Source organism: Henckelia pumila, chromosome 4 (assembly GCF_033568475.1).
Source record: "Henckelia pumila isolate YLH828 chromosome 4, ASM3356847v2, whole genome shotgun sequence".
NCBI lineage: Eukaryota > Viridiplantae > Streptophyta > Magnoliopsida > Lamiales > Gesneriaceae > Henckelia > Henckelia pumila.
In genome coordinates this window covers 72,507,127-72,651,305 of record NC_133123.1, presented here as the reverse complement: position 1 = coordinate 72,651,305, position 144,179 = coordinate 72,507,127, and the positions used below count along the sequence as shown (strand labels likewise).

Genomic DNA, 144,179 nt, shown 5'->3' with positions numbered 1-144,179 from the left:
ATATGCTCATGTATGCATCATACAGTCATGACATGCTGTATATAAAGGCATATAAAACATGCAGTCACATAATCCATGCAAACACATAATACATGCATACTCAATCTGGATATCTCGAATAATACTTCCGTACCTCATAAACTAGGCAAGTTAGACCAGCACTATGTCCAAGCCTATAATCCGCACTACAATGCAAAGTACTCATGCATTATAATCTTATTAAAAATCCTTAACTACGCTATAGCATACTCCCTATTTACTGTAAGGATCCAGAGCTATACCTGCGTCCGTCGTCAGCCCGCTGATGACGACTGCCCCAGAACTTGGGAACCGCTCCGCCGCAACCCCGGAGCACCTGGCCAACCTCTGGACCAAGCCTAGGAAGGCTGAAAACACCCCCAAAACCCCTAGAAAAGCCTAAGAACCGAGAGAGGAAATGAAATTTGGTGTGATAATGAGGCTCTCGGATGGCCTATTTATAGGCGAAGTTCGGACGGTCCGAACTGGGTTCGGACGGTCCAAACTGCCACCCGTCCGAGCCATTTTGACACTTGGGCTCTGCTGAGTTCGGACGGTCCTAACTCGGGTTCGGACGGCCCAAAGTAGTTCGGATGGCCCGAAGTGGTTCGGAGGGCCCAAAGTGGTCCGTATGCTCCGAACTGTTTTGGTCCTTCCGAAGTCATTTTTGGACCCCCGGGATCTACCCCACCATTTTCGGACGTTCCGGATCTGATTTTCCACTTATGTTTACCAAATAATGACTCCTTAAACATGTTTTGACACTTTAAAATTATATGTCATTTTTTAACATGTTTAAAGTCACTTAATCTTGTAAAATAGAACCGGGCTACTACATTCTCCCCCTACTTAAGATATTTCGTCCTCGAACAAATCTTAAGTACTGAATGCAGTAAAACACTGAATAAACATCTTTTATTCAAACTGATTCATTTTACAAGTTACAATCTGAAAATACCACAATTTAAAATAGCTCTGGATAATCTATACGCAAACGACTCTCAAGTTCCCAAGTGGCCTCCTCAGTGCCTCGGCGCTGCCACTGAACTAGAACAAGAGGAATGGTTTTGTTGCGTAACACTTTATCCTTATGACCTATGATACGCAAAGGTCTCTCCACGTAGGTCAAATCTGAGTACAACTGTACTTTAGACGGCTGTAAGATATAAGACTCATCTGTCACATACCGTCGCAATAGTGAAACATGGAACACGTCGTGGATTTTTGACAGAGACGGTGGTAACGCCAACCTGTAAGCCAGATCTCCAACACTTTCCAGAATCTCGAATGGACCAATGTATCTAGGAGATAGCTTACCCTTGAAACCGAATCTCAAAATCCTTCGAAATGGCGAAACTTTTAAGAATACTTTCTCACCCACCTCAAACTGCAAAGGTCTGCGCTTAACATTTGCATAGCTAGCCTATCGATCCTGCGCAACCTTAATTCTCTTCTTGATCTATCCAACAATATCAATAGCCTGCTTGACTAACTCTGGTCCCTCAACCTGTCGCTCCCCCACTTCTTCCCAAAATAGTGGAGTATGACATTGTCGCTCGTACAACGCCTCAAACGGAGCCATCCCAATACTACGATGGTAACTATTGTTGTACGCGAACTCAATCAATGGCAACTGATTTTGCCATACTGGAACAAAATACATAGAACATGCTCGTAACATGTCTTCAAGAGTACGGATCGTGTGCTCCGACTGCCCATCATTCTCTGGGTGATATGATGTACTCAAGCTAAGAGTAGTACCCATAGCGCGCTGAAGACTCCCCCAAAACCTGGAAGTAAACCTTGGATCTCGATCGCTGACTATGCTCACAGGCACTCCGTGCAATCGAACAATTTCCTGGATGCACAACTGTGCCATCCTATCAAAACTGTAGTCCCGATTATAAGGAATGAAATGTGATGACTTGGTGAGTCAGTCCACCACAACCCAGATAGCATCACAATTCCTCAAGCTCACCGGTAAATGGGTCACAAAGTCCATCGTGATCAACTCTCATTTCCACTCAGGAATAGGTAAACTGTGAAGCAACCCTCCAGGTCGTCGGTGCTCTGCCTTGACCTGCTGACATACCAAACATCTAGAAACATATAGATACACACTCCTTTTCATTCCTTTCCACCAGAACCTAGTACGCAAATCCTTGTACATCTTGTTGCTCCCCGGATGAATACTCAACTTAGAACGATGAGCCTGGGATAAAATCTCCTCCCTCAGAGTATCATCCTCCGGAACAAAAATACGGCCAGATAAACAAAGAAAACCATCTGACTGATAGTGGAATCCAGATGAACTATCATCCCAGGCTAAACGATCCAAACGCTGGGTCTTCGGATCAGCAATCTGAGCATCTCGAATCCGAGAATACAAAGCAGGCTCAGATAAGATCGCAAACATCTGGATTCTCTGCATACCTTTCTTATGCTTGAAGGTATAACCTGAAGAACAACAATCTTCAACTGCACTTGCCACAGAACAATTCTGAAGTATAGACACTCGTACCTTGCGACTTAAAGCATCAGCAGTGAGATTAGCAGCTCCTGGATGGTATTTAATTTCACAGTCATAATCCTTAAGCAAATCCATCCAACGTCTCTGTCTCATGTTTAACTCTGCCTGAGTGAACAAATATTTGAGACTCTTATAGTCTGTGAAGATCTCAAATCTCTCGCCATAGAGATAATGACGCCAGATCTTCAACGCAAAAACAATAGCTGCTAACTCAAGATCATGCACTGGGTAGTTATTCTCGTGAACTTTCAACTGTCTAGAGGCGTATGCAATCACATGCCCATTCTGTAGTGACCCTTACCCGGATCACCTACTAAACAGAACTTAGGCATGCAATTAACTTAATTAAACAGATATCAGAATAAAACTGCGGAAACCATAAACATTATACAATCCCAAGTAAAGGAATCTGTAATTTATCCAAATAATATACAACCAAATCGAATAGCTGTATAAACCTAAACAACAGTAATAAAACCTAGACGAAGCTCCAGCTGGCCAACCACTGACTAGCCCCTCCTGGATCCACCCTCCTCGTCCAATCGCAAACCTGCCCCATGGAATAGGGTGTCCAGAAACACAGAGTACGAGACGTGAGCATAAAACGCTCAGTACGAGAGTATGATTATACATGCATGCAAAGTGAACTCCCTAAAAAAACTCGAGGTCAAGGATCAGATAACAGAGACAGACCGGGCCCTGGTATGTAGCACGCTGTGCCGTCGCTTCAGGAGGTGGCTCCCATACCGAGATAACCGTGGATACGCCGGACCCAAATCGATGGAAGTCCATCCACTAACAGGATAGGGTACAACCCTACTAACAGACATCTCGAAAGAGATACAGCAAGATGCAAATTAATGCAGCATAATATCATGGCATATAAATCATGCAGTCACATAATACATGCATACTCAGTCAGGATATCTCGAACAGTACTTCCGTACCTCAAAAAGTGCAAGCTCTACCAACTCTAGGTCCACGCATATAGTCTGCTCTACACTGCCAAATGATACTACTATCATTAAAGTGCTCTAAAAGCCTTAACTAAGCTATTGCATACTCCTAAATATTTATAGGAAGCAAAAGTTATACCTTCGTCCGTCGTTAGCCCTTTGATGTCGATGCCTCCAGAACTTGGGCACAACTCCGCTACGACTACCGAACGCCTCGCCGACCGCCGGGTCAAGCCTAGGAAGGCTAGAACAACTCGAATAGACTAGAAAGGAGAGGGAAACACTCGGAATTGGAAATTGGAAATGAAGCCTCGGCCCTCTATTTATAGACAATGATCGGAACTTCCGATCCCCGATCGGAACGTCCGAACCTCGATCGGAACCTCCGATCCTGCCATCGGATCTTCCGAAGATCCTGATCTGCCACGTGTCAAAATATCACTTGTTGAATCCGGATAGGGGTGATCGGAGCTTCCGATCTAACCACACGTCATGGATGATGTAATATCATTGGTGCCTCCGATCGCTCATCGGAGCTTCCGATCCTGTTCGGAGCTTCCGATCGTGCCTTCGGAGCTTCCGATCTGTCCGATACCCAATTTATTTAATTAGCATTAATCCTTTAATTACTCAATTAGGGTACGGGCTACTACACATTCTGAGTCAGAACACATCCCAGTCCCTGAAGAGAAGCATCTGTGTACACTACATACCCTTCAGATCCAGACGGCAAAGCCAACACCGGCGCAGAAGTCAACCGTCTACGAAGTTCACAGAAATTCTCCTCAAATTCTGAATACCACTCAAAATTCACGCCCTTCCGAGTAAGTTGTGTCAGGGGTCGAGCCAGCTGCGAGAAATTCGCGATAAATCGACGATAATATCCTGCTAGACCCAGAAAACTACGGATCTCAGCTACCGTCGTCGGACGCGACCAGTTCATTACTGCCTCAATCTTGCTTGGATCAACAGACACTCCATCTCTGGATATAATGTGGCCAAGAAATACCACCTGATCCAGCCAGAACTCACACTTACTCAGCTTGGCGTACAATTTTCTATCCCTCAGAGTCTGCAACACAAGTCTCAAATGATATGTGTGCTCATTCACATCATGTGAGTACACCAAGATATCATCGATAAATACAACGACAAACTTGTCTAAAAATTCCCGAAACACTCGATTCATTAAATCCATGAATACAGCCGGTGTATTAGTCAAACCAAATGGGATTACTAGAAACTCATAATGCCCATACCTGGTCCTGAATGCTGTCTTGGCTATATCCTGATCTCGGACTCTTATCTGATGATATCCAAATCTCAAATCAATCTTCGAGTAAATCGAATTACCCTGTAACTGATCAAACAGATCATCTATACGAGGCAAAGGATACTTATTCTTGATTGTTACTCTATTCAACTGGCGATAGCCAATGCACAGACGCATAGACCCATCCTTTTTCTTCACGAACAGAACAGGTGCTCCCCACGGAGAAACACTAGGACGAATGTAACACTTGTCCAACAGATCCTGAAGCTGCTGCTTCAACTCTCGCATCTCTGACGGAGCCAGATGATACGGTGCTCGAGAAATAGGCGAAGTCCCTGACATCAGTTCTATGCCAAACTCAACTTCGCGCACTGAAGGAAATCCTGGAATCTCATCTGGAAATACATCTGGAAATTCATTCACAATAGGAATAGCTTCTATACCAACATTTTCGGCGAATGTATCAACTGCATAGATGAGATAGCCTTCTGCGCCAGATTCCAAAGCTCGACAAGCATTCAAAGCTGATATCAATGGCATCTGAGGTCGCTCTCCTTTACCATAAAAGAACCAGCTATCATCGCCAACCGGATGAAATTTTACCAATCTCTGGTAACAATCCACTGAAGCTCGGTATGTAGTTAACACATCAATTCCCAAAATGCAATCGAAATCCTCCATTGCTAATATCATGAAATTCACTATCAAGACATTCCCTTCGAACTCTAAAGGGCAACCCATCACTAGACGCTTAGCCGACGCAGACTGACCCGTCGGGGTAGAAACAACAACCACTGTGTCTAGTGAAATGTATGACAACTTATATCTCTTAACAAAATGTGCAGATATGAAATAATGAGATGCACCAGTGTCAATGAGTGCAAAAGCAGGTATATCAAATAACAAGAACGTACCCGCTATAACTTTCTCATTCTCATCCACCGCCTGATCATGCCTCAAGGCGAATACTTGGCTGGAAGTACGAGGTTTCAAATTAGAACCCCCTGTCGACTGTCCCTGTGGCCTCTGCTGCACTGAAGCCTGAGAACTAGAACCTGAGCCAGAACCAGCTCCCCCGGCCTGTGGACAATCCTTCTTCAGGTGGCCAATTTCTCCACATCGAAAGCACGCCCCTGAAACCTTCCGGCACCTGTTGGCAGGATGATTCCCACCACAATTCTTACAAGGACCTTGATTCTTTCTGTCGAAACGCATCACCTCTTCGAATCAAGAGGAAGAAGAAGTAGAACCAGACTTCTTGAATGACTGAGCACGGAGACCCAAAGAACTCGCGGGTCTAGATGAGTAGAAGGATCTGTTACGGCGGATGTTGTGCTCTGCCTGGTGACATCGACTCACTAATCCCTCGTAAGTCATGTCATCTCCAACAGCAACTCGGTCATGAATCTCCGGATTAAGGCCCTGAAGGAACAGATTATACTTCGCCTCCGTGCTATCAAAAATCTGGGGGCAATAGGGCAGTAACTCAAAGAACTTCAACTAGTACTCATCGATCGACATCGATCCCTATCGTAAACTCAGCAACTCACTTGTCTTCGTCTGTCGGAGAGCAGGAGGAAAATATAGCTTATGAAAAGTTGTGCGGAACTCATCCCAGGTAGCAACTCCTCGGGCTGCAATAAAAGGTGCAGAAGTAGAATCCCACCACTTCCGAGCTCATCCTTCGACCAGGAAATCAAGAGTCTCCATCCGTTGCTCCTCAGTGCATCGGAACTCCCGCAAACAAACTTCCATACGTCGTAGCCAGTTTCCCGCATCCTCTGATGACTCTTCTCCGATTAAAGGGTTCGGACCCATCTGCATAAACCTATGCATGCTGAAATGCCTGCGATCATCATGGCGATGGTAATGACGGCCCCGACGATGCTCCCGATCGTTCTGATCCTCCCAGCGTCCACCTACGCTGCCGTGACTACTCTCGTCACCATGACCCCCATCTACACGATGATTAAAGGTTAAACCCAATTCCAACAATCTAGATCCCAAGATTACTATGCATGCTCTGATACCATAAATAAAGTGACCCGCACCGTGATCACCTACTAATCAGAAGCTTAAGCATGCATTTAACTTAAATAAATAAATCAAAAATTAAACAGCGGAAAACTTAAACAACAATAAAATATTGCTTACAACCATATCGAATAAAATCCAGTGTATTAACCCAAATACAACTGAAACAAAAGTCTAGACAATAATCTTGCTGGTCCTCCATCGCCTAAGCTCTCCTGGAACCAGCCGCCTCATCCAGCCGTAGACCTGCCCCATGGAATAGGGTGTTCAGATACAACAAAGTATGGGACGTGAGCATGATAAGCTCAGTACGAGAGTATGAGTATACGGTGTTATGTGTGCATGTATGCAAGTAAACTGGGTACCAAGACTCTCAGGTCAAGAAACAAGCTCAAAGACCGGGCCCAGGGTATATAGCACGTTGCGCCGTCGCATCAGGAGGTGGCTCATATACCCAGTGGATAATGGTGACCTGATACTAGTACATGTGTCCAACCATCACGGTGACCTGACACAAGACTTACGTATCCAACCATCCACAAACTCGTAGGGTGAGTGCCCTACTACAGGATACCTCTAAGGTAAAAGCTCAATATGCTCATGTATGCATCATACAGTCATGACATGCTGTATATAAAGGCATATAAAACATGCAATCACATAATCCATGCAAACACATAATACATGCATACTCAATCTGGATATCTCGAATAATACTTCCGTACCTCATAAACTAGGAAAGCTAGACCAGCACTATGTCCAAGCCTATAATTCGCACTACAATTCAAAGTACTCATGCATTATAATCTTATTCTAAAAGCCTTAACTACACTATAGCATACTCCCTATTTACTATAAGGAGCCAGAGCTATACTTGCGTCCGTCGTCAGCTCGTTGATGACGACTGCCCCAGAACTTGGGCACCGCTCCGCCGCAACCCCGGAGCACCTGGACAACCTCCGGACCAAGCCTAGAAAGGCTTAAAACACCCCAAAACCCCTAGAAAAGCCTAAGAACCGAGAGAGGAAATAAAATTTGGTGTGAAAATGAGGCTCTCGGATGGCCTATTTATAGGCGAAGTTCGGACGGTCCGAACTGGGTTCGGACGGTTCGAACTGCCACCCGTCCGAGCCATTTTTACACCTGGGCTCTGCTGAGTTCGGACGGTCCAAACTCGGGTTCGGATGGCCCGAAGTGGTTTGGAGGGCCCGAACTGGTCCGTATGCTCCGAACTGTTTTGGTCCTTCCGAAGTCATTTTTGGACCTCCGGGACCTACCCCACCATTTTCGGACGTTTCGGATCTGATTTTCCACTTATTTTCACCAAATAAGAACTCCTTAAATATGTTTTGACACTTTTAAAATTATATGTCATTTTTTAACATGTTTAAAGTCACTTAATCTTGTAAAATGAAACTGCAATACTACAATTAATATGTAATTTTGTTTCTCAAAATTGTTAAATTTTAATTTTAAATTACGATTTTGGTGCCCATCTAAAAAAAATTATTAAAGAGACGGAAAAAAAGTAAACTGATTAAATAAATTTTTTGTGATCAGTTATATTTATAAAAATATTGGTTAACCTAAATAAAAATATTTTTTATTATTTTTATTTTATATTGTTTTTAATATAAATTTTATTTTTTAATTAAAAAATTTGTTATATCAATTGTTGGTTTAGTTTAATTTGTTTGGATATATCCGAATTAACTCGTCGAGGTCTGTTAATATAATTTAAAGACCTTCATAAATCCAAACAAATTAAAATAAGCCAACAACTGATATAACCAACTTTGTAATTAAAAAATAATATTTATATTAAAAAAATATAAAATATTTTTATTTAGGTTAATCATTATATTTTTATAAATATAATTGATCACAAAAAAATTCATTTAATCAGTTTACTTTTTTTTCGTCTCCTTAATAATTTTTTTAGATGAGCACCAAAGTCGTAATTTAAAATTAAAATTTAACAATTTTGAGAAACAAAATTACATATTAATAATAAATAAATTATAATTTTATAAAAAAAAATTTAAATTATATAATTAATTAAAAAATAAAAATAAATGAAAGCGATAATAATAATAAAAAATCCCTTCCACATAGGCAGCGTCATCTGTCTTTGACTGCGGACGCAGCCCATGTGGCACCGTGTCTCTGAATATAATATTTCAGGTCCGTTGTCTCTGACAGTGTTTTGCGCTATTTGTGATATATATTTTCATGCACCTTATTTTTGAAATTGATTTTTTATTTTACATTAAATTTAAAAAAAAAACCATCATCTATTGATTAATATTCAATAAACTCGGTGTAATTCATTCATGCTTGTGCCTGGACATGATAATTATAGTTGTTTTCAAACTAACGATAATTTTTTCGTATTTCTTTATTAGATATGATGTCGTATAAAAAATATTTAAAAACACAAATAAAAAATTTTATTCAATAAAATTATATAATTAGGCTCCGTTTGGTACGTGTTGCTATTAATTTATGTATAACTTATTTTATCCAATTATGCGTTCTTTTTGTCATATTATTTATTCATATATTAATTATTTATTTTACATCAATCAAATCATTGAATTTAAATTAATATATATATTATCTCTTATAAATAATATTATTGATATTTTATTTATTATTATTAAAAGGACAAAATGATAATTTTAAATTTTTATATAAAATTTAATCAATCAAATCAAATAAACTATAATATATCAATCAAAGCAAATACTATATTAACTATCATTTTTTATTTATTTTATATTACATTACATTACCACTAAAAAAACAGATGTTTTAGAATCGGAATTGTAGAACCGGTTGTTAAACCGGTTTTGAAACCCATATTATTTAAAGCGGAGCGGTTTAATTAACCGCTTCTATAGTATTCTTTTAGGATCAGAATATACCGCGTCAATAGATATTTATTAGCTGCGGTTCAGGTACCCGCTTGTATAAGATAACCTTCATTTGTGGTTTACAAGAACCGTATCTAAAGGGATCACGTCACAAGCGGTCTGTAACCGACTCCGAAAGTCCCACGTTTTTTTAGAATATTATAACCACACGCTTCTTAAAACAAAAACAAAACAAAAAGAAAAGAAAAGTTGGAACACTTTGAAGGGTCCACGCTGTCTGCTTTCATTCTTCAAATTTTTATTCCAATTCCTATATATCTACAAATTCCGATGCTGCTTCAATCGGCCACATCATAATTTTACAAAGTCGGCTATTGCTTCAATCGGCGGCCACCATATCTGCATATTTTGAGGTGAATATATCCGATTACATGTTTGTAAATCAATTCCATATTCCTGATGCATATTTTAAATTTTTTTTTGGGTGTTTATTTTTTAATATTGGATTGAAAAACACATGATGATGTATTTACTTTTTAAGGATGACAAAAACCGGTTCAAACCAAGTTCAAATGAATTTTGGAACGGGGCGGGTTGTGGGCAGGGTGGACCCGTCCCATATATATATATTAAGCATATATATATATTTATATATTAATTATAATATTTTTATAAGTTTTTTTAAAAAATTAAATATTAAATTGTTCGCGGGTCCAGACCCGGGTTGGATACATTGGGTTTTGAGGAACGACGAGTTCCGGTCCGAATCTTAATTTTTTCGTGGCGAGACCGATGGTCCCTGGTTAAACCCGCCCCGAACCAACTCCATTGTCATTCTTTATCTATTTTTTTTGTGAATTTGTGTTTCGGCTTATATGTTATTGAGTATATTAGAATCTTTTATATAAATGTTAAAATATGTTGAAAACAAGTGTATTAATCGATCAATATAAGATGTTTGTTGAAATAAATATAATAATTAAATATAATATATTGAAATTTTTATTTCTTTGTGATGACTTATATGTTGTACGGTAGTAAAAAAATGACATAATAATGATTTCATGATTGTGTGCTTGAGACATTAATATGGAACATACGTTGCTTGCCATTGTATTTGGGAAATTCATTATGTATATGTATATTTCATTGTGCTTGCTTTGTGAAATTCATAAAATGTTGGTATGGGATCTTTGCAGACGATTGAACAAGATCGAGCAATGCTAAAGGCATGGATGGATTATCCTCGTGGCAGTCTTGAGTATCAGGTGGGAATTCGAAATTTTTTATATTATGCATTTGCTGACACGACTCATGAAGTCACGAAACCGTGTTCTTGTCGGAGATGCATTAACTCGTTGAAGCATGATCGTGACAGCGTATGAACATCTTATGATAAACGGTATTTTACAAGATTATCGCATTTGGAATTTTCACGGAGAAAAATTGATCGTACAATCTCATGATAACATTAATGATGAACTTCAACCTTCTTTTACGAAAATTTTAGAGACAACTAACCATGCACCCCTGGACCAAGAAACGTCTGATGAAGTATTTGAGATGTCTGAAGGATTATCTTCGATGAATGACAAATATGTTGGTGCATCAACAAGTCATATACCGATGGAGTCTAATGTGGAAAATTTTTATCGATTGATAGAAGAAAGGAAACAACCATTATATGTCGGATGCACTAATTTTTCTAAACTCACGTTTCTTGTTGAGTTGTTTCAGTTGAAAGTGAGTGGAAAATGGAGTGATAAGTCATTTATCACATTGTTGGATTAATTTCTTCGACGAGTACTTCCAGCCGATGCACAAGTACCAAATTCATTTTATGAAGTGAAGAAATTAATTTCTAATTTGGGACTTCATTATGAAAAAATACACTCTTGTCCAAATGATTGCATGATTTATTGGGGAGAAGATGAGAATGAGCAAACTTGCAGAGTATGTAACATTTCAAGATGGAAAAATTAGCAGAAACAGCCCAAGAAATCACGCAAAGGTGGAAAAAAACGTCTCATAGTGAAAATTCCAGCCAAGGTTTTTTGGTACTTTTCGTTGAAACCGAGGTTAAAACGATTATTCATGTCTCCTAAGACATCTGAAAATATGCAATGGCATTCTAGAAAACGGGTTTCAGATGGAGTTCTAAGGCATCCGGCAGATTCGCAAGCATGGAAGGTGTTTGATGAAAGATTTCCTGAATTTGGGTCAGATGCTAGAAACGTACGCTTGGGACTCGCCGCCGATGGATTTAATCCATTTAAAAATCAAAGTACGTCACACAGTACATGGCCTATTGTCCTAATGCCTTACAATTTGCCACCGTGGGAATCTATGAAATCTCATTTGATTATTTTATCCACCTTAGTTCTAGGTCCTAAAGCACCTGGAAATGATATTGATGTTTATTTACGTCTTTTATTATCTGAATTGAAGGATTTGTGGGAAAATGGGATTGCCACTTATGATTCTTACAACAAGGAAATGTTTCAACTGCGGGCTGCATTACTTTGGACAATTAGTGATTTTCAGGTTTGGGATGTTTATCTGGATGGAATACGTATGCCAAGAATGCTTGTCCAACATGTGTTGATCAGACAGATTATGTGTACTTGAAGCATGGAAAAAAAATGGTCGTTCAGAGGACATCGTCGCTTCTTATATCCAGACGCGGAGATCCGTACAATTGCAAGTTATGGCAAGCCAGAGCACCGTGAGTTAAATTTGACACCATTGTCAGGATATGATGTTCTACAAATTTCCCAAAACAGGAATGTGGTGTTTGGTAAGAGTGATGCATCAAAACCATCAGTGCGAGCAAAAACAGGGTCAATTGAACAAATGTGGAGGAAGCGAAGTATATTTTTCACTCTTCCTTACTGGGAATTTAACTTGATAAGGCATAATTTGGATCCTATGCATATTGAAAAAAAAAATTGTGATAATATCCTTGGCACACTTTTAGATGATTCATCGAAGAGCAAAGATAATGTTGTTGCACGTAGAGATTTGAAAATATTGGGTATTATGAAACAATTATGGCCAGAGACACGAGAAGATGGTAATGAATATTTGCCTTGTATGAGCAAAGCAGAAAAAAAATATTTTTTTCAGTGTTGAAAGATATTCGTGTTCCTGATGGTATGTCATCTGATATTTCAAAATGTGTGGATGTCGGACGGTGTAGAATTATGGGTCTCAAAAGCCATGACTTTCATGTCATAATGGAACAGTTTCTTCCAATAGCTCTTCGTCGTGTATTATCAAATAAAGTAACTGCCCCACTAATTATTTTGTGTGAATATTTTAGAACAGTTTGTGCCAAGTCTTTGCGGGAAGATGAATTACAAAAGGCTGAAGAAAGGGTTGTATTGGCTTTATGTCAGTTAGAAAGAATTTTTCCGCCATCATTTTTCACAGTAGTAGTGCATTTGGTGGTACATTTAGCATATGAAGCAAGAGTAGCTGGACCTGTAAATTATCGATGGATGTATCCAATAGAAAGGTATCTTGGAAAACTTAAAGATTTTGTTAGGAACAGAGCAAGACCGGAGGCCAACATCGCAGAAGTATATTTAGTAGATGAATGTGTTGTGTTGTGTTCTCATTATTTAGAGAGAACAAACTCATTTTGCGATAAAGGCACGAGACACCAAGAGGCACCAGATGTTGAGTTTTCTTTGCTACCATTGTTTCCGAAAATTGGACGGCCTACGAAAAGGCGTCAAGTAGTTACACTGGACAACAAAGCTCTAAATCAAGCTCATAGATATATCATTTGTAATTGTATAGCTCTACAATCATATCGTGCATAAGTATTTACTTTCTAAATGTAAATTCTTTTTTATTGTTTTGTCAATAATAATCGTTTTTTTACTATTAGTGCTATGATTTTACAGAGAATTCAGAGATGAATTGAAGAGAAAGCATAGGTATGGTCATCGTCCAACTACTTCTCAATTGGACGATATGGTTCGAATGCAATTTTCAGAATGGTTTGCTAAACGAGTAAGTAATATACTGTAGGTTGATTAATTGTTAGGAAAATGAAAGTGATTGTTTTCCTCCATTTATTAGTATCTTATCATAACTATATGCATGTGTACAATACAGGTTGATCGAACAGATGAACGAATTGATGACTTGAGCATAAGGGCGCTTGCACATGGTCCAAATCCTGTAGCATTTAGTTATCATGGGTTTAATGTGAATGGTTTTGCATTTCGCACGGTGGAATCTGAAATAAACAAAAAAAATGCAAAACAGTGGGATCATGGTACAGTCAATGCATGATAATGATGATATTGAGTCAACCTATTACGGTCGATTAACTGATGTTATCTCGCTTGATTATGGTGGTCATGGACGACTAGTTTTGTTTCGGTGTGATTGGGTTAATACTGCTACTGGAGTGAAAACTGATCCATTAGGATTCACGACAGTGAATTTTTCACGTTTGACACATACTGGAGAACGTGAGGAGCATGAACCTTTTATTTTGGCTTCACAAGCTCAAATGGTTTATTATGTTCGTGACCCTAAAGAAGAAGATTGGTGTTGTGTTATTCGTCATACACCAAGAGACACATACAACATGGGGAATGAAGATGACATTGAGATCATGCAATTCAGTCCTATCAACATTTCTAACATAGGAACACTGTTGGATGATGATGATACAATAGACCTTGAGTTAATTAGAAATGATATAGAAGGGTCAATAGTTGATTGCATGTCTATTGTGAACCATGAAATTGACGAAGAAAACTTTGGTTGATCTTGTTGGTTTTTTCATTTATAGAATTTTTTTTAAGATCTCATATCATAAATTTATTGTGATATGTGAAATATTATGATTCAAAGTTTCATTAATTTTAGATGAAAATAAAGATAGAGTTTCATTTTATATATTATTAATATAAATAATAATGAAACTTATAGTAAGAAAAATAACATTTCATACACAGGTCAGATTGAAATCAATTCGTATCAAAGTTTTTATTTTTTAAATTAATATTTAACTTGAAATTCGATACATCAACACCTAATTTTATTATACCTCATTAATTCTCCAAATCTCATTTTATTTATTTATTTTCTTATAAATAAATATAAATATTGTTCATTCAAAAACTAACATATATATACGAAAAATTATATCAACCGAAAGAAAAATAAATGTTAAACCCAATGAATTGGACCATCATATATATTGGGCAACGATGATGATGGATTGATGGTAGCCTATGCATGATGATGTCAATGAGTTGATTTATGACTAACTTCAAGTCATTTTATTTATTTATTGAACTAATTTTTTTTTTCTAAATTAATTTTTTATTTCTATTTAAACTAAATTTTGAAAAACTCTTGCATGTGTTTTGATTCACATAAATTATTTTGATGATATAAAATAAGAACTACAAATTTTGTGAATATATTATATTAGTCAATATATTGCATGAGATATTGATAATGCAATTTGGTGATAAATTTTCTGATTTGAGAATTTTTATATTTTAAGGATATTGGGTTGTTAAATCTTTATTTAATAAAATTTGATTATGGATTTTAAATTCCTTAATTTTTATTGTGGATATAAATTTTGAATTTTTTCAATCATTTGATTAATCTATTTCTTTTTAAATGAATGATAGAGTATTTTTATCACATGTTATTATCGTATATGTAGGAACGTGAATTTAATGTGAAATGATATTCATGATAGATCAAATGTCATTGTTAAAGGTAAAAAATCTACTGGTGCATACAAGAATTTAAAAAAAGGTACAGTACTTGATTTTTCAATTGCAATTCTTCTAATATAATATCTTATTTATAGTATTTTGTTCAAAGAAAGATAATTATGAAAGTTGTGATTAATGTGGTCTATTTTTTTAAGTATGTAACAGTGCCAATGAATACGGTTGATACACTGTAGTTTAATTTTTCAAGAAAGAATATGTCATCTCGTATAAAGCGAGATATGAATTATAAATTCGGCACAAAATATTGAGATATATATCATAATCAAATAGTGTATTAAGTGTATATCGGTATCTCGTATCACTGTCGTACATGAAGTACATAAAATATTTATTGATATCTATCAACCAAGATATAAAAGTTTGTGAAAACCGTTGATGTCTACCCAAATCATATGTTTCATCGTATGTTGATTGAATGTTTGAAAGATCTATAAGATCGCTTGATTGACTATGAAAAAAGATGATGTGTTTGATATTATAAAACAGTGATACACAATAATGACGTATATGTACGTATTTTTAAATCTAGTAGATATTGATGGTTTAAATAGTATATTACAAATCAATATTTCTAGAAGAGCTAAAGAGCTCCAGAAGTATCATTGATACAAATACTTTCAGAGTTTGGCATAATGGGTTAAATTGAGCATTCAAATTATATAAATAGTTAAAAAACTATTGATAGTGTACAAAGATGTTATTGAATAAGCCAAAAGTTTTTGGATCGATAAATATGAAGTTTTTTTAATCAAAGATCCAGAAGATTTTATGAATTTTCTCTTCTCTCATGAATTTTCTCTACTCGTCTCTCTTGATCAAAAAAGAGGATATGCATATCAATTTTATTATTATAAATACGTTGGTTTAGTTGATTTATTTTGCCTCCAATCAACTACTAAATCATGGAAATAAATGCGTCATAGTTGGGGATATCTGAAATATATATTATGTCAAATGATTATGTATTGAAAGTTAATATTTGTGCGAAAAATGTACTACATAAATCTCTTAAAGAGATTGTAAATATGTTGGAAATAAATTAGATCTTATGATCAATTATTTTGAGCAATGAGATTTTTTGACGCGAAATTCTCATTTGTTATTTTTGTAAACAATGTTTCCAACATTGAAGGGTAGAAAATAGAAGCTACAAGAATAATTTTTGAGATCGATCCCAGTGAAATACAAAGTGAACATGACGTTCGAAGTTTAAATCTCAAAATATATTATTTGATCTTGATATAAGATCTTTTATACTATTTAGCTTCATTTATGTTCAAGTTGAACAATATATATAAATCGTCTTTAGTGACGAAAAACCTCTTTAAAGAAAATGAGTGAATATCTCAATGTGACAGGAATAATGGAGGCTGGTCGTTATGAAAGACATCGATGTCCTGCAGAACCATATCTTATATTACTTGCAAGTAAATGAAAAAAACGCTAGAAGCATGAACGACCAATTATTTCAATGAATCCAATTTGGATTATGTTATTCTTGAAGAATAACAAGTATATAAAAGATGAGATTTCACAAGTTATTTGGGATCGAAATGATATAATCATTCGTGTGTTTTTCTATTATGCAAAATGATGATTATTTTGAACTACAATTTGTAGAGATTGTCAATAACAAATGATTGACAAATGACACGTGACATATGAGCAAATATTAGCAAAGTTTCTCAAAATATTTGATGTGGATTATGAGAAAATATTTGCACTTATCATGAATGCACTGATTTGACGGTGATATATTTAGAAATATCCTCGAAGGATTTGATGCTCAAAATATTGTTTTTGTCAACTTGAAGAAAAAGAAAAGATATTTGGTCTTGAAATACCATAGCTATGACAAAATCAGCATCTGAATCAATTTTTGGCAAATAAGTGCACAATATTGAAATAAGATGAGTTAATAATTTCAAGTGATGCTTGCAAGAGGGTGAACAATCAAAGTTGTACTCTTTTCCCTTGTATATGATTTTTTTGACGTGATTTTTCATAACAAGGTTTTTAATGAGGCAATTAACAAGTATCGCGAGATGCCGTACTCTTTTTCCTTCATTAGGATTTTGCCCAACTAGGTTTTTTCTCATAAGGTTTTAACAAGGCGCATCTATCGTCGGGAAGATATCCAAAGAAAGTATATGTTGTTGTACTCTTTTTTCTTTGTTCAGATTTTTTCCACCGGGTTTTACTGTCAAGGTTTTAACGAGGCAGCACTTGAGTCGTAATGAAGTTCCCAAACATCCATCTTGCCAAATGGAGATTTTGAAGAATCAGTTGCTTGTGCAAATAATAATATAAGGAAGTGTTATAAATTTATTATTATTATAGATGATTATTTTTCTCTAGATAGATTTGGAAGATTTGTAATCAAGATAAATATGTCAAGATAATATTTGTATATATTTGTATCTTGTAATCTTTTCCTATAAATAGGGTGATTGAGTTCAATAATAATTGCACCTGAGTATTGACTCATATGATTGTCTCTTCTCTCAATTCTCTCTACTCATCTCTCTATTTCTATTATGATTTATAACAAAACACATGATTTTTTTTTTAATTTATTGGGTAAAATCTAAATTTCATGTTTCATGGTTTAATTTGGAAAATTATATTTATTTTATTTTTAATTATATTTGGGTACTCAATCCGGTAAAACTTTTCGTACTCAATACCCAACTCGACTTATAAAACTCTAGTTGGTTAGGGTAACACTTAAGACATGCATGGCTCCATGCCCAATGAAGGGTCAAGATCCACCGGGTGAAGAACATTTGGTGGAGCATATAATGTTCCTACCCAAACCTAATTTTTTTAAAAAATAATCTAACTCGATTGAACTTGTACCCGAATGTCTACCCCGATTTGAAGGTACACTTTTCAAAAAATAGGCATGCAATGTTTTGTGACTAGTTAGTTATGAAAACCGTCTCACATGGATTATTTATGTGGCTTGGTTCTTATCCATTTCAACGAAACCATGTTTAGATGGTTTGCTTCTTATCCATTTCAACGAAACCATGTTTAGACAGTTCGGTTCTAATCCCCTTATCCAAAAACCAATATAAAGAAAATGTGCTAGGTCGCCCAGACGTGGCAATGCAATAATATATTAATATGTATGCATCTTTGTAGTTTGACATTTTTTCTCTTATATTAAATAAAAATTTTGCTTAAATTCTTTATTTATTTAATTTAAAATTAAATTAATTTAATTAATAATAATTATCATATATTATCTTCTTTTTTGTTAAAAAAAATCCTCTTTTAAAAAATTTTATAATTAATTAATAAATATTTTTAATCTCAATATAAATTTTTGAATCTTTAATTCATCACATTAGTGCGGAAAATACCATGAAAAATCATCGGCATAACATGAAATATAATTAGCATTAAAAAAATTTTGAATTAAAAATAATGTATATGCATGCATCGCTTGTAAGGGACACTAATTTACCATATATTAACTAAGATATCACGATAAAATAATATCTAAAAATAAATATAAAAATAAAGAGAACGGTCACAAATACATGTTCTTTATTTTTATTAATACTGAAATTTGGAAGAAAAAAAAAATCAAAGAGAAAAAATTGAAATTTAAATATTTTTATTAGTATCATTTTTATAGTTTTGTTACTTGGATGTAATATTACTGTGATATTTTTATGTAATTTTGTGATATTGTTTTATTAATGTTTATATTTGCATTGTAACATATTATAAAAGTTTCAAGTAACGGAAAAAAGTAAGTTCAATAATTTTAGGGACAACTTCAATAAATCATGGAGTTAGTATTTCATTTAAACCTAAAGCACATGATTTTTTTTTAATTTATTGGGTAAAATCTAAATTTCATGTTGCATGGTTTAATTTGGAAAATTATATTTATTTTATTTTTAATTATATGTGGGTACTCGATCGGGTAAAACTTTTCGTATCCAATACCCGACTCGACTTATAAAACTCTAGTTGGTTCCGGTAACACCCAAGACATGCATGGCTCCATGCCCCAATATTGGGTGAAGAACACTCGGTGGAGCATATAATGTTCCTACCCAAACCTAATTTTTTTTTAAAAAAAATAACCTAACTCGATTGCACTTGTACCCGAATGTTTACCCCGATTTGAAGTTACAATTTTCAAAAAATAGGCATGCAATGTTTTGTGAGTAGTTAGTTATCCTTAAGTACTAGAAACCATCCATCCCCCACCCCCACCCCCACCCCCCAACACAAAAATCTTGCTTCTAACAATATAAAGCACCCCGACTCCCAGAAAGAGGAGAAAAATTATAGAAGCTAATTAAATAGATAATCAATGTCTATAATTCGTTTAATGCGCGCGGCAATGATTTTTCGGATTAAACCCACGAAAAAACTCACAACTTTTGACAGGAAATTAGCAGCTTCAAAAATGTTATCTTCTTCAAACCATACCCCTGTTTCTTGTGATGCACCATTGAATCGGCGCTCCGCAAATTACAAGCCTCCCTTATGGGATTTCAATTTTGTGCAGTCATTGAACAGCGAATACCTGGTAATAATTATTAACTTGTATTTTTTTATGTATCATTAAACTCAATCCTAACAAATGAGTTATTAGCTACATCCAACGTCCCATGTGCTGCCGTATAGAACTGATCATCAACATTATTCAGGCCTAATATGTTAGATCCCCCCAGAGTCATGCGATCTCGTGACCAATTTATTTACTTGCTTAAATGTGTAGGTACATGAGAGATAAAAATAAATACAAAAATATGAAAAACAACAAATTTGAACTTATAACTATGATTTTTTACGATTTTTATCCTCTGTATTATCAAAATTTTAATAATTTTGTGCTAGAACATTACTAGTATATATATATATAAACTGTTTTTATAGTTAGGCTATATATATATGGGAAAATTATTTGTTTGGTCATGTATGTTTGTCACTTTGCGATTTCAGTCCTTTATATTTTTAGATTTCAGTTTTAGTCCGTTATCTTTATTTTTTTTGTCAATTTTAGTCCTTTTTCCGACGTGGCGCTGACGTGGCACCAATTCAATACTGATTTAGAGATGACGTGTACAGTGCCACGTAACCATTTCGAATAAAAAGGACCGAAATTGCCAAAAATCGGAACATGCAGGACTAAAACTGAAATATAAAATATAAAGGACCAAAATCGCAAAGTAACAAATATATAGGACCAAATTTACAGTTTTTCATATATATATATTGATAAATGATCATATGATATGTTATGTCATATCAAGTTTGGCCACCCGGCCCAACACCAACCTAGCTCGTGCATGCGCGGATGTCGAGTCGAGTTCTAGTTTCATATTTTGTTGGCTCATTACTAATATATGATCGAGTGGTTGTCGTTAATATTCTTTAGGATGAGAGGTTCACGATGAGAGTCTGTGAACTAAGGCAGCGAGTGAATATAATGCTGAAGGATGAAAATATATTGGTCGTTCATCAGTTGGAACTAATCGATGATTTACAAAAAATGGGAATATGTTACCATTTTGAGGAAGAAATCAAGAAAGTTTTGACATCCATTTATAACACAAGATATAAGTCCAAGAAAACTGAGGATTTGTACTCCATGGCTCTTCAGTTCAGACTCCTAAGGCAACATGGTTTTCTTCTCTTTCAAGGTAAATTTCTGTTTTGTGAGCACCGCATTTGGGCAACAGAGGATGTGGCAGCCATGTAAATATTTTGAACAAAACAATTTATATAAAACTTTACACCTTTTATTTGGTTTTTTTTATGAGTACAAAAAACATTTTAGTGCATGAACTTTTGATTAAATAGTAATTGATACATAAATATTTGAAAATGGCTCAATTAGCATATATATTAATTTAGTTTCAATTTTTATAAAACTTAACTTAAATACCTATTTTACCCTTATAAAAAACTATAAATTTAAATTTGTTTTGTTAAACTGTGGCCGAATTTTTATAGGGGCGGTTTTGACATAACTAATATATTAATTAATTTTTGTAATCATAATTATTAGTTATTTGGATATGTATGTTTAATTTCAATTCAACAATAATTGTCTTTACTTGAGTTTTTTGTTAGATTTAATGAAATTTTCAATTAATTAAAATATATATTTATCATTATTACTATTTATTTGAACGTTTTTCAAACACACAAAAAATAATACGTAAATAATTTTAAATAAATAAATTGATAAAATAAAATAAAATATATATTTTGAATTTTTTTAATATTTTAAAATCAATTTTCAATTCCTACATGTTTTTAACTCAATTTTTTTTTATAGATTAATTGAAATTTTTTATTAATTTTTATTTTTATCATAATTACTAGTTATTTAAATTATTTTTAAAAAATAAATCATAAAAAATTGTAAGGTATACATAAATAAAAGTTTAATAAATAAACATATTTAATTATTTTTATATTAATCAAATTTATTTATTTAAAATTATTTAAATATTATATATATGACTCAATGCACATTATCTAAATATAATTAATTCTATAAAAATTTTAATATAAGTGATTAGGGGTAAAATAGTTATCTAAGCTTATTTCTTAAAAAAAATTACAATAATTGGAAATTGATGTACTAATTGAGACATTAATAAAAATTCATGTACTAATTTTCTATTAAAATTTCATTTATCAAAATAATTTCTACAATTTTTAATAATAATTTAATTGGTTAAATTTGGTGTTGAACCTTTTTTTTTCCCGAATGTGCTGACGAGACTCTATATCAACGCTTCAAGTCTTCAACATAAAAGGAATAAAAGTAGAAAATATGCTAATTTGTTTTATTCAAACGGAATTCGGGGGAAAATTTATTAAAATTTTGGGGAAATATTTTTTATTGAATCAGTAACTTGTTCCATTTTGGGTTTTAGTTCACTAAGTTTTCAAATTTTTGTTTTCGTACACTAACTTTTAATTTTCTGTTATTTTAGTTTAATTGTTGATGTGTCGCTGGAAAAAGATGGCTTGGTTTTGGAAAATGATGACGTGGCTTTAGAAAATGCTGACTTGTCAAACTGCCACATTAATAGTTGAACAAAAATAGGCGAAATTGAAAGTTAGTGTATCAAAACTAAACTTTGAAATTTTAAATAAGCAAAACTAAAAAATGAAAAAGTTAATTATGGAGCAAAATAATCGTTTTTCCTAAAATTTTTTAGGCTGGAATCGAACCAAAACTTTCAATAAATCTAATTTGAGCTGAGTCAAGCATTGAAAATTTCTTCATATTTGGATCATTTACTTAACCCTAATTAATTGCCACAACATGTTCTCAAAGTGTTTGCCCTAAATAAATGTTGATGAACTGCAGAGATATTCGATTGTTTCAAGAATGAGGAAGGTGATTTCAATCCATGTCTTGGGGAAGATACCAAGGGATTGCTTCAATTGTATGAAGCTTCTCACTTGTTGACAGAAGGCGAAGAGACCTTGGAGGCAGCAAAAGAATTCGCTACCTTTTTTCTGCGCAAAAATCTTGAAGAGGGCACTGTTGGAGTACTCGACGAATCGGTTCGCCATTCTTTGGAAATGCCACTTCATTGGAGGGTTCCAAGGCCAAATGCAAGATGGTTCATAGAGGAATACGGAAGGAGACCAGATATGAACCCTCTTTTGCTTGAGTTTGCGAAATTGGATTTCAATATTGTTCAAGCAACACACCAGCAAGAACTCAAGCATATTTCAAGGTACATGCATGATACTTCAACTACTAGATTCATTTGTAGAATTGTGTAAAAAATGACTCAATCTTTATTGATCACTCAAGAGGTATAAATACAATTTACAATCCTAGAATATTGTAAAGATAGATACAAAATAACCAACTAATCTTAGATATGAAATACAAGTAAAAAGATCACAATCTGATCTATGAATAAGGAAACAAATCATAAGAGATAATTACAAGAGTATAAAATATTCTAATAGGCCCCCTCAAGATGGAGGTTCTGGAGAAACACCAATCTTGAAAGACAGAGATCGAAGCTGGGATCCAGATAATGGTTTGGTAAGAGCATCAGCTAACTGATCATCAGAAGAAACATGCGAGATGCGTAACTTTGAAGCCTGCACAAATTCTCGAACAAAATGATAGTCCAATGCAATGTGCTTCATACGAGAATGAAACACAGGGTTCACACATAAGTAGGTGGCACTAATGTTGTCACTGTAAAGAACCGGAACTCCAGGAATAGAGACACCAAGCTCAAGAAGAAAGGAGCTGAGCCAAGAGAGTTCGGCAGCACCGGAGGCAATGGCACGATATTCTGCCTCAGTGGATGAATGAGAAACCGATCGCTGCTTCTTAGAGCTCCACGATATAGGATTCGGGCCAAGAAAGATAACATAAGAGGCCGTGGAACAGCGATAGTCCAGATTGCCAGCCCAGTCAGAGTCAGTATAACCATGCAGCGAGAGAGAGTCATGTGACCGAATGTGAAGACCATAATGAAGAGACCCATTTAAATATCGAAGTAATCTTTTAACCGCACCCCAATGATGTTCAGATGGAGCATGCATAAACTGAGAGAGTCGGTTGACAGCGAAGGCAATGTTAGGACGAGTGAGAAGTAAATACTGAAGACTCCCAATGACCTGATGGTATAGGGTGGCATCGGCAGGTGGCGCCCCATCATTAATCGAGAGAGTAGTGCTGGTGGCAAGAGGAGTCTGAACAGGCTTTGAGTGTTGCATATTGAAGCAAGATAAAATATCAATGATATATCGCCTTTGAGACAGAATGAGTCCACTCGAATTGGGAATAACTTCAACTCCAATAAAAAAAGACAGAGAACCCAAGTCTTTGATAGAGAACCTGTTGGTTAGTTTCCCAATAATGGAATCAATGAAGAGCACATTATCACCAGTAATAATTAAATCATCAACATACACCAAAAAATAGACAGTGTGACCATGGCTGCGGAGAATAAACAGAGAAGCATCAGACCGAGAATTAAAAAATCCAAGTGTAAGCAAATAAGCACGCAGGCGCGAGGTGCCTGTTTGAGACCATAAATGGCTTTGCGGAGTTTGCAAACAGAATTCGGAAAGTTGGGATCAATAAAACCAGGAGGTTGTGCCTCAAAGTTGAGCAGTTTCTCATGAAGTTCATCAAAGGTTATTGAATTCTCACGAGCTTGAATTGCGACTGACAACTTTTTGTAGTTGTCATCGAGTCCATGGAGGATTTTGAGAGTTAGATCCTCAATATCGACTGCAACGTTCATGATTGCAAGCGCATCAACATGTGTTTTGATGCCTTGGAGATACTCAGTAATAGTTTTGGAGCCCTTAACCGGATTGGAAAGATGAGATTTAAGTTGCATGATGCATCCACGGCTAGGGGCAGCATAAGTTTTGTCAAGGATGTACCAGGCATTAAGAGACGTTCGAGCACAAGCTATGAAGGGGATGATGTTGGGGGAGAGGGCGCCAATGATGGCGTTGAGAAGTAGCTGGTCCTGGCGAATCCATGGGGATTAATCCGGGTTGGGAATGGAGGCTTCGTTTTGAGTGATGATAGGGGGAGGGCACGGTTTGGTGCCATCGACAAAGCCAAGGAGAACATAGCCAATCAAGAGGGATTGAAATTGAAGCCGCCATGCGGAGTAATTAGTAGAGGTAAGCTTCAATGGTGCTTGTGAAGGAAATTAGGGGAGGAGATTTTTCGTGTGTTGGTGGAGGAGGAGGCGGCGCCGTGGTGGAGTCGGTGGTGGCCATGGGCGTGTGGTGGAAAAAAAATGACTCAATCTTTTTTGATCACTCAAGAGGTATAAATACAATTTACAATCCTAGAATATTGTAAAGATAGATACAAAATAACCAACTAATCTTAGATATGAAATACAAGTAAAAAGATCACAATCTGATCTATGAATAAGGAAACAAATCATAAGAGATAATTACAAGAGTATAAAATATTCTAATATCATTGACTTGAATGTTTTAAGTATCAGCTTCGGATAATTACATACAAATTATTTTCATAGGAACCCTATTTTGCCTGAGTTTGCTCTATTTTGTAAACAACTTTTTGGCTCAGCATGCTAGCTAGCTTGCTCTCTCGGACTCTCCAAATCCTTTCCATACTTGATATTTTCTCACTGATATATTTAGTTCATGAAATGTAGGAAATTTTAGCTATTGGCCTTTTTCACAGGTGGTGGAAGAGTGCAGGGCTTGCTGAAAAGTTTCCTTTCGCGAGGGATAGACTTGTGGAGTGTTACTTTTGGAATATCGGTTGGCTCCCCGGCCCGCAGAATGGATACTTAAGAATAAATATTGCTAAGTTTAATTCGTTGATAACAATTATAGATGATATATTTGACGTGTATGGTACCTTGGAGGAATTACAGCTCTTGCATGATGTTATTCAAAGGTTGGGACTCCAACTTCAGTCAACTGATCATATCTTTATCGTTTACATACTCTTTTTCTTCTCTTAAAACGATCATACACTTAGTTAAATTGATTTAAATTTGATGTTTGTTAATCTTTTCTCAGATGGGATATTGGAAGTATGAACCAACTGCCTGAATACATGCAAATGTGCTATCTAGCACTCAATGATTTGGTTGATGAAACAGCCTATCATGTTCTAAAAGAACAAGGACTTGTCATCATTCCTCACTTAAGAAATCTGGTAAGATTTATTACCTTTAATATCTTTGTCTTAATGTGTGAACAAATATGCATGATATTAAGAACAGTTTAATTTTGATATCCCTTCAGTGGAAAGATTTAGTCAAAGTATATCTACAAGAGTCGAAATGGTACGCCAACGGTTATACACCGAGCTTGGATGAATACATAAACATTGCTTGGATTTCAATAGGCAGTCCGTTGATGCTTAGCTCTGCCTTATTCCTAAAGCCAAATCCAACACATAAGGAGGCTACTCAAATTTTAATGGAACACAATGATTTGATCCGATGGTCGGGAATCATTTTTCGACTCTCCAATGATTTAGGAACATCAAAGGTGCGGTAGCTTGCAACTATATATATCCTTTCTTGATCCTCAGCACTTTTCAGGATTCTACTCATTTTCTATTTTTATATGACCTGACTAGGAGGAGATGGAAAGAGGTGATATACCAAAATCGATCCAATGTTACATGAATCAAAGTGGTGCGTCCAAAGAAGAGGCAGAAGAACATGTGAGGGGTTTGATACACAGCGCCTGGAAAAAGATGAACCAGAACTTGCACCAGAAAGATTATTGTGAATTTGCGCGCATATTTGCGGAAAGTGGTGCGGATTTAAGTAGAATGTCGATGTATATGTATGAGCATGGAGATGGGCATGGAAATCAGAACCCTCAAATCAAGAATCGTATTTCGAATTTGCTCTCCGAGCTTTTCATCGTGTAGATGCATGAACTTGCATGTGTTTCATTCATGCTAGTGGCACGCATCACATGCATGTTTATAACGCTGGTCGGTAATTATCAAAACATAATGATTTTAATTATTTTGTCTGTATTTCTTTTTATCATGTAGTAGCCATCCAAAAATTTAAAATAATGGATCTGATCTTGTCAGATGAACGAATCAACCTCACTCATATTTACAATAAAAATTTGGATAATGCTACGTGTACACAGAGTCTTACACGTAGGGTTACACATGTGACTTAAAATTACATGATTATCCTACATGTATTTTTGAAAGATTTTTTTCCAAATAAAGTGCAAGGATAATCATGTAATTTTAAGTATCATGTGTATCCAAACGTGTAAGACTCTGTGTACACGTAGCATTACCCTAAAAATTTATCTGTCAGATCTTCTCAGAGTTTTTGTGAATTTAAAAATACAAATAAAGATAAGATTGAACATAAAAATATTGATAAAAGGTCATTTTAAGAAACTTTTTTATTAAATAAATTATAACGAGGGTGTGTAGTTGTAATTTTAAATAAGATTTCACCAAATCATTTAGAAGTTGATTAGTATAGTTGGTCCCTTTATAATAATAGCTAGTATTTCGGCGCATAGTCTTTTTTTTTTAACGAAAAAAAAGGTGAAAACACAAATTATAAAATTTTAAGAAATGGAAAAAAAAACAGTGTTTTTTGTAAACAAATAGTCACAAAAAACGCATTAATTCATCATATTTATAAAGTGAGTGATATTTTTATAAATAAAAACATATCAAATGACACAAAGTGAGTGTCATTTTTGTAAATAAGAAAACATCTAATGACTAAAAAAATGATGTCATATAAAAAGAGTAATTAATGTGTCTTATAATTTTTGTTTTTTTTTTGGGGATTAAGTTAAGATAAAATTGTGTTGAGAATTAAGTTTTGGTGTTTATGAAAAATAAACTGATAGGATAAACTTATGGAATAAATTGATGCGAGCCAAATTGGTACGAGCTAAACTGAAGTGAGCTAAATTGAAGATAAATTATAGGACTAAATTTTCTCGAAAATAAAAGTGCGATTTTAAGAGTAAAATTGTCTAACCGAGTTTTAAGGGAAAGAGCGACTTTATGAAGAAAAGCGCTAAACTGAAAAACACGATTTTAAGCTAGCTAAACTGATCCCTTCGAAGATCAATTACTAAACTGAAGATACTAAGCTGAGTCATCAACTGTTATCGCAAAAACTTTACCAATGTAGTATACTGATCTTTTCTATATTGAGAAAGTGGAGAAATCATGATAGATATCTGATATGATATCAAATATCTATAAATATCATTGAAGAAATTGATCTCATGTCAAAATATATCAATATTAACATATTGATAAAAGGATGCAAGATTGCATCAATATTAAAATATTGATTAAAAAAATGCAATATTTGATCATATTCATAAATAATATTAATATAAGATCCAAGATTTGGAAATATTCTTAAAGAATATAATTTAATACCCTTTTGGTTGTTGAGGATCTTATGATTTGAGAAATTTAGTACAATTTCTCAAAAAATATCGATATATGATCTCAAATCGTTTGCCCTAAATAAATGTTGATGAACCGCAGAGATATTCTATTGTTTCAAGAATGAGGAAGGTGATTTTAAGCCATGTCTTGGGGAAGATACCAAGGGATTGCTTCAATTGTATGAAGCTTCTCACTTGTTGACAGAAGGCGAAGAGACCTTGGAGGCAACAAAAGAATTCGCTACCTTTTTTCTGCGCAAAAATCTTGAAGAGGGCACTGTTGGAGTACTCGACGAATCGGTTCGCCATTCTTTGGAAATGCCACTTCATTGGAGGGTTCCAAGGCCAAATGCAAGATGGTTCATAGAGGAATACGGAAGGAGACCAAATATGAACCCCTATTTTGCTCGAGTTTGCGAAATTGAATTTTAATATTGTTCAAGCAACACACCAACAAGAACTCAAGCATGTTTCAAGGTACATTAATATATATGCACTAGTACTAGTTTCATTCACTTTAATCGTGTTCCAAGAATCGGCTTCAGATGATTACATTTACATGATTTTCATGTTCAAGAAACCCTGCTTTGCTTGAGTTTGGCTCGATTAGTTAGTTAATATATATCACTCGTGTCAAGTTTTGGTCAAACCATTGATGAACAACTTATTGGCTCAGCATGCAAATGCTAGCTAGCTAGCTAGCTTGCTCTCTCCCAAATCATGTCCATATATACTTGATTTTTCTCTATGATATATTGAGTTTATGCAATGAACACGTAGGATATTTTAGCTATATATTGACCTTTCTCAAAGGTGGTGGAAGAGTACTGGGCTTGCTAAAAAGATGCCTTTCGCGAGGGTTAGACTTGTGGAGTGTAATGTTTGGAGCATCGGTTTGCTCCCCGGCCCGCAAAATGGATACCCGAGGATTAATCTTGCTAAGGTTAATTCGTTCTTAACAATTATTGATGATATATTTGACTTGTATGGTACCTTGGAGGAACTACAACTCTTGCATGATGTTATTCATTCATACTCTTTTTTTTCTCTCTTAAAAGTTAAAACATTAATCATACGCGTAGTTTTATATATGTTAATCATTTTTCAGATGGGATATTGAAAGTATGAACCAACTTCCCAACTACATGCAAATGTGTTATCTAGCACTTGATGATTTGATAGATGAAACAGCCTATCATGTTCTCAAAGAACAAGGGCTTGTCATCATTCCTCATCTAAGAAAATTGGTATATAAGATTTATCAACTTTCTCTGAATGTGTACGTGCAGTACCTATGCATGATAATTTTATAACACGAGAAACTTTAATTTTGATATCTTTACAATGGAAAAATCTAAGCGAATTATTTCTACAAGAGGTGAAATGGTTCGCCAACGGTTATGCGCCAAGCTTTGATGAATACATAAACATGGGTTGGATTTCGGTAGGTTGTCAGTTAATGCTGGGTTGTGCCTTTCTCCTGAAGACAAATAAAATCTGCTCAAATATTATTCGAACACAACGATAAGACTCGATGGCCGGGAACCATTTTTCGGCTCACCAATGATCTGGGAACGTCCAATGTAAGGATGCATTTATATCAATTATATATACACTAATTTCTTCATGATTCAATATATATATATATATATATATATATATGTGATATAATTAACTATGTAAGGGAATAGGAGTTGCACATAAACTGTTTGAGCTATTGTCACAAGGTGTTGACAACACCTACAATAACACCTTGAGTAATTTGCAGCGAAATATAATTAAAGCGTAAATAAAATAAACAAGCAACCAAATAAATAGACTCAGATAAATGAGCAAGAGTATAAAATACTCTTGCAGCGCCTCAGGGCAAAACTTCACTAAAAAATAATTCAAAGAGTTTTACAAACCCTAAAAGTAGTGATTATTGTAAAATTCAATTTCTCAAAACAAGTGAGAAAATAAAGAGTAAAAGTTCTCCTAAAACATTCTATATGAAATAGAATAATGAAAACGAAGTAAGGAGAAAAACTTGAAACCAAAACACGTGAGACAATAACACTCTTCGATCAACAATCTTCGAGTGTTCTTCACGGCTTCAAGAAATCACGACCGAGACAAGTCTTCAGAAGATCTTCAGTTCTCTCGTATGTATCCGTTCATCAATTTATTTGTCTCTCTCCAATATATAGACTAGAATCCTTTCTTGTAGGTGTTTCCTTGTAGACATAGGATTCTCTAGATCTTGTTTCTTTTTGATCAAGTCAAATCTACATAATAATGAAATTAAATCATTAGAGATAAGATAATAAATATTATGATAAACTTAATCATATCTCAAATCAAGTTATTCAAGGAAATGAATAACTTATATAAAATTACTTCATGTCCAAGAAAGGCAAAAGATATTAAATAAATTCTTTTCAAACTAGGATGATTTTAAGGAATAAAATATTCCTTTCAATCTCCTCCTTTTTTCCTTTCTGGACAAAACACATTTAACTCACATACATATCAACTAAAACTCCCCCTTAATCAAAACTCCCCCTTAATAGATTCTCCCCCTAAGTATATCCAGAGGTGTTGTCACAAGATGTTGGCAACATCTAGCTATGACACCTTAAATCAGAAACCATAAGAGCAAGGAGAAACACAAACAAGAAATCATATCAGAGTTAACACCACAAAAAAATAGTTTTGATTAGGATCAGAGAATAAAAACAATACTAAACAAAAAATCAAAAAAAAATCATAACTAAACTAGCAAAACCAAAAAAAAACTAAAACTAAGATTAAAATTGATTGCTCTCAGATTCTGTTTCTTCTACTTCACTTCCTTCTCTCCCTTTTTGTTCAGAAGGGCCAGCTCCGCTTAGTACTGATTCATAGTGAGCCTTTAACCCTTCATAATAGGCTAGGTCAGCCTTTGCTTGTGCAATCTTCTGCTCAACATGCACCAATTGAGCTTGTATGAATGTAGGATCAACATCATGAGCAGTAAAGGGGGTGTACAAAAATAGCAGTGGCAGAGGAGGTGTTGGCAGCACCTACCACAACACCTGCGGCATCAGCTGACTCAGACCAAGGAAGGTCTATCTTCCGATTTCCTTTGAGCAATGCAGGTGCGATCTTTAGCAACTCCCCTGGAGCAATAAGTGCTACATCATCATCCTTCTCAATCTCTTGAGAGAGCAGCATAGAATAGATGAGTGATGGATAAGGCAGCTTCAGTATAGGTTGAGCACCATATGCAAAAGCCATGACTGTGTCAAACACGAGTCGGCCAAAATTGAAAGCAATTCCAGTACCAATAGCATACAAGACAAGGGCTTGATGCTTGGTAACCACACTGGAATTTTCGGATGGAGTCCAAGTCTTCACGGCAGTTTTAGGGAGGACGGAGTAAAAAGAAGTGAGCTTGGCTGCTGGAAATTTCTTAGGATGAGCTGGGTAAACAGTGACATGTCCACCAGTGATGACAGATGTCATCTCATCCATGGTAGGCAGAGCATCATCATCAGAGGCAGGAGTCTGGAGAAATCCATTTATAATGACAGGGCTGAAAGAGAATATCTGCCCACGCACATAAACTTTCCCATACTTCATGTATCTAGGATCCTTCACAGCTTCAGTGAGATTGCAGTAGAACTCACGCACCAGTTCTCTGCAATAAGGACCAGCAGTAGTAACAGTAGACAGTATGTTCCTTACCTCGAAAAATCTCACCATGTTTTGAGCTCCATAGCTCTCAACATCAATGTTATGCTCCTCCAGAAACTCTCGATCAGCATAATTCTCCCAGCAATCAGAAATCTCCTTGGAGTAAAAAGCAGATGAATAGGATGAGTTTACCTGGTATTCTTTGCCTAAGGTGTTGTCCAGGGTGTCGGCAACACCTTCCTCAGCACCTTCCTCTTTTTCTTCAGAGTCATCAGAATCTGACTCTTCTTCCAACTCTTTCTCAGCATCTGAATCTTCACTCGAATCAGAGCTGGAATTCTCAGAAGGTTGTGGGCAGTTGTCAGCAAATTCTGCGAGCATCTCCTCGTCTGGTTCATCTTCAGATTCTGGGACAGGAGCAGTAGCAGTGGATGTAGGCTTCTTGCCTTTAGACTTCTTCATTTTAGCCATGAACTGGGCTATTGACATTTCTTATTCATCGGACAGAACAGGAGGAACAGTAGATGTCTCCTCAACAGTAGGTACAGATGCAGGTGCATCTGTCTCAATAGCAGTAGCAGCAACAAGTGGAGTTCCTGATTCAGTGGACTCACTCTCAGAGGAATCACTTGATGATTTACTTTCAATGGCAAAAGGAACCGGAATAGCTTCTCCAGACGGTTCATGGGTACTTGAATTTCCCCTTTTTCGGCGTACAAGCTTGAAGTCTTCATCAGAGCTCTCATCCCCAGAGGTGAATTCAGTGTCCACCAGAGATGGTCTTGATGGTTGTCCTTTTCCACGGAACCGTTTGGAGGCAGTGTAATCTGTTGTAAAACGCAGCGATCAGATCAATTAGGATTGATACCCGGTGTAGCGGAAGTTTAAAATTTTTGTATGGAACGATTCCATAATAGGTATCAACCTTACGATTAAATTGTGTGTGTAAAAATTAAATAACAATTATAAAATTTTTACCTTTAATCTCGAATCGAGATTTTGGACACCAACAGATTTCTCTGCTCTTGTTGTATATCCCTGGAACTGATGGACGAACTGTTCTTCAATCAGGTCAACGAACGGATATTTAATCCCTCTGATAGATTGCACTAGAAAATCTATCAGAAGTTTCTACAAAGAGAATTAACGAATTTGATCCGTTAAACCAGACTGTAATTCAAAATTCACAGGCTGGATTTTACCGAGTAGAGAGGGAGGGGGGCGGCCACTATTGATAGAAAATACTTAGGTTTTCGAAAATTGTGACCTGTTGTGTGTAATTTCTGTACTGCAATAACTTATTTATAATGTAGGCCACTAACAGCTTAGGGCCCATTAGTCATAAGTTCAAGCCCGACAAGCAAAGCCCGCACGTTCAGAAATTAATATAAAATTCATCGTGACTCCGATTGATAAACCGATTTCACCAATGTGCACAGAAACCATTTCTGCACCTTTTAAAGTCAAGATAAATTTTTCTGAATCCGAATTCAGTGATTTCCAAAAATGTCCATCCCTATGTCATTTTAGGAAATCTTACTCCTCTACTCATAATTAAGAAGTCCAACTTCTTTGTTCATTAAATTTAACTCTTTAAATTTAACTATCTCAACGGGGATTAAAAATCCATTACACTGTGTGACCCTCAATGGTTCAGGGATACAGCTAGCCGTGGGCTCACAACTCCTTGTGACTCGGAACAACAATTTCCGACGTGCCCATCGAATCATGGTATGAGCGCCTAGCAACATCGCCCCATGATTCCCTAGGTATCACTGATAGTGCCTACAAGAACCAATAGATTTTGGTTAGCGTACAGTACGGTCCCTTCATCCATATATCCCGATCGAATCAACAACCATTGGTATATCGAGAGTCGTTCGAGATTCGATAACTATGCAATACATCTTGAAGATCAAATAGTGACATCGCATGTGCTACTAAGAAACCATTTCTTAAATCACATCATGTACTCTGGCCAGAGATTCGTCACACTAATATCTCCTCAGATCGCATAGGATATCCACACTCGCAAGTATGTGGTGAATCCTTGACAACAAAGCATCGACTCCTATATGTGTTGCAACTGTACCCAATCCCGACACCTGATGACCCCAATAGAGTCGGTAAATGAGTCAAAGCACAGTACTAGCATATAGAGTCTCAATGATGTTTCAAGTAGTAAGGACTAATGGTGTACAACCAAAACCGCGGACTTTATCCACTCGATAAGTGATAACCACTTGGAAAGTCCGGATAGGGTAGTTCGATCATTCATCATATGAATATCCATTTGCATGCTTCGAACATCTCTATGTTCCCTACCAATGAAACGTGGTACTCTGCATCGCAAATGCTAGTCTCAAACTCGAGCGATCCTTATCCTTATTATCGGACGGCTCAATCAACTAGGAACAGTTTAGAATATACAGTGACTATAAAATGTGTTTCATGATAGACATCCCCATGTTTTACCACATCTTACATACACTATAGTATATTCAAGGTCTTTATCAAAACAACAATAGTATATCACAATATAACAATATGAAGAAAGATAAAGTCATTGCCATTAATAAAAGTGTAAATTATATTAAACAAAAGATTGTTTATACAAAGAGTCATCAAAGCCCTTAGCCACAAGTTGGCTCACCGGGCACCCACTCTTTCAATCTCCCACTTGCCCTATAGCCAACTAGTCATACTACGTAGACCCATTGCTTCGCGATGTTTGTCAAATAATGGTCCTGACAAGGGCTTAGTAAGTGGATCAGCGATATTGTCTGCAGAGGCCACTCTTTCGACAGTGATGTCTCCTCTTTCCACAATCTCCCGGATGATGTGGTATTTCCTCAGTACGTGTTTGGATCTTTGATGAGACCTTGGTTCCTTTGCCTGAGCAACGGCACCCGTGTTGTCACAGTACACTGGGACTGGACCAACAACTTCAGGAATGACGCCCAACTCTTGGACGAAATTCCTCATCCAAACGGCCTCTTTAGCAGCAGCTGATGTTGCAATGTATTCTGCCTCAGTGGTGGAATCCGCTGTGGTGTCCTGCTTGGAACTCTTCCAAGAGACAGCACCGCCATTGAGCATGAACACAAATCCATAGGTTGACTTCGAGTCATCCACGTCACTTTGGAAGCTAGAGTCGGTATAGCCTTCCAATTTTAGTTCTCTTCCTCCATATACCATGAACATATTCTTAGTCCTTCGTAAGTACTTAAGAATGTCCTTCACGTCTTTCCAATGCATTTGACCGGGATTAGCTTGATATCTGCTCGTGACACTCAGAGCAAATGCTACATCCGGTCTGGTAGATATCATCCCATACATGATACTACCTATGGCTGACGCATATGGTACATGTGTCATTTTCTCTATCTCTTCATCAGTCTTGGGACACATAGACTTGGATAGAGAAACTCCATGACACATGGGTAGATGTCCTCTCTTGGACCCATCCATTGAAAACCTTTTCAATATGGTGTCGATGTAGGTTGATTGAGTGAGTCCTATCATTCTCTTAGATCTATCTCTATAGATCTGTATCCCAAGAATATAGGATGCCTCACCCAAATCCTTCATCGAGAATCTACCTGATAACCATATCTTTGTTGACTGCAACATCCCTACATCATTCCCAATGAGTAGGATGTCATCAACATAAAGTACTAAGAATGTCACAGCATCCTTAACTACTTTCTTGTACATGCATGGTTCCTCCGGGTTCTTGATGAAACCAAAATCCTTTATTGTTTCATCAAATTTCTGGTTCCAACTTCTTGATGCTTGTTTTAGACCATAAATTGATCTCTGAAGCTTGCATACCTTATGCTCGCTTCCCATGGATGTGAACCCCTCAGGCTGCTTCATATAGATTTCTTCCTTAATGTCTCCATTAAGAAAAGCAGTCTTCCAACCATTTTCCATATCTCATAGTCATACCATGCAGCTATGGCAATAAGGATTCTTATGGACTTGAACATTGCAACTGGTGAAAAGGTTTCATCATAGTCAACTCCTTGTCTTTGAGTATAACCTTTTGCCACCAATCGCGCCTTGTAGGTCAATACCTTACCATCAGGCCCAAGCTTTCTCTTGTAGATCCATTTACACCCTATTGGAACAATTCCATCGGGAGGATCTACTAAAGACCAAACTTGGTTTGTATGCATCGAATCTATTTCCGACTGCATAGCTTCAAGCCATAAATTTGAATCCGCATCAGAAATTGCTTCCTTGAAGTTTCTTGGATCACATCCAACATCGGGTTCATCTTGATCCCCTTCAAGAAGAAGACCATATCGAATAGGAGGTCTAGAAGTCCTCTCGGATCTTCTAGGTATAGGCGTGTCTATCAATGGTTCCTGAGGTGTAGGATCGTTATTTTGTATTTCGGGTTCTTCTCGAATTTCTTCGAGTTCCATCATCTTGCCTTTCTTATCCAATAAGAACTCCTTCTCCAAGAAGGTGTCATTCCTTGAAACAAACACCTTTGTTTCAGCAGGATAATAGAAATAATATCCGATTGAATTCTTCGGATACCCTACAAAATAACATAAGCTGGATCGACTATCCAACTTATCTCCCACTGTCCACTTCACGTAAGCAGGACATCCCCAAATCCTCAAGTACGAATACTTAGGAGCTTTACCATTCCATAACTCGTATGGTGTTTTGTCCACTGCTTTAGTGTGGATGTTGTTCAACAACAATACCGCCGTTTCAAGCGCATAGCCCCAAAACGAAGGTGGAAGCTCAGTGAAGCTCATCATGGACCGAACCATGTCCAACAAAGTTCGATTACGACGCTCCGATACACCATTAAGCTGTGGTGTCATAGGAGGAGTCCACTGAGAGAGAATCCCATTCTCTTTTAGATAGTCCAAAAACTCGGTACTCAAGTATTCTCCACCTCGATCCGATCGAAGTGCTTTAATACTTTTACCTAGCTTGTTTTCTACTTCAGCCTTGAATTCTTTGAACTTTTCAAATGCTTCAGACTTATATTTCATTAAATATAAATACCCATACCTTGAATAATCATCAGTAAAGGTAATGAAGTAGGTGTGGACATATTGAGTCCCAACTCTAAATGGACCACAAACATCTGTATGGATCAAATCCAACAGATTTTGACTACGCTCAGGTTTCCCCTTAAAAGGAGATTTAGTCATTTTTCCTTTTAGGCAGGATTCACAAGTAGGTAGAGAGTTAATATCAGACATATCAAACATGCCCTCTCCCACTAGCTTGTTCATCCTCCTTGAGGAAATATGACCTAGCCTAGCGTGCCAAAGGTTTGCCGGGTTTTGGCTATGGATTTTCCTTTTGTTTGTTGTTGCCGGTTTATCAACATAATTTATTGGAACGTCTTTTAGTTTTAAGTTGTATAGATCGTTTTCAAGTTGTCCATTTCCAATCAAACATTCATTCTTGTAAATATTGCAAATCTTATTCACAAAATTGCAAGAATAACCATCTCTATCAAGCATAGAAACAGAAATAATGTTTTTAATCAAATCCGGAACAAATAAAACATCTCTTAAAAGTAACTTAAAATCGTTCTGCAAAAATAAATAAACATCTCCCACATCTTTAGCTTCAACTCTGGAACCATTCCCGAGCCTCAGCTGGGTCTCACCCATTCTAAGCCTGCGACTTCTTGTCATCACCTGCAAATCATTGCAAATGTGAGATCCACATCCGGTATCCAATACCCAAGAAGTAGTATTAAGTGAAACATTTATTTCAATATAGAACACACCCTTCGCAGTTCGCAACTGCTCTAGATATTCCTTGCAGTTACGCTTCCAATGACCGGGCTTCTTGCAGTAATGGCAAACATCCTTGGATTTTCCCATGTTTGAAGCATTTGTCTTGTACTTCTTCTCGGGTTCGATTTTCTTGGGTGGGGCAGAACGTTTCTTACCCTTTGTACTTGGCCCCTTCTTAGCAGAAGAAGAGGAGCCCACCAAGAAAGCCGGTTTATCCTTCTTTAATGTGGATTCATATGTCACAAGCATATTGACCATCTCTTCAAGGGAGGCCTCTATCTTGTTCATATTGAAATTCACCACAAATCCGTCAAACGAAGAAGGAAGAGACATAAGTAGTAAGTCCACGTTGAGTTCATGCTCCAATACCAAATCAAGGGTTACCAACTTCTGTATGAGCCAAATCACTCATACCCCATGATCACGGACCGAAGTCCCTTCACGCATGCGACACGTCATTAGCTCCTTTACAGTAGCGAACCTTTCAGCCCTCGATTGAGCCCCAAAAAGTTCCTTGAGTTGAACGTGAATGTCAGCAGCATTCACGGTGTCCTCAAATCGCCTCTGGAGTTCATCAGACATCGAGGCTTGCATATAGCATTTGGTCTTGATATCATGGTCCCACCATGTATCAAGTTTGGCTAACTCCTCCGGACTTACGTCAGCTGGTGCTTCCTTCGGAGGAGATTTTTCTAACACGTAGAGCATCTTCTCCGAAGTCAAGACAATCTTCAACTTACGGAACCATTCCGTATAGTTTGCGCCAGTCAACTTATTTTGTTCGAGGATCGAGAAAAGTGGATTACGCGAATTCATCTTATGAAATACTGAAAAGAAACAGACAAATATCAGTGATTGTTTAAGCAATTTACTAAGACATAAAATAGGCAAAATTTATTTTATGAATCTCACTCCCACTATTTTAACGATTTCACTACCCTCTAGTGAAAACGGGAAACTGTTTTCCTTAGTGAGAACATGGAGTCCAATTGACAAACTTATGGTCCCGAATAATATCAGCCAACCATAATTTTCAAAAGGTAGAGCTCAATTGCTTCCAAAGCAACCTCCATGTTTTTACCTCATGTCCAATAAGGGCCCAATAATATGACGCTGTTTATTGTGACATGTCAAGATGACCCATCAATATTAAGTTGTGATGGACGGTCGCCATGTGGATCCTCCAATAATATGAGCCGATCCCATGGGAGTTCCACCCAACTTACAACATGTGTCGATCCAATGTACAGCTTTTCGACGAACGGGCCCCCCCAATAATATGAGCCGGACCGTATCCGCGGGTAGCATCTCATACATTGATCGTTGATCGAAGGTAGGAACATTTAAACAAATTTAAATTTCCTTTATTTATCTTGATATCAATTTTAAATTATATTTAAAATGAGGGATTTTAATTATAAAAATTTGTCTCATCATTTTTAAAATTTTTGTATGCTTGCCGGATTCACACAATTATGTCTAAAACATGCATACAACTATAATATCACATATTATATAGGATGATCGATTCCATTTCTAATCGACTCGTGGTTGCCAATCACGAGTCTTAGTCCAATCCTAGGTAATATGCAGTATGCAATGCAATCCTATTACATTTGCTTCCAATTTACATTTCTTCTGTCTTTATTGTCTGCTGGGCCCACCTCCATCTTCAAATCTTGATCTCCCACTAAATCTAATGTATTTACAATAAATAACAATGACAAGTAGGGGATACATTTTTAAGGGGTGGGAACGGGTCATAAACCAAGCCCACTTTTATTACATATGACATTCATATTGGGCCATAAACCAGGCCCATTAATAAAACCAACAACAATAAAACAAATGTAAATTCCTAACATACACCTACAAAATTGGTCATGGCAATCGATCATCCTTATCCAATAACATTTAATTCAAAATTAATTTATTGGATAACATGCAATGGCAATTTAAATTTAAAAGGATAAAATCATATTTCATACATAAAATCTTATTTTACATACAAAATCATATTTTATCTTTTTATCAAATAAAATCATATTTTATCTATAAAATCCAATTTTATACATAAAATCATATTTTACTCAATATATCCATAAGATCATATCTTATCATCAATTGTACCAAAAATAATTAATTTCAAAATTCAATTTAACGGATAAAATATTTAAATTTTCCAAAAATTCAAATTTATCCAAAAATCAATTTTAAAATTTTCGGACTCGAACAATTCGATCCGACGCCTCGTGGACCAATCAAAAACAATTTTCGATCGGACCAAAAATAGAATTTTAACATATTAAAATTTAATTTAAAAATTAAAAAATAATTTTTCCCGCGGGCCGCCCGGGATATTCCCGGGCTGCCCGCGCCCTAATGGGGTCGGGCCGGGCAGCCCGGCTGCCCCTAGGGCAGCAACGATCGCTGCCCTGGGCAGCGCCGTGCGCTGCCCTGGGCAGCGATCACATCGCTGCCCATGGGCAGCGCCGTGCGCCGCCCTGTGCAGCGCCCATCGCTGCCCCCCCGGGCAGCGATCCAATCGCTGCCCGGGTTTTTGCCCGAAAATATTTTTGTTATTTTTAAAATATTTATTTTGTTTCAAAAACCGAGGCCTAAAAATTTTTGTACAATCGATTAATTTAATCGCTTGATCTGAGCAACCTGGCTCTGATACCACTGTTGTAAAACGCGGCGATCAGATCAATTAGGATTGATACCCGGTGCAGCGGAAGTTTAAAATTTTTGTATGGAACGATTCCATAATAGGTATCAACCTTACGATTAAATTGTGTGTGTAAAAATTAAATAACAATTATAAACTTTTTACCTTTAATCTCGAATCGAGATTTTGGACACCAACAGATTTCTCTGCTCTTGTTGTATATCCCTGGAACTGATGGACGAACTGTTCTTCAATCAGGTCCATGAACGGATATTTAATCCCTCTGATAGATTGCACTAGAAAATCTATCAGAAGTTTCTACGAAGAGAATTAACGAATTTGATCCGTTAAACCAGACTGTAATTCAAAATTCACAGGCTGGATTTTACCGAGTAGAGAGGGAGGGGGGGCGGCCACTATTGATAGAAAATACTTAGGTTTTCGGAAATTGTGACCTGTTGTGTGTAATTTCTGTACTGCAATAACTTATTTATAATGTAGGCCACTAACAGCTTAGGGCCCATTAGTCATAAGTTCAAGCCCGACAAGCGAAGCCCGCACGTTCAGAAATTAATATAAAATTCATCGTGACTCCGATTGATAAACCGATTTCACCAATGTGCACAGAAACCATTTCTGCACCTTTTCTGAATCCGAATTCAGTGATTTCCAAAAATGTCCATCCCTATGTCATTTTAGGAAATCTTACTCCTCTACTCATAATTAAGAAGTCCAACTTCTTTGTTCATTAAATTTAACTCTTTAAATTTAACTATCTCAACGGGGATTAAAAATCCATTACACTGTGTGATCCTCAATGGTTCAGGGATACAGCTAGCCGTGGGCTCACAACTCCTTGTGACTCGGAACAACAATTTCCGACTTGCCCATCGAATCATGGTATGAGCGCCTAGCAACATCGCCTCATGATTCCCTAGGTATCACTGATAGTGCCTACAAGAACCAATAGATTTTGGTTAGCGTACAGTACGGTCCCTTCATCCATATATCCCGATCGAATCAACAACCATTGGTATATCGAGAGTCGTTCGAGATTCGATAACTATGAAATACATCTTGAAGATCAAATAGTGACATCGCATGTGCTACTAAGAAACCATTTCTTAAATCACATCATGTACTCTGGCCAGAGATTCGTCACACTAATATCTCCTCAGATCGCATAGGATATCCACACTCGCAAGTATGTGGTGAATCCTTGACAACAAAGCATCGACTCCTATATGTGTTGCAACTGTACCCAATCCCGACACCTGATGACCCCAATAGAGTCGGTAAACGAGTCAAAGCACAATACTAGCATATAGAGTCTCAATGATGTTTCAAGTAGTAAGGACTAATGGTGTACAACCAAAACCGCGGACTTTATCCACTCGATAAGTGATAACCACTTGGAAAGTCCGGATAGGGTAGTTCGATCATTCATCATATGAATATCCATTTGCATGCTTCGAACATCTCTATGTTCCCTACCAATGAAACGTGGTACTCTGCATCGCAAATGCTAGTCTCAAACTCGAGCGATCCTTATCCTTATTATCGGACGGCTCAATCGACTAGGAACAGTTTAGAATATACAGTGACTATAAAATGTGTTTCATGATAGACATCCCCATGTTCTACCACATCTTACATACACTATAGTATATTCAAGGTCTTTATCAAAACAACAATAGTATATCACAATATAACAATATGAAGAAAGATAAAGTCATTGCCATTAATAAAAGTGTAAATTATATTAAACAAAAGATTGTTTATACAAAGAGTCATCAAAGCCCTTAGCCACAAGTTGGCTCACCGGGCACCCACTCTTTCATAATCTGGGTTGTATCCAGCTTGTCTCTTGGATCGGCGAGTTAAGGGTTTCGTGGGAAACACCTTATTCACCACGCTCATGTCTGGTAAATTCTCTACATCGATGGAATTGCCAGGCTCTCCTGGAGCGATGGAGTCCAGAGGCACAGGTTCCTCGGCAACAGGAATGATTGCTTGCTCAACCACAAGGTGTGGTGATGTAGGTGCTGTGACACCTTCCGCAGCATCTTCCGTATATCCCATCTCAGAACGAATATCGTGTGAATCAAAACCCTTTCCTGCCATTAGAATATGAAAGAATGAAGGACACAGAAATTTTGAGCAATTTTGAAAATCGAGAGAACAAATAATACACTAGAGCGATACGAAACAAGGAAGTAGAATATTTCCTTAAACAGATAAAAACACAAATATATTAGGCACAAAATCTTTTCCTATTCTAGCTCGGATTCTGAGTAGGCCCCAACGGTAACAAAATTCCCAACGGTAACTCTTCAAAAACGGTAACAAATCCGATTTAAAATAGGCAATAAATCCCTTGAATTTCCCCGACAATCTAGGCCCAAATATTTCACCAAATATTACCAAAATTAACTCCTCATCAGAATATAACACCACTGTAACAAAATCCAATCACTTTGAAATTCAAAAATTCAGAGGATAGGGCAAAAATCGAAATTTTTATTTGATCAGAATTTGTTACATTTCGGCCAAATATATTCACAAATATGCATGCCCTAATTATGTCCAAAAACAGAGTGCGACATAAGAATAAAATGCAATTTTATGCACAAATAAATGTTGACAAGTGAGGTGTTATCCACGATGTTGGCAACATCTCCCAGCAACACTTCAGGATTCAGAAAAATTATTATATCCAATTCATTATTTTTGCAGAAGTGGTAGCCTGCACACTAAAGGAACGATCTTCAAATGGACCCCTTTAGGTAGCTTTTTTCATTTGCTTCTGATTATCAATCAAATTTGATGATTGATTCAATTCAAGCTTCATCATTTTTTGTTCTTTTGTTATTCTGAATTTACAAAGTCACTTTTCACTTGGGACAAGATCATGGAATACACGAACGTTCCTCCACTACTTTGTGACTTAGTCAGAACTCTTCTTCAATTAATCCAATTAAACTGAAAACTATTTTGCAAAGAATCCTGAGTGAAAACTAGTCAATGGTTACAAAGTATCAAACACATCACAAAACAGAATGAATGCATGAATGCAGTATGCCTAGAATCTTAAAAATGCTCATGCATGAAAAGTTGTTGTCATAGGGTGTTGGCAACACTCCTGACAACATCTATGTGTTGTTTATAATGCACACATACTGAGAGACTTACTTAGACTGGAAAATCTCTCGAAATCCAAAGCTTTTGTGAATATATTAGCTAATTGGTTATTAGTTCCAACAAACTCAATTAAGATCATGATTTTCTCGACCAAATCTCGAATGAAGTGATGTCTAATGTCAATGTGTTTGGTTCGAGAGTGTTGTACTGGATTTTTGGATATATCAATGGCACTAGAATTATCACAGTACACAATTGGAGTATCACTCTTAACACCATAATCATTTAGCATTTGATTCATCCAAAGGAGTTGAGAGCAACAACTACCAACAACAACATACTCAGACTCGGCAGTAGACAGTGAGACACAGTTTTGTTTATTACTATACCAAGATACTAAGTTATTCCCCAAGTAGAAACATCCTCCCGAAGTGCTCTTTCGCTCATCTAAATACCCAGCCCAATCAGCATCACTAAATCCTACCAAATTCGAATTGGTTTCTTTAGTGTACCACAAACCCAAATTCAAAGTCCCTGCCACATATTTCAGTATACATTTCACAGCTTTCAAATGAGTAACTTTTGGGTTAGACTGGTATCTAACACACAAACAAACACTATACATGATATCAGGTCTAGTAGCACTTAAATACAAAAGACTACCAATCATGCTTCTGTAGAGGGTGTTGTCAACACCTTCGGCAACATCCTCCCTAGACAATTTTTTATTAGACCCCATAGGTGTGCGCATGTGTTTAGTGTTGTCATTCAGAAATTTCTTTACAAGATTTTTAGCATACTTGCTTTGACACAAAAATATACCATCATGCATGTAACGCCCCAAAAATTAATTATCGAATTAATTAGCAATTAAAATAATTATTGAGTTGATGAAATAATTATTATTGCTAATGAGATTATAGAGTGTATTTATAAAATACGCATATCAATTAATCAATGAATTTGACTATTTCTGGATATCTGGTATTATTTGGCATTTTGAAATAATTATTGAGATATCGAAATAAAAATAATTATTTATGCCAGATAAATTTAATTTGGGAAAATATTGACTGAGATGACTAGTCCGAGTCTAAGTTGGACTTAGAAATTAAATTGGAAATTTATGAGTTCAATTGACTGGTCAAAGTGTATAATTTCAGAAAATTGATGTTATTGATGTTGGGTACGTGTACCGGAAAATATCAGATTTAAGACTAATTTTTACCAGTTGGGTATCAAATAAATTAGCCCGAGACCCGAAAATATCGGGTTACTATAAATAGAAAACTCACACTGAGAAAACACGGATCAAGATTTTTTCCCCAATTTTTCCCATTTTCTCGACTTTACTGTAGCAGTCGTAGTTTTTTTATTTTTCCGGCCGTTCACTGGATATTGATCGAAGATCCGAACAGTCAGATTGTAGCCAATATCAAGATGAATCTATTGGTATAAAGAAATAAAAAATCCAACGGTTGGATCACCGGGAAAGTGAGAATGAACGGACGAAATCTGCACAGAATTTTCTCTGTAATGTTCATCGTCTTCTTCGATTTGATTTCACGATTTTGAGCTCGTTTTTGTTAGTTTTCGAGTTGCTAAATGATAGTAGATGATGGGTAGAACATTTCCCTAGCTTTTGGTAGATTTTCGGCATATTTGGTGCAGATCGGAGTTTTTAAACCGCCACCGCCGCCGCCCTGTTTTTCTCCGATTGCCGCCGCGTCGGACCTCCGTTCCGATCATGGCTTATATCGTTGGAATCTTCTCATTGAGATCTACAACCATGCCAAAATTCATAATTTTTGGAGTTGATTTGCTCATCGCCGCCGCGTCGCCGCCGACCCCAAATTTTCCGGCGACCATCGAAGTGTTACCCAATTTTGATCGTCTTGACGAGATGAATTCAAATATCCAAGTTTTGAGTCGAGATTCAAAATTGTTAAGCGGTGAGAGCGCATTAAAGTTCGGAAATTTTTGGTCAAAGTTTGACCACAGTTGACTAAGGTTGACTTTTGACCATTATATGATTTTTCGCAGATTGAAAGCTAGTCGATGATAATTAGAGGCAGAAATCAGCAGTCTAAGGATTTGAGCTTTTTCAGATTGGAAAATTGAGGTATGAGCTGATGTGGATTTCGAAGGGAATGAATACTCGAGCGAGATTGAGGTTCTCGAGTTCCCGATTAAAATCACATACTTGCATGTTTATTTGATTATTTGATATTGACTGAGAATTTGACTGATTAATTGATTTTGATATTACTTAAAAGACATGATTTTGTTTATATGAAATTGTTTGAATTAATTGATGCATATATTCGAATTGAAAAGCATGAGTTTGCTTATTTGGAATTATTTCAATGATTTTTGATATTATATTCATGATTTTGAATATATGAATTAATGAGATGACATCTACGATATTTTGATGTCTGAATAAATAGAATTGTCGTTTTAATTTGATTTAATTGCATCTGTTTCATGTGCATTCATCTTGAGCCTAAATCCATTGATTTTGAAATGGGCTGAGTTGCCCCGATAGGATTTAGACGATTCGGGAGCTATATTTGCGTGGCCTAGGTTGTTGAGTTACGCCTAGCGACCCGAATACTCATTATAGTTGCTCGAAGTCTAGAGGATTGAGATACGTATTGCCACCCCGATCGGGAGCGTAGGTGAGTTGATACGATATCTTGTTCTCGGGATCCCAACCGAAGTATTGAGTCTCCCTTAATTATCCGATTTGATAATCCCAATTTTTAAGCACATGCATTTCATATTTATTTATCATCGAAGAATGTTTATGTTATAACATGATTTTGACATATTTATTTGATATTGCATGTTACGTCGCTTTTATTGGGATTTTATTCTCACCGGAGTTATCCGACTGTTGTCTTGTTTTGTATGTGTACTTGACAACAGGTGGAGCAGGAGCTAGTCAGAGTCGACATGGTTAGCTTGGGATCGAATGATAGATGTGAGGCGTCGATTTAGAGTCGAATAATTTTTTAGAACTCGGTTATTTATTGAAGCATGCTTTTATTGTTGATTTATAATACTGCATGTATTTTTATACCCCGATTATTCTTAGAATTGATGTATGTCGAAGAACGAGTTTAAAATTGATTTTTATAGTTGAGCCCGAGATGGTCTCGCTCGAGCCGAATATTTTTCTACCGCTGGAGCGAGGCACTGTTCCTTTTAAAAAAAAAATTGGCTCATTTATTTGTCGATGATTGTTTTACTATTTGAAATTAGTTGATTAGAATCGAGGTCCTCACAATGCATTTGTTTCACTTGCAAGCCCAAGAAATATGTTAACTCACCAACCATGCTCATGTCAAATGTAGAAGACATACACTTCACAAAATCATCAACAAGTTTATCATTTGAAGCACAAACAATTATATCATCCACATAAATTTGGCAAATTAAGATATTACCTTGAGACTTTTGCACAAAAAAAGTCTTATCAACTTCACCTCTTTTGAAGCCAATATTGAGCAAGTACTCAGTAAGTCTCCCATACCATGCACGTGATGCTTGCTTCAATCCATACAATGCCTTTTTTAACTTATACACATAATAAATATGATTTGGATCCTCAAACCCTTTAGGTTGTTTCACATAGACTTCTTCATTTAGGATCCCATTCAAAAAGGCACTCTTTACATCCATTTGAAAAAATTTCATTCCCAAAGCAAAATTCGGACAGACTCAATGCGGGCTACAGGAGCAAAGGTTTCATCAAAATCCACCCCTTCAACCTGTGTGTACCCTTGAGCTACCAACCTAGCTTTATTTTTAATGATGTTTCCCGACTCATCAGTTCTATTATTGAAAATCCACTTAGTTTCTATGACATTACCATGAGCAGGACACGGTACTAAGTACCAAACATCATTCCTAACAAATTGTTCTAATTCTTCATGCATAACATTGACCCAAAACTCATCTTTTAAAGCCTCTTCAACCTTTTTGGGTTCAATGTTTGACACGAAACAAGAAAATCTTACCTGAGAACATGTAGAACTCATGCACAACAAACCTGTCATCTTTCGATAATCCACTTTCTCTTTTCTTCGAGTTTTCAAGTCTCCATGCACATCTCCAATGACCTGTGAGGTTGGGTGATTCTTATAAATTCTGCTTGGAACATTCTTTCCAGCTTTATTTACCTCACTGTTCTCATCAATGTTCTCATCAGTAGGCTTTTCAACTTTTGATTCTGGATTTTCTGTAAGAGGTGTTGTCGAAGGTGTTGGCAACACTCCTTTGACATCATCTAAATTTCCAGAATTATCCAGCAGATCATTAACTTCATCCTCAGCTGTTTTCTTCTTTAGATCTGCAAAGTCATCAAAAACAACATTAATTGACTCAAAAATAGTCCTTGTTCTCAAGTTATACATCCTATAGGCTCGGCTATTTGATGAATATCCCAAGAACATACACTTATCACTTTTTGCATCAAATTTAGCAAGATGATCCCTATCATTCAAAACGTGACATACACATCCAAAAACATGAAAATATTTAAGGTTTGGCCTCTTTCTCATGAGAATTTCATACGATGTCATAGTAGTACCATTCCTCAAATAAACTCTATTTGAAATATGACATGCAGTATTCAAGAATTCAGCCCAAAAACGTTTTGAAATTTTTTTCGAACTTAACATCACTCTTGTCATCTCTTGAAAAGTCCTATTTTTTCTCTCAGCAATTACATTTTGTTGTGGAGTTTTAGGAGCAGAAAATTCATGAGAAATACCTTTCTTATCACACAAACTTGCAAAAGAATAATTTTCGAATTCCTTACCATGGTAAGTACCAATTCTGATTACCTTCAGATTGTATAGGTTCAAAATCTTAGTGAGCAGTTTCTTGAAGGCATCAAATGTGTTCGATTTTTCTCTCAGAAAATTTATCCAAGTATATCGTGAGAAATCAACCACACAAACAAAAGAATATTTCTTACCTCCAAAGCTTCAACATCCATGGGACTCATCAAGTCCATATGTAAAAGTTCAAGGCAGCGTGTTGTCACAGATGTTGGCAACACCTCGTGTGACACCCTAGTTTGCTTCCCTTTCTGACACGCTTCACACACAAATGGAATACCAGATTTTAAGTTAGGCATACCTCTTACAGCATCTAACTTACTTAAGTTCTTTAATGTCTTGAAATTTTCATGACCCAATTTTTGATGTCATAGATCAAACTCATTAACTTTGGTGTGTCTACAAGACATCTCTTCTCCGAGTTGATAGCAGTTGTCGGATGACCTAGTACCTGTCATGACACAGAGATTTGAATCATCAAAAACTTTGCATAATTTTTTATCAAATTGCACATGTAGATTATCATCACAAAGTTGGCTTATGCTTATTAGATTTGCGGTTAATCCTTCAACATGAAGCACATTGCGAAGCTTGGGCAGACCAGCAACATTCAGAGTTCCCTTTCCAACAATGTTTCCTTTTGAACCTCCACCATAGGTTACTTTTCCACTTTTCTGTTCAACATAGTCAGTGAGAAACTTTTTGGAAGCTGTCATGTGACGAGAGCTACCGCTATCAAAGTACCATGCACCTGAAACATTAGTTCTCAAAGCAGTATAAATCATATGACATTGAATATCAGCTTTTGGTACCCAAATCTTTCGTACATAAGATCTATTTCTAGGGATGTTGTGGGGAGGTGTTGGCAACACCTTCGATGAAGATCTATACCTGTAGTCTTCCTGCAGCTTGAACAGTACGATTTAATATGACCAGGTCTATGACAGTAGTGACATATGTACCTACGTTTCCTTCTAGACATTGAAGGAGCAACAGGCTGTGGCTTTGGTTTTGGAGGATCAATAGGTAAGGCCTTTCTGCTTGAGCTTTCTGTACTACTTCTTTTTTTGACAAACACAGGGCCTTTCGAACTATCACCAACCTCAAATATGCTATTTTCAAAACCTAAACCAGTCGTACCATCTCTTCCCATCATGAGTAGCGAATCAAGCTTGGAAGTGCTTGAATTAAACTTGGCCAAAGTAGCATTTGATTTTCCGAGTTCTTTCTTCACTTGGCTTAATTCCATGTCTTTCTTACTCAGCATGACTTTCAGTCTTGACACATCAGCCTTTAAATCAGAATTTTCCTTTGAAAGAATAGTATTCATCTTATTTCTTTCAACCCAATTAGTATGTAACTCTTCAAACATCATCCGAGCTTCTTCCATGGACATTCTCTCTTCACCTGTATCATTATCACACATATTATCAGTAATGGAGGAATTCAAACAAACTGACCTTTGGGAGATGTTGCGGCCAGGTGTGGCAACACCTGCGGCAACACCTAAAGGATTGACTTGAAACTTTTTCTTGATTTTCAGTAGGGCAGATAAGGCAGTATGGCTTTCTTCATCTTCTTGTTCTTCTTCTTCAGACTCTCCATCACTCAAGGACGTGTTCATCCCTTTCCTAAGCATATTGGCACACTCATTTGCATAGTGTCCAAAACCTTGACAAGTATGACATTGAACAGTGTCCAACTTCTTTGACACAAACTTCTTCTTCCCTTCCAACATCAGTCGAGGCTTAGGAGTATCAACAGGTTTTCTTGGTGATTGTTCTGGTCCAGTAATCCTTAAAGGCTTGTTAGAGAACATTGGAGCCTTGAGTTTTTGATCCGTCTTTCTTGACTCTTTCATCTTCTTCAGATAATCATTGAATTTCCTAGTCATAAGAGAGATCGAATCATCTTCCAAGTCAGATTATTGAACTTCTTGATGAAATTGAACATACTCCTCGTATGAGGGTTTCGAGGCTTGAAGGGCTATTGATTTTCCTTTATCCTTCTCTTGTTCTGAATTGTTCATCTCAAAAACTTGAAGGATGTTAATCAGTTCAGTCATCTTCATCTTTTAAGTGTCTTTAATTTCTTCAAGCGCCCAAATCTTTCCATTAAATCTTTTAGGCAAGGATTGAAGAACCTTGTTCACCATAGTTTCACTAGCAATAGGTCCTCCAAGAGCATGTGCCTCTGTAGCTATCTCCCTAAGTTTCTTATCATAATCAGCAATAGATTCATCCTCATCCATCCTGATATTCTCAAATCTTGCGTTTAACAATCTCAATCTTGTTCTTCTCACGCTATCAGTTCCTTCACAGTGTTCTTGAAGAGCATCACATGCATCCTTAGCAACAGTGCAATCAGCTATGATTCCATACATCCTCATATCAACAGTTGCAAAAATTGCATTGAGTGCTTTAGCATTGTAGCTTGAACTTTGTGTTTCTTTAGCAGTCCAAGTTTCTTCTTGCTTGATGATATAGTCTCTATCTTCATCTAGCGTCTTTGGAGGAGTCCAACCAGTCAGAATACTTTGCCAAGCACGAACATCCATTGCTTTAATAGTATATCGCATCCTATTCTTCCATAGTGTGTAATTCGTGCCATCAAGGACCGGAGGTTTCAGGAACGAGTTCGCAACAGACGATGAGTCCATCTTATTCCCTGTAATAAAATAAACAAACCAAGATCAGTTCTTAGTGTATCAAGAATATGGCTCTGATGCCACTTGTAAGGGAATAGGGGTTGTACATAAACTATTTGAGGTGTTGTCACAAGGTGTTGACAACACCTACAATAACACCTTGAGTAATTTTCAGCGGAATATAATTAAAACGTAAATAAAATAAACAAGCAACCAAATAAATAGACTCAGATAAATAAGCAAGAGTATAAAATACTCTTGCAGCGCCTCAGGGCAAAACATCACTAGAAAATAATTCAAAGAGTTTTACAAACCCTAAAAGTAGTGATTATTGTAAAATTCAATTTCTCAAAACAAGTGAGAAAATAAAGAGTAAAAGTTCTCCTAAAACATTCTATATGAAATAGAATAATGAAAACAAAGTAAGGAGAAAAACTTGAAGCCAAAACACGTGAGACAATAACACTCTTCGATCAATAATCTTCGAGTGTTCTTCACGGCTTCAAGCAATCACGACCGAGAAAAGTCTTCAGAAGATCTTCAGTTCTCTAGTATGTATCCGTTCATCAATTTATTTGTCTCTCTCCAATATATAAACTAGAATCTTTCCTTGTAGGTGTTTCCTTGTAGACATAGGATTCTCTAGATCTTGTTCCTTTTTGATCAAGTCAAATCTACATAATAATGAAATTAAATCATTAGAGATAAGATAATAAATATTATGATAAACTTAATAATATCTCAAATCAAGTTATTCAAGGAAATGAATAACTTATATAAAATTACTTCATGTCCAAGAAAGGCAAAAGATATTAAATAAATTCTTTTCAAACTAGGATGATTTTAAGAAATAAAATATTTCTTTCAAACTAAGAGGAGATGGAAAGAGGCGATACACCAAAAGCAATCCAATGTTACATGAATCAAAGTGGTGCATCCAAAGAAGAGGCAGAAGAGCATTTGAGGGGTTTGATACGCAGCGCCTGGAAAAAGATGAAAAACAATTTGCACCAGAAAGATTATTGTGAATTTGCAGAAAGTGGTGCGGGTCTAAGTAGAATGTCGATGTATATATACGAGCATGGAGATGGGCATGGCAATCAGAACCCTCAAATCAAGAAACGTATTTTGAGTTTGCTCTTCGAGCCTTTCATCGTGTAGATTCATGAACTTGCATGTGTTTCATTCATGCTAGTGGCACGCATCACATGTTTATAACGTTGTTCGATAATTATCTAAACATAATGATTTTAATTATTTTGTCTGTATTTCTTTTTAACATGTAGTAGCCATCCAAAAATTTAAAAGAATGGATCTCTTATGAGACGAACGAATCAACCCCACACATATTTATAATAAAAATTTACCCGTCAGATAATCTCAGAGTTTTTGTGAATTTAAAAATACAAATAAAGATAGGATTGAACATAAAAATATAGATAGAAGGTCATTGTAGGAAACTTTTTTATTAAATAAATTATAACGAGGGTGTAGTTGTAAATTTAAGGAAAAATAAGTTTTTTGGTCCATTAACTTGTCCATGTTTTGATTTTGGTCCATTAACTTTTTCGATGTGGGTTTTGGTACACTAACTTTGCATTTTTAGTGTTTTTTGTCCAACTGCTTACGTGTCAATTTCTGATTGGTCCAAAAAATGACGTGGACCAATAAAAAGCTGACACGTATGCAGTTGGACCAAAAAACACTATAAATGCAAAGTTAGTGTACCAAAACTCACATCAAAAAAGTTAATGGACCAAAACCCAAAGGGGATAAAGTTATTGGACTAAAAAACTTATTTTCCTTATAAGATTTCACCAAATCATTTAGAAGTTGATTAGTATAGTTGGTCCTCAACTTTATAATAATAACTAGTATTCCCGTGCATAGTCTGTTTTTTTTCTAACGAAAAAAAAAGTGAAAACAAAAATTATAAAATTTTAAGAAATGGAAAAAAATACAGTGTTTCCGTAAACAAATAGTCACAAAAACTCATTAATTCATCATATGTATAAAGTGAGTGATATTTTCATAAATAAAAAACATATCAAATGACACAAAGTGGGTATTATTTTTGTAAATAAAAAAACATCTAATGACTAAAAAAAGATGATGTCATATAAAACGAGTAATTAATGTGTCTAATAATTTTTTTTTTTTGAGAATTAAGTTAAGATATAATTGTGTTGAGAATTAAGTTTTGGTGTTTATGAGAGATAAACTTATAGACAGATGAAATAAACTGATGCGAGCCAAACTGGTACGAGCTAAACTTAAGTGAGCTAAATTGAAGATAAATTATAGGACTAAATTGTATCGAAAAAAGAAGTGTGATTTTATGAGTAAAATTGTCTAACCGAGTCTTCAGGAAAAGAGCGACTTTATGAAGAAAAGCGCTAAACAGAAAAGAATGATTTTAAGCTAGCTAAACTGATCCCTTCGAATATCAACTGGACTGAAGATACTAAGCTGAGTCATAACTGTTATCTCAAAGACTTTACCAAGGTAGTATACTGATCTTTTGAACATATCACACTATATCAGTCTACCATCGCGATCATCAGTTTACCATCGCGCTTTAAATTGGATAAGGTTTTTCGTACTCTGCTTTGCAACGTATTGCCGTGATCCAAGAGAATGTCGGCCTCAGAGTATTTCGGTGAAAGAGACGAAGCAACGGGTATATTTCAAATCCTATCAAAGACATTTTAAATTAATGACCGTTTAAATCTGAAGCCTATAAATAGGCATCTTGATCAGACGAAGAACAATTTTGGCCAAACTCTTGCTCCTGAGAATATTTGAACATTCAAGCCTTCAAGTCTGTAAAGTTTTTTGATCAAGAAACTTGAAGCACAACACTAAAACTGTTACTCTGATCATTCAAAGGTCATCTTTGTGCAAGGTCAAATCGAGTTGTAACATTTGTATCTTATCAATCTAGGACTGCAACTGAGTTGTAACTAGAAGTTCTGAGATAGGTAGTCGTGTGTAAGTCCTAATCTTGGATCGGGCTTTTGCAAATTACTTGTAACAGTCAAAGTCTTCTAGTAATATCCTTCCGATGAGGAAAAAGGGCTGACGTAGGAGTGATTGAAATCTCCGAACATCCATAAACATCTCACTGTGTTTTTCATCAGTTTACTTACATACTATCAATCTTGCATACACATTTACATCAAGTGTTTAGAATCTTCCTCTTGACATATTTTCGCACATATATTGTTTGTCAACTTGCATTAGACACCAAGATAAATCTAGAATTCAATCACCAAACCGATTGAATATTTCGCTATCACCCCTAGGGGTGCAAATGAGTCAAGCTACTCGTGAGCAACTCGGTCAAAACTCGACTCGAGCTCGGTTTGACTGAGCTTGAGCTCGAGTAGCTCAAACATAAATCGAGCTCGAGCTCGAGCTCGGGTATCAAATATGTGTGTTCGAGTAGCACGCGAGCTACTCGATAACTTATATATATATAATGTAATATAATATAATATAATATATAATATAAAAATATATAATATAATTCATATAATACTATATATATATTATTTATTTATTCATATTTATTTATTTATATATATATATATATATATATATATATATATTTATTTATATATTTATTTATTTATTTTTCGAGCTCGAGTAACTCGAAATATACACGAGTCGAGTTCGAGTATGAAATTAGTTACTCAATCGAGCTCGAGCTTGAGTTTAAGTAGACAAATATAAGTCAAGATCGAGCTCGAGTAGTATGATACTCAACTCGGCTCGACCCATTTGCACCTCTATTCATCCCATTGGAACAATTTTAGAGTGTATTCACCCCCCCTCTCTACTCTAAACCGATCCTAACAAGTGGTATCAGAGCGGAATTTTTATCTTGCCTCTGAACACTATCTCAAGATGTCTTCATTCAAAAAAATTTATATGTTCTTTAAACATGACTTTGATGACTGGAAGATACGTATGCAAGCACATCTATCAGCTCTAGATGATGATATGTGGTTTGTCATCACTGATGGACCTCTTAACATTACCAAAGTAAACACTGCTATAGCTATCTCAAGTGGTGGACCACAATACATTGAGAAACCAAGGGTTGAATGGACTACCGAAGACAAAAAGAAAGCAAATCTTGACAATGTTGCTAAAGACATTTTCTATAAGACTCTTGACAAAAATACATTTAGCAAGATCAAGATATGTAAAACTGGAAAAGAAATTTGGGAGAAACTGATTCAGCTTTGTAAAAAAAATGAACAGACAAAAGAAAACAAGTTATCGGTGGCTACACAAAAATTTGACAATATCAAAATAAAGCCAGGAGAATCTATGACAGAGTTTGATGAAAGAGTCAGCATCATTGTGATTGAACTCAACGCGTAGGGAAAAACTTATCCCAATCAAGAAGTCATTCTAAAGGTTATTCGAGGTCTTCCCAAAGAGTGGGATGTCAAGACAATGGCTATGATAAAAGCAAAGGATCTGAACAAACTTGAATTACATGACTTATTTGCTGATCTAAAAACTAGAGAAGAAGATCAATCTACTTCTCAACTGACCAAAGATCTGGCATCAGTCAAAGTGGAATCTCCAGCCTCAATAGAAAGAATCGCTGAACAACTAAGCAGTGATTGTAGTGACCCTTACCCGGATCACCTACTAAATAAAACTTAGGCATGCAATTAACTTAATTAAACAGATATCAGAAAAAACTGCGGAAACATTACAAATACTACAATCTCAAGGCAAGGAATCTGTAAAAATCCAATTAGATTATACAACTATATCGAAAAGCTGTATCAATCCGATAACAACAGAAATAAAAACATAAGCGAAGCTCCAGCTGACCAACCGCTGCCTAGCCCCTCCTGGAACCACCCGCCTCATCCAATCGCAAACCTGCCCCATGGAATAAGGTGTCCAGAAACACTAAGTACGAGACGTGAGCATAAAATGCTCAGTACGAAAGTATGAGTATACATGCATGCAAAGTGAACTCCCTATAACTCGAGGTCAAAGATCAGATAACAGAGACAGACCGGGCCCTGGTATGTAGCACGCTGTGCCGTCGCTGCAGGAGGTGGCTCCCATACCAATATACCAGTGGATATGCCGAAAAATCGATGGAAGTCCATCCACTAACAGGATAGGGTACAACCCTACTAATATACATCTCAAAGGAGATAGCTCAATATGCAGATGAATGCAGCATAAATCAATGACATATAAATCATGCAGTCACATAATACATGCATACTCAGTCAGAATATCTCGAACAGTACTATCGTACCTAACACCGAAGTCTGAACTAAGCTGGAAGAAGATAACCCCTAGCTGCCTTAGGTCCAAGTCCCGACCCGACCTGGTCTCAAGACTGACCCGACCTGACCTCTCCCTTCAAACCCGACCTAAACTGCTCCTGGTCAAGCCCGACCTGAACTGCTCCTGGTCAAGCCCCGAGCTACTCCTTCCCGAACTCCCGAGCTACTCTTTCCCGAGCTCCCGAGCTACTCTTTCCCAAGCTCCCGAGTTCCCGAGCTACTCTTTGATCCGAGTAGAACTAAGAAGTGAGATGAAATGGTGTACAAATGACCAAACTCTCAACTTCTATTTATAGAGGATGAGCTGGGACAGGTGTCAATCGAGTGCATGACACCTAGCAGGACACTAATCGTGTTTTAGCTCCAGCCACGTGTCCATTCCCGACCTGAATACCTTGTGTTCATCCCATGACCGAACACTACCCTGGCCTTGCACATCAATTTCTTGAGCATCCTAAGCCCCGACCCGACCCGAGCCAAGCACAAACACATTCCCGAGCCCTAGCTCCAAGCCCGAACTCTAGCTCAATGCCCGAGCTATTGTTGAACAACCATGACCGACCCGAGCTACTCATGTCATGTGTTCTTGATCTTAACTTGTGCTCTTGTTAATAAAATATAATTAACCAATTAATCTAGTAAATTGGAACTGGGCTACTACATTCTCCCCCACTTAAGATATGTCGTCCTCGAAATAAGATCATAAGTACTGAATGTAAAACAAGATACAAACGTTCCTTTATTCAAACTGAAAATTTTACAAGATAAAACTGAATATAATAGAATCAAAACAACTCAGGATGTTCTAAACGCATCCTGCTCTCAAGCTCCCAAGTGGCTTCTTTAGTGCCTCGATGCTGCCACTGAACTAAAACCAAAGGAATGACTTTATTACGCAAGACCTTATCCTTATGATCCAGGATACGAATAGGTCTCTCCACGTAAGTCAAATCGGTATCCACCTGAACCTCAGACGGTTGCAAAATATGAGACTGATCCGCCACATACCGTCGCAACAAAGATACATGGAACACGTCGTGGATACTAAACAGATACGGTGGCAGGGCTAGACGATAAGTCAAATCGCCAATGCTCTCCAAAATCTCAAACGGACCGATAAATCTGGGAGACAACTTGCCCTTAAGGCCAAATCTGAGAATTCTGCGGAAAGGTGACACTCTCAGAAATACTTTCTCCCCAACATCGAACTGCAAAGGCCTACGCTTGGTATTAGCATAGCTGGTCTGACGATCCTGTGCAGTCTTAATCCATTTCTTGATCTGATCAACAACATCTGCTGCCTGTTGGACTAACTTTGGTCCCTCAGCCTGTCTCTCCCCCACTTCTTCCCAGAAGAGTGAAGTATAACAACGTCGCCCATACAACGCCTCAAAAGGTGCTATACCAATACTAGTATGATAGCTGTTGTTGTACGCGAACTCAATCAAAGGCAAAAGATCTTGTCAGGCTGAACCAAAATCCATAGTGCACACTCGAAGCATATCCTCCAAAGTACGGATAGTGCGCTCTGACTGACCATCTGTCTCCGGGTGATAAGCAGTACTCAAACTGAGAGTAGTACCCATCGCACTCTGAACACTCCCCCAGAACCTAGAAGTAAACCTGTGGTCTCGATCACTGACAATGCTCACAGGCACTCCATGAAGTCGAACAATCTCCTGAATGTACAACCGCGCCATACGATCCACAGAATACCCTCGGCTATAGGCAATGAAATGTGCTGACTTGGTGAGTCAGTCTACCACCACCCAGATAGCATCACAGTTCCTCGAGGCCATTGGCAAATGGGTGACAAAATCCATCGTGATCAACTCCCATTTCCACTCAGAAATAGGCAGACTGTGAAGCAAACCTCCAGGTCGTCGGTGTTCTGCCTTGACCTGCTGACAAACCAAGCATCTCGAAACATACTGATACACACTGCGTTTCATTCCTTTCCACCAAAAACGAGTACGTAGATCCTTGTACATCTTGTTGCTCCCTGGATGAATACTCAACTTAGTGCGATGCGCCTGAGACAAAATATCATCTCGCAACTCTTCATCCTTCGGAATCACAAGCCTACCAGACAAACACAGAAAACCATCTGACTGATAGTGAAATCCAGACGTACTACCCTCGTTGGCTAGGCGAGCCAAACGTTGGGTCTTCGAATCAGACATCTGAGCATCTCAAATTCGCGAATACAAAGCTGGCTCAGATAAAATTGCAAACATCTTGATACACTGCATACCTTTTTTGTGCTTGAAGGTATACCCTGAAGAACAACAATCCTCGATCGCACTAGACATCGAACAAGTCTGCAGTGCGGAAAGACGCACCTTGCGACTCAAGGCATCAGTAGTGAGATTAGCAGCTCCAGGATGATACTTAATCTCGCAATCATAGTCTTTAACCAAGTCCATCCAACGTCTCTGCCTCATGTTCAACTCTGCCTGAGTGAACAAATACTTGAGACTCTTGTGGTCGGTGAAGATCTCAAATTTCTCGCCATACAGATAATGACGCCAGATCTTCAAAGCAAACACAATCGCTGCCAACTCCAAATCATGAACCGGATAATTATCCTCGTGAAGCTTCAGCTGTCTAGAAGCGTATGCGATCACATGCCCATTCTGAGACAGGACACAACCTAACCCCTGAAGAGAAGCATTAGTGTACACCACATACCCTCCAGATCCTGACGGCAATGCCAACACCGGCGCAAAAGTCAACCATCGTCGAAGCTCACAAAAGTTCTCCTCGCACTCGGAGGACCACTCAAAATCCACACCCTTGCGGGTAAGCTGCATCAAAGGTCGAGCTAACTGAGAAAAATTCAGAATGAAACGACGATAATACCCTGCTAGACCCAGAAAACTACGGATCTCAGCAACTGTCGTCGGACGTGACCAATTAAGCACGGCCTCAATCTTGCTCGAATCGACAGAAATCCCTTCCCTGAATATGATATGGCCAAGAAAGACCACTCGATCCATCCAGAATTCGAACTTACTCAACTTGGCATACAACTGCTCGTCCCGAAGAGTCTGCAGTACCACCCGTAAGTGAGAAACATGCTCGTCCTCATTACGCGAAACACCAGAATGTCGTCAATGAAGACCATGACAAACTTATCCAAGTACTCCCTGAAGACACGGTTCATCAGATCCATAAATATAGCCGGCGCATTAGTCAAACCAAATGGCATCACTAGAAACTCGTAATGCCCATAGCGAGTACGGAATGTTGTCTTGGCTACGTCCTGATCTCGGACTCTCATCTGATGATACCCAGATCTCAAGTCAATCTTGGAGTAGACTGAAGTACCCTGCAACTTATCAAACAAGTCATCGATACGAGGCAAAGGATACTTATTCTTCACAGTAACTCGGTTCAACTGACGATAGTCAATGCACAGCCGCATCGACCCATCCTTCTTCTTCACGAAGAGAACAGGAGCTCCCCAAGGAGATACTAGGACAAATGTACCCCTTGTCCAAAAGATCCTGTAGCTGATTCTTCAACTCACGCATCTCTGACGGAGCCAGACGATATGGTGCTCAAGAAATAGGCGAAGTACCTGGCATCAACTCTATGCCAAACTCGACTTCCCTAACAGGAGGTAAACCCAGAATCTCATCTGGAAATACATCGGGAAATTCATTCACGACCGGAATGCTCTCTATCCCTACGCTTTCAGCGGACAAATCAACTGCATAGATGAGGTAACCTTCCCCGCCAGACTCTAGAGCTCGACAGGCTCTCAAAGCAGATACCAAAGGCATCGGGGGTCGCGCTCCCTCACCATAGAAAAACCAGCTATCACTCCCCTCCGGATGAAAGCGTACTAATCTCTGATAGCAGTCCACTGAAGCTCGATAGGTAGTCAACATATCTATTCCCAGAATGCAATCAAAGTCGTCCATCGCAAGAACCATGAGATTTGCAATCAGAATGTTACCCTCGAATTCTAAAGGGCAACCCATCACTAGACGCTTGGCCAAAGCAGACTGACCCGTCGGAGTAGAAACAGAAACTACTACGTCTAGTGCAATGTAAGGTAACTTATGCCTCTTAAAAAAACGTGCAGAAATGAAGGAATGAGATGCACCAGTGTCAATGAGTACAAGAGCAGGTAAACCATATAACAGAAATGTACCTGCGATGACCTTCTCATTCTCCTCCACGGCCTGGTCGTGCCTCAAGGCAAACACCTGGCCAGAAGCCCGCGACCTCAAGTGAGAACTCCCAGCAGGCTGTCCCTGCGACCTCTGCTGAACGGTGGCCTGAGAACCTAATCCAGAACCAGAACCGCCTCCCCCAGATAGTGGACAATCTCTCCGGAGATGACCCACCTCTCCACAACGGAAACAAGCTCCACAAGCTCTACGGCACTTGTCTGATGGATGGTTCTTCCCACAATGATCACACTTCTCCTTCTTCCCAAAATGGATAACACCAGAAGAACCATAGGAAGAAGAAGTAGATCCAGACTTCTTGAAAGACTGAGCACGGGGACCTTAAGAACTAGCAGGCCTAGACTGAGAGAAAGACCGGTTCCTCCGAATGCTGTCCTCTGCCTGATGACAACGGCTCACCAAACCCTCGTAGGACATGTCATCTCCAACCGCCACACGGTCATGAATCTCAGGGTTGAGACCCTGAAGGAACAGTTATACTTCATCTCCGAGCTGTCAGCAATCTCGGGGCAATAGGATAGAAGATCAAAGAACTTCTGCTGGTACTCATCAATAGACATGGCACCCTGTCGCAGACTCAGTAATTCACCTGCCTTTGCCTGACGGAGTGCAGGAGGAAAATACAGCTTTTGAAAAGCTATGCGGAACTCAGCCCAAGTAGCAACCCCTCTCGCCGTGACGAACGGTGCAGAAGTGAACCTCCACCACTTTCGGGCTCGCCCTTCCAGAAGATATCCCAGCGTCTCCATCTTCTGCTCCTCAGTGCAATGGAACGTCTGAAAAGTCGTCTCCATGTGGTTTAACAAGTTCTCCGCATCCTCCGGAGACTCACCTCCAACCAAGGGCTTAGGACCCATCGGAAGAAATCGGAGTACGCTAAAACGCTGATCATCATGGCGATGATGATGGCGCTCACGACGACGCTCTCGGTCATCGTCTCCCCAGCGTCCACCTACACTGCCATGGCTGCTCTGATCATCACGATCTGCCATCTACACAAATTACCTCACGGTTATCTTATGCAGAATCTAAATCCCAAGAAAACTATGCATGCTCTGATACCATAAATGTAGTGACCCTTACCCGGATCACCTACTAAACAGAACTTAGGCAGGAAATTAACTTAATTAAACAGATATCAGAATAAACTACGGAAACATTACAAATACTACAATCCCAAGGCAAGGAATTTGTAAAAATCCAATTAGATTATACAACCATATCGAAAAGCTGTATCAATCCGATAACAACAGAAATAAAAACCTAAGCAAAGCTCCAGCTGACCAACCGCTGCCTAGCCCCTCCTGGAACCACCTGCCTCGTCCAATCGCAAACCTGCCCCATGGAATAAAGTGTCCAGAAACACAAAGTACAAGACATGAGCATAAAACGCTCAGTACGAGAGTATGAGTATACATGCATGCAAAGTGAACTCCCTATAACTCGAGGTCAAAGATCAGATAACAGAGACAGACCGGGCCCTGGTATGTAGCACGCTGTGCCGTCGCTGCAGGAGGTGGCTCCCATACCAATATACCAGTGGATATGCCGGACCCAAATCGATGGAAGTCCATCCACTAACAGGATAGGGTACAACCCTACTAATATACATCTCGAAGGAGATAGCTCAATATGCAGATGAATGCAGCATAAATCAATGACATATAAATCATGCAGTCACATAATACATGCATACTCAGTCAGGATATCTCGAACAGTACTATCGTACCTAACACCGAATTCTGAACTAAGCTGGAAGAAGACAACCCCTAGCTGCCTTAGGTCCAAGTCCCGACCCGACCTGGTCTCAAGACTGACCCGACCTGACCTCTCCCTTCAAACCCGACCTGAACTGCTTCTGGTCAAGCCCGACCTGAAATGCTCCTGGTCAAGCCCCGAGCTACTCCTTCCCGAACTCCCGAGCTACTCTTTCCCGAGCTCCCGAGCTACTCTTTGATCCGATTAGAACTAAGAAGTGAGATGAAATGGTGTACAAATGACCGAACTCTCAACTCCTATTTATAGAGGGTGAGCTGGGACAGGTGTCAATCGAGTGCATGACACCTAGCAGGACACTAATCGTGTTTTAGCTCCAGCCACGTGTCCATTCCCGTCCTGAATACCTTGTGTTCATCCCATGACCGAACACTACCCTGGCCTTGCACATCACTTTCTTGAGCATCCTAAGCCCCGACCCGAGCCAAGCACAAACACATTCCCGAGCCCTAGCTCCAAGCCCGAGATCTAGCTCAATGCCCGAGCTCTTGTTCAATGCCCGAGCTATTGTTGAACAACCATGACCGACCCGAGCTACTCATGACCGACCCGAGCTACTCATGTCATGTGTTCTTGATCTTAACTTGTGCTCTTGTTAATAAAATATAATTAACCAATTAATCTAGTAAATTGGAACTGGGCTACTACAGTGATTCTATGTCACTGTTTGTGAAGAAGTTTGGAAAGTTCATGAGAAAAAATCAAGAAGGATCCTACAGATGAAACTTTCAAAAGAAAGATTCAAATAAGGAACGAAGAGTCTGCTTCAACTGTGTCAAGACAGGACACTTCATATCAAATTGTCCTAAACCGAAGAAGGATGAGAAAAGATCAGCAGAAAAGGGAAAGAAGAAGTTTGGAAGGAAGAAAAGTTCAAGAGATGCTAAACACACATCCAAAAAGAAGAATAAAGCACTTGTTGCTGAGGAGAGTAAAGCCAAATGGGCAGAAAACTGACAGCAAATCAGATGAATCAAACTAGTCTTCTAGCTCCAGTGATGATGAAGAAGAAGTAACATGCTTCATGGCTAATGATCATGAACAGACATCTACAAGTGAACAGGTATTTGACTTTGGCTCGGATGAATTCACCAGAGAAGATCTCATCACAGCACTTCATGAAATAACAAATTAGTATCACAAATTGTCCATAGCATTCGATGAATTCAAAGAAAAGCAAGAGGATCTGCAAGACACCTCAACTGAGCCCAACTGGGAGCAATCAATTGAGAAAATAAGTCTTGAAACAGAGATTGCTAAGCTCGAGACTGAGAATAAGCAACTTAAGATGGATTTCATGAATCTTACAATGGAAAATCAAAGGTTAAATGATTTGATAAGTTCATGGAATAAATCTTCAAGCATGCTGACAGAGATGCAAATTTTACAAAAACCCACAAATGACAAAAGTGGTCTAGGGTTTGGTAAAATTGAGAACATCGGTGAATCGAGTACTCTACCCAAACTAAATATGTGCAAAGGGAAGTTTATACACTTTGAACGAGCATGTATGGAAAATGAACATGGAGAAATCTATGATAAACATGTCCTAAAAAATTGGAAGTCAATTGAGCAAATGACTAGGAATAGCTTGGGTATTGGTTTCACTCCTGAGGAATTCAAGGTTGAAACTGCTAAAAGTCTTGATCGGACTAATGCGGTCCAACCAAATCCTATGAGAGAAAATCGAAAACAGTATCACAATTAGCGTCCGGTTATGAAGCGATATCGGCAACTCAACAATTTGGGAAAAGGAAAACAACATTTTGTGACACAAGCATATCACTTTCCACGATCTAGAGCACAAAATTTAGCACAAACTTATAGAAACACTGAAACTGGTAAACTGGTTAAAGTAATCCATATTTGGGTTCCTAAAGAATTAATCTTCCGTGGACCCAAATAGATATGGGTACCAAAATTATTCAAATATGTGACTGCAGGTAACAGGTGTTGAATAAAAAATGGATGAATCATGGTCTCTAGACAGTGGATATTCAAGATATATGACGGAAAATGCCAAAATGTTGTCTAAACTTACTAAATGCAATGGACCTACAATTACCTTTGGTGATAACTCACAGGTAGGACCGTGGGTAAGACTAAAATTATCCAAACATCATTATTAAGGTGTCTTACTAGTTGAGAATTTGAAATATAATTTGATAAGTATCAGCCAACTGTGTGATTATAAGCATTTAGTTGAATTCCAAAAACACTCATGCCTTGTCAAAGATGTTTCTGGTAATATTATCTTAAAAGGAAACAGGTGTGGAAACACATATAAAGTATGTTGGAATGATCAGTCTAGCAAACCAGTTTGCCTCGTAGCTTCCAATTATAAGCGCAACTGGTTATGGCACAAGAGATTGAATCTACTTAATTTCAAGGCTATTGTCAGTTTGAGTAAACTAAAATTAGTAACAGGACTGCCTAAAATCGAGTTTTCAAAAGACAAAGTTTGCCCAGCTTATCAGTTTGGAAAACAAGTTAGGTCATATTTTAAAAACAAGGGTTATAACTCTTCCACCCGATTCTTGGAACTGTTACATATGGACTTGTTTGGTCCTATACCAGTGACAAGTTTAGGGGCAATGAAGTATACTCTTGTCATCATTGATGACTACTCACATTTCATCTGGGTCATTTTCTTAAAATCTAAAGACCAAACTGCTACCCAACAGATCAAGATTTTCAAGACTTTTTAATGAAAAATCAAACAAGATTGACAGAATTAGGAGTGACAGGGGAACTGAATTTGTCAATCAAACTTTGTCTTCATTTTTAGAACATCATGGAATCAAACATGAATTCTCAACAGCTAGAACACCACAACAAAATGGTATTGCAGAAAGGAGAAATCGAACTCTAAAAGAAGCCGCAAGAATCATGTTAGCTGATTCTGGGGTGTCTCAAAGATTTTGGGCAGAAGTTTTGAACATTGTTTGCTATACTCAGCACAGATCGATGATATGTAAGAAATTTTTGAAAACACCATATGAGATCTGGAATGGTAAACATCCTAATGTATCCTACTACAACTGCATTTGATGCAAAGTCGGATGAGGGCATATTTATTGGATATTCTTCTATTAGTAAAGCTTATAGAGTCTTTAACAAAATAACATTGAATGTTGAAGGATCTGTTCACATCATTTTTAATGAAACAATGTCCATAGAAACTACAACTAATGTCAATAAACTCTTAAATAGATTCCAGGAGATAAAGCTGGAGGATGATAGTGAAGATGACTCATCTATGATCATAAGGTCTCTTCAAACTCCAGAACCCAAATTGATATATCCAGCAGTAGAGAATATCCTAGTTGAAAGCAGTTGAAGATCAACAAACTCAACCAGTTGAGAGAGATGAAAGTTATCAGCAAGGTACTCAAGTAGATCAATCTCACAATGGTGATACAGTGGATGATCAAGGAGACATAAATGACCAAGCTCAAAGAGAAACACTGAACCCTGAAGGACAGCTTGGACCCAATCTTAAATGGTCAAAGAAACATCCACCAAATCTAGTGATAGGAAATCCAATTGCACCACTGAAAACAAGAGTACAAATGATCAAAGAGTTTCTTTATGCAGCTTTTATATCGTAAACAGAGCCAAATAAAATTGATGATGCACTGACTGAAAGTTGCTGGATAGAGGTCATGCAAGAAAAACTAAATCAGTTTATCAAAAACTCGGTCTCGGATCTTGTTCCAAGACCATATCATCATATAGTTATAGGAACTCGATGGGTATTCATAAATAAGCTAAATGAATATTGAACAGTTATCAGGAACAAAGCAAGACTAGTTTCCCAAGGATATAGGAAAGATGAAGGAATTGACTACGATAAAACTTATGCACTAGTAGCTAGACTGAAAGCAATAAGAATGTTCCTTGCCTATGCATCTTTCAAAAATTTCAAAGTATATCAAATAGATGTTAAAAGTGCCTTTCTAAATGGAAATCTTCAAGAAGAAGTCTTCATTGAACAACCTCCAGGATTTGTAAATCATCAATTTTCAGACTATGTCTACCATCTAAATAAAGTTTTATATGGTCTGAAACAGGCTCCTAGAGCCTGGTATGATACCTTAACCAAATTTTTTATTGAACATGACTTCACTATAGGCACAGTTGATAAAACTTTGTTCAAATTTACAAAAGATGATCACACACTCCTTGTTCAAATTTATATTGATGATATTATTTTTGGGTCAACTAACCCCAAACTATGCAAGAGATTTTCTAAGTTAATGCAGGAAATGTTTGAAATGATCATGATGCGTGAACTGAACTTCTTTATTGGTTTACAAGTTCGACAATTGGAGAATGGGATCTTTATAAGTCAAACCAAATACACCAAGGAACTTATCAAAAAGTTCGGGATGGAAAATTGCACAGCTTCCACTACTCCCATGAGCTCATTCATTAGGCTTGATATAGATGAAAGGGGAATTTCAGTTGAGGCAACCATGCATCGAGATCTAATAGAGTCACTTCTTTACCTAACTGCCAATAGACCTGATATTATATTTTTGTTTGTCTTTGTGCTAGGTTTCAATCAGATCCAAAGCAATCCCATTATATAGCTGTCAAGCGGATACTGAAGTATATTAAGGGAACTCAAAATATTGGGTTATGGTATGCTAAGGATAAATATTTTAATTTAGTGGGATATTCAGATGCAGATAATGCAGGGTGAAAACGGACAGAAAAAGCACAAGAGGATCATGTCAATTCTTGGGGGATAGATAGATTTATTGGTATAGCAAAAAGCAAATGTCCATTGCAACCTCTACAACAGAAAAAAAGTATCTACCTGCAGGAAGTTGTTATGCTCAACTGCTCTGGCTGCAACAATAGTTGAGAGATTATGGGATGTATTTATACTTCACTGAGGCGATTACTATCCCATGGAATTGTCTTAATTTCCTTTTGTGTCATGGTGTTTCTATTTTTTGTCATTTGTCTTGCTCGAGGGCAAGCAAGAGGTAAGTATGGGAGAATTGATAGAAGTGCTTTCATGCATTATTTTGTGTTAGTTTGTGATTCATTTTGCATGCATTCATGTTGTGTTTGAGTTAATTAAGTTTAATTTTATTCTTGTTTATGCACATTGTCTTCATTCCACTTTTTTTGGTCTATTTGTAGGAATTAATGAATAAAATAGGATTTTTGGCAGAAGAGATCGCGCTCGAGCGGGTACTTTTTATCGCTCGAGCACGAGAAGAATTATTTTGATGTTTGGGGCAGAAGTGGACACGCTCGAGCGGAAACTTCTTGCGCTCGAGCGCATCTCGTGATGCGCGCTCGAGCTGGTGATTGTTGCGCTCGAGCGCATTTGGGGGCCAAGAAATTTATAATTTTTGGAGTCTTTTAAAAAAGAAACAAAGGCCATGATTCTTGGAGGTATAAAAACATGTTTTTCATCAGAATTTCGTAGAACCGGTCAAATTTTTTAAGACGACGGCTAGGTCTTGGGGATCGAGGACTGTGAAGAATGCTCCATCTTCTCTCCGTTATTTTTCTTTTTATGATTTAAAATACTTTTTTGAATTAAGTTCTCGTTTATTGAGTAGTTTCTTTTCATCCAAGACCACAAGATTGGGTCGAAACTAATTTATGTTTGAGACGTGGTTGCATATTTGATATATTTTTGAATAGTTTCAGTTATTGATTGATGTTAGTTTAATATTTCTTGTGAATAGTCTGATCATCTAGTCACATGTTTGTTGATTAATCATGAATCGAAAGATGATTGATTAAATATAGCTTCAAAGATATCAATCAACATATGGTTAAACCAATTAAAAATAGTATTCGGTTTTAGTATGCGGTTTTAGGTGAAAACTGAATTTTCATAAATCTTGAATGTGTTTAAGTTTGATTAGAATCAATTAAAAATAATTAATCCATCCAACTTGAATATATTTAGCAATTCTAGAAATAGATTGTTGAATAATATAGGAAAATTCACTGTGATTGAAATAAACATGATTTTCAGTTTGTGTCACATGCATGCATAAATTAGTTTGATATCTTTGTGTGTCTTGGTTGTATATTTTAATTGAATTTATAATCCAAAGTTCTAGTTGTGTTTGTTTGCAATTTATTTATTGTCAGTTTAATCGAACAAATCAAAAAAAATTTATTATTTTTTCTAGATTAAGTAAAATAATTAAATCTTGAGAATTGACTACAGTCTCTGTGAGATCAATACTTGGACTCATTGTCCATTTACTATTACTTGACCTAGTGCATTTGCTAGTCATAACCGAAATCATGGGTCATAACACTTGAAAGAGTTTTTCGTCTTCACATGAATAAGCAATGGTATAATTTTGAGTAGGTATTGTCTCTTGGTGTTGTCAACACCTAAGACAACATGCAACGGAATAAAAATGTGAATAAAAACCAAACATTAAACAAATACTCAGATGTAGTCATGCACAAATAACCAGTACTTGTGCGGTTTCTCAGGACAAAATAATCACTAGAAAAATATTCAGTTTACAAAAATCAATATAAGTGATTGTCTATGAAAAATTATATTTATCATAAAGTGAGAAAATAATTAACACTCTAAAAAAATAACATTAAAACAATAAACTCAATAGAGTGTTAATCCTGAGTGCCAAAATTTGAGAAACAAACATGATGATATGATAAAAATCATATCATATCTTTATTTATATTTTAGAGATATATTAGAATATTGCATTGATATGCATGGATTTAGTATTCTAGTTGTCTTATACATTAAAAATTTTATATGGACTAGGACCCTCTTTCTATAAATAAGAGGTCTCTAACCCTTATTATGGTATTTTTTCTACACTTTTTCTGCATGTCTTACATATGTTTTCTACACGTTTTTATACGCCTTCTACACGCTCTTATACCTTTCTACATGTTTTTAATATGTCTCTTATATATATCTTTTACACGCTCTTACATCTCATATATGTATTTTTTATCACTTGAAAATTTCATATCTTTTCTATCGAATCCTATACTCACTTGAGCGTCGGAGTGGCTTCGCCTTCAGGCGATCCATCTCATATGTTTTCTTTAATACACAGAAATATTTGAGATCATTCGGCTCGGTTTATTGAAAAAATTGGTTTGTTGATTATCGGTTCAAGTTAATTTATTTGATGTGAAATTTTTGAACGTATCAAAACGAAAGTCTTCAATCAACACTTTTGCAAGTGTTGTCTTCGGATGTTCTCAACAAGCCACGGCAACACAGAAAATACGGCAGCGATCGGCCAGAAATTTACTTCAAAAAATCTAGATGGTCTTCGATCTTCAAGCTCTCGGTTTCTGCAGTAAACATCTATCTCTCTTGTATGTGCATTTTGACCGAACCGAACCGATCGTTCGAAATACGAACCAAAAACTGAACCAAATTTAATGATTCTATTCGTTTAAAAATCGAAAAAATTTCGGTTTTTCGGTTCGGTTTTCAATTTTAACCGAAATTCAATTTTAAAATTTTTTGTTATTTTTTACATTTATTATTATTTATTTTTTTAATAAAAAATAAAAATGATTTAAAAAATGCAAAAAATGATTTAAAAATAAAAAAAATGATTGTAGGTTCGGTTCGATTAACAGGATAAAAAACCGAACCGAACTGAACCAAAAAATCGAAAATCCGAAAAACCAAAAACTGAAAATCGAACCGAATTTTCGGTTCAAACCGAATTTTTGATTTTGGTTCGGGCGGTTAACCGATCCGTGAACATCCTTATGTAACGACATTATGGATCATGAGATGAAATTATGTTAACTAAAAAAAGAGACAAATATGAGATCAGTAAATAATAGCTCATCTCACTCTCATCGACCAAATGATACCTAAGTGTATTTTAATCCATATGAGTTTTGCATTTTTCTCATACACAAGTGTTTCCATCATTTTTTGTGTACTAGTGACTGACTTAGAGGTGAATAAATTAACTTATACAAGGAGCCGATAGAAGAAGAATTCAACTTTTATGAAGATTGTGAAGAAGTGGTGACAAGTAAGTCAAAATTTAACTTGTTAAGTATTTTTTTTATAAATACATTGAATTTTTTCTATCATTATTTATTAATCATATCAATCAGACGATAAATTAACTTTTACAAAATGAGGACATTTTTAACAAAAGGGTATCTATTTATTTTAGTCATTGATGTTCTTGAAGAGGAATGCGGCTCACTAAGTTGGAGTTGGGCAAGTTGATGCTTGATATATATTTTTGGTTTTATGTAATGGTTGCATTTCTATATACTCCTTGGTTGGGTAAACATTTCTTTAGTTTTATACTTGTAAATTTTAATATTGTTATAGATTATGATTATATGGTATTTGTTGTTTGTAGGTATCATCATGCGCAAGGAAAAGACATCCTCCTCAAACCTCAAGTGTAAGCTCCAAATGCTTCATGGTGAAAGAATACTTTGTTCATGAGGTGGTTTATAATCATTGATGATGCAATGACTTGTCATGTTAATTTTTATTTTGGATTTTCTTGGATTAATCAAAAAATTATTTTAATTTATTTGTAATATACTAAGAAGTTATATTAGTTTTTAATGCTCATATACCAAGAAGTTGTTTTAATTTACATGTAATTAATGTAGCAAGAAATTGTTTGAGATCTACATAGATTAAATATATATATATATATATTGAGATATCCTCTCCCTAACCGACGGGATCTCAAACATTCGAGTCTTCGACAGTTGTCGGGTACGGGATCGAAAGAAAAAAATCTCAATTATCGGGACAATGATAGGATATGAGAGTTACGGAACGGGTCCCGACTCGATCACACCTCTAAACGCAATAACCTGCAAACTACACTAGCCAGTTAAACCGCACTGAGCAAGCCTTGTGCGACATGCTCTCCGAGAAGGTGTTGGTAGGAGAAATCAAACTCCTGATCAATTTTCAAGAGCTTAACTACTCCATCAATTAGACGGTCCATTAGAGGCGAACCATGACTTTTATTTCTCTCACGTACACAACGCATGTACAAAGATCATTTCGAACCATGAATTTTATTTCTCACACACAAGTGTATATATTATTAAAGGTTGATGCATGAATAGTCACCACTTTTGGTACGTCATGTCATACTGATTTTTTTCTTCAAGATACTCTTATCCAGTAACTATGATGATTTTTTTAATTAATAAAATAAAAAGTAATAAAATAATGATTAAAGATAACATTAAATAGAAACTACTCTAATCTTATTATATTTCATATAAAAAAATTATTATCTACAAATATACAATTATACTATAGATAAACTAATAAGTAGGTATCTTGTGAGACGTTCTTACGGATCTTTATATGTCTCATATTTTACGATAAAAAGTAATATTTTTGATATAAAAAGTAATAATTTTTTTATGGGCAATTCAAATAAGAAATCTAGAGAGAAAAACAAAATAGATTTGTGAGGGCATTTCACATAAGTTTTTGTGACATTTAATTTATGTAGACACATTGTATATATATGTTTACTAATTTTTTACTAATATTAAAATTTGATGGAATTGTGAGAAGCCATAAAATATGGGGAGGAAAACAATAAATTTAGAAAATTCAGGGAAAAGTTTATGTAGTGAAGGTTCCAAAATAGACCGCGTGGACTTAAAAATCATCGACGAATCAACTGAGGGAATCATGGGAGACGATGGGGTGAAGAATGAAGCAATGGAGATTCTTGGATTGTTTCAGGTTCTCCCGCGTCTCGTTGTTTTCGATCTAGATTATACCCTCTGGCCTTTCTACTGGTAAATTTTTCGCCTTTTTCGCCATTTTATTTTTATGAATTTTCTGCTGATGCTTTTTATTTGTGTCGATTGAGAGTTTCTCCTCTTGGAATTTGTGAAATTCGTCCGTATTAATGTTTTTTTTTGGGGGCTCAATTTGCAAAAAAAAATGTTGGAAATTCCCGCGGTTGTTTCTTAATTGCTTGGGATGATGAAGATCGAATGTGCTACAGATATGTATGTGGCTTTATTCTCTTTTTTGTTGACGACTCCAACTTACCTCTGAAACTAAATGAGTTGAACTTGTTAATGGAATTATTTCCTTTTGAATTGAAATCAATTTCGAAAAGATTCTGGCTTGAGAAATGATGCCCATTGTTACTCTTTTGGTTAATGGTTGTGTTTATACCCCTTGTACGGTACCCATCCTCGAAGGATTCGAGAGTTTAGTTCCACTACTGCAGCATGCCAGTGCTTGAATATGTTAAAACTGTTAAAGAATCAGTTAGAACTGGATTTGAACTGCGTTTTTTGGCATTTTGTTTCAGCGTCGACGTAACCGTTTGACTTCAATAGTTTAATTTGATTTGTTGACACTCATGGTGTCAGGGTATGTTAATTAGCAAACAGATGGATAACTAGATTGCATTTTTCAATTATTCTGATCAATTACTTTTCTTGGTGGATGTGACTGTTGTATGTGCTTTAATTGTCGTATCCTGCATTGCAGGCTTGCCTTTGAGAGTTTCTTGAGAACATTGGTATGCTAATGTAATATGTTGATTTGTTTCAGTGAATGTCGTTCTAAACGTGAGATGCCATCATTGTATCCTCATGCCAAAGGCATATTGTATGCTCTTGAGGAGAAAGGCGTTGATATTGCTATTGCCTCAAGGTCACCTACTCCTGATATAGCGAACACTTTTCTTGAGAAATTAGGGGTAAAATCAAAGTTTGTTTCTCAGGTGAGCTGGATATTTTGTTTTGTTTTTGCTTTGAGTGAGTGTACCAAGATTTTTATGTCTATATCATCCCATGATTTTTTTTCTTTTATAATAAGTACCTTGAAAAGAGAATATGCTCCAGTATAAGAGGCTTATGCAGAGAATCATGACATTGTCAAACAATATTAAGACAACATGACCCATGGCTTTGTTTTTGTATGCTTGGAGATACCTCTGACTTTTCTATACCCCAATCAAACCTAGAATAATATTTGGTTGATGTTTTTTTCCTTTTTGAAGAAAATATTTGGTTCGTTTCAGCAAACAAAAATGTGGGGAGTATGACCATTAAGATGCAAGATATAAGCTAAAAGATGTCCATTTTTAAGTTAATCTCTTAACTTGTCTTGGAAACAATGTAAATTTCACATTGCCGTCAAATGGGGATTTGATGTAAAAATGTGATAGTTGAGTTACTTGCCAATCCTAGTATGCATTCAATAAATTTTTGGCACTTGTAGTGTTCGAGATGTACCATACATTGCTAAATGAAAACTTTTTGCATATTAGCAAGGAGACATGTACTGAATATTTCTAAATTTCCAGGAGATATTTTCCAGCTGGACCCACAAAACCGACCACTTTCAGAAAATACATCGAAAGACGGGTGTTCCATATAAGGAAATGCTCTTTTTTGATGATGAGGATCGCAACATAGATACGGTGAGATCTCTTCTCCAGTGATGTTATTTATTCTATAGCTTACAAGAACCGATTCTGGAAAATTGCAAGAAAAACACTATACTTGGCTGTTAATCACAGTTTCTCTCTGTGACTCTCCTCATGCATAGATTTCTAAAATGGGTGTTACAAGCATCTTGGTGGGCAATGGTGTGAATCTAGGAGCTTTTAGACAGGGGCTCTCCGACTTTTCTCAAAGCAAGGTGTCATTGGAGAAGAACAAGCAAAGGTGGCGTAATTTTTCGCAGAAATCAACTTCATCAGAAACGAAAGGTCACTCGTAATTTGTCCATCCTATTGAAAGTATGTCAACTCAAGATCATTGTGGATTTGAATTCAAATATTCTCTTTGGTGACACATTATTAAAATAATAATAATAATAATAATAAACCCAGTTTTCCTTTGGCTGGTGGATGTCTGAATTATATGTGTCCCCCTTGTATGTTTGTGAAGCCAAGACCATACTGGAATTTAGGAAGAGATTTATAGGTGTCTGATCTTTAATAAGAGTGCGCTTTTAAAAACTTAACATCTCTCTCCCAATGAACTTTTCTCAATTTTTTAGGTGATTATATCTTATAAAAACTACTTTTGAATCTCTAGATATAAACTTTCAAAAATTATCCCACTCAATAAAATAAATAAATTGATACAAATGGATAATTTTGTAAATTGGCAAAAAATAAAAAAAATTATTGAAAAACCAAAACGAAATTTTTGGGTTACTATGTTTGCCATTAAAAACGTGAGCTTACGCACGAGTCTGACAATTGCTACCCTTGTGAGTTGTGAGGCAGATACCTTATAATTTTTCACGTAGATCCTATATTTTCATTCAACTGTAATAAACAAAGGTAATGAATTTCTCCTTGATACTATTAATTCTCAGTTCGATCTAATTTGATAATGCAAATATGTCAATTTGTTCGTTCATTTCTCAAATCACATCCTGATTTATAAAATTTTAATTTTAATTTTGTTAGACCGACATATTTAAAGAGATTTTAATTACAATAAAAATCTCTATAAATCAAATACATTGATAACATCTATAAAACAATAATTTTTCTCGATCTCGACTAGACCAATATGTTAAATTAATTAATAAAATAATAATTTTTGGAATATATAGTTTCTTCGATAATATAAATTAATAATTATCTTATTTATAAACATAACCAGAATATATTAATAAAATATGATTATATTATTGTTATGTTTTTTCTTGAAATTTAAATTTACTTATTGTTATGTTTCTTGAAATTTAAATTTACTTAAATGGCATGTCTATCTAGCTTTTATCAATCGGTTATTACATGAATTGAACACACGTTATAAAATAAAACTTATTCAATCAGCCAGTAAGTTTTATTCGATCGGTCTATACGATAATTTTTTTATTTAAAAACTTGTCAAACACCAAAATCTAATTTCAATCCAAATCCAAATCCAAATCCAAATCCAAATCCAAATTTAATTCTAATTCCAATTCCAATTCCAATTCCAATTCCAATTCCAATTCCAATTCCAATTCCAATTTCAATTTCAATTTCAATTTCAAATTAATCCACACACCCTGTATATATATCAAATGTTGTTTATCTGACCCGATATCCAACACGACATGTGTGGCGAGATTAAAGCACATTTTACACTTATTAAGAAAATCTAACTAAAAATAATTCCCTAAAATAAATAAGAACAGCACACAGTATTTCAAAATGGGAGAAAAAAACTTCTTGTCTTTCATTTTTGTCGAGATAAAAATTTAGTGCTGGTAATAATACTTAATATAAACAAATTTACAATATGACCCCTTCTAGGTGCTTATAGACCTTTCTAACACAGGTATACCAATAGAGTCAACCAAAACAATTAATGATAGTGGACAAAAGTGATAGATTTCAACCTACCATATGGATATTACCTGACGATAGATATAATGTCCAATGATTTGTCACGTCAACAATATATTACGCATATATGTAAATATATGAATCATTAGATGCATAATTTGGATATTACTCTTAAGATTTCAAGAGAAACTCAATAAATTATTTTTGCTGCGTTTCACTCCAAGAAAATACAAAAACAAACATATTGCAAAAATACAACTGGAATTGTTTCTGAACAGAGATAACCACACGAATACAACTGGAATCGTTTCTGGACAGAGATAACCACAAACCAAACAAAGCTAAAATTTCAACAAACTACACAACATAATGCAATCTGGGATCCAAGTACACAACAACTCCTGACAAACGAATCCTATCTCGTTTTTCATGCTTGATCTTGAATTAATAACGCCTCGAGCTCTTCTCTACGACGCTGGAGGTTCTGTCATTGTCATTATATTGCATCATATTTATTATGTGATTCTTTAAACATGGAACAGATACAACAAAATCCAATCCAAGAAGCATAGAAAAAACAAATATCATCAAACATTTCAAAGCAATTAACACTGAATTCGAACAACTACAGAACCCTTGTTTCTTTTTAAAACTTGGATCCCGATAACAGTTAAATGCTGAAAGAGATGACTGAATAATGAAAATATTATGTACCAATCTTATCGTTCAAGCAAGTATCTTAACAAATAAAATTTCATTATTTCAGTAAGGCAACTCAAGGGATTACCTCGAGATCCTTTATCGCTTGGTCTCGTGACACGTGCCTTTTTTTGTGAGAGCGTTTGAGCATACCCAGGCAAAATATCCCCTAAAACACAAAACGTATTTATGTAAGAAGTCAATTGTGCCCTGAATTGATTATGCATTCGCAACTGATGCAATCAGCCTAATACCATATGAAATAGTGGGTACATGATTTCTTGAACTTACGGATATAATATAGATAACACCACATCCAAGGAGCAAGTAGGCTGCTATGCTCTGGAGAAGAAAAAGTTCTTGATGGTTCCGTAAATGCTCAGGGTACGCTCTGGTCATTACTGCAACACTGGAATTGCCGACATAAAAGAATTATGATTAGTGACAGTATAGGTGTAACGATGCTGTTATTTATACTTACAGGGTCTCTAAACGAATAAACAGATGCAGTAATATTTCATTTGAGACTTTATCCAGTATATGCAGCAACAGCAATCTAGCAGCAAACATTATATTATATATCTATAAGTGTTTATAGTGGAAGACCACCTTAGCAATCTCTAGGCCTTTTCCTAAAATATTCCCGGTTCTTATCAACTCACCTTTTTTATTTTCCAATTCCTAGTTACTTAAATTTATTTCCATTGTTAAAATATTAGAATATCCCACACAAAGCTGTGTGTAGACTATTATTATGCGTGCGTGACTTCTTGCTATTTGTGTGTTATAAAACAAGAAATAGTGTTGGCTAATTGTGCACCAATACACATTTAATCTAGTAAGCTATGATATTTACGTATCTATATTGAGCAAGATGATAATCTATTGATGTCTTGCAGAGTCAGTTACATTTGGACGTCAAGGGATAGGGCGGTTTTCAAAAGCACTGCCACTGGTATAAAATTCACTCTTCTAAAAAATTAAGATTCATGTTTTCATAAATATGCATGCATAATTTTCCCAGGACACTTTTCAAAAGCACTGTCACTAATATGGATTTGCTCTTTGCAAAAATTAAGATTCATGTTTTCAGAAATACGTATGCATTATTTCCCCAGGACACTTTTTAGGGGATATAGTTGTTTTGACTGTTATGTGGTGTATTTGTCTGGTTATGCCTAGAGTACATGTATAACCTTTTACTTCATAATATTTTTTTAATTTTACCAATCCAAAAAAAGATGATAATCCACATACAATAAACATAGCTAACTATCAGCAGTGATACACATCCTAACAGCAAATAACGATCGATAATCACTCGATTCGTAATCACAAGATATAGACTTACAAGATCTGCAGCATTCCTCTGCCAACCCAATACTGAAGAACCTGCAACAATATGATGAATACTTAATATATTTACCCACTATGCAACAATATGATGAATACTTAACATATTTACCCACTCATCGCATTATATAGACATCAATCTCACAAAATAACATTCAAATCTTTAAACATGGTAAGACTATGGCCAAGACAAAGGCCTTGCAGAGACAGAATTCAAATATTTAATCCCACCCAACAGATTAATCTTTGATTTATCAAGTATCTCAGAAGCATCTGGATTCCCATCTCAAAAATGAAATATTTCCATCACCAATGACCTATTTGAAGCAAATGAAATTTATTTTCATGGTTTTGAAGCTGAATAGAACCACTGGGGCCAAATCTTCTAAAACAGCAACCTCCACCCCCTCGAACTTGTGGATGGATTCGTCCAAAGTATGGGACCATCTTTAAATTTTTTTTTGGGCTAGGTTTATCGAAAAGCAATATACACCGGTGACAAAAACATAGGCTTAGGGAAGCTGTTTAGAATTTTTTAGATCATAATTAGTTTTTTTTTTAAGAAAAATTTACATCATCCATGGACAGTACACTAATTCACTGGAAGCAGATCAAAAGCTGAACTGGGAGTCTGGGACACCAGCACTCCACCAGTAATAGGTGTAATTGCAGGGCTACCCTTTTCTCAAAATGCTTACATAGTTTCATTCCTGGATTTATGCTCAAATTTCTTGAACTATCTTATAATATTAATATTTACACTAGGGGTTAGATTCCAGATTTTTTTACAGCCCTGTCTCTAGGTTAAAAAAACAGAGTGAATAAAGAAGAGCAAACGAATCAAACCTTGGAGAAGTTTAGAAAGCGTTCCCACTCCGTCTCCGCGATAACCACAAATATAGCTATAATCACCGCGTAACACCGGAAAATCCCATCAAATATCTGAACCCAAAAAAAAAGAAAACAAAAAATTAAAAACAAGCTTGCCCAAAAATCAGTAAAAAGAAAAAGAAGAAAATCCATGAAAAAAAAAAACTCACGTCGTTTCCGTTCCTGAAAGATTGAACGGCGGAGATGACGTTAATCGCAATGCAGAAAATAGCAGCCAGCGCAGTAATGACCCCGAAGCCCCGACAGGTAATCAAGAAAAAGTCGGGCCTCCTAGACCCCGAGCTGCCGGACGAATGTTGGCGGGTCTGGGCAGAGCCATTGTTGCCATTACCCTGTAGCGAACTCTCTCCGTCCATGGCGGTAAACACTGCTATTGATTTAGAACGATCGGCGGCGGGGAGGAATTTCGTGCAATTCTCGAGCAGATTCGTTGGTTGGGAAACTGACAATCAGCGAGAGATAACCAACTGTATGCAGATTTATTGTAAATATATAAAAAAAGAGAAAGACAACCACTTTACTTGCACCAGCTGGTCAAGAAATTGGGGTTCCAAGGCATTCTTTTGCTGATGAATTCGTAGACGCCGCCGCGTGTCTCTATGAATATAATGACGGGTCCTACACTTTTTCGGCACCGTTCGATCGATAGATGATACCATACACAAAAATTACATAATATAAAGACGATAAATTAATATATCAAAGTAGTGTTTGGAAGCCTTTAAGGGGTGTTCAAATTGGTATAGTAGATAAACTATTGGTCATTCGATTTCTTTGCCAAAATTTTTTTGGACTAGCTTGTCACACAAAGCCTAATATAATTTATTTGATTAGCGTAATTTACAGGGACCGAGCTAACTTGTCCCATTCTCCATGGTCGTTTGCTGATGCTGCGCTGTTCATGATGGTGACTAGGACCATTAGCCTCGATTTTTTTATATGAATCATCTTATCCACAATGCTGAGCAAACAAAAATAATGCATTGAAATTTCGAGAAATTCTATAGCATTTTATCAAAGATCCAATTTATATTTAATTAGTTGGTGTGATGTTATGAATTTCAAAATCATATAAGACAGGCTTCGAACTTAGTCTTTGTGCTTATCATCTGTGTATCATAACTTTTCGAAAGACAATTTTATAGATTTTTACGGATATTTAATTTATATTCACAATAAAAATTAATATTTTTGATATAAAATTAATATTTTTGACATGAATAACTCATATAAGATATTTATTTCACAAAATTTATCCGTGAAACAGTAGTTTTTGTGTTTCACTCTTCTCTTGAAAAGTGTTCTTCTCTTGAAAAGTGTTGAATGAATTATAGCATCCCGAAATTGGGAGGAAAATGTTGAATTCAAGCATCCCGAAATTGGGAGGAAATCTTCTGTGATATTTTTTTAACAACAATCTATATATCGTCAATACAAATTTAAGTATGAATTCTAGCACTTGGAAAATTTAAGATTATCGATTTTTCCCATTCCACTCTTCCCCTTGGACAGTGTTGAATTCTAGCATCTGAAATTGGGATGAAATCTTCTACAATATATTTTAGCATTGATGTCATGGGATATATCCCGAGATATCGTCTGATGATATCTCGGCATATATTTATTTTTTCGCATAAACTTATATCGGGATTTGTGATAACAGGCAGATTATTGGTGGTAATTTACGTCTAGTAATTATTATTGGATATGAGTCTCGCAAATATTCATTATCCACACTCGGGCTTAGACTTGTCAATATTATTAGATCATGTGCCACATCTCATCAGATCATGGGTCTTGCCCTCTTAGTCATGAACTGACATAAAAGGATACACGTCTTCCACGATCTAAATCACACGGAAGTTTTATATACTGTTTCTGCCTGATTACACAAACAACGTGGGAATGAAGTTTCTGCACTTTCTTTCTCATGATGTTTCCCATGTTTTCCTCCATCTTTTTCTCCCATGTTTTCTTTGTTTGACTTAGGCATCAGAGGGATCACGTAATCCTGGTGCCCCCTAACCGGATTTTCATGATTTTCAGGCAAAAAAGGTGGAGAAATTCATGAGCAGACGACGAAGGAAATTTTGGGATTGCATCAAGCATCAATAAGTTTATCGTCAACGAAAATTTAGTACGTGTATTTTATTATTAATAGTTTAAAAAAAGTAACTTATTTATTAGGAATATCATCGAGAATGATATAAAAATGTTGCATAAGATTTGCAACCTCATGTGATCACTCGAGTGTAAGTGGAGAAATATATTGAATTGAATGTTTTTTGACCAACACACGTGTACCATCATAATGTCATTACTAAAAAAATGCGTTCATTCAGCCATCTTTTGGCTGATCGGATTGTGACCATTTTGCCCTATCAAATTGGGTTCTTTTATTTATTATTTATTTTTATTTCTTGAGAATCCATCAGTATATGGGTAATATATTGTAAATAAATTTGTTGGACTTTGAGATTACTATTAGGCTTTTACATAATAAATGGAAATTGGACTTAACATATGGAAGTCATGTGAGAATATTCCACATTGAATACAAAAGAGAAAATGGGTGAGATTATATAATGTTATACTTTATGATGGTGTAAGAGCAAATCAAGAGCCCGATTTGCACTAAAAAATGCTTGATTTATGTGCAAGCATACGAGCGCGACCTGGGTGCCAGGTCGTCGAATGTCGGATCGATCAAGGCAAAAATTGTCTTTTGGATTGTTACCTTCCACCCTGACTGTTGGTGCTTCTGTTGGCCAAACTTTTGGGTTCACGTTTTTTCAAGTTTAGCATTTTGGCTAACAATCTTAAAACAGGTCCGTTGTACTCATTACGTGAATTGTTTCAGAAATGGCTTCTGCTTCAAGTGAAACTACTCTCGTTTCCCCTTATGTCAATGTTCCACCTCGTGTCGGTCCTCCTTTTGCCCATGTGGTGCTGCAATTCGCGTGCCTAACAGTCATGGAGAAAGCCAGAGAAGTTCATTGGTGTGAACTTCAAGAGCTGGCAGCAGAAAATGCTCTTCTACTTGACGACACTGAACCTGGCCAGATTCCTCTTCGAGCTCCTAAGCTCAAGGAGAGTGAGGGAGATGTTGAATCCGTCAGTGCTTTGGAGGCATGTAATCATTCTTATTTCCTATGCCGAAATTATGTATTGAATGGATTGGCAGATTCGCTCTACAATGTGTTATGCGAAAAGAAAACGTCCAAGGAGCTTTGTGAATCCCTTAACAGAAAGTACAAAACCAAGGATGCGGGGGCCAAAGAAGTTTTTTGTAGGCCGTTTTCTAGATTTTAAGATGGTGTATTCCAAGCCAGTTATCAGCCAATTTCAAGAGATCCAAGTGATTCTCCACGAGATTCATGCTGAGGAGATGGCGTTGAGTGAATCCTTCCAAGTGGCTATCATTGTTGAGAACTACCACCAGCATGGAAGGATTTCAAAAACTACTTGAAACACAAGCGCAAGGAGATGAATGTTGAAGAGCTCATTGTTCGACTTCGTATCGAGGAAGACAACAAGAATTCTAAAAGGCGACTGTTTTCCCAATTACTGGTAAAGCAAATGTTGTTGATCATTTCCAGAGCTCGAAAAAGAAAAACTTAAATCCTTCCAACAAAAGGATGAAATGGGACCGAAAGGAGGCATTTCGAAGAAGAAATTCTCTGAGAAATACTACAACTTTGATGGTACTGGTCACAAGGCCTCAGAGTTCAAGAATCCAAAGAAAAACCGAGAGGTGAACATGGTGGAGAACATATCTCAAGACGTTTCAAACATGATCCACTGTGTTGTCATTTTTTAAATGAATCTGGTTGGATCAAATTCAAGAGAGTGGTTAATCGACACTGGTGCCACCCGTCATGTTTGCTATGAAAAAGAAATGATTGCAACTCTAGATGAATCAGAGAATGGTGAAAATTTTTTTATGGGGAATTCTGCTACCTCATATATCAAGGGACAAGTGAAAGTGATCTTGAAGAAGACTTCTGGGAAAGAGCTGAATCTCAACAATGTGTTGTATGTGCCAGAGGTTCGAAAGAATCTGGTGTCCGGTTCTCTTTTAAACAAGCATGGTTTCCGCATTGACTTCGAGTCAGATAAGGTTGTTATGTCTAAGAATTGAATGTTTGTTGACAAAATGTTATGTAAGAAATGGTCTGTTCAAACTTAATGTAATGGATATTAAGCTCATTATTAATAAAATGAAATCTTCTGTTTACTTGCTTGAGTCTTCCAATTTATGGCATGGTAGACTAGAACAAGTTAATTATGATACGATTCATAGATTCATTAACTTAAAAAGCATTCCTACATTCCAAATCAATAAATAACAAAAATGCAAAACTTGTGTAATTGTGTTGAGGAAAAACTAACAAGATCATCTTTTCAAACAGTTGAAATAAATGGTGAACCTCTTGATATAATTCACTTTGATATATGTGATTTAAAATGAGTACAAACATGGGGTGGAAACAAATATTTCATTACTTTTGTGGACGATAGCACAAAATATTGATATGTGTATCTTTTTAAAAGTAAAGATGAAGCTATTGAAAAGTTTGTCCACGACAAAAGTAAAGTTGAAAACTGTTAGAACCTAATGGGGGGGGGGGGGGGGGGGGGGGGAATTATCTTCTATTGACAACTTCAACAATTTAAAATGATTTTGCAAAAACACAAGCGAAAGACTTAGGACAGTCAAGTATAAATGAAGTAAGTAAATAAAGTAAATGATGAAAATTAAATAAAGCAATAAATAAGAGAGGATAGGTTTATGAAAGTTCGACGATAAATCATCTACGTCTTTCCTTATTGGTTAAGGTCGATTAATCAAGGTATCACTAGCACTTCGTCTTGACCTTGATGGCTCCAAGTTAACCGATACAACAACACGATCACCGCGTCTCTTGGCCTTAGAGCTCCAAGGATAGCCTCACAACAACTCAAAACACTTGGACTTAAGGGCTCCAAGGATAGCCTCACAACAACTCGATAACTCGGCTTCACACTCGAATATACACAACTACGATTTTCAAGCAAGCCTCACAACAACTCGATAACTCGGCTTCACACTCGAGTATACACAACTATGATTTTATGTGCCAGAGGTTCGAAAGAATCTGGTGTCCGGTTCTCTTTTAAACAAGCATGGTTTCCGCATTGACTTCGAGTCAGATAAGGTTGTTATGTCTAAGAATTGAATGTTTGTTGACAAAATGTTATGTAAGCAATGGTCTGTTCAAACTTAATGTAATGGATATTAAACCCATTATTAATAAAATGAAATCTTCTGTTTACTTGCTTGAGTCTTCCAATTTATGGCATGGTAGACTAGAACAAGTTAATTATGACACGATTCATAGATTCATTAACTTAAAAAGCATTCCTACATTCCAAATCAATAAATAACAAAAATGTGAAACTTGTGTAATTGTGTTGAGAAAAAACTAACAAGATCATCTTTTCAAACAGTTGAAATAAATGGTGAACCTCTTGATATAATTCACTTTGATATATGTGATTTAAAATGAGTACAAACATGGGGTGGAAACAAATATTTCATTACTTTTGTGGACGATAGCACAAAATATTGATATGTGTATCTTTTTAAAAGTAAAGATGAAACTATTAAAAAGTTTGTCCACGACAAAAGTAAAGTTGAAAACTGTTAGAACCTAATGGGGGGGAATTATCTTCTATTGACAACTTTAGCAATTTAAAATGATTTTGCAAAAACACAAGCGAAAGACTTAGGGCAGTCAAGTATAAATGAAGTAAGTAAATAAAGTAAATGATGAAAATTAAATAAAGCAATAAATAAGAGAGGATAGGTTTATGGAAGTTCGACGATAAATCATCTACGTCTTTCCTTATTGGTTAAGGTCGATTAATCAAGGTATCACTAGCACTTCGTCTTGACCTTGATGGCTCCAAGTTAACCGATACAACAACACGATCACCGCGTCTCTTGGCCTTAGAGCTCCAAGGATAGCCTCACAACAACTCAAAACACTTGGCCTTAAGGTCTCCAAGGATAGCCTCACAACAACTCGATAACTCGGCTTCACACTCGAATATACACAACTACGATTTTCAAGCAAGCCTCACAACAACTCGATAACTCGGCTTCACACTCGAGTATACACAACTATGATTTTCAAGCACTTATACAACTTGATACACAAATATATTTTGAGAGACTTGAAATATGCTTAGAATGCTTGAAGAACCGCTCAATTGATGCTTGAAAGAATGAGAGAATCGTAATGTGAGTTTTGTCTTCAAATGGCCTCGAAAATGCTCTATTTATAATGCTGAATCGAGAGAGATCGGATCGCCCGATCAGGTTTTCGGAGCGTCCGAACTGCTTTAATTCAAATTCAAATATTTTGGCACTGTTCGGAGAGTTTGAACTGAAGATCGGATCGTCCGATCAGCTGCATTAAATTCATTGTCGAGCAAAAGTCTCCGAACAAATTCTTTCATCGTCGTAAAGAGATCGGGTTGTCCTATCATGTCTTCGAATCCTTCGAACACATGGCTTCGTTGCCTCAAAACTTGGTTTCGAAGATTAAAATATTAATTACATAGTTTGGACCGTCCGATCTCCAATCGGATCGTTCGAAATCTGGACTTCGCAGCATCCGAACTAGCATCCAAACATTTTAAAATTGATGGAAAAGCTTCGGACCATCCGAACGTGGCTTCGGACCTTCCGAACTCTGCAACTCAAACACTTTACATATTTTCTTCAATTTTTTGTTATCGGTACTTGCTTCCAATATTTTTATTTAACGAGGAATTTTAATATCTAAAAATTTTCACTTAATATTATTAATAATTAACCTAGTTTTATAATCACCAAAACATAATATTTGAGACTTGTTAATGCATTAAAAACATTAATCTCACAACTCGAGATTTGTATGCGTTTATGGCGTAACAATCTCTCCCTTTTTGATAATCACAAAACTTGGTTAAATAAGAAAAACAAATATGCATTAAAATAAATAGCATAAACATTTAAATAACTCCACTTCAAATAAACAACATATTTTAAATTAAACAATTTAATTAATTTATTATTTAACCAATTTTATTTTCCCCCTTTTTGCGATAATAAAAAAGAATAATAATTAAAAGAGAGAAAATAGAGATAAGACATAAACTAATTTCATTAAACAACTAGAAATTACATTTAACTTTAAAAATTACATCTTAAATGCAAAAATAATAAAATCTAAGAGTCATCTTCATTCCGCGGCGGAGGATGTGACATGTAGTGGTCAAAACGAGTCTCCAAAGAAGCAACACGAGCGGTCAACTCATATAAAGAAGTAGTGACCCGAGAACTCATCTCGATCAAAGTAGCAGTTGACTGGGCATGGTTGCTTGCAATGGTGTTCTCGAGACGGATGAAGTACTCAGAGAAACGATCAAAATAAAACTGTTGAGGAGTAGGAGGAACGTTTGGTGGAAAAGAAGGAAGATCCGCCATATTTATAATAGGCAGAGGAGAATGAGGTGGAGCAGAAGAAGAAGAAGAAGAAGGAATATCTTCACGAGGAGGACCAGAAGGAACGATAAACGAAGTGATAAATTTTTGAACAATTTGAAAATCAAGACAAAGATTTTTTAGAAAGAGACAATCATCTGCGGCATTAGCAGGACGACCAAGAATAGTAGATAAGGCTTCATCACGATCAAAAGTATGATCGTTTTGAGGCCATCGCTGGGAAAATAAGAAACTTAATCCGTTCCTAGGAAGGCCGAACCAATCAGCAAGATCAGCTGAAGAAAAATAAATATGCCGAATTTGAACAACTGTGGCCATATAAATATCATCACTGCCCAGATCGAGTTCAAGGTTGGCAAAAAACTCAAAAAGAAGTGAAGGAAAAATAAGGTCTGGAATAGATGTTAAGAAAAAATAAGCCCGTTGTTGAGCGTTGGTAAGGCCCAACAATAGAATATGAGAGCTAGCAAGATAGTCGATGTCGAGAAGTCGACCGGGAAGGATTGGGTGAGAAGGGTAATCTTTGGGTATAGGATGAGATACGGTGGGTTGGTTTGGGTCACGAGGAGATGCTCAATGCGGGGTCGAGAATTGCGACTCGAACCGCCAACTTCAATATTGCGACGAGGCATTTTAGAGAGGATTTTCGAATATATTAAGAGATAAAGAAGAGAAAGGTGTGAATGATTTCGGGAGATCCGAATCCTATTTATAGGCGAAGGTTCGGACGGTTCGATCCTAGTTACTGAGAGATAAGATTTCTGACTTATCAGATAAAATTTGAAAATATCGGAGGATCCGAAGTCGTTTGGAGCGTTTGATCCCTGACAGCACTTCCGAAACCCTAGAAAATTTAATAAGGTTTGACTGAATTGGATAGGGTTGACAGATCGGAGCTTCCAAAGGGGTTCGGAGCATCCGAATTTTGGGCGGTTGATCCGAAATACGAGACATAATAAATTTTGAATTTAACCGCAGATAAGATGTTTGGACGGTCCGAAGATGTTCGAACGTTCTGATCTGATTTTGGGGGTAAAATTCAAAAAAATTTAACTAAATGGTCAGTATGCAGTTCGGACGATCCGAACTGGGTTCGGTGGATCCGAACTGCTCGTGTTCAAAATTACGAAAATGACCCTCAGCTTTTATAAATTGCATTTAAGTCCTTAACAATTAGTTCATATAAAATGTGAGCTTATAATTTTGAATAAATACAATTAATTTGTATTATCCAATATTAAACTGCTCAAAATTATTATTAAGCTCCCCCTCAATTTGACATTAAATTTATTTTATGTTTAAGTGCTATTACAACTCAATCATTCCAAGTTCACCACGCAAACGAATAAAAATAATTTCATCTAGTGGTTTTGTAAAAATATCAATAAGTTGATTTTTGGTGTCAACATATTGAAGTTCAACTTCATTTCGTTCGATGTGATCACGATTAAAATGATGTCGAATATCAATATGTTTGGTGCGAGAGTGTTGAATCGGATTCTTTATAAGACATATGGAGCTAGTGTTATCACAGAAAACATGAATTTTTGAAAAAAAATACACCATAGTCAAGTAATTGATACTTCATCCAAAGAATTTGTGCACAAGAACTACCGGCAGCCATGTATTCGACTTCGGTAATTGACAACGCAACACAATTTTGTTTCTTTGAAAACCAAGATACTAAACAGTTTTTCAAAGAAACAAGTTCTACTAGTGCTTTTTCTATCCACATTATATCCACAAAAAGTCGGCATCACAGTAAACTTTTAAATCAAGGAAAGAATTTTTGGAGTACCATAAGCCGAGATTTGGAGTATTTGAAAGATATTTGAAAATGCGTTTTAATGCGAATAAATGTGATTCTTTTGGACATGATTGAAATTGTTTACACAGACAAACACTAAACATAATGTCAGGTCTACTAGTAGTTGCATAATAGGGAGCCTATCATGCTACGAAAAATGATCGTTGATCTACAGTTTTACCATTCTTATCCTTGTTGAGTTTGACCGATGTTCTCATTGGTGTAGATGATGCTTTTGAGTTCTCCATCCCAAACTTCTTGAGAATCTCTTTAATGTATTTTCCTTGGTTGTAAAGAACCCATATTTGCATTGCTTGATTTTCAATCCGAGGAAATAATTAAGTTCTTCCATCATGCTCATCTCAAAGTGGTTCTGTATAAGCTTGGATAATTATTGGCAAAGATTTTCATTAGTAGAACCAAAAATTATATCGTCCACATAAATTTGCATAATCAATAACTCATCATTTTTAGTCAAGGTAAACAAAGTAATATAAAAAACACCTCTAGAAAAACCACTAGAGATAAGAAAAGAAGAAAGTTTTCCATACCAAGTTCGAGGAGCTTGTTTCAATCCATACAAGGTTTTATCAAGTTTGTAAACATGATCGGGAAAATGGGAATTGACAAAGCCAGATGGTTGATCAACATAAAATTCTTCTTTCAAATCACCATTCAAGAATGCACTTTTAACTTCCATTTGAAATAATATAAAACTTCTAAAACAAACAAAAACAAGTATCATGCGAATGGATTCTAGTCTAGCAACAGGCGCATAAGTCTCATTATAATATATGTCTTCTTCTTGACTATATCCTTTAGCTACAAGTATAGCTTTATTTCTAGTGATAGTACCATGCTCATCAAGTTTATTTCTAAACACCCATTTAGTACTATCATCAGGTCTAGGAACAAGATACCATACATTATTTCTCTTGAATTCATTCAACTCATCTTGCATAGAAATAATCCATTAATCATATAATAATGCATCATCTATAGATTTAGGTTCAACATGAGAAACAAATGCAAGATATTTACATAAATTATTAGGAGATGAACGAGTAGATACTCCCTTTGATGGACTTCCAATGATGAAATCCATAGGATGGTCTTTGTGAAGTGTCCATTCTTTTGGAAGGGATGTGTCCTCACTTGTCATTGTTATCATTTAAGCTCGAGGAGGTCATCTCTTCTTCGAGTAATTCTACATCGTCATTGTTAGTGCAAGAAGGTATAGAAATAGATTCATCAAATACAACATGCATTGATTCTTTCATAAGTAAAGTGCGTTTATTAAAAACTCTATATGTCTTACTTGAAGTAGAATATCCAAGAAAAATACCTTTGTCAGACTTAGCATCAAACTTACCAAGGTTACACTTACCATTATTGTGAATGAAACACTTAGATCCGAATGCTAAAAAATATGAAATGTTATGTTTTCTCCCTCTCCATAACTCGTATGGAGTTTTCTTGAGAATTGGCCTTATTGATACACGATTGATGATGTAACAAGCAGTGCTCATTGATTCAGCCCAAAAATATTTTGGTAGAGAATGCTCAAATAACATGGTCCTCGCAATCTCTACAAGTGTCCTATTTTTTCTCTCAACGACACCGTTTTGTTGAGGAATCCTAGGGCAAGAAAAATTATGACCAATGCCTTTGTCTACACAAAATTTTGTAAAATTTTCATTTTGAAATTCAGTTCTGTGGTCACTACAGATCTGTTTGATAAAAAGAATTTTCTCATTTTCAAATCTTTTGACAAAAGCTTTGAAATAGTCAAAGACATCATTTTTGTGAGCTAGAAACAATGTCCAGGTGAAACGTGAGAAATTATCTACAATGACAAAAGCATAAAACTTTCCTCTTAGACTAGCGTTTCTCGAGGGACCACATAGATCTAGGTGGAGAAGTTCAAGGGGCATAGAAGTGGATACAAAATTTTTTTTTTAAAAAGATTCTTTTGTGTGTTTGTCAAGCTAATACGCATCACAAACAGAATCTAATTTTAAATTCAGCTTTGGCATACCAACAACTAGATCAAGTTTTAAAAAAAAATTCAATGGTACTAGGACCAACATGACCTAAACGTTTATGCCAAAGAATATTGTCATCAACATTCAAGGATACAAGACTTTTGATTTTTGAAAAAAATAAAATATTTAAAGAAACCTTATAAATATTTTCACTTCTACACCCTTTGAAATTTATGGATTTGTCAGACATGAGTGATACGGTGCAGTGTTGTGAAGTGAATTTGTCTTCATAACCTCTATCGCATAATTGATTTATACTTATTAGGTTATGCTTCAGTCATTTCACAAAAAAACATCATCAGTCATTGTAGAGTTAGATATACCTAATGATCTGATGCCCTCAATGATTCCTTTACTGTTGTCTCCAAAGGTGATCGTCCTTTTTTCTTTTGGTTTGATTGATTGGAGCAGCTCCTTGTTTTCCGTCATGTGTCTAGAGCAACCACTATCAAGATACCATATGTTTGGTGGCATTTTTTTTTCTGTCCCTGCTATAAAAATTTTTGGTACCCTTTAGTTCTTTGGGTCCATCATTGTTAGGGATATAACAATAGTCACTTGGTAACATAATCAACACTTTCTAAGAGTTCTCCCAGGAAAGGTAGGTAGGGTTAAGGCCTCTTTAAAAACCTATCTCCTTAGACAAAGCAACGTTCATCAGGGAGACCAGTCGCATGTCAAGGCATTTAAACTGGTCTGTGAAGAACTCCCTTAAATCATGTTTTCATAATATCACCTCATGATTATTGAGAAATATTTGGTCTCCATTTCATATAACTATTTTCATTATACTGATGTCTTAATGATCTACACTTAAGTCTAATATGACCAGTTTTACAACAATAAGTACAGATAGGGGGTAACCTCATTTTTGCTTTAGCAATAAGACTAGTGAAATCTATTGATTTATACCATACTCTATTTCTCCTTTATCAAAGCTACATTTTTGCATGCTTAGAAGATTATTTAATTTATTGCTACTAACATTGAATTTATCAAATGATTTTTCTAAGTGAGCTATATCATCTCTTAATCTTAAGTTTCCATGCTTCTTAGATTCTAATTCATTTTTCAAACTTCTATTTTCCTTTCTAAGTGATTTAGTCATGTCAAACATAAGTTTATAGGCATGTATTAAATCATCATAAGAAGGTACCTCGTCATCATCGTCAGAGACGATTTCATCATCCTTGGCCATGAGACAGATATTGGCTTCATCATCGTCATCGTCACTATCGCTCCATGTTTCTATGAGTGCCTTCTTTTTCCCCTTTTCAACTTTCTTCTTGAAAGGGCATTTATTTGCAAAGTGCCCCTGTTGTTGGCAGTTGTAGCAATTGTCACTTCCTTTTTCGGCTTCTTCCCTTTTTTGAATTTATTCCCTCGTATGAATTTTTTTAATTTCCTTGCAAAGAGTGTCATGTCATCATCAACATCTTCTTCAACTTGTTTTGATAAGGCTATCCCGTTTTATTTGATCTTTTCATCCTCCTTATTTATCTCCTTTCTTGTGGATAACTCTAGTTCATGGGTTTTTAGGATTCCATGAAGTTGATCAAGATCATAGGAGGCAGTTTCACCTTTTTTAGATTCAATGATCGTCGTTCTCTTTGCATCCCACTCTTTGGGTAGTGCTCGAAGTGCTCTTCTCCATACTTTCTTGGTTGGATAGTTTTCACCAATTTGGGTAAGCTCATTGATGATTTGAGTAAGCCTTCAGAACATGGTATAAATATCTTCTTTGGCATCCATCTCGAAGGTCTCATATTTTAGTTGTAGAAGATCAATCTTTGTCTCCTTCACTTGATTTGTTCCCTCGTGGCAAATCTTCAATTTTTCCCAAATCTTTTTTGCGGAGGAGCACATAGAGATCCGGTTGTACTCGTTCATATCTCGATAACAATGCAAAATATTCATAGATTTAACATTTTGAGAAATTACTTGCATATTCTCTTTTGGAAAGTCGTCCATTCCTTTTGGAACTTCGATATCATCCACTATTTTCATAGGGAGGGACATTTCACCGTCACTTTCCAAAAGTCATAATCTACGGATTGATATATAGAGACATTCTATTTTTCTAATACCCGTAATTTATGTCGTTGAAAAGAGGAGGAAGATTGGTTGATTGCCCTTGAGCAAAATCACTCGTTAGATTTGCCATAGAGCATTTTCAAAAATATTTTCAAAATGCGGCTCTGATACCACTTGTTAGAACCTAATGGGGAGGGGAATTAGGTTCTATTGGCAACTTTAGCAATTTAAAATGATTTTGCAAAAACGCAAGCGGAAGACTTAGGGCAGTCAAGTATAAATGCAGTAAGTAAATAAAGTAAATGATGAAAAGTAAATAAAGCGATAAATAAGAGAGAATATGTTTATGGAAGTTCGACGATAAATCATCTACGTCTCCTCTTATTGGTTAAGGTCGATTAATCAAGGTATCACTAGCACTTCGTCTTGACCTTGATGGCTCCAAGTTAGCCGATACAACAACAACATGATCACCGCGTCTCTTGACCTTAAGGGCTCCAAGGATAGCCTCATAAAAAATCGAAACATTTGGCCTTAAGGGCTCCAAGGATAGCCTCACAAAAACTCGATAACTCGGCTTCACACTCGAGTATACACAACTACGATTTTCAAGCACTTATACAACTCGATACACAAATATATTTTGAGAGACTTGAAATAGTCTTAGAATGCTTGAAGAATCATTCAAATGATGCTTGAAAGAATGAGAGAATCGAAATGTGAGTTTTGTCTTCAAATGACCTCGGAAATGCTCTATTTATAATGTTGAATCGAGAGAGATCGGATCGCCCAATCTGGTCTTCAGTGCGTCCGAACTTCTTTAATTCAAATTCAAATATTTTGGCACTGTTCGGAGCATCCGAACTGAAGATCAGATCGTCCGATTGGCTGCATTAAATTCATTGTCGAGCAAAAGTCTCCGGACAAATTCTGTCATTGCCGTAAAGAGATCGGATCGTCCGATCAGGTCTTCGGATCCTCCGAACACATGGCTTTGTTGCCTCCGAACTTGGTTCCGAAGATTAAAATATTGATTACATAGTTCGGACCGTCCGATCTCCTATCGGATCGTTCGAACTATGGACTTCGCAGCATCCGAACTAGCATCCGAACATTTTAAAATTTATGAGAAAGCTTCGGACCCGAACGTGGCTTCGGACCTTCCAAACTCTGCAACTCAAACACTTTACATAGTTTCTTCATTTTTTGGTTATCGGTACTTGCTTCCAATATTTTTATTTAATGAAGAATTTTAATATCTACAAATTTCTCACTTTAAAATATTAGTAATAATTAACCTAGTTTTGTAATCATCAAAACATAATATTTGAGACTTGTTAATGCATTAAAAACATTAATCTCACAACTCAAGATTTGTATGCGTTTAAGGCGTAACAAAAACCAACTTAGCAAGAAAATTAAGTTGTTAAGAAGTGATCGTGGAGGTGAATATGAATCACCATTTGCTGAGTTTTGTGTTCAACATGGTATCAGATACGAAAGAACTGCACCTTATTCTCCTCAGCAAAATGGTGTTGTAGAGTGGAAAAATCGTACTTTGAAAGAAATGATGAATGAACTGTTATTGAGCTCTGGTTTACCACAGAACATGTGGGGGAAGCTGTGTTGTTCTAACATCTAATTACCTTTTAAATAAGGTACCCAGAAAGAAGCAATATAAAAGTTCATATGAATTATGAAAATGAATAACAACTTCCTACAAATATCTACGAGTGTGGGGGTGTTTTGCTAAAGTAATCATACCTACCTTGAAAAAGATAAAGATTGGACCTAAAACTGTTGATTGCATTTTCATTGGATATGCACACAACAGTATCGCTTATCGTTTCCTAGTATATGAATCTCAAATACCTGATATTCATAAGAATACGATAATGGAATCAAGAAATGCCTCATTCTTTGAGCATGTATTCCCTTGCAAATCTAAGTAAGAATCAATATCATCCCAAAGATCATACGAGACAATGGAAAAGAGGATAACCACGAGGTACCTAGACATAGCAAGACAGCTAGGACTGAGAAATCATTTGGTCCAGATTTCATCACTTTCATGATGGAAATTGAACCACAAAACTTCAAAGAAGCTATGAATTCATCTTAAGGACCTCAATAGAAAGAGACTATAAATTCATAAATTGAATCTATTTTGAAAAATCATACATGAGAACTAGTGGACTTTCCTTCGAGAATCAAACCACTAGGTTATAAATGATTTTTAAACGGAAAATGAAATCATATGAAACAATAGATAAGTATAAATCAAGATTTTTAATCAAGGGTTACCGTCAATATGAAGGGCTTGATTACTTTGACACCTATTCTTGAGTAACAAGAATAACTTCAATTCGAGTGATACTTGCAATTGTCGCCTTGAGTAATCTTGAAGTACACCAAATAGATGTAAATATTGTCTTTCTAAATGGAGATTTAGAAGAAGAAATTTACATGAAACAACATGAGGGATTTTCTGCACCTCGGAAAGAAAATAAGGTTTGTAAATTGGTGAAGTCGCTTTATGGCTTAAAGCAAGCACCAAAACAATGACACGAAAAATTTGATAAAGCCATGTTAGAAAGTGGATTTAGAGTCAATGAGTGTGACAAATGTGTATACGTTAAGAACACCGAAAGTGGCTGTTGGAATTAGGTTTTGGTGTTTGACAAAACATAAAAATATATTCAAGAAGTCAAGACGAATAATTTCAAGATCAAGCAGTCCAGTATTAAGATCAAGACTAGAAACCAGTTCATATGACTAGTTCTAGAATCAAGACTGCTCAAGATCACAGAGATACACTGGTTTATAAGACCAACTGCTCAACAAGGATATATTAACCGACTGCTCATACAAGCTATTTAAAGAGGAAATCTTAATTCAAATATAAGAGACGTTGAAAAAATCGGACATCTTTATTAAAAGATGTGCGACTTCATTTAAAGATCTCATAAAGACTTATTGAAGATCTAGAGACAATGGAGATGTGCATTAATATCAAAGTCGAACGTTGCAAAGAGATATGCACTTATATATAAATGAAGTATGGAAAAAAAAATACAAGAGAGCATAAAAGAACAGACAGAGATAGAGACAAAGATACAATATAAGAGAAATACATAATCTGTCAAAGTATTCCTCAAGCACAAAAGAGAGAAATATCTTGCTTGCTCATCTTCTCACTCATATTGATATATCAGATCTCTAAGGATCATCAAAGGCCAAGAATCAACTCTCAACCGCCTTATTGATTACGAGGAGTTTATTTGTTGTTTGAATCTAAGGATTCACTCACTACTGTATTTTACTGTTAGGACGCAGTGTCTTAACTTGGGTGTATGTTAGGAGTTTCGATCTAGGTAAGGGTAAGTCCTACGATTGGAGTGGGTTGTATACAAGATGTTGTATAAGCCAAAGTTTTCTAATGGATCCTTCCCTTATGGAAGAAGGGTAGGAGCAGTTGAAGTCTTTGAACATCCATAAACATATCTGTGTTATTTAGCAGTGCAATCACTTCCATACACTTGTTCAATCTGTTAGTTGGCTTGTTTTCGTACATATATTTGTTGGCCAATTAACATTGACACACGAGAAAGATAAGATTTTGATTTTTAACAATAACTGAGCTCACATTTGAAGATTTTCATCTTGAACTGCTCTTCGTAGTTCTAAGGAGCAGTCCAAAATTGATCCTAACCAGTGGTATCAGAACAGGTTTCTTTCTCGTTTCTGAACATATTTGCACGGCTGCTTTCGGATAGATGCTATGAATTTATGGTAAAAACCATGGATAATTGCTCAATCAAAACCATGGAAACATTTTCCGACTTCTAAGAATCTTTGGCAGCAGTCGACCAAAAAATTTTATGATCTGAGTAGGGAGAAAAACTTCCAATAAAAGATATTGAATAATCTTGTTGTTCATCAAGCTCAAATGAAGAAGAAGATAGTTGTGTCATGGCTCATGAAGATCAACCTTCTACAAGTGAACAAGTACTAAGTTTTAACTCTACTGATTTTATAAAAAAGAGTTAGCAAATGTAGTGCACGATATGGCTAATGAATATCTAAAATTATGTTTAGCATTTGAAAAAAATTAAGGCAAAACAAAATGAACTGCCAAACAAAAATGATTTAGAGGCAAAAATTGTTAAGCTTAGAACTGAAAATAAAGATCTACAGGATGAGAAACAGCAGTTAAAATTATAAAATTTTAAATTAACTAAGCTGATTCAAACCTGGAATAAATCTTCGGTTGTGTTAAACACAATTCATGAACTGCAAAGACCAGGTAATGACAAGACTGATCTAGGTTTTAAAGAAGATTCAAGTAGTTCTAAAGTTGATACCAGGCCAAAGTTAAACAAGTGTAAAGGAAAATATATTCATTTCGTTAAACCTATGAATAGATCTCCTTTACAGGATAATGAAACAGTTGAGAAATTGAATAATATTCGAAAGTATGGAATTGGTTATTGTAGCATCCCGGTTCCATTTTACAAGGTTATTTTGCTAAACATGTTTAGATTAAATGAAACATGATAAAGGGATATTTATATGATCAAACAGACAAAGAAATCAGATCCAGAACTTCCAAAATAGTCCAGAAGGGGTCCAACGCTTAGGAAGGATCGGATGCTCCGAACCCAAGATCAGAACATCCAAACCAGTGGAGTTCGGAAGGAGGGCATAAGTTCGGAAGCTGAGGGAGATTAGACGCTCCGATCAGGAGATTGGACGATCCAAAATCACTTAGGACAGGTGTCCAAATCTTGTGAAGGGGATGACGTCATGGTTGACGTCACATGGCCATATCGGACAATCCAATGGGTAGGATCGGACAATCTGAAGTGCACAGGACAAGTGTCAAGAGGAATTATACAAGTATTTTGGACGATCCGAAGAGGGATCGGACCATCCGAACTCGCATGCATGCAACGTGGCTCCCATGAGGATCAGACCGTCCGAATTAGGGATCGGACGATCCGAAATCCGCCTAAATAGGGGTGAGATTTCTCATTTTCAATCGTTCAGAATCCTCTCCTCTCCCATGATGGCTCTATTTTAAGGGCATTGGGACTCTGTTATAAATATTACAGAGTTGGAGTGTGTAGAAGTATTTTTATAGATAACGAACAGTGTCCGTAATAGTATCCAATCGGCAGAGCCGTGGCAAGGTGTCCAGAGGTCATAGCAAAGCTATGCCCAAGCTCCGGGGCATTCGACATCAGCGGGCTGATGACGGACGAAGGTATAACTCTAGCTCCTTATGGAAAATAGGGAGTATGTTATAGTTTTATTAAGGCTTTTAGAACATGTTAGATGATACTTGGTTATTATGAATTGTAAGGTTGCATGGTAGGCTTGGAACATATATGGGTGCTTTTAGGAACTGCCTTAGAAAGGTACGTAAGTATTGACTGAGATTGCCAGCGGGTTTGCATGCTTATGTGTTGAATATTATTTGACATGATGTATGTTACAAGTTTATGATATTATGTTGCATGTACATTTCATATTGAACTTGGATCTCCTTTGAGATAAGCCAGTGTTATAGGGTACTCAGTCTTTGTTAGGACGTTTTGACACTTAGAGTCATTACGACCGATGGGTCTGTCGGACTCTAGTGATCTAGGGACATTTGGTCCACGTCCTATTAGGAGTGAGTGGATGTACCTAGTGGTTTGATTCCACGATTGTACTGCTCATATCCTAGGTGCTAGTCTGAGTGGATCTGATTCATGTACCCAGAAATGATACCAATCATTACATTTCATGCATCATATAGGTATGTTTACCTGTGCTAGCGTATTGAGATTTATTGCTCACGTTCAGTTATTTTCTGTTGTCTGGACATCCCATTCGATGGGGCATTTACAGGTAGTTCTCCTAGAGATCTGGAGATTGGATGGTGACCAAGGCAGGATTGTGGGGTCAGCCACTAAGTTTTACCTTTTTAGTATTAATCTATTTATAGTTTTTGCATTTTCTCTGATCTGGATTAATTATTGTTTAAGTGCATGTCTAAGTTTCTGATTAGTAGGTGATCACGGTGCGGTCACTACAGTTATGATCCACAAAAATCATGTGAAAAGCAAGACTGAAAACCTAGTCAAGATAATATAACTGGAAAATGTATCTTTAAATCACATGAAAGACCAGTTCAAATAAGATACATACAGAATTATAATGCAAAAATGGAGATGTCTCATACTGCAACACAAGCTCAATCTTATACACGATTTAATGCACTTTATAAGTATCACAAGCACACAAAACACAAAGCAAAAACTTTATGGGATAAAAAAAATAATCAACCTGTTAGGTTGATTCAAGTATGGATTCCCAATGGACTAATCCATCAAGGACCTACGTAATTATGGGTACTATAGAGCAGTTTGTAACAAGATTTGCAGGAAAAGATATCAAATTCAAGGGTAACTTCTTACTATCACAAGAAGACTGTTGAATTGATCAAATAGGATCACACCAAAAATGAGACTAAGCTTTCTTACCCTTAAAATTGCTTTATATCAATATTTATATACGAAAAGTTTGATATCTTGCTAAATAGTTTGAAATATTGCTAAATATTAAAATTTATTTCATTCATAAATCATAATTCAAAGAGTACAAAAGTATATTTCCCATTCAACATACATTTTCCAGAAAGACATCTAGGTGACCAGTTCACCTGATGATGTATTCTGAAAATCTGGAGAATAGATTATCTTATCTAGCGTTTGAAGCTCCTTAATAAGCTTCAAATGAAATATATTTTTTTCCAAAAAAAATGTCTTTAGAATCGGATATATCAAGAAGCTATTTAAACTTGGTTTCAATTCTGGCAAGTCTCTCAGCTATGGCTGGTGGATATGGAGTAACTTTATGAGTCTTCATCATTATCACCTTGGCCATAAGAGACATCACTTTATGATCAACGAGCATTTAATATTCTTTGATGATAGCCTCCATGTCAACTCTGTTTAAACACTCTATGAACTTGTTGATATGTTCAAGTCTATGCATTTCGAATCTATTTATAGAATTGTTTAGAGAATATAAAGAGTTATAGATAATAACTATTTCCAATAAAATTTCAGGAGATGGGAGAGGTGTATTGAAAAGCGAGAATTGTAAGTATTTAAAAGAGAATTCCAAGAGAAATAGTTGAAGATATTATATATCACATCAAGGGGGAACTACTTGAAGAACGTTTGAAAGAATCATCTATTTTTCAAAAAGAATATATCGAGAAATAAATGCAACGAGTTTATTCAAATACCAAAAAGGGGAAAACTGTTGGAATTAGGTTTTTGTGTTTGACAAAACATAAAAATATATTCAAAAAGTCAAGACGAAGAAGTTCAAGATCAAGCAATCCAGTGTTAAGCTCAAGACTAGTTGAAGAAACCAGTTCATATGACCAGTTCTAGAATCAAGACTGCTCGAGATCACAAAGATACACTGGTTTATAAGTCCAACTTCTCAACAAAGATGTATTAACCGACTGCTCATATAATCTAGATTTAAGCTCAAAAGTAGCATTATTTTCTGGAGTAGGAAAAGTAATGCACAAGGGCTGTTGGTTTGGATCAGGAGTGCCCAATTGTCTAAGGCTCAGATTTGCGTTTTCAGCCATTTCGTGCTCAGGAATTTCAGTACGAATCTCTTCGTCTTCTTGTTTCCTACGAACTTCTCTCCTTCGCATGTGCAAAGTTCTTTCAATCTCCGGGTCGTAGGGGAATTTTTCTTCAGAAGAGTCACCTGAAAGCATGAACGACGGGAGAAGTACTAGAAACAAAGCAAAGAAAATAGAGTGAGATTAAACAAAATAATAATAAAAAAAGAACACAATAAATTAAACATCGTTTCCCCGGCAGCGGTGCCAAAATTTGGTAGCGCTAAGTCGTGTCACACCCAAATTACCCAACTCAATCAGATAAAAAAAATATGCAGTAGTGTGAGTAGGGATCGTTCCCACGAGAAAAGGGAAATTTAATGTGTTCTAAAATGAAATAAAGGGGTTTTAAGTTTGAGATTAACTGCTAAAAATTTAAAAAAACAATATTTAATGAATTTCTATCAACTATCATGCAAGATTAAATTATAACGAAGAAATCAATGAGAAACAAGTCTTGGTATCGGTCGACTACACCCTTGAATTTATTCATTCAAACATCGATCACCTAAAATTAATTAATTTTATCGAATATTCATCATTGAAAATTAAATTCCTGTTTCACCTTAATCTTAGTTAACTAGACAAAAGCGTTTTAAGTTAACCCTTACCAATGAATTAACCCAATACAAGCGATTAGATTTAAATCCACGATGGCATGCAAACTAGTGAAACTGATGAATCTAGACAACACATACACAAGCGGATGTATTTATCCTAGTCAATTGTTGTCCCTACAATTTAATAAATTCACAAGCGGAAAATATCAATTGTAGTCGCTTCGCAAATTAGTTGATTCAAACAATTACGGATTTGAATTTTAATTTAGCAGTAGATTGTACAATGAAATCCTAAGATGGCCAATCCAAAAATCTCATATACAAGCATGGAATAAATCAGAACAACTTTTGATACTCAATAATAATTAAACACTGAAAATCAAAATCTCATGAATAAACAAAATCAAGGGTTCGTCTTTCTCAACCAAGTTCTAAAAAGTAGCCACAACGATTCATGAAAAACGAAGAAAAATTAAAAGAGAAGAAGAAATCATAAGAGAAGATAGAACAAAACCTAGCCGCCAAGGAAAACTTGGTGTTCTAAGCCTTCAAATGATCTTTAAAAAACGAAATAAAAGACCTAATAAAAGGCTAGATTTCAAAATAAAAGAGTTCCCAAAAATAAAAACTTTCTCCCAAAGAGCGCCCGCTCGCTCGATCGATAAACATTGACCGATCGAGCGAGAAAAAATCTTGGCCATTATTGTTTTTAAAACTTCGTTGGTCGCTCGATCGGTAAAAGTTGGAGGATCGAGAGGCCAAACTTCTATCCCTAAATCTTCATATCTTCCACTCCTCCGCTCCAAGGTTATGTCCAAATGTCCTCCAAAATGCACAACCTACACAACAAAATCGGGAAACAAATCATGTAGACACAAAATATGAAATACGAACAAAATACGTAATTAAAACACATAAATAAATGCAAAACAACAACTGAATGATATTAAAATATGAAACACAAACACAACAATCACGTAACTCCACCGGATCCTGAAGAAGAAGTAGTAGAAGTAAACTTCTTAAAAGACTGAGCACGAGGACCCAAAGAACTCGCAAGTAGAAGTCTAAAACATCCTACCATGGTTCACATTGATCTCTTCCTGCTGACAACAGTTCACCAAACCCTCGTAAGAAGTGGGGTCATCACAGACAGTGACCCGATCAAAAATTTCTTGGTTCAATCCCTGCAGGAAGTGATCATACTTTGCCTCAGAACTGGCGCCAATATGAGGACAATACGGAAGGAGATCAATAAAATTCTGCTGATACTCATCAACAGACAAGGATCCCCACTTTAAATTAAGCAACTCAATCGCTTTCAAATGACGAATAGCTGGAGAAAAATGCAACTGACGGAACAATCTACAGAAATCCTCCCACCAGACATGCCCATGCTCCTGAAGTAACGGTGCAGACGCGGATCTCCACCACTTACGAACACGTTCCTCCAAGAGAAAAGTAGCAACCTCCATCTTTTGGTCTTTCGAGCAATCAAAAACATGGAAACAACTCTCCATATGCTCGAGCCATCCTCAGTCGCCTCGGGAGTCTCGCATCCTACTAAGGTCTTAAGTATCATCTGTAAGAACCTATGGATCTCAAAACGATGTCTACCCTTTCGATGATAGCGGTATGCGCGGGGACGTCTCAGAGCATCACCATGTCCTTATCAACCAACACTAACCTGGCTCTCATCGTCTCTCTCAGCCATCTGAAAGGATAAATGCTCATCAAAAACCCAAAGAGGAAAATCTAAATCCTTGAAATATCCTGTGCATGCTCTGATATCATAAATGTAGTGACCCATACCGTGATCACCTACTAATCAGAAACTTATGCATGCAAATAATCTAGATTAAAACATAACCAGATAAAACACAGCGGAAACTAAAAACAGTTATACAACCCAAGGTACTGAATTTGAAAATACTGAATTAGTACAACCATGTCGAATAAAAAGTTCTCAGTATCTAACCAACCAGCAAATACAGACAAAATACCTGCTGAATAAACTGCCACCTGCCAACACCTGCAACTAAGTCCTCCCTGAGCCTCCTGCTTCGTCCAACCTAAGGTATGTCCCGTCGAATGGAGTGTTCAAGAAACTCAAAAACACGGACGTGAACTACTACGCTCAACACGAGAGTATGAGTATACAAATATTATATGAGCATGAATGCAAGTGTATTGGATACCAAGACTCAAAGTCAAGAAACTCTGATCAAATAGACTCGGCGCCAAGGTATGTAGCACTCTATGTCGTCGCACCAGGAGGTGGCTCACACACCTTATTGTGGATATCAATGACCTGATCACGAGTACACGTGTCCAACCATCCACCAACACATTAGAGTAACCACCCTTATACAGGTTATCTCAAGGATAAAAGCTCAATATGATACTGCATGAAACATAATATCGTGTCATATCATATTTAGATAAAACCATGTCATATAAATAATGGAACACATAATACTTGCATACTCAGTCAGGGTATCTCGAACAGTACTTCCGTACCTCAATAATATCGGATAAGCTACACCAGCTCTACTGTCCAAGCCTATAATAAGAAGATTACTATATCACTAATCATCATCTAGAAACCTTAACTAAGTTAATAGATACTCCCAAACTATTTCTAGAAACTCAGATTATTATACATTCGTCCATCGTTATCTCGTTGTTGTCGATTGCCCCAGAACTTAGGCACAACTCCGCTACAACTCTGAAAACGCCTCGCCAAGGCCCGTCCCTTGCCAAAGAAGACTAGAAGCCCCTAAAACTACTAAGAAACGAGAGAGAATTTTGGTGAATTGACAAAGAAAATGGGCTCCCGGATGCCCTATTTATAGGCAGAGATCGAACGATTCGATCCTGCATGCTTGGCCATGTGCTTGAAAGTAGGGGTGGAATCGGGTCGGGACCCGTCCCGTAACCCCCTTACCCGATTCCCGTCCGGATAGGAATTGAGATATTTTTTTTCTTCCGATCCCGCACCCGAGAAGTGTCGGGACCCGAATGTTCGGGATCCCGAATATTCGGGATCCCGTCAGGTCGGGAGAGGGTAATCCCGAACAATATTTTTAAAAAAAAATTTTCTATGAAAATATTTTTTAAAAAAAATTATGAAGAAAATCAAACAATTTCTTAGTACATTACAAATAAATTAAAATTTCTTTGTATATGACTATTAAAAAACTAAAACATCTTCTTAGTACATTACAAATAAATTAAAACAACTAATTGATTAATACAAAAAAACATATAATTATTCATAATAATAAAAAAACAAAATAAAAATTTATAACTCAATGTTAATATTAAAAAAAGATAAATATAAAAAAAAAATTATATGGTAGATAATTATAAAACATTAAAATTAAAACATAAAATTATAAAAAAATTATTTTTTTAATTAAAAAATATTATTTTTATATTTGGATCGGGTCGGAAATCCCATCGGGAAGAGTTCCCTATCCCGATCCCGATCCCAAAATTGATCGGGTCGGGATTGTCGTAAAAAGTTCGGGATGGGAAAAATTCGGGACGGGAACAGGTTGTGAATCGGGAAGGGTCGGGATTTATGTAAAATTTTCCAGCCCTACCTGAAAGCCCTGATCGGACGGTCCCAACTGGACTTCGGATCGTCCGAACTCATGCATGCGAGACCATGTGTGAAAATCCACGACACCTGTTGAGCCACGTCTTCGGACGGTCCGATCGTAGCCACGTGTCAATCCCAAGTTGACAACACATCAGACACCTAACTGATGGAGTTCGGACGCTCCGATCTTGGGATCGGATCCTCGGATCTCACCCCACCCACCGAACTCCAACTTAGCTTCCAAAGTGCTAAAGTTCGGACCTTCCTAACTTGGGTTCGGACCATCCGAACTCACCCGAGAAGGATTTTCCAAATTTCTTGTTTATAATCCAAATTAAGCCCTTAATCCATTCTTAATCATTCTAGAAGCCTTAACTAAGCTAATAGATACTCCCAAACTATTTCTAGAAACTCAGATTATTATACATTCGTCCATCGTTATCTCGTTGTTTTCGATTGCCCCATAACTTAGGCACAACTCCGCTACGACTCCGGAGACGCCTCGCCAAGGCCCGTCCCTTGCCAAAGAAGACTGGAAGCCCCTAAAACTACTAAGAAACGAGAGAGAATTTTTGTGAATTGGCAAAGAAAATGGGCTCCCGGATGCCCTATTTATAGGCAAAGATTGGACGATTCGATCCTGCATGCTTGGCCATGTGCTTGAAAGCCCTGATCGAATGGTCCCAACTGGACTTCGGATCGTCCGAACTCATGCATGCGAGACCATGTGTGAAAATCCACGACACCTGTTGAGCCACGTCTTCGGACACTCCGATCTTGCACTTCGGACGGTCCGATCGTAGCCACGTGTCAATACCAAGTTGACAACACATCAGACACCTAACTGATGAAGTTTGGACACTCCGATTTTGGGATCGGATCGTCAGATCTCACCCCACCCACCAAACTCCAACTTAGCTTCTGAATTACTAAAGTTCGGACCTTCCAAACTTGGGTTCAGACCATCCGAACTCACCCGAGAAGGATTTTCCAAATTTCTTATTTATAATCCAAATTAAGCCCTTAATCCATTTTTAATCATTCTAAAAGCCTTAACTAAGCTAATAGATATTCCCAAACTATTTCTAGAAACTCATATTATTATACATTCGTCCGTCTTTATCCCATTGCTGTCGATTGCCCCAGAACTTAGGCACAACTCCGCTGCGACTCAGGAGACATCTCGCCAATGCCCGTCCCTTGCCAAAGAAGACTGGAAGCCCCTAAAAATACTAAGAAACGATAGAGAATTTTGGTGAATTGGCAAAGAAAATGGGCTCCTGGATGCACTATTTATAGGCAGAGATCGGACGAGTCGATCCTGCATGCTTGGCCATGTGCCTGAAAACCCTGATCGGACGGTCCTAACTGGACTTCGGTGTTGGAACACGGTCGTTCTTCGGATCGAAAAAAAAGTGATACCCGTTGCAGCGGAAGTTTTAAAATTTTATATGGAACAATTCCATATCATGGGTATCAAATTCCTACGATTAAAATTGATAACATAAAATTTAAACAATATAAATTTTACCTTGAAATCTCGTTTGATAACATAAAATTTAAACAATATAAATTTTACCTTGAAATCTCGAAGCGAGATTATGGACACCAGCAGATTAATCTGCTCTTATTGTATATCCCAGGAACTGATGAACGAACAATTCTTCAATCAGGTCCACGAACAGAAATTTAATCCCTCTGATAGACTGTACTAGAAAGCCTATCAGAAGTTTCTACGATGAGATAGAATAGATATGATCTGTTAAATTAGTCTGCAAATTCAAAAATTCACAAACTGAATTTTCAAACACAGTAGAGGAAACGGGGGGCGGCCGAATTCCTTGAGAGAAAGCTCTCTAAGTTTTCGAAATTATGACCTTGGTTGTTCAATTTCTGTACTGCAATAACTTATTTATAATGTGGGCTACTAATAGCTTAGGGCCCATTAGTCATAAGTTCAAGCCTGATAAGCAAAGCCCGCATGTTCAGAAATTAATATAAAATTCATCGTGACTCAGATTGATAAACCAATTTCACCAATGTGCACAGAAACCATTTCTGCATCTTTTTAAAGTCAAGACAAATTTTCTGAATCCGAATTCAGTGGTTTCCAAAAATGTCCATCACTATGTCATTTTAGGAAATCTTACTCCCTCTACTCTTAAATAAGAAGTCCTACTTCTTTATCCACTAAATTTAACTCTTTAAATTTAATTATCTCAACGGGGATTATAAATTCATTACTTGTGTGACCCTCAATGGTTCAGGGATACAGCTAGCTGTGGGCTCACAACTCCTTGTGACTCGGAACAACAATTTCCGACTTGCCCATCGAATCATGGTAAGAGCGTCTAGCAACATCGCCCCATGATTCTCTAGGTATCACTGATAGTGCCTGCAAGAACCAGTAGATTTTGGTTAGCGTACAGTACGGTCCCTTCATCCATATATCCCGATCGAATCAACAACCATTGGTACAACGAGAGTCGTTCGAGATTCGATAACTATGAAATGCATCTTGAAGATCAAATAGTGACATCGCATGTGCTACTAGGAAACCAAGTAACCTAAAACACATCATGTACTCTGGCCAGAGATTCGTCACACTAATATCTCCTCAGATTGCATAGGATATCCACACTCGCAAGCATGTGGTGAATCCTTGACAACAAAGCATCGACTCCTATATGTGTCGTAACTGCACCCAATCCCGACACCTGATAACCCCAATAGAGTCGGTAAACGAGTCAAAGTACAGTACTAGCATATAGAGTCTCCATGATGTTTCAAGTAGTAAGGACTAATGGTGTACAACCAAAACCGCGGACTTTATCCACTCGATAAGTGATAACCACTTGGAAAGTTCGGATAGGGTAGTTCGATCATTCATCATATAAATATCCATTTGCATGCTTTGAACATCTCTATGTTCCATACCAATGAAACGTGGTACTCAACATCGCAAATGTTAGTATCAATCTCGAGCGATCCTTATCCTCATTTGCGGACGGCTCAATTGACTAGGAACAGTTTAGAATATACAGTGATTATAAGATGTGTTTCATGATAGTCATCCCAATGTACTATCACATCTTACATGCACTCTAGTATATTCAAGGTCTTCATCTAAACAACAATAGTATATCACAATATAACAATATGAAGAAAGATAAAGTAAAATGCCATTTAAAGAACGTATATTATATTAAACAAATATTGTTTACAAAAAGAGATTCTCAAATCCCTTAGCCACAAGTTGGCTAACGGGGCATCAACTCTTTCAATCTCCCACTTGACCTAAAGCCAACTAGTCATACTACGTAGTCCCATTGCTTCGCGATGTTTGTCAAACAATGGTCCTGGCAAGGGCTTAGTAAGCGGATCAACGATATTGTCTGCAGAGGCCACTCTCTCGACAGTGATGTCTCCTCTATCCACGATCTCCCGGATGATGTGGTATTTCCTCAGTACGTGTTTGGACTTCTGATGAGACCTTGGTTCCTTTGCCTGAGCAACGGCACCCGTGTTGTCACAGTACACCGGGACTGGACCAACAGCTTCAGGAATTACACCCAACTCTTGGATGAATTTCCTAATCCAAACCGCCTCTTTAGCAGCAGCTGATGCTGCAATGTATTCTGCCTCAGTGGTGGAATCCGCTGTGGTGTCCTGCTTGGAAATCTTCCAAGAGACAGCACCGCCATTGAGCACGAATACAAATCCAGAGGTTGACTTCGAGTCATCCACGTCACTTTGGAAGCTAGAGTCGGTGTAGCCTTCCAATTTCAATTCTCTTCCTCCATAAACCATGAATACATTCTTAGTCCTTCGCAAGTACTTAAGAATATCCTTCACGGCTTTCCAATGCATTTGACCGGGATTGGCTTGATATCTGCTCGTGACTCTCAGAGCATAGGCCACATCCGGTCTGGTAGATATCATCCCATACATGATACTACCTATGGCTGACGCATATGGCACGTGTGTCATCTTCTCTATCTCTTCGTCAGTCTTGGGACACATAGACTTGGATAGAGAAACTCCATGACACATAGGTAGATGTCCTCTCTTGGACCCATCCATTGAAAACCTTTTTAATATGGTGTCGATGTAGGTTGCTTGAGTGAGTCCTATCATTCTTTTAGATCTATCTCTATAGATCTGTATTCCTAGAATATAGGATGTCTCACCTAAATCCTTCATCGAGAATCTACCTGACAACCATATCTTATTTTACTGCAACATCCCTACATCATTCCCAATGAGTAGGATGTCATCAACATAAAGTACTAATAATGTTACCGCATCCTTAACTACTTTCTTGTACACGCATGATTCCTCCGGGTTCTTGATGAAACCAAAATCCTTTATTGTTTCATCAAATTTCTGGTTCCAACTTCTTGATGCTTGTTTGAGACCATAAATTGATCTCTGAAGCTTGCATACCTTATGCTCGCTTCCCATGGATGTGTATCCCTCAGGCTGCATCATATAGATATCTTTCTTAATGTTTCCATTAAGAAATGCAGTCTTCACATCCATTTGTCATATCTCATAGTCATACCAAGCTGCTATGGCAATAAGGATTCTTATGGACTTGAACATTGCGACTGGTGAAAAAGTTTCATCATAGTCAACTCCTTGTCTTTGAGTATAACCTTTTGCCACCAATCGTGCCTTGTAGGTCAGTACCTTTCCATCAGGCCCAAGTTTTCTCTTGTAGATCCATTTACACCCTATTGGAACAATTCCATCATGAGGATCTACTAAAGACCAAACTTGGTTTGTATGCATCGAATCTATTTCCGACTGCATAGCTTCAAGCCATAAATTCGAATCCGCATCAGAAATTGCTTTCTTGAAGTTTCTTGGATCACATCCAATGTCGGGTTCACTTTGATCCCCTTCAAGAAGAAGACCATATCTAATAGGAGGCCTAGAAGTCCTCTCGGATCTTCTAGTAATAGGCGTGTCTTGTGATGATTCTTGAGGTATAGGATCGTTATTTTGTATCTCGGGTTCTTCTCGAATTTCTTCGAGTTCCATCATCTTGCCTTTCTTATCCAATAAGAACTCCTTCTCTAAGAAGGTGGCATTCCTTGAAACAAACACCTTTGTTTCAGCAGGATAATAGAAATAATATCCGATTGAATTCTTCGGATACCCCACAAAATAACATAAGCTGGATCGACTATCCAACTTATCTCCCACTGTCCGCTTCACGTAAGCAGGACATCCCCAAATCCTCAAGTACAAATACTTAGGAGCTTTGCCATTCCATAACTCGTATGGTGTCTTGTCCACTGCTTTAGTGTGGACGTTGTTCAACAACAATACCGCCGTTTCAAGCGCATAGCCCCAAAACGAAGGTGGAAGCTCAGTGAAGCTCATCATAGATCGAACCATGTCCAACAAAGTTCGATTACGACGCTCCGATACACCATTAAGCTGTGGTGTCATAGGAGGAGTCCACTGTGAGAGAATCCCATTCTCTTTCAGATAGTCCAAAAACTCGGTACTCAAGTATTCTCCACCTCGATCCGATCGAAGTGCTTTACTACTTTTACCTAACTTGTTTTCTACTTCAGCCTTGAATTCTTTGAACTTTTCAAATGCTTCAGACTTATATTTCATTAAATATAAATACCCATACCTTGAATAATCATCAGTAAAGGTAATGAAGTAGGTGTGACCATATTGAGTCCCAACTCTAAATGGTCCACAAACATCTGTATGGATCAAATCCAACAGATTTTGACTACGCTCAGGTTTTCCCTTAAAAGGAGATTTAGTCATTTTTCCTTTTAGGCAGGATTCACAAGTAGGTAGAGAGTTAATATCAGACATATCAAACATGCCCTCTCCCACTAGCTTGTTCATCCTCCTTGAGGAAATATGATCTAGCCTAGCGTGCCAAAGGTTTGCCGGGTTTTGACTATCGATTTTCCTTTTGTTTGTTGTCGCCGGTTTATCAACATAATTTATTGGAACGTCTTTTAGTTTTAAGTTGTATAGATCGTTTTCAAGTTGTCCATTTCCAATCAAACATTCATTCTTGTAAATATTGCAAATTCCATTCACAAAATTGCAAGAAGAACCATCTCTATCTAGCATAGAAACAGAAATAATGTTTTTAATTAAATCCGGAACAAATAAAACATCTCTTAATAATAACTTAAAACCGTTCTGCAAAATTAAACAAACGTCTCCTACGGCTGTAGCTTCAACTCTGGAACCATTCCCGAGCCTCAGCTGGGTCTCACCCATTCTAAGCCTCCGACTTCTTGTCATCACCTGCAAATCATTGCAAATGTGAGATCCACATCTGGTATCCAATACCCAAGAAGTAGTGTTAAGCGAAACGTTAATTTCAATATAGAACATACCCTTTGCAGTTCGCAACTGCTCAAGATATTCCTTGCAGTTACGCTTCCAATGTCCCGGCTTCTTGCAGTAATGGCAAACATCCTTGGATTTTCCATTGTTTGAAGCCTTTGTCTTTTGCTTCTTCTCGGGCTCGATTTTCTTGGGTGGGGCAGAACGTTTCTTGCCCTTCATACTTGGCCCCTTCTTAGCAGAAGATGAGGAGCCCACCAAGAAAACGGGCTTATCCTTCTTAAGTGTGGATTCATATGTAACGAGCATATTGACCATCTCTTCAAGGGTGGCCTCTATCTTGTTCATATTAAAATTTACCACAAATCCATCAAATGAAGAAGGAAGAGACAGAAGCAGTAAATCCACATTGAGTTCATGCTCCAACACCAAATCAAGGGTCGCCAACTTTTGTATGAGCCAAATCATTCGTACCCCATGATCACGGACCGAAGTCCCTTCACGCATGCGGCACGTCATCAACTCCTTAACAGTTGCGAACCTTTCAGCCCTCGACTGAGCCCCAAAAAGTTCCTTGAGTTGCGCGTGAATGTCAGCAGCATTCACCGTGTCCTCAAATCGCCTCTGGAGTTCATCAGACATCGAGGCTTGCATATAGCATTTGGTCTTGATGTCATGGTCCCACCATGCATCAAGCTTGGCCAATTCCTCCGGACTTACATCAGCTGGTGCTTCCTTCGGAGGTGCTTTCTCTAACACGTAGAGCATTTTCTCCGAAGTTAAGACAATCTTCAACTTTCGGAACCATTCCGTATAGTTGGCGCCAGTCAACTTGTTTTGTTCGAGGATCGAGAATAAAGGATTACGCGAATTCATCGTATGAAATACTGAAAAGAAAAACAGACATATATCAATGATTGTTTAAATAATTTACTAAGACATAAAATAGGCGAATTTAATTTTATGAATTTCACTCCCACTATTTTAACGATTTCACCACCCTCTGGTGAAAACGGGAAACTTTTTCCTTAGTGAGAACATGGAGTCCAATTGACAAACTTATGGTCCCGAATAATATCAGCCAACCATAATTTTCAAGAGGTAGAGCCCAATTGCTTCCAAAGAAACCCCCATGTGTTTACCTCATGTCCAATAAGGGCCCAATAATATGACGCCGTTTAAAGTGACATGTCAAGATGACCCATCAATATTAAGTTGTGATGGACGGTCGCCATGTGGATCCCCCAATAATATGAGCCGATCCCATGGGAGTTCCACCCAACTTACAACATTTGTCGATCCAATGTACAGCTTTCCGACGGACGGGCCCCTCCAATAATATGAGCCGGACCGTATCCGCGGGTAGCATCACATACATTGACCGTTGATGGAAGGTAGGAACATTTAAACAAATTTAAATTTCCTTTATTTATCTTGATATCAATTTTAAATCATATTTAAAATGAGGGATTTTTAATTATAAAAATATTTGTCTCATCATATTTAATTTATTGCATGCTTGCCGGATTCACGCAATTATGTCTAAACATGCATACAATCATAATATCAAATATTATATAGGATGATCGATTCCATTTCTAATTGACCCGTGGTTGCCAATCACGGGTCTTAGTCCAATCCTAGGTAATATGCAGTATGCAATGCAATCCTATTACATGTGCTTCCAATTTACATTTCTTCAGTCTTTATTGTCTGCTGGGCCCACCGTCTTCAAATCTTGATCTCCCACTAAATCTAATGTATTTACAATAAATAACAATGACAAGTAGGGGATACATTTTTAGGGGTGGGAACGGGCTATAAACCAAGCCCACTTTTATTACATATGACATTCATATCGGGCCATAAACCAGGCCCATTAATAAAACCAACAACAATAAAAACAAAATGTAAATTCCTAACATACACCTACAAAATTGGTCATGGCAATCGATCATCCTTATCCAATAACATTTAATTCAAAATTAATTTATTGGATAACATGCAGTGGCAATTCAAATTTAAACAAGATAAAATCATATTTTATATAAAATCTCATTTTACATATAAAATCATATTTTATCTCTATATCAAATAAAATCATATTTCATCTATAAAATCCAATTTTACAGATAAAATCATATTTTACTTAATATATCATAAGATCATATCTTATCATCAATTGTACCAAAAATAATTGATTTCAAAATTCAATTTAAGGATAAAATATTAAAATTTTCCAAAAATTCAAATTTATCCAAAAATCAATTTTAAAATTTACGGACTCGAACAATTCGATCCGAAATCTCGTGAACCAATCAAAAACAATTTTTGACCGGACCAAAAATAAAATTTTAACACATTAAAATTAATTTTTAAATAAAAATAAATTTTTTCCCGCGGGCCGCCCGGGACACTCCCGGGCCGGCCCGCACCCGGGGCGCGGGCCGGGGGCAGCCCGGCTGCCCCCTTAGGGCAGCACTCTCGCTGCCCTGGCGGCGCCTGGCGCCGCCCCTGGGCGGCGCCGTGCGCCGTCCTGGGCGGCGCCGAACGCCGCCCTGGGCGGCGACGGTCGCCGTCCTGGGCGGCGCCGTGCGCCGCCCGGGGCAGCAACAATTGCTGCCCGGGTTTTGCCCCGGAAAAAAAAAATTTTATTTAAAAATATTTATTTTGTTTTCCAAAAAACGAGATTCAAAAATTTTGTACAATCGATTAATTTAATCGTTTGATCTGAGCAACCTGGCTCTGATACCACTGTTGGAAAACTGGCGTTCAGATCAATCACGATTGATACCCGGTGCAGCTGAAGTTTAAAAATTTTATCATGGAACAATTCCATGGTGTGGGTATCAACCATTCAACGATTAAATTATTATGTGTGTAAAATTCAAATAACAATTAATTAAATTTTACCTTCAATCTCGAAGCGAGATTAATGGACACCAACAGAATTAATCTGCTCTTGTTGTCTCTCCCAGGAACTGATGAACTCCTTCAATCAGGTCCACGAATGGGGTTTAAATCCCTCTGATAGATTGCACTAGAAAATCTATCAGAAGTTTTTCTGCGAAGAGATTAAACGAATCTGATTCGTTATTCCTGACTGCAATTCAAAATCACAGACCGGAATTTCTCTGACAGAGAGGGAGGGGTTCGGCCGAAATATGTTTGAGAGAGAGGAGGGTTTCGAAATTCTGCTCTCAAAATAATGACCTGTTGTGTGTAATTTCTGTACTGCAATAACTTATTTATAATGCAGGCCACTAACAGCTTAGGGCCCATTAGTCATAAGTTCAGGCCCGACAAGCAAAGCCCGCTCGTTCAGAAATTAATATAAAATTCATCGTGACTCCGATTGATGAACCGATTTCACCAATGTGCACAGAAACCATTTCTGCACATTTTAAAGTCAAAATAAATTTTCCTGAATCCGAATTCAGTGGTTTCCAAAAATGTCCATCCCTATGTCATTTTAGGATATCCTACTCCCTTACTCTTATTTAAGAAGTCCAACTCCTTAGTTCATTAAATTTAACTCTTTAAATTTAACTATCTCAACGGGGATTAAAACTCCATTACACTGTGTGACCCTCAATGGTTCAGGGATACAGCTAGCCGTGGGCTCACAACTCCTTGTGACTCGGAACAACGATTTCCGACTTGCCCAACGAATCATGGTAAAGCGCCTAGCAACATCGCCCCATGATTCCCTAGGTATCACTGATAGTGACTACAAGAACCAGTAGATTTTGGTTAGCGTACAGTACGGTCCCTTCATCCAAATATCCCGATCGAATCAACAACCATTGGTATATCGAGAGTCGCTCAAGATTCGATAACTATGCAATACATCTTGAAGATCAAATTAGTGACATCGCATGTGCTACTAAGAAACCATTTCTTAAATCACATCAAGTACTCTGGCCAGAGATTTGTCACACTAATATCTCCTCAGATCGCATAGGATATCCACACTCGCAAGTATGTGGTGAATCCTTGACAACAATGCATCGACTCCTATATGTGTCGTAACTGTACCCAATCTCGACACCTGATGACCCCATAGAGTCGGTAAACGAGTCAAAGCACAGCACTAGCATATAGAGTCTCCATGATGTTTCAAGTCGTAAGGACTAATGGTGTACAACCAAAACCGCGGACTTTATCCACTCGGTAAGTGATAACCACTTGGAAAGTCCGGATAGGGTAGTTCGATTATTCATCCTATGAATATCCATTTGCATGCTTCGAACATCTCTATGTTCCCTACCAATGAAACGTGGTACTCCGCATCGCAAATGCTAGTCTCAAACTCGAGCGATCCTTATCCTTATTATCGGACGGCTCAATCGACTAGGAACAGTTTAGAATATACAGTGACTATAAGATGTATTTCATGATAGACATCTCCATGTTCTACCACATCTTACATACACTATAGTATATTCAACGTCTTTATCAAAACAACAATAGTATATCACAATATAACAATATGAAGTAATATAAAGTCATTGCCATTAATAAAAGTGTAAATTACATTAAACAAAAGATCGTTTGTACAAAGAGTCATCAAAGCCCATAGCCACAAGTTGGCTCACTGGGCACCCACTCTTTCAATCTCCCACTTTCCCTATAGCCAACTAGTCATACTACGTAGACCCATTGCTTCGCGATGTTTGTCAAACAATGGTCCTGGCAAGGGCTTAGTAAGCGGATCAGCGATATTGTCTGCAGAGGCCACTCGTTCGACAGTGATGTCTCCTCTTTCCACAATCTCCCGGATGATGTGGTATTTCCTCAGTACGTGTTTGGATCTTTGATGAGACCTTGGTTCCTTTGCTTGAGCAACGGCACCCGTGTTGTCACAGTACACCGGGACTGGACCAACAAATTCAGGAATGACGTCCAACTCTTGGACGAACTTCCTCATCCAAACGGCCTCTTTAGCAGCAGCTGATGCTGCAATGTATTCAGCCTCAGTGGTGGAATCCGCTGTGGTGTCCTGCTTGGAACTCTTCCAAGAGACAGCACCGCCATTGAGCATGAACACAAATCCAGAGGTTGACTTCGAGTCATCCACGTCACTTTGGAAGCTAGAGTCGGTATAGCCTTCCAATTTCAGATCTCGTCCTCCATATACCATGAACATATTCTTAGTCCTTCGTAAGTACTTAAGAATGTCCTTCACGGCTTTCCAATGCATTTGACCGGGATTAGCTTGATATCTGCTCGTGACACTCAGAGCAAATGCTACATCCGGTCTGGTAGATATCATCCCATACATGATACTACCTATAGCTGACGCATATGGTACATGTGTCATATTCTCTATCTCTGCATCAGTCTTGGGACACATAGACTTGGATAGAGAAACTCCATGACACATGGGTAGATGTCCTCTCTTGGACCCATCCATTGAAAACCGTTTCAATATGGTGTCGATGTAGGTTGATTGTGTGAGTCCTATCATTCTTTTAGATCTATCTCTATAGATCTGTATCCCAAGAATGTAGGATGCCTCACCCAAATCCTTCATCGAGAATCTACCTGATAACCATATCTTTGTTAACTGCAACATCCCTACGTCATTCCCAATGAGTAGGATGTCGTCAACATAAAGTACTAAGAATGTCACCGCATCCTTAACTACTTTCTTGTACACGCAAGGTTCCTCCGGGTTCTTGATGAAACCAAAATCTTTTATTGTTTCATCAAATTTCTGGTTCCAACTTCTTGATGCTTGTTTTAGACCATAAATTGATCTCTGAAGCTTGCATACCTTATGCTCGCTTCCCATGGATGTGAACCCTTCAGGCTGCTTCATATAGATTTCCTCCTTAATGTCTCCATTAAGAAAAGTAGTCTTCACATCCATTTGCCATATCTCATAGTCATACCATGCAGCGATGGCAATAAGGATTCTTATGGACTTGAACATAGCAACTGGTGAAAAGGTTTCATCATAGTCAACTCCTTGCCTTTGAGTATAACCTTTCGCCACCAATCGCGCCTTGTAGGTCAATACCTTACCATCAGGCCCAAGCTTTCTTTTGTAGATCCATTTACACCCTATTGGAAAAATTCCATCATGAGGATCTACCAAAGACCAAACTTGGTTTGTATGCATCGAATCCAATTCTGACTGCATAGCTTCAAGCCATAAATTCGAATCCGCATCAGAAATTGCTTCCTTGAAGTTTCTTGGATCACATCCAATGTCGGGTTCATCTTGATCCCCTTCAAGAAGAAGACCATATCGAATAGGAGGTCTAGAAGTCCTCTCGGATCTTCTAGGTTCAGGCGTGTTCAGCAATGGTTCCTGAGGTGTAGGATCGTTATTTTGTATTTCGGGTTCTTCTCGAACCTCTTCGAGTTCCATCATCTCGCCTTTCTTATCCAATAAGAACTCCTTCTCCAAGAAGGTGGCATTCCTAGAAACAAACACCTTTGTTTCATTAGGATAATAGAAATAATATCCGATTGAATTTTTCGGATACCCCATAAAATAACATAAGCTGGATCGACTATCCAACTTGTCTCCCACTGTCTGCTTCACGTAAGCAGGACATCCCCAAATCCTCAAGTACGAATACTTAGGAGCTTTGCCATTCCATAACTCGTATGGTGTTTTGTCCACTGCTTTAGTGTGGACGTTGTTCAACAACAATACCGCCGTTTCAAGCGCATAGCCCCAAAACGAAGGTGGAAGCTCAGTGAAGCTCATCATAGATCGAACCATGTCCAACAAAGTTCGATTACGACGCTCCGATACACCATTAAGCTGTGGTGTCATAGGAGGAGTCCACTGAGAGAGAATCCCATTCTCTTTCAGATAGTCCAAAAACTCGGTACTCAAGTATTCTCCACCTCGATCCGATCGAAGTGCTTTAATACTTTTACCTAGCTTGTTTTCTACTTCAGCCTTGAATTCTTTGAACTTTTCAAATGCTTCAGACTTATATTTCATTAAATATAAATACCCATACCTTGAATAATCATCAGTAAAGGTAATGAAGTAGGTGTGGCCATGTTGAGTCCCTACTCTAAATGGACCACAAACATCTGTATGGATCAAATCCAACAGATTCTGACTACGCTCAGGTTTCCCCTTAAAAGGAGATTTAGTCATTTTTCCTTTTAGGCAGGATTCACAAGTAGGTAGAGAGTTAATATCAGACATATCAAACATGCCCTCTCCCACTAGCTTGTTCATCCTCCTTGAGGAAATATGACCTAGCCTAGCGTGCCAAAGGTTTGCCGGGTTTTGACTATCGATTTTCCTTTTGTTTGTTGTAGCCGGTTTATCAAAATAATTAATTGGAACGTCTTTTAGTTTTAAGTTGTATAGATCGTTTTCAAGTTGTCCATTTCCAATCAAACATTCATTCTTGTAAATATTGCAAATCCCATTCACAAAATTGCAAGAATAACCATCTCTATCTAGCATAGAAACAGAAATAATGTTTTTAATTAAATCCGGAACAAATAAAACATCTCTTAATAATAACTTAAAACCGTTCTGCAAAATTAAACAAACGTCTCCTACGGCTGTAGCTTCAACTCTGGAACCATTCCCGAGCCTCAGCTGGGTCTCACCCATTCTAAGCCTCCGACTTCTTGTCATCACCTGCAAATCATTGCAAATGTGAGATCCACATCCGGTATCCAATACCCAAGAAGTAGTGTTAAGCGAAACGTTAATTTCAATATAGAACATACCCTTTGCAGTTCGCAACTGCTCAAGATATTCCTTGCAGTTACGCTTCCAATGTCCCGGCTTCTTGCAGTAATGGCAAACATCCTTGGATTTTCCATTGTTTGAAGCCTTTGTCTTTTGCTTCTTCTCGGGCTCGATTTTCTTGGGTGGGGCAGAACGTTTCTTGCCCTTCATACTTGGCCCCTTCTTAGCAGAAGATGAGGAGCCCACCAAGAAAACGGGCTTATCCTTCTTAAGTGTGGATTCATATGTAACGAGCATATTGACCATCTCTTCAAGGGTGGCCTCTATCTTGTTCATATTAAAATTTACCACAAATCCATCAAATGAAGAAGGAAGAGACAGAAGCAGTAAATCCACATTGAGTTCATGCTCCAACACCAAATCAAGGGTCGCCAACTTTTGTATGAGCCAAATCATTCGTACCCCATGATCACGGACCGAAGTCCCTTCACGCATGCGGCACGTCATCAACTCCTTAACAGTTGCGAACCTTTCAGCCCTCGACTGAGCCCCAAAAAGTTCCTTGAGTTGCGCGTGAATGTCAGCAGCATTCACCGTGTCCTCAAATCGCCTCTGGAGTTCATCAGACATCGAGGCTTGCATATAGCATTTGGTCTTGATGTCATGGTCCCACCATGCATCAAGCTTGGCCAATTCCTCCGGACTTACATCAGCTGGTGCTTCCTTTGGAGGTGCTTTCTCTAACATGTAGAGCATTTTCTCCGAAGTTAAGACAATTTTCAACTTCCGAAACCATTCCGTATAGTTGGCGCCAGTCAACTTGTTTTGTTCGAGGATCGAGAATAAAGGATTACGCGAATTCATCGTATGAAATACTGAAAAGAAAAACAGACATATATCAATGATTGTTTAAATAATTTACTAAGACATAAAATAGGCGAATTTAATTTTATGAATTTCACTCCCACTATTTTAACGATTTCACCACCCTCTGGTGAAAACGGGAAACTTTTTCCTTAGTGAGAACATGGAGTCCAATTGACAAACTTATGGTCCCGAATAATATCAGCCAACCATAATTTTCAAGAGGTAGAGCCCAATTGCTTCCAAAGCAACCCCCATGTGTTTACCTCATGTCCAATAAGGGCCCAATAATATGACGCCGTTTAAAGTGACATGTCAAGATGACCCATCAATATTAAGTTGTGATGGACGGTCGCCATGTGGATCCCCCAATAATATGAGCCGATCCCATGGGAGTTCCACCCAACTTACAACATTTGTCGATCCAATGTACAGCTTTCCGACGGACGGGCCCCCCCAATAATATGAGCCGGACCGTATCCGCGGGTAGCATCACATACATTGACCGTTGATGGAAGGTAGGAACATTTAAACAAATTTAAATTTCCTTTATTTATCTTGATATCAATTTTAAATCATATTTAAAATGAGGGATTTTTAATTATAAAAATATTTGTCTCATCATATTTAATTTATTGCATGCTTGCCGGATTCACGCAATTATGTCTAAACATGCATACAATCATAATATCAAATATTATATAGGATGATCGATTCCATTTCTAATTGACCCGTGGTTGCCAATCACGGGTCTTAGTCCAATCCTAGGTAATATGCAGTATGCAATGCAATCCTATTACATGTGCTTCCAATTTACATTTCTTCAGTCTTTATTGTCTGCTGGGCCCACCGTCTTCAAATCTTGATCTCCCACTAAATCTAATGTATTTACAATAAATAACAATGACAAGTAGGGGATACATTTTTAGGGGTGGGAACGGGCTATAAACCAAGCCCACTTTTATTACATATGACATTCATATCGGGCCATAAACCAGGCCCATTAATAAAACCAACAACAATAAAAACAAAATGTAAATTCCTAACATACACCTACAAAATTGGTCATGGCAATCGATCATCCTTATCCAATAACATTTAATTCAAAATTAATTTATTGGATAACATGCAGTGGCAATTCAAATTTAAACAAGATAAAATCATATTTTATATAAAATCTCATTTTACATATAAAATCATATTTTATCTCTATATCAAATAAAATCATATTTCATCTATAAAATCCAATTTTACAGATAAAATCATATTTTACTTAATATATCATAAGATCATATCTTATCATCAATTGTACCAAAAATAATTGATTTCAAAATTCAATTTAAGGATAAAATATTAAAATTTTCCAAAAATTCAAATTTATCCAAAAATCAATTTTAAAATTTACGGACTCGAACAATTCGATCCGAAATCTCGTGAACCAATCAAAAACAATTTTTGACCGGACCAAAAATAAAATTTTAACACATTAAAATTAATTTTTAAATAAAAATAAATTTTTTCCCGCGGGCCGCCCGGGACACTCCCGGGCCGGCCCGCACCCGGGGCGCGGGCCGGGGGCAGCCCGGCTGCCCCCTTAGGGCAGCACTCTCGCTGCCCTGGCGGCGCCTGGCGCCGCCCCTGGGTGGCGCCGTGCGCCGTCCTGGGCGGCGCCGAACGCCGCCCCTGGGCGGCGCCGTGCGCCGCCCTGGGCGGCGACGGTCGCCGTCCTGGGCGGCGCCGTGCGCCCCCTTTGGGCGCCCCCTTTGGCGCCGCCCGGGGCAGCAACAATTGCTGCCCCACCGGGCAGCGATCCAATCGCTGCCCGGGTTTTGCCCCGGAAAAAAAAAATTTTATTTAAAAATATTTATTTTGTTTTCCAAAAAACGAGATTCAAAAATTTTGTACAATCGATTAATTTAATCGTTTGATCTGAGCAACCTGGCTCTGATACCACTGTTGGAAAACTGGCGTTCAGATCAATCACGATTGATACCCGGTGCAGCTGAAGTTTAAAAATTTTATCATGGAACAATTCCATGGTGTGGGTATCAACCATTCAACGATTAAATTATTATGTGTGTAAAATTCAAATAACAATTAATTAAATTTTACCTTCAATCTCGAAGCGAGATTAATGGACACCAACAGAATTAATCTGCTCTTGTTGTCTCTCCCAGGAACTGATGAACTCCTTCAATCAGGTCCACGAATGGGGTTTAAATCCCTCTGATAGATTGCACTAGAAAATCTATCAGAAGTTTTTCTGCGAAGAGATTAAACGAATCTGATTCGTTATTCCTGACTGCAATTCAAAATCACAGACCGGAATTTCTCTGACAGAGAGGGAGGGGTTCGGCCGAAATATGTTTGAGAGAGAGGAGGGTTTCGAAATTCTGCTCTCAAAATAATGACCTGTTGTGTGTAATTTCTGTACTGCAATAACTTATTTATAATGCAGGCCACTAACAGCTTAGGGCCCATTAGTCATAAGTTCAGGCCCGACAAGCAAAGCCCGCTCGTTCAGAAATTAATATAAAATTCATCGTGACTCCGATTGATGAACCGATTTCACCAATGTGCACAGAAACCATTTCTGCACATTTTAAAGTCAAAATAAATTTTCCTGAATCCGAATTCAGTGGTTTCCAAAAATGTCCATCCCTATGTCATTTTAGGATATCCTACTCCCTTACTCTTATTTAAGAAGTCCAACTCCTTAGTTCATTAAATTTAACTCTTTAAATTTAACTATCTCAACGGGGATTAAAACTCCATTACACTGTGTGACCCTCAATGGTTCAGGGATACAGCTAGCCGTGGGCTCACAACTCCTTGTGACTCGGAACAACGATTTCCGACTTGCCCAACGAATCATGGTAAAGCGCCTAGCAACATCGCCCCATGATTCCCTAGGTATCACTGATAGTGCCTCCAAGAACCAGTAGATTTTGGTTAGCGTACAGTACGGTCCCTTCATCCAAATATCCCGATCGAATCAACAACCATTGGTATATCGAGAGTCGCTCAAGATTCGATAACTATGCAATACATCTTGAAGATCAAATTAGTGACATCGCATGTGCTACTAAGAAACCATTTCTTAAATCACATCAAGTACTCTGGCCAGAGATTTGTCACACTAATATCTCCTCAGATCGCATAGGATATCCACACTCGCAATTATGCGGTGAATCCTTGACAACAATGCATCGACTCCTATATGTGTCGTAACTGTACCCAATCTCGACACCTGATGACCCCATAGAGTCGGTAAACGAGTCAAAGCACAGCACTAGCATATAGAGTCTCCATGATGTTTCAAGTCGTAAGGACTAATGGTGTACAACCAAAACCGCGGACTTTATCCACTCGATAAATGATAACCACTTGGAAAGTCCGGATAGGGTAGTTCGATTATTCATCCTATGAATATCCATTTGCATGCTTCGAACATCTCTATGTTCCCTACCAATGAAACGTGGTACTCCGCATCGCAAATGCTAGTCTCAAACTCGAGCGATCCTTATCCTTATTATCGGACGGCTCAATCGACTAGGAACAGTTTAGAATATACAGTGACTATAAGATGTATTTCATGATAGACATCTCCATGTTCTACCACATCTTACATACACTATAGTATATTCAAGGTCTTTATCAAAACAACAATAGTATATCACAATATAACAATATGAAGTAATATAAAGTCATTGCCATTAATAAAAGTGTAAATTACATTAAACAAAAGATCGTTTGTACAAAGAGTCATCAAAGCCCATAGCCACAAGTTGGCTCACTGGGCACCCACTCTTTCATATCAAACATGCCCTCTCCCACTAGCTTGTTCATCCTCCTTGAGGAAACATGACCTAGCCTAGCATGCCAAAGGTTTGTCAGGTTTTGATTATCAATTTTTCTTTTATTTGTTGTTACCGGTTTATCAACATAATTAATTGGAACGTCTTTTAATTTTAAGTTATATAGATCGTTTTCAAGTTGTCCACATTCAATTAAACATTCATTCTTGTAAATATTGCAAATCCCATTCAAAAAATTGCAAGAAAAACCATCTCTATCAAGCATAGAAATAGAAATAATATTTTTAACCAAATCTGGCACATATAAAACATCTCTCAAAAATAACTTAAAATCATTCTGCAAAATTAAACAAATGTCTCCCACAGCTTTGGCTTCAACTCGAGAACCATTTTCGAGCCTCAGCTGGGTCTCACCCATCCTAAGCTTGCGACTTCTTGTCATCACCTGCAAATCATTGCAAATGTGAGATCCACATCCGGTATCCAATACCCAAGAAGTAGTATTAAGTGAAACATTTATTTCAATATAAAACATACCCTTTGCAATTCGCAACTGCTCGAGATATTCCTTGCAGTTACGTTTCCAATGACCGGGTTTCTTGCAGTGATGGCAAACATCCTTGGATTTTCCACGTTTGAAGCCTTTGTCTTGTTTTTCTTCTCGGGTCCGGTTTTCTTGGATGGGGCAGAACGTTTCTTACCCTTTGTACTTGGCCCCTTTTTAGCAGAAGAAGAGGAGCCCACCAAGAGAACCGGTTTATCCTTCTTTAAAGTGGCTTCATAAGTTACAAGCATATTGACCATCTCTTCAAGGGAGGCCTCTATCTTGTTCATATTGAAATTTACCACAAAACCGTCAAACGATGAAGGAAGAGAGAGAAGTAATAAGTCCACATTGAGTTCATGCTCCAATACCAATTCAAGCGTTACCAACTTCTAAATAAGCCAAATCACGCGTACCCCATGATCACGGACCGAAGTCCCTTCACGCATGTGACACGTCATTAACTCTTTTATAGTAGCGAACCTTTCAGCTCTCGATTGAGCCCCAAAAAGTTCCTTGAGTTGTACGTGAATGTCAGCAGCATTCACGGTATCCTCAAATCGCCTCTGGAGTTCATCAGACATCGAATCTTGCATATAGCATTTTGCCTTGATATCATGGTCCCACCATTTATCAAGTTTGGCCAACTCTTCCGGACTTATATCAGCTGGTGCTTCCTTCGGAGGAGATTTTTCTAACACGTAGAACATCTTCTCCGAGGTAAAGATAATCTTCAACTTACGGAACCATTCCGTATAGTTTGCGCCAGTCAGTTTGTTTTGTTCGAGAATAGATAATAGTGGATTGCGCGAATTCATCTTAATGAAATACTGAAAAGAAACAGACAATAATCAGTGATTGTTTAATTAATTTACTAAGACATAAAATAAGGCGAGTTTAATTTTATGAATTACACTCCCACTATTTTAACGATTCCACCACCCTCTAGTGAAAACGAGGGAATTATTTTTTTTAGTGGGAACATGGAGCTCAATTGACAAAACATGGTCCCGAATAATATCAGCCAACCATGCTCTTCAAAATATAGAGCCCAATTGTTTCCAAAACAATCCCCATGTTATTTACCTCATGTCCAATAAGGGCCCAATAATATGACGCTGTTTATTGTGACATGTCAAGATGACCCATCAATATTAAGTTGTGATGGACGATCGCCATGTGGATCCCCAATAATATGAGCCAATCCCATGGGAGTTCCACCCAACTTACAACATGTGTCGATTCAATGTACAGCTTTCCGACGAACGAGCCCCCCAATAATATGAGCCGGACCATGCCCGCGGGTAGCATCTCATACATTAATCGTTGATGGAAGGAACATTTAAACAATATTTAAATTCCCTTTTGTTAATCTTGATATCAATTTTAAATAAAATTTAAAATAAGGGATTTTAATTTTGAAAAGGTTTGTCTCATCATTCAAAATTGTGTATGCTTGCGGGATTCATACAATTTAGTCTAAACATGCATACAACAATAATATCATATATTATATTTTAGGATGATCGATTCCATTACTAATCGACCCGTGGTTGCCAATCACGAGTCTAAGTCCAATCCTAGGTGATATGCAAGTATGCAATGCAATCCTATTACATTGTGCTTTCAATTTACATTTCTTCAGTATTTATCATTGCTTGCTGGGCCCACCTTCATCTTCAAAATCTCCCACTATTTGTAGTAAATTTACAATAAATTACTATGACAAGTAGGGGATACATATTTTAGGGGTGGGAACGGGCCATAAACCAGGCCCACTTATATTACATATGACAATTCATATTGGTCCATAAACCAGGCCCATTAATAAAACACAACAACAATAATAAAACCAAATGTAAAATTCATTGGATAACATGCAATGGCAATAAAATTTAAATAGATAAAATCATATTTCATACATAAAATCTTATTTTATATATAAAATCATATTTTATCTAGTTTATCCATAAAATCATATTTTACATATAAAATCCAATTTTATACATAAAATCATATTTTATTATCAATTGTACCAAAATTAATAATTAAAGATTTAATTTATTGGATTAAATTTATAAATTTCCAAAATTCAAAATTTATCCAAAAATTAATTTTTTAAAAAATTTTGGGCTCAAATAATTTTGACCCATTGCCTCGTGGACCAACTGAAACAATTTTCAATCGGGCCAAAAACTGGGCCCGATAACAATTAACGGGCTGAAATTCAAAATTTAAAAAAAAATAAAATTTTAATTTTTCTGGGCTGCCCGGGACGATACCGGGCAGTCCCCGACAATCGGGCCGGGGGCCCAGCCCTTCGCTGGGCCGCGCCCGCATGCTGGGCTAGGGCAACGTTTGCCCTAGCCCAGCACGCTGGGCTGCTGGGCCGTATCCGCGGCCCAGCTGCGCGCAGGGCAGCCCCCCGGAAACTTAAATTTTTTTTTATTTTTTCGTTTTATTTTTCTGAAAAATCGAGGCTTGTACAATTGAACAATATTTTAATCGTAAAATCCGAGAACAACCTGTCTCTGATACCACTGTTGGAACACGGTCGTTCTTCGGATCGAAAAAAAAGTGATACCCGTTGCAGCGGAAGTTTTAAAATTTTATATGGAACAATTCCATATCATGGGTATCAAATTCCTACGATTAAAATTGATAACATAAAATTTAAACAATATAAATTTTACCTTGAAATCTCGAAGCGAGATTATGGACACCAATAGATTAATCTGCTCTTGTTGTATATCCCAGGAACTGATGAACGAACAATTCTTCAATCAGGTCCACGAACATAAATTTAATCCCTCTGATAGACTGCACTAGAAATTCTATCAAAAGTTTCTACGATGAGATAGAACAGATATGATCTGTTAAATCAATCTGCAAATTCAAAAATTCACAGACTGAATTTTCGAACACAGTAGAGGAAAGGGGGGGGGCCGAATTCCTTGAGAGAAAGCTCTCTAAGTTTTCGAAATTATGACCTTGGTTGTTCAATTTCTGTACTGCAATAACTTATTTATAATGTGGGCTACTAACAGCTTAGGACCCATTAGTCATAAGTTCAAGACTGACAAGCAAAGCCCGCATGTTCAGAAATTAATATAAAATTCATCGTGACTCAGATTGATAAACCAATTTCACCAATGTGCACAGAAACCATTTTTGCATCTTTTTAAAGTCAAGACAAATTTTCTGAATCCGAATTCAGTGGTTTCCAAAAATATCCATCACTATGTCATTTTAGGAAATCTTACTCCCTCTACTCTTAAATAAGAAGTCCTACTTCTTTATCCACTAAATTTAACTCTTTAAATTTAATTATCTCAACGGGAATTAGAAATCCATTACTTGTGTGACCCTCAATGGTTCAGGGATACAGCTAGCCGTGGGCTCACAACTCCTTGTGACTCGGAACAACAATTTCCGACTTGCCCATCGAATCATGGTAAGAGCGTCTAGCAACATCGCCCCATGATTCCCTAGGTATCACTGATAGTGCCTGCAAGAACCAGTAGATTTTGGTTAGCTAACAGTACGGTCCCTTCATCCATATATCCCGATCGAATCAACAACCATTGGTACAATGAGAGTCGTACGAGATTCGATAACTATGCAATGCATCTTGAAGATAAAATAGTGACATCGCATGTGCTACTAGGAAACCAAGTAACCTAAAACACATCATGTACTCTGGCCAAAGATTCGTCACACTAATATCTCCTCAGATTGCATAGGATATCCACACTCGCAAGCATGTGGTGAATCCTTGACAACAAAGCATCGACTCCTATATGTGTCGTAACTGCACCCAATCCCGACACCTGATGACCCCAATAGAGTCGGTAAACGAGTCAAAGTATAGTACTAGCATATAGAGTCTCCATGATGTTTCAAGTAGTAAGAACTAATGGTGTACAACCAAAACCGCGAACTTTATCCACTCGATAAGTGATAACCACTTGGAAAGTTCGGATAGGGTAGTTCGATCATTCATCATATGAATATCCATTTGCATGCTTTGAACATCTTTATGTTCCATACCAATGAAACGTGGTACTCGGCATCGCAAATGCTAGTCTCAATCTCGAGCGATCCTTATCCTCATTTGCGGACGGCTCAATTGACTAGGAACAGTTTAGAATATACAGTGATTATAAGATGTGTTTCATGATAGTCATCCCAATGTACTATCACATCTTACATGGACTCTAGTATATTCAAGGTCTTCATCTAAACAACAATAGTATATCACAATATAACAATATGAAGAAAGATAAAATAAACGCCATTTAAAGAACGTATATTATATTAAACAAAGATTGTTTACAAAAAGAGACTCTCAAAGCCCTTAGCCACAAGTTGGCTAACGGGGCATCAACTCTTTCATTCGAATCGTCCGAACTCATGCATGCAAGACCATGTGTGAAAATCCACGACACCTGTTGAGCCACGTCTTCGGACGCTTCGATCTTGCACTTTGGACGGTCCGGTCGTAGCCACGTGTCAATCCCAAGTTGACAACACATCAGACACCTAACTTGTGACGCCCGTTTTTATCTTAAATGAGTTTATTTGAGTTAATCGGAGATTGCAGAGTTCACGAGCCGACTTGATTTTGACTAGGGTCCTTTTTGCAAATTTTGGAAATTTTAGGGACTAAAACGCAAATTTTGAGTTTAATATATTATCTACACTTGGAAAAGACTTGACTTAGTCTTCACTTCTCCTCCTTCTTCCTCTCCATCGATTCCTTCCATTAAAGCTTGAGGAAACGCTTCTTTAAGCTTTCCAAATCCAGTCCGAGCTCGATCCGTCCGTTGGAATTTATTTCTGAAGGCACATTATCGATCACAGCAGTGAGAGCTCTGTTATATCGTAAGTTTTTCTACGATCGGATACATTCTAGTTTTTGGATGTTGTTAGAATCGTTCTAGATTCGAGTATATTGTTCTCTACAGAGTTCTGATCGTTTATTATCTGTCAGTTTTGAAATAGAGCGACGTTCGGATTTGTTATGATTTTTGGAAGCCATTTTCGAAAATCATGGTTTTGAGATTTGTTGGGTTTGTCTTGTTGTTGTTGTATTAGCATTGAATTGAGTTGTTATCAGTATTGAACTGCTGTCTACGTTGCCGGTTTGTTCAGTTATAGCCGTTATGCAGTCGGTTTGAGTTTTTGGAGATTTTGAACCGTTTTTGAGTTTGAACTTGGCTTGTAAGTTGATCGTGGTTATTGATCAATCATCTCTTGTATCTGAACAGATTCGTTTGGAGTTGTCAAGCCCAGAGTTAGCAGCTGTTTGATCGTTTCAGAGAATTGGACGAAGAACGGTATAAAGAGTTTTCCTTGAACTGTTGCCTTGTTGTTGTTAGATTGTGTAGTTGTTTATACAATCTCTTTTGTAGCTTATCCAGAGTTGGAGCTACTGCATTGAAAGGTAAAAACAGTCATCGTAGCGGGATAGCATACTCGGGACTGTGGTTCTCGAGTTTTCCCTTTTGAAATCACATACTTGCATCTACACTTGTTCTAGCATGAGGAACTTGTGTATTGTTTGATTGTATTGGTTTTTGTTAAAAGGATTATGTTTTATGTTTCTGTTATGCATTCATCTTGAGCCAATCTTGTTTCAGCGGGCAGAACCGCCCTTTTTGTTTAGACGTTTGGGAACTATGATTGAGTGGCCCAGGTCGTAGTCGTTTCGTCTGGTGCTAGCATACTCATTATAGTTGCTCAAAGTCTAGAGGAGTGAGATACATGGCACCACCTCGATTGGGAGAGTCGGTGAGTTGTTACGTGATCTTATCCTCGGGATCCCAAAGGCACAGCAGCAATCCCTCGTTATCAGATTTGATATCCCTGTTTAAAGACATGCATTTCATTACGATGTTATTGATTTCGTTATTGTATTGAAAGCATGTTTGTTACTTGTATTACTTGTTATGTTGCTTTTACTGGGAATGTCGTTCTCACCGATTATCCGGCTATTGCTTTGTTTTGTATGTGTACTTGGCAACAGGTGGGGCAGGAACAAGTCAGAAGAGGCATGGTTAGCTTCGAGGGCAAGTAGTAGAAGTGAGACTCGGTTTAGAAATAGAATTAGCATGTTTATCTAGTTTAAGATTGAAGCATGTTAGAACTCGAACTTGATATGTTTTGTTATTCGAATTAGTTTGTATTCGGATTGTAATCTAAAATCGAAGTATGTTGTTGTTGTATCGATTTAGACTTCTGGTTGTTTTTAGGCCTTCTGAAAGCATGACTTGTTATGGCATGTTTCCCTACACCCTGTTATTGCATATGTATTTGAAGGCATGTCGGACCAAGCGCGAAATCCTTTCTTTATTTTTCTGCAGCCTGAGCATTTTTCTGCCCAGGCCTTCCGCGCGCGCGCGAGGCCTTCGTTGGGCCTCTGAATTGTTTGCCCACGCGCGCGAGCTTGGTACCTCGCGCGGGCGCGAGCCTTTGGTGGGTCTCGGTTGTTGAAGCCCACGCACGCGCGAGCTTGGTTCCTCGCGCGGGCGCGCGGCATTTTAAAAAAAAAAAAAAAACTTTGAATTGTTTTACTCTTGGATTCTTGTTCGCTTAATTGTTGTTTACTTCGAGATTAGTGGTTTAGAATCGAGGTCTCACATTAAGTGGTATCAGAGAGTTAAGATTCTTGGTCGAACTAGAGTGAGCGGGGTAGATCGAGTCTGTGTGCAATGACTCCTCGCATGTGTTTGAATTATTTAATTGTGTACTTAATTCCATGCGAGCATGCTTTATTGTTTGAGCATTTTTTGAATTACATGGTTGTGTGATTTAAATTAATAAAGCATGATCTACTTGAGATATAACTGTTTCTGTTCTCGACTGGTATTCGGTATTCCAAGCGGTTGTAAGGGCACTGATGGTAGCGATTGAGATATCTCGTGTGCTAACCTTTGATTATCAGATGGGTCCTCGTCGAGTGATAAACAGAAACACACCACCAGTTATCCCTGCGACTGAGCAAGCTAGCACTGAGGTTGATCAGTTGGATGCTTCAGCGACTCCTATGGAAACCTTGCTGAAGAGGTTTCAGTCGTTCAATCCGCCATTGTTGATGGGTTCAGAAAATCCAGTTGACTGTGAGAGTTGGTTGGATGATATGGATCCGTTGTTTGATTCCATTGACTACACAGATGACCGCCGAATCAGGTTAGTAATTCATCAGCTGCGTGGTGGTGCTAAGAGCTGGTGGATCATGACAAAGAAAGCATTTGAGAGTAGAGGTACAGAGGTTACTTGGACTCTTTTTAAATCTGAGTTTTATAAGCGGTTTTTCCCTATCTCGTATCGTAAGGATAAGGGAGCAGAGTTTGCAAATTTGAGGCAAGGGAATCTGAACATTGAAGAGTACGTGGCTAAGTTCGATAGTCTGTTGCGTTTTGCACCGCTAATTGCCGGAGATGAAGAAGCTAAGGCAGATCAGTTCATCAACGGGTTGAACCCCGATGTCTTCACGTTGGTTAACACCAACAGGCCTAGCAACTTTGTGGATGCCATGAATTACGCAAAGGGAGCAGAAGCAGGCTTGTGGAGGCAAAGAGGAAATCAGGGGGCACCTCAGCAGCAGAGGCAGTATCAGAACCAACCATCTTAGTACCAGAATCAGCCACCTCAACATCAGAACCAGCAGCAGAGGTATGAAGGTGGAAACAGTGGGGGAAACAGAAAGGATCAGTACAAGGCAAGAGGTAAACAGTTCAAGAGACAGGGGAACAGTTCGTCCAGTTCCAGTGGTTCGAAGCAATTCGGTTCAGGACCGAGTTCTGGGTCATCATCCTTGTACTGCAGCAAGTGTGGAGGAAGACACTCACCGGATCAGTGTGTGGGAGTCTTCGGCAATTGTAACACATGTCAGCAACCGGGACACTTCTCTAAAGTGTGCCCTCAACGTAATAGAGATAGAGCTCAGAGTGGGAGTTCGTCTAGACCTGCAGCTCAGCCGGAGAGGCAGTCATCTGCAGTGCACTCTTTCCAACCCCAGCAACAGCAGAACAGACAGGGAGGTAGCTCTAGTGCAAATCAGCCTCCGAGACAGCAAGCACGAGTCTTTGCATTGACAGAGGATCAGGCTCAGGCAGCACCTGACGATGTCATAGCAGGTAACTGTTCGATTTTCGGTCATTCTGCTCATGTCTTGATAGATACAGGTGCTTCCCATTCCTTGATCTCTGAGAAATATGTGTTATTGCATGCTTTGCCAACTGAATTGTTGCCTACAGTAGTAGCTGTTACTTCACCTTTGGGTGGAGGAATTGTTTCTGTCCGACTAGTCAGGAACTGTGAACTTTGTTTCGAGGGGAATTTGTTAGAATTCGACTGTATTGTGCTTGGGTTGTCAGATTTTGATTGTATTGTCGGTATAGATGCTTTGACCAAGTACAGGGCAACAGTTGATTGTTTTCTGAAAGTTTTCAGGTTCAGACCTGAAATGGCAGACGAGTGGAAATTCTTTGGTAAGGGTTCTCGATCTAGAATTCCTTTGATTTCAGTGTTATCTATGACTCGTTTGTTACAGAGAGGTGCAGAAGGATTTTTGGTTTATGCGGTTGATGTACTGAAATCTAGCCCAACTTTGGTTGACTTACCAGTGGTTAGAGATTTTGCTGATGTGTTTTCGGAAGATGTTCCTGGATTGCCACCCATTCGAGAGGTTGAATTCAGCATTGACTTAGTGCTAGGTACTCAACCTATTTCAAAAGCTCCTTATCGTATGGCACTTGTTGAATTGAGAGAGTTGAAGGAGCAGCTTGAGGATTTGATTGCCAAGGGTTACATCAGACCTAGTGTATCGCCTTGGGATGCTCATGTTCTATTCGTTCGGAAGAAGGATGTTTCTATGCGGCTCTATATCGACTACCGTCAATTGAATCAGACTACAGTTAAGAACAGGTATCCTTTACCCCGAATAGATGACTTGTTCGATCAACTGCAGGGTTCTTCTGTCTACTCTAAGATTGATCTGAGGTCAGGCTACCATCAGCTGAGAGTGCGAGAGGAAGATGTTCCTAAGACCGCATTCAGAACGAGGTATGGTCACTTTGAGTTTATAGTCATGCCGTTCGGTTTGACTAACGCTCCAGCTGTTTTTATGGGTTTGATGAACCGTATCTTTCAGCGTTATTTAGATGAGTTCATCATTATTTTCATCGATGATATTCTTATCTACTCGAAGAACCGTACTGACCATGCAGAGCACTTGAGAATCGTCTTGCAGATTTTGCGAGTTGAGCAGTTGTTTGCCAAGCTATCGAAATGCGAATTTTGGTTAGATCGAGTTGTCTTTCTCGGTCATATTATTTCTGAAGATGGGATTTCTGTCGATCCCAGCAAAATCGAAGCGGTTATGAATTGGCCTAGACCGACATCAGTACCTGAGATCCGAAGCTTCATGGGTTTAGCTGGTTATTACCGTCGTTTCATCGAGGGTTTCTCGTCTATTGCCAAGCCTATTACCCAGCTGACTCAGAAGAATGCGCCTTTTGTCTGGACTACAGATTGTGAGGCTAGCTTTGTTGATCTGAAGAGGAGACTGACCAGTGCTCCAATTCTTTCTATTCCGAAGGGTACTGGAGGTTTCACAGTGTATTGTGATGCTTCTAACCGAGGTTTGGGTTGTGTTCTTATGCAGCATAAGCATGTGATAGCGTATGCATCGAGGCAGCTAAAACCGCACGAGACTCGTTATCCTGTTCATGATCTTGAACTTGCAGCGATTGTATTTGCTTTGAAGATCTGGCGTCACTATCTTTATGGTGAGTCTTTCGAGATCTTTTCTGATCATAAGAGTCTTAAGTACTTGTTTTCACAGGCAGAGCTGAATATGAGACAGAGAAGATGGTTAGATCTGTTGAAGGATTTCGACTGTGAGATCAAGTATTATCCAGGGAAGTCGAATGCAGTTGCAGATGCCTTGAGCCGAAAGCTTTGTTCTTTATCTCTTTCAACTATCGGTGTTTCTCAGTTGGTCGATGATTGTTGCACTTCTGGTTTAGAGTTTGAAACAGATAGGGAGACTATCAGAGTGTTTGCTATTCAAGCCGAGCCGGAGTTGTTTGTTGCAATCAGAGAAGCACAGAAGTCTCAGCCGAGCATTCAGGTTTCAGTAGAGAAAGTCAAAACTGGGCATCAGTCAGAATTCCAGGTTAGAGATGACGTTTTGTTTGTGAATAACCGTATTGTTGTGCCTGATATTTCGGAGTTGAGACAGCGTATTCTCCGAGAGGCTCATTGCAGTCGGTTTAGCATTCATCCTGGAGGTCGTAAGATGTACAATGATCTAAAGAGTCAGTTCTGGTGGAAGAGAATGAAGAGCGACATCGCGAGGTTTGTGTCACGGTGTTTGAACTGTCAGCAAGTGAAAGCAAAGCGGAAGCGACCAGGTGGTCTATTGCACAGCTTATCTGTTCCTGATTGGAAATGGGATCACATTTCTATGGATTTCGTCACGAAGTTACCACGATCCGTTCGAGGATGCAATGCCATTTGGGTAGTAATCGACCGATTGACGAAGTCAGCTTGCTTTATTCCTTACAGGATGACGTATCGTCATGATCAGATGGCTGAGCTTTATGTTAGCAATGTTGTGAGATTGCATGGGGTGCCGAAGTCGATCGTTTCAGACAGAGACCCGAGATTCACTTCGCACTTCTGGCATAGTTTGCAAGAGGCGCTTGGTACTCGATTGCATCTGAGTACAGCTTATCATCCTCAGACAGATGGACAGTCAGAGCGGACTATCCAGACGTTGGAGGATATGCTGCGAGCGGTAGTGCTAGACTTTGGCACTAGTTGGCAGGATTCTTTGCCTCTTGTCGAGTTTTCTTACAACAACAGCTTCCAAGCGAGTATCGGTATGGCGTCTTTTGAGGCATTGTATGGTAAGAAATGCCGATCTCCGTTGTTTTGGGATGATTTATCTGAGTCACCAGATTTGGGGCCGGATATGCTTCGAGTTATGGCAGAACAGGTTAAGGTCATTCAGACCAGAATGAAGACAGCTCAAGATAGACAAGCAAAGTATGCGAATGTCAGACGTCGACCTCTGAGTTTTGAGCAGGGAGACCGTGTATTCCTTAAGATTTCTCCGTTCAGAGGCACCGTCAGATTCGGTAAGAGAGGAAAGTTATCTCCGAGATTCATCGGTCCGTACGAGATTCTCGAGAAGATAGGCGATCTTGCCTACAGACTTGCACTTCCTCCGTCTTTATCTGGTATTCACGACGTTTTTCACGTCTCTATGCTGCAAAAGTATCATCCAGATCCTTCTCATATCCTTCAGCCTGACGAAACCGAGTTAGACGAGACTCTGAGCTATTTTGAGCGACCGATTTAGATCCTTGATCGGGAAGAAAAGCAACTCAGGACCAAGTTGATTCCGTTAGTGAAGGTGCAGTGGAGCCGTCACGGTGTTGAGGAAGCGACTTGGGAGACAGAGTCTGACATGAGACAGCGTTTTCCAGAGCTATTCGGATGACGTGAGTTCTTCTTACTGTCTTTAGTTCTTTATTCTATCTTTGAGTTGTGGTTCTCGTTGATTTCGAGGACGAAATCTCTTCTTAGTGGGGGAGAATTGTGACGCCCCGTTTTTATCTTAAATGAGTTTATTTGAGTTAATCGGAGATTGCAGAGTTCACAAGCCGACTTGATTTTGATCAGGGTCCTTTTTGCAAATTTTGGAAATTTCAGGGACTAAAACGCAAATTTTGAGTTTAATATATTATCTACACTTGGAAAAGACTTGACTTAGTCTTCACTTCTCCTCCTTCTTCCTCTCCATCGATTCCTTCCATTAAAGCTTGAGGAAACGCTTCTTTAAGCTTTCCAAATCCAGTCCGAGCTCGATCCGTCCGTTGGAATTTATTTCTGAAGGCAGATTATCGATCACAGCAGTGAGAGCTCTGTTATATCGTAAGTTTTTCTACGATCGGATACATTCTAATTTTTGGATGTTGTTAGAATCGTTCTAGATTCGAGTATATTGTTCTCTACAGAGTTCTGATCGTTTATTATCTGTCAGTTTTGAAATAGAGCGACGTTCGGATTTGTTATGATTTTTGGAAGCCATTTTCGAAAATCATGGTTTTGAGATTTGTTGGGTTTGTCTTGTTGTTGTTGTATTAGCATTGAATTGAGTTGTTATCAGTATTGAACTGCTGTCTGCGTTGGCGGTTTGTTCAGTTATAGCCGTTATGCCGTCGGTTTGAGTTTTTGGAGATTTTGAACCGTTTTTGAGTTTGAACTTGGCTTGTAAGTTGATCGTGGTTATTGATCAATCATCTCTTGTATCTGAACAGATTCGTTTGGAGTTGTCAAGCCCAGAGTTAGCAACTGTTTGATCGTTTCAGAGAATTGGACGAAGAACGGTATAAAGAGTTTTCCTTGAACCGTTGCCTTGTTGTTGTTAGATTGTGTAGTTGTTTATACAATCTCTTTTGTAGCTTATCCAGAGTTGGAGCTACTGCATTGAAAGGTAAAAACAGTCATCATAGCGGGATAGCATACTCGGGACTGTGGTTCTCGAGTTTTCCCTTTTGAAATCACATACTTGCATCTACACTTGCTCTAGCATGAGGAACTTGTGTATTGTTTGATTGTATTGGTTTTTGTTAAAAGAATTATGTTTTATGTTTTGTTATGCATTCATCTTGAGCCAATCTTGTTTCAGCGGGCAGAACCGCCCTTTTTGTTTAGACGTTTGGGAACTATGATTGAGTGGCCCAGGTCGTAGTCGTTTCGTCTGGTGCTAGCATACTCATTATAGTTGCTCAAAGTCTAGAGGAGTGAGATATATGGCACCACCTCGATTGGGAGAGTCGGTGAGTTGTTACGTGATCTTATCCTCGGGATCCCAAAGGCACAGCAGCAATCCCTCGTTATCAGATTTGATATCCCTGTTTAAAGACATGCATTTCATTACGATGTTATTGATTTCGTTATTGTATTGAAAGCATGTTTGTTACTTGTATTACTTGTTATGTTGCTTTTACTGGGAATGTCGTTCTCACCGGTTATCCGGCTGTTGCTTTGTTTTGTATGTGTACTTGGCAACAGGTGGGGCAGGAACAAGTCAGGTTAGCTTCGAGGGCAAGTAGTAGAAGTGAGACTCGGTTTAGAAGTCGAATTAGCATGTTTATCTAGTTTAATATTGAAGCATGTTAGAACTCGAACTTGATATGTTTTGTTATTCGAATTAGTTTGTATTCGGATTGTAATCTAAAATCGAAGTATGTTGTTGTTGTATCGATTTAGACTTCTGGTTGTTTTTAGGCCTTCTGAAAGCATGACTTGTTATGGCATGTTTCCCTACACCCTGTTATTGCATATGTATTTGAAGGCATGTCGGACCAAGCGCGGAATCCTTTCTTTATTTTTCTGCAGCCTGAGCATTTTTCTGCCCAGGCCTTCCGCGCGCGCGCGAGGCCTCCGTTGGGCCTCTGAATTGTTTGCCCGCGCGCGCGAGCTTGGTACCTCGCGCGGGCGCGAGCCTTTGGTGGGTCTCGGTTGTTGAAGCCCACGCACGCGCGAGCTTGGTTTCTCGCGCGGGCGCGCGGTGTTTTAAAAAAAAAAAAAACTTTGAATTGTTTTACTCTTGGATTCTTGTTCGCTTAATTGTTGTTTACTCCGAGATTAGTGGTTTAGAATCGAGGTCTCACATAACTGATGGAGTTCGGACGCTCCGATCTTGGGATTGGATCCTCAGATCTCACCCCACCCACCGAACTCCAACTTAGCTTCCGAACTGCTAAAGTTCGGACCTTCCTAACTTGGGTTCGGACCATCCGAACTCACCCGAGAAGGATTTTCCAAATTTCTTGTTTATAATCCAAATTAAGCCCTTAATTCATTTTTAATCATTCTAGAAGCCTTAACTAACTAATAGATACTCCCAAACTATTTCTAAAAACTCATATTATTATACATCCGTCCATCATTATCTCGTTGTTGTCGATTGCCCCATAACTTAGGCACAACTCCGCTACGACTCCAGAGACGCATCGCCAAGGCCCGTCCCTTGCCAAAGAAGACTGGAAGCCCCTACAACTACTAAGAAACGAGAGAGAATTTTGTTGAATTGGCAAAGAAAATGGGTTTCCAGATTTATAGGCAGATATCGGACGATCTGATCTAGGGATTGGACGATCTGATCCTGCATATTCTTGGCCACGTGCCTGATAGCCATGATCGGACGGTCCAAACTGGACTTTGGATCGTCCGAACTCATGCATGCGAGACCATGTTTCAAAGTCCACAACACCTGTTGAGCCACATCTTCGGACGGTCCGATCTTGCACTTCGGACGGTCCGATCGTAGCCACGTGTCAATCCCAAGTTGACAACACATCGGACACCTAACTGATGGATTTTGGACGCTCCAATCTTGGGATTGGATCATCCGATCTCACCCCACCCTCCGAAATCCAACTTAGCTTCCGAACTTGGTTTCGGACCATCCGAACTCACCCGAGAATGATTTTCCAAATTTTTTGTTTATAATCCAAATTAAGTCCTTAATCTATTCTTAATCATTTTTAACCACTTAATCTTGTAAAATATGGCTGGGCTTCTATAGCTGAAGAGGATGAATGGTTGCGTCTATTCTTATAAGATGTTCAAGGATGGGTGAAACTTGTACCGGCTATATGCATATATTGTGATAGCCAATCTGTGATCGAAATGGCACAAAGCAATATGTATAATGATAAATTTAGACATATACGTGGTAGACACAATATCATTAGACAACTAGTCTCAACTACAGTTATCTCTATTGACTATGTAAAGTCAAAGGATAATATAGCGGATTCGTTAACCAAAGGGTTAAATAAAGAGTTAGTTGCAAAATCGTCAAAAGAAATGAGACTGAAGCCTATAGAATAAATTGGTGCGAAGAAAAACCCAACCTACGCTGACTAGAGATCACAAAAAATAGGTTCAATGGGACAACGTAATCGTACTGGTTTGGTAGATCACTGTGGGGGATTATCCTCAGTCTATTCCTATTGCAAAGAGTGAATGTTGAGTATAAGAATATGACTTTTAATGATTCTGATGGAATTCAACAAAGAATCACCTATGTGCGAGAGAGAAGTGGCCGGGGTCGCTTTGAAGGAATTTCAAGGCTCAATTTTAGACCCTCTTACATAACCAGACATGTGTTCATGGCAAAAACAACACAATCATGAGAACTTATTGGATTAAGAAGAGTCATGTGAGAAGTATATCTTTATTTAAACCAAAGGATGTACAGTTCTCATGATTGTGTTCGTTTTTGCCAAGAACACATGTCTGGTTATGTAAGAGGGTCTAAAATTGAGCTTTGAAATTCCTTCAAAGCTGCCCCACTTCTCTCTCACATAAGAAGAGTCCTGTGAGAAGTATATCTTTATTTAAAAAAAGGATGTATAGTTCAAATACATCGTATCTACTATCAACCAGTGAATAATTATACTGTCACAAGGGAAGACTCAAAGGGTAATGCCTACCTATCCTGTGCAGGATTCAACTGTTGAACTTTATCACAAACATCTTTGTTTACATTTCATTTTCCATTCATGTGGGGGATTTTTGGACATTGATATTACTATTAGGCTTTTCTCATAATGAATGGAAATTGGACTTGCCATATGGAAGGCATGTGGAGTGTCTCCATTAAATAAAAAAGAGAAAATGAGTGAGATTATATTGTGTTATACTTTATGAAATTGTAAGAATGATTGGTCAAGAGGCTCTCTCTCACGCGCGCTTGCGCAAGGGGTGAAACATCCTAGAACTTCTAGTGAAATTTTTTTTTTTTTAAAATAACTCTCTAACTATAAAATAATAAATATAAATATATATATATGCCCATACATATATATATATTGTACTTTTTTTTTAAAAAAATACTTTACTTAATTTAAAATACATATACACAATAAATACAATAAAAGTACTTGCATGCAATTAACTACTTAAAATTAATTACTAAATAATCTTTCATAAGATTGCCATAATAAAATTCCTAAAGAATATTTCCTTGACAAAAATCCATGCAAACTTATAAAATAAATAATAAAAATCTAATAATAAAACATATGCGGAAATAAATGTTCTAGTCTCAACATAAAATTCATAATTGAGCGATGGTCACGGGTACTAGCCGTCTGGATGCTCATACGCCCTCGCCGCCAGTCGGGAGCACATTAACTTCATTATTATTCTGCTCACCTGCACCATTTAAATCTAGTGAGCCTAGAGGCTCAGCACGTTCTATCCTTATATAACAAAATGAAACCACACACAAGCACACATCATATAAAATACGTGAATAATAATTATACGTGCATGCTCTTAAAATATTATGAATATAAACATGAAATAAAATCATACTATTTAATCATCATACTATAACATGTATCATCATAAATATCATAAATTAACTTATCATATTTTCTTAGTTCTCAACAGGTCGTATCCATGTCGGTGGCATCATACTGAGCGATTGATCAATCTATAAACCAACGTACGCGGCGGTGGGGTTTCCACCTCTGTGCTGCCACTTCACCAGCCCTCTCAGCTGGATCCATAGGCTCATCATACTTATACATCATTAGGAAGGTCACCGGGCCCAGGTATCCCGGCCTCCAACCACATCACTTTCCACCTTCACTTCAAGTTCCATAAAAATATTTTTTCATAACATGCTCTTAAACTTATCATGAAAATTCTTAATGATGCATGAACTTAAAATTTTCAATATTTCTTTATTTCATGAAAATTTGTCCGTAAATATATATTTAATTTATTTTCTTAAAAATAATACTTATATATCTAATAAAAATGCATGCATGAATTAAATATATATTTACGAACATTTATTTTTCCAAGGACTTGTTCGAGCTGCTGACCGCTAGACTTAAACTCCAAAATTCTTAGACTGGCCCAAAACCCAAAAGCCCAACCTGACCTGGCCCATTAAGCTTCTTGGGCCCTCAAGCCCAAGAGAAACTAATGGGCTCACTTAAAATATACTTTAAGCCCATTAACTAATTAACTTAACATTTAATTAATAAAAGTATTATTTAACCATTAATTATAAACTAGACCGATAAAATTATTAAACCCGACTACACTTGGCCCAATAATTCTCATGGATCACACGGCCCATGACAAATTAGAGGGCTCACTTACATAATTTATTTAATCCCATTAAACTAGTCCAATTAATTAATTAATCAAGACCAAACCCATTAATTGTTAATTAATCTCTCATTTAATTAAAATAAAAACACCCGAGCCCAAATAATAAAAATCTAGACCCGGACTAAAATTATTTGACCCATCAATTTAGACCCGACCCGAACCCAAAACGAGCCCGGCCCATGAAACCCAAGGAAGGAAAACAGTACCTTTCCCCTTCACCATACCTCACGGCCATGACCCTTATCCCCTTTGCTACAGCCCAACTCCGGCCACCCCTGGCCGGAGCTCCGGCGCCTGGACCACCCCAGGATCCAGGTGCAACCCCAGCCTAGGGCCTGGCTCGAGCCAAGCCTTACATGGCTCGGCCAAGGCCCCTAAACTCCATGCAAGCTGCGCAGGCTCCTTTTCTGGACAGCCCATGATACATTGCATGTTCCGACCAGCTCCGGCCACCAACGGCCGGAGGTCCGACACCTGGACCACCCCAGGGTCCAAGTGTATCCCCTGACCAGGCCTGACTCGAGCCAAGCCCATGCATGGCTCGGCCAAAGGCCCTAAACCCGACAGAAAATTCTGCACGCCTAGCTGCTGTCCCAGCCCCTTTTCCCTTGGTTCCAGCCCTTCCAGCCGTGAACCACCTAGCCAAAACCGACCCTTAGGAACCCCCTTAGACCCCTGAATGAGCAGCCAGCAGTTCGAACCCAAGACATGTCCAGAAATAGTGCAAAACCGAGCCATGAAGTGCAAAAACGTGAGGAACATGCATGAACTTTAATATTTTATTTTCTAGATCAAAACACATGCAATAACAGATCTTGTAAGCATAAAATATTTGTAATATGATTTAAATGGTGTTAAAGAATGGAAATCAAACGTGCCTTGATGAATATTTGATCAAAGTGTTGATACCGACGCGTATTCGGTTACCGGACGACGAACGACGAACAAAACTTGATAAAACTCCAAAGGTTGGTTATGGTGGTCTAGAAATCTGATGAGGAGCGTGGGGATGGGGAAGAGAAGAGGTGGAGGAGGCGGCTAGGTGAATTACCGTAGGTTTTATTTTTTAAAAGGGGTAGGATTAGGTTAAATCTTTAATAAAACATGGTTAAGATATTAAGATATTATTGAATACAATAAAATAAAGTTAAAACTCTTAAATACCAGATAATTAAATCTGATTTTTAACTTAAATCCCGAAATAATAATTTTGGGAATTTTTAAATATTAATAAAAGTCAATAAAATGACTTATTTTGGCCAAAAACAAATTCTTAAATTAATATATAATTAAATACTAAAATTCTCTTGACACAATACTTTAAAATAATATTTTAAGGCTAAAAAAACTCATAAAATATTTTTGGCTAAATATTTTGGCATCTCGTCCGTCCACGGTCCCGCCTACGCGATCAAAAAGTAAACTTTCTCAAATAAATTCATAAATCACATCATACCTATTTAAATGCCGAACAAACATTTAAAACATGCTAATAAATCATATAATTCACATAATAACATATAAAATTAATTTAACACATTTTCACATTATTTAAAATTATTAAATCCCCTAGTTATGCATGCGGATTTACGTGCCGAATTTCTGGGCGTTACAATTCTCTCCCCCTTAAATGGAATTTCGTCCTCGAAATTGAAACGAACTCTAAGCAAGAACAAGTTTCCTCGTGTAGTTCCGAATCGAGCAATCCAAATACGACAAATTTAATGCATTTAAATAACATTACCCGTGATGCGCAAAGTATCTGGTGCTGCTTCCTCTGCCTGCATCACAAAGACTCGTCCAGCAGCATTCTTCTTGGGACAATGCAGCATAATGTGTCCCGGTTCCTTGCAATGGTAGCACATGCCTGATCCCTTCATACACGGTCCTGGATGGGGCTTCTGGCATTTCTGGCAGAGAGGTAGTGCTTCTGCACGAGGGACGATAGCTCCTTGCTGTCTCAGTGGATTTGGGCCTTTCGACGGCCCAGTAGACTGCTTCTTTGCATCCTGCTGTGGATACGACTCATGGTACGATGTTTGTAGCTGCCTCTTCCTCTGTTGCTCCCTCAAGATATCCTTCCTACCCTCCTCGGATCGTAGTGCCCTACTCACCGCTGCCTCATAAGTGGTGACGTCCAACATGCGTACATCATGCTTGATGTCCGCCCTAAGCCCATCAACAAACTGTCTCAATTTCTCCGGTGCACTGTCAGCAATAAGGGGTACGAAGCGACACCCCCTCTCGAACTGTGTAATGTACTCCACCACAGACTTGTCCCCCTGACGGAGACTCATGAACTCCCGGATCATGCGGCTGCGCACATCCTCAGTGAAATACTTGGCAAAGAATATACGTCTGAACTCTATCCAAGTCAAAGTAGGTAGGTTTACGCCCCTAACAGCGCCTTCCCACCACGAGGCTGCATCCCCTCTCATCATATAAATTGCACACTTGACTCTGTCCACATCTGTAATCCCCATGTAGTCAAAGATAGACTCTAGTGATCGGATCCATCCCTCGGCAATGAGCGGATCAGTGGTGCCTGTAAACTCCTTGGGTCCCTTCTTCTGGAACCGCTCAGCCACATCCTCATCGTGTGAAAGCCTCGGACGTGCCGCCTGCTGCTCCAACAGAGCAGTAATCCCAGCCATCATATTCGCATTGGCCTGCTCCAATGCTGAAAGAGGATTCTGTGGAGGTGGAGGTGGAGGTCCCCCACGTCTGTTCACTGGTCTCGGAGGCATTCTGTACCACCACATATTTCTTTACGTAAATCGCCATGCATAACTAATATTTTTGACTTTAAGACTGTCGTAACTTTAAATTCTCATTTTCATAAATAAATAAAAACATAACTCATGTGTCCCATGCATAAATCATAATTTAAAACACTTAAAACTTACAGACTGGCAGTGCGGCTTCTGAGCTCCGTGTAGCAGGCTAGTAACCCTCCAAGGACCAAGGCTCTGATACCAAATGAAACATCCTAGAACTTCTAGTGAAATTTTTTTTTTTTTAAAATAACTCTCTAACTATAAAATAATAAATATAAATATATATATGTCCATACATATATATATATTGTACTTTTTTTTAAAATAAATACTTTACTTAATTTAAAATACATATACACAATAAATACAATAAAAGTACTTGCATGCAATTAACTACTTAAAATTAATTACTAAATAATCTTTCATAAGATTGCCATAATAAAATTCCTAAAGAATATTTCCTTGACAAAAATCCATGCAAACTTATAAAATAAATAATAAAAATCTAATAATAAAACATATGCGGAAATAAATGTTCTAGTCTCAACATAAAATTCATAATTGAGCGATGGTCACGGGTACTAGCCGTCTGGATGCTCATACGCCCTCGCCGCCAGTCGGGAGCACATTAACTTCATTATTATTCTGCTCACCTGCACCATTTAAATCTAGTGAGCCTAGAGGCTCAGCACGTTCTATCCTTATATAACAAAATGAAACCACACACAAGCACACATCATATAAAATACGTGAATAATAATTATACGTGCATGCTCTTAAAATATTATGAATATAAACATGAAATAAAATCATACTATTTAATCATCATACTATAACATGTATCATCATAAATATCATAAATTAACTTATCATATTTTCTTAGTTCTCAACAGGTCGTATCCATGTCGGTGGCATCATACTG

At 37.5% G+C, this 144,179-nt stretch overlaps 3 protein-coding genes and 2 long non-coding RNA genes across 8 annotated transcripts; 4 read left to right on the top strand and 1 right to left on the bottom strand.

Moving 5' to 3' along the window:
- Positions 1-9,948: 9,948 nt before the first annotated feature.
- Positions 9,949-14,318, top strand: LOC140866550 (uncharacterized). Of its 2 annotated transcripts, none has more exons than XR_012144926.1 (4): positions 9,949-10,100; positions 10,887-10,955; positions 13,599-13,707; positions 13,813-14,318. It is a non-coding gene; the product is annotated as an uncharacterized lncRNA (long non-coding RNA). The 2 variants fall into 2 exon arrangements; XR_012144927.1 differs by lacking the exon at positions 9,949-10,100 and adding an exon at positions 10,398-10,489.
- A 5,479-nt stretch (positions 14,319-19,797) lies between these two features.
- LOC140866673 (terpene synthase 10-like) lies at positions 19,798-27,003 on the top strand. Of its 2 annotated transcripts, none has more exons than XM_073271712.1 (7): positions 19,798-20,022; positions 20,962-21,139; positions 22,828-23,203; positions 25,675-25,893; positions 26,019-26,157; positions 26,247-26,495; positions 26,587-27,003. In XM_073271712.1, exons 1-7 carry the CDS (start codon positions 19,804-19,806, stop codon positions 26,884-26,886), a joined length of 1,680 nt encoding a protein of 559 aa, XP_073127813.1. In that variant the 5' UTR covers positions 19,798-19,803; the 3' UTR covers positions 26,887-27,003. The 2 variants fall into 2 exon arrangements, with proteins under 2 accessions (XP_073127813.1, XP_073127812.1); XM_073271711.1 differs by having other exon boundaries at positions 20,875-21,139.
- Positions 27,004-45,509: 18,506 nt separating this feature from the next.
- LOC140859799 (uncharacterized) lies at positions 45,510-139,903 on the top strand. 2 transcript variants are annotated; one of them, XR_012143537.1, is made up of 3 exons: positions 45,510-45,610; positions 45,702-45,780; positions 139,746-139,903. It is a non-coding gene; the product is annotated as an uncharacterized lncRNA (long non-coding RNA). The 2 variants fall into 2 exon arrangements; XR_012143536.1 differs by having other exon boundaries at positions 139,736-139,903.
- LOC140865969 (uncharacterized) lies at positions 72,108-74,357 on the top strand. Its single transcript, XM_073270819.1, has 4 exons — positions 72,108-72,267; positions 73,040-73,211; positions 73,797-73,913; positions 74,042-74,357. Exons 1-4 carry the CDS (start codon positions 72,158-72,160, stop codon positions 74,213-74,215), a joined length of 573 nt encoding a protein of 190 aa, XP_073126920.1. The 5' UTR covers positions 72,108-72,157; the 3' UTR covers positions 74,216-74,357.
- Positions 76,031-79,296, bottom strand: LOC140866556 (uncharacterized). The gene is made up of 6 exons (XM_073271572.1): positions 78,881-79,296; positions 78,687-78,782; positions 77,839-77,879; positions 76,779-76,896; positions 76,576-76,656; positions 76,031-76,272 (listed from the first exon to the last, which is right to left on the bottom strand). Exons 1-6 carry the CDS (start codon positions 79,085-79,087, stop codon positions 76,216-76,218), a joined length of 600 nt encoding a protein of 199 aa, XP_073127673.1. The 5' UTR covers positions 79,088-79,296; the 3' UTR covers positions 76,031-76,215.
- Positions 139,904-144,179: the final 4,276 nt, after the last annotated feature.

What these genes read in the sequence shown, in the direction of transcription:
- LOC140866673 (XM_073271711.1), top strand. Translation starts at nt 19,804, where the DNA reads ATGTCTATAATTCGTTTAATGCGCGCGGCAATGATTTTTCGGATTAAA. An exon ending in TTGCATGATGTTATTCAAAG is followed by an intron (nt 25,894 to 26,018) that starts GTTGGGACTCCA and finishes ATCTTTTCTCAG; the next exon opens with ATGGGATATTGGAAGTATGA. An exon ending in TTCCTCACTTAAGAAATCTG is followed by an intron (nt 26,158 to 26,246) that starts GTAAGATTTATT and finishes ATATCCCTTCAG; the next exon opens with TGGAAAGATTTAGTCAAAGT.
- LOC140866556 (XM_073271572.1), bottom strand. Translation starts at nt 79,087, where the DNA reads ATGGACGGAGAGAGTTCGCTACAGGGTAATGGCAACAATGGCTCTGCC. An exon ending in CTTTCAGGAACGGAAACGAC is followed by an intron (nt 78,783 to 78,880) that starts GTGAGTTTTTTT and finishes TTTTGGGTTCAG; the next exon opens with ATATTTGATGGGATTTTCCG. An exon ending in AAGCGATAAAGGATCTCGAG is followed by an intron (nt 76,273 to 76,575) that starts GTAATCCCTTGA and finishes TGACAATGACAG; the next exon opens with AACCTCCAGCGTCGTAGAGA.
- LOC140865969 (XM_073270819.1), top strand. Translation starts at nt 72,158, where the DNA reads ATGGGAGACGATGGGGTGAAGAATGAAGCAATGGAGATTCTTGGATTG. An exon ending in ACCCTCTGGCCTTTCTACTG is followed by an intron (nt 72,268 to 73,039) that starts GTAAATTTTTCG and finishes GATTTGTTTCAG; the next exon opens with TGAATGTCGTTCTAAACGTG. An exon ending in AGGATCGCAACATAGATACG is followed by an intron (nt 73,914 to 74,041) that starts GTGAGATCTCTT and finishes CCTCATGCATAG; the next exon opens with ATTTCTAAAATGGGTGTTAC.